This window comes from Rattus norvegicus, chromosome 13 (assembly GCF_036323735.1).
Source record: "Rattus norvegicus strain BN/NHsdMcwi chromosome 13, GRCr8, whole genome shotgun sequence".
NCBI lineage: Eukaryota > Metazoa > Chordata > Mammalia > Rodentia > Muridae > Rattus > Rattus norvegicus.
Window position 1 is genome coordinate 50,664,648 of NC_086031.1, and position 143,852 is coordinate 50,808,499.

A 143,852-nucleotide genomic window follows, 5' to 3' on the forward strand; every position below is an offset into this window, starting at 1 on the left:
AAGACAAGGATCAAAGCCAGGAAGGCAGCATGGGATGAGAGGGCCCTGGTCCCACCGACTCCCCCAACCTTTTACCATCGCTCCGTCCCTAGAATATGTCTGCAGTTGGTTCTGTCACTATGTGGGAGCAAACCAGCATTCTCTCGCTTTCATACTGTTTGAACGTCCTAACTGTCCTCATTTATATCTCACACTGCAATCCATTCCGCTCTGAATCCCTCGCAAACTGCAGCCAGCCCCGGCAGCTGCCACCCCCCCTGGGCGTAGCAGCCACCCTTCCTGTGAGGCCTGCACAGCCACTCCTAGATGGCCCCTCTCAGCCTCCATCCTACTCTTCCTATCCCCACAGGAAGGCAAGCCCAGGGACACCTGGGAACACCGCATCTGTTTGTCTTGTTCATGGCCATGCCAGTGGCATTTGCACAGTGGCACTGGCTCATGGGAGAAGGTACTCCACGTCTGTCAGTGTGGAGAACAGCCTCTTACTGGACAGTGAGGAGAGGAGCTTGAAGGAGTGCCAGCGGCCAGCTGTGGTTGTAGGAAGTGAGTACCAGAGCACACAGAGGAAGCATTAAATGGAAATGATTGTGGCTAGAAGTAGGGAAGCCCAGAGGGTCTGAGGTTTGTGGTAGAAGCTGGCTATTGAGCTGTAGCATTGCAGGTAGACTGAAAACAAAGAGCTGGAGTCGCGTTAAACAGGGCGCTGTCAGCACTCCCGGGAATCTGGGCATCTGCTCTAAGTCGGTTACTCTTTCTAGAAATACTTGGTTAGAGAACTTAGTATTTTCTTCTTTGCTTTTTGAAATAGCGTTATCATTTAGTTCAGGATGGCCTAGAATTTGCTATGAAGTCCATGCTGGCCTCAAACTTGTGATCCTCCTGCCTCTGTTTCCTAAATGCCTACATCTCAAGTCTGTACCACTAAGCCTGCTACTACATAGAGATTTAAGGTGAGTACTGGTGGTATAGTGGCAGGCATAGCTGCCTTCCAGAGGAAATGTGATTTCTAATTGTAGGAGGGAAAGAATAGTTTACTATTGATATCGTGGAATGCTTTTTCTGTGAGCTGCACAGTAAAGAAAGACACTTAAATCACCCAGAATGTACACCGTAAACTTACCAAGCTGTTACAGAAATGTTATGTCTGTTATTAACGTCTGATACAATTTATCCTATTTTAACTTTAGTATTGGCTAAAATTCACTAGAAAATAGCTTATAGCTTGAAATTCACAGTTGGAGGTGCTGAAGAGTCCAAACAAGAGAAGGGATGATACGATAAGGTCTTGACTTTGCCCTTTCAAGACCTGACGAGTGTACATGCGTGCATGCGTGCGCGAGTGTGTGTGTGTGTGTGTGTGTGTGTGTGCTGTGTGTGTGTGTGTGTGTGTGTGTGCTGGGATTGGAGCCCAGACCTTGTAGATACTTAGCAAGCTCTCTCTACTACTGGATTGTACTCCCAGCTCATTCTGTATTTTATTTTCAAACAAGGTTTCACCAAGTTACCCAGGCTGGCCTTGAATATGTAATTCTCCTGTAGTCCTGTAGTCTAATCCCTAGTAGCTGAGATGATAATCCCAACCCCCACCATCATCAACCTAATCCTTTCTAGAGAGAGGAAAACAAAATCAGACCTTTCATTTGGGACTCTAGTTTTTAACGTCAGTCCTTAGAACAAGGTCTTAATATTGTTTAATGAGGAAGCAAATAAATTCAGGTTCTGTCCCAATTCCTTTTCCTTCCTCTGTTTCCAAATGTCTGACAGTTACAAGGGGTGGTGAAAGGGAGTAAATGATGGACTCCTTATTGTCTGCCAGTGTTCTTCATTGTCTTTTTGTTTTTGTTGTCTCTGTGTAGCTCTCCTTGTCCTGGAACTCTCTCTATAGTCCAGGCTGGTCTTGAACTCAGAGATGTGCCTGTCGAAGAGTACAAGAACACATCAGCATGTGCCACCACCGCCTGGAATTTGTCTTGAGGGAGGTGTCTCTGTCATAGACAGGCCTTCAATCCAAAAGCTATTTTAATTATCCTTTTTCTCTGTTTGAGACATAGCCTAGTCTAGTGCTGCCTTCTAGCCAAGGATGACCTTGAGCTGTTTGTTTGTTTGTTTGTTTTATGCATATGAGTACACTATTGATATCTTCAGACACACCAGAAGAGGGCATTACCATGTGCTTTGCTGGGAATTGAACTCAGGACTTCTGAAAGAGCAGTCACTGCTCTTAACCACTGAGCCGTCTCTCCCATCCAACCCTGAACTTCTGATCCTCCTGCCTCTGCCTAAATACCATGGAGACTTCGATGCTGGGGCCCACACCCAGCAAATGCTCTATCAATCTTAGCTACCACCAAGGCTCTACCTCTTCTTTGAGAAGGGCATCTTTTTTTTTTTTTTAAGATTTATTCATTTATTACATATAAGTACACTGTAGCTGTCTTCAGATACACCAGAAGAGGGTATCGGATCTCTTTACAGATGGTTGTGAGCCACCATGTGGTTGCTGGGAATTGAACTCAGGACCTCGGGAAGAGCAGTCAGTGCTCTTAACCATTGAGCCATCTCTCCAGCCGAGAAGGGCATCTTTTAAGTATTTTCATAAAACTATGGGACAACATTTAGAATAAAGACATTTTAAATTCTAGTCCTTTTAATGCACAATTCCCACTAACAGTAAAAGTTAACATGCTAGAGACAAATGCCCAGAATTATTAGATTAGGATTTAGTGTCATTGTTATACGGAAAAACAAGACTCAATGGCTACAGACATGTTTCTGCTTCTGTTGTGTTTATTAAGGAATTGGAGCCTGACAAGGTAGCCCACACCCAGAATTCCAACTCTTGGGAGTCGAGGGCTACAAACATGAAGCCAGTGAACTACAGGCCAACCAGGGCTGCCTGGTGAGCCTACATCTTAAAAACAAACAGAAACAAAGCCTGGGGTGTGCTGTGCAGCGAGTCAGGCCCGGGAGTACTGCTCCCCGCCTATAATGCCAGTATTCAGAAGACAGGCAGGTAAACTGAGCCTCTGCTACATAAGAAGTCCAGCCTGGGCCAGGTAGCAAGACCTTGTCTCAAAAATAGACAAAAATCCTTTATTTGGAATGTGTATATGGAAGTACTCATCCTGCTTCTACCTCGTTAATAACTATGTCCTCCGTGTGTGTGGTGTGTTTGTGTTCACGTGGGGGCTTCGGGGGTTGTGCGTGTGTACTTTAGTGCATGTAGAAGCATGACGTTGACCTCAGGTGGATTTCTGGGTTATTCAACACCTTGTGTTTTGAGACTGGGTCTTTCATGGAGCCCAGAAAGCACTGATTTAGCTACCCTGACTGGCCAGTAAGCCCAGGAGATCGTCACCTCCCCAGTGCTGGAATCGCAGGCGCACGCCCACACCTGACTTTTCTTTGAGTGATGGGAATCAGAATTTATGCCCTCCACTGAGTGTTTACTCCCCCATCCGCTTTTTTCAGTTCTTTGAAACAGGGTCTCTCTATGTAGCCTGGCTGTCCTAGAACTCACTCTGTAGCCCAGGATTGCCTTAATCTCACAGAGATCCGCCTGCCTCTGCCTCCTGAGTGCTGGCGTTTTCTTATGTTTATAAGTGTTTTCCTTTTGTTAGTTGACTCTGATGTAAGAGGCTTTTTAAAATTAAATATATCACTGATGTAACACCCCTTAAAACATGCCCTGTATCCTGACATTTCGATGAGTCCTAATGGAAGAGGGTGAAGGGGGAGGGAGGACCACACTTAATCTCTGTGAGGTGGAGCCTAGAATGGTAGACATAGGGAGTTCCAAACCAGCCAAAGCTATCACGTATGACCCTGTCTCAAAAATCAACAACAAAGTCACCCAACTTTTCTGGAGGTCAGGTCTGAGATCATTATGAGTACTGTGTGACCAGCTGACTCAAGGACCTCTCCTGTCCCATTCAGAAGTGGGAGCTGCCCACATCCTTGTGACTTAGATAGTAAGAGTAGCCCACCAAACACACAGCCCCATGCTTGCGTGTTTTATTTGTCTGTGTTTGGTTTGACTCCTTTCTTCGAAGGGAGCAAGTTTGTTGAAACAGGGTCTCCTGAAATCCACAGTGAATCATTGTGTAATGATTCAATCTTCTGACCCTCCTCTCCCAAGTGCTAGGTTTACAAGCGTCAGCCATCTTGCCTTGCTTTAACACACACCCCCTTCTTCTTTCTCTTTTCTCGATTTCTCTCCCTCCCTCTCTCCTTCCTTCCTTCCTTCTTTCCTTCTTTTCTTTCTTCCTTCCTTCCTTTCCCCTTCCTTTCTTTGAAACTCACTATGTAATCCAGTCTGACCTCAGCATTTGTTGACTTTTAATACAGTGTATTTAACACTCATTCATTATTAAAAGCCCACACTTTAATATTAAATGCACAGAAAAGAATGTTTCTCAACTCAGCTAACCAAGAGGCTGCGGCAGGAGGATCAATATCTACCTGGGATTCAGAGTTAGTTCAAAGCTGGTCAGGGCAACTCAGGAGGTCTTATAACAAAATAAAAGAGGTGGGGAGACAGAGATCCCACACTCTAGAAATAAGTAAGAGAGAGCACTTCATGGGGCTGAGAAAAGAACAGCATTTGCTGAGGTCCTTGAGCATATTTCTAAGAACAATCAGAAAGAGCATTGTTTTCATAAAGATTCATGCAGTTAAACCCACAGCAACTGCAGGCCACTTGCAGGGAGAACCAGGCACTGTTTAGCAGTTGGCTAAAGCTTCTTTCTCCCCCTGCAGCCTCAGTTGCGTTTCCTTCTCCTCTGTCCCCTTTACTTCAGATCCACATTGGCCCTGGATCACCGTGGCACCAATAGTTGCAGTTGGCGCATGGATCCAGCGTGGTGGAGTTTGCCCTTCCTCAAGGACATTTGGTTTGGTGTGTCTATCCTCCTGGCTTCCTTGCGTAAGAGTTCCCTGTGGTTCCTGCCATGGTTTATTTCTTCCTAGGAAACGTATTTGCTATGCTTGGTGTAAATTTTGATTTTTTTTTTTTTAAGAAATAGAAAAATACAAAACATCAGCAAACAAGGTAGTTATGTATGAGGTGATTGTGCGTGTGTGTGTATGTGTGTGTGTTGGGGAGGGACACAGTTTTTTCAATGAGACAGGGTCTCTCTGTCTCTCTCTGTCTCTGTCTCTCTCTCTCTGTCTCTGTCTCTCTCTCTCTCTCTCTCTCTCTCCCCATAGCCCTAGCTGTCCTAAAACTCACTATGTAGACCATGCTGGTCTCACACTCTCAGAAGTCCATCTGCCCCTGCCTCCTCAGTTCTGGGATCGTGCACCACCATGCTGGGCCAGGAAGAGACTTTTTAAGTGTGGTAGAAATGGTGAGGCCTCAGAACAAGCACACTTTCCCTCAAATGCCAGGACTCAGTGCTCCTCAGTTCTCTCTGTCTGTGGACTGGATTCTGACCAAGAGATTTGTTAAATGCATGCACCCATAAATTGAGATTCCCTGAGTGGAAAGGAAGCAATTTTCCTCATGAGTCTGTTTATACAAACTTCTGTCTTCTTAGCACTCATTAAACAGATTCAACAAATGATATGCAGAGATGCAGAGGTGGACACAATCAGTTCTGCTTTGCTCCCAGAGCCTGTAGCAGGCATCTTGAAATCCGTGTTCTTAATACTGAAGGAGACTAAGATGTCTTAGACAGGATCTTGCTCTACCCTAGTCCTTAGAACTTACTGTATATTCAGTCTGGCCCTGAACTGGTAGCAGCCCTCTTGCCTTCCTGAGTGTTGGCATTTCATACCATCCCACCTGGCTATTCTTTCTTCATTGTTCTCGCCAGGTTTTGGGTTGCCATGAGACTGTATGGAATACCGGTATGTATACTGTGTCTGAGTAGAGTGTGACACACATTCTGTGACAAGAGACATGGGAGGTTCTTCTGGGTTGCTGTGGCCCCAAATTCAACAAATTACTATGATTAGCATTAACACATCTTTTTTTCCCCCTATGTCAAATTTTCTTCTTTGTTTACTTATTTACTTAATGGGTGAGGGAGAGAGGGAGAGAGAGGGAGAGGGAGAGGGAGAGGAATGCTGTGTCAGCACATGGTGCGTGTGTGGACATCAGATCAGAGGACAACTTGCAGGATTTGGTTCTCAGGACCATGAGTGTCCTGAGACTTGAACTCATGTCTTCGGGCTTGTCTGCAGACACCATTACTTGCTGAGCCATCTTACCAGCGCTGAACACCATCTTTCATCCATAAGGTCAAAGTAGATTTCGTTCTGCAGATGCAGCACACCTAAAGAACCTGGGTTACAAGGTCATGCAGTAACTGAGGGAGTGCAGAGCAATGGAATAGTTAAGCCAGACTGAACCGGTCACAGCAGGGAGGTCTAGCGGGAGCTCATTGCAGATGTTGTGCAATGACACTTAGGACCCCTACAGGACTCGGAGACCACAGAGCAGTGTGATTCTCTAATGGGGTTGGGGAGCCTGCTGTTTGCCCCATGATAATTTTTGTTGATGGTTTTCTTTGTTCTGGGTTGGGGTGGGAGTCTTGGCTTTCTGTTTTCCTTCTTTCCTTTTTCTTGTTTTAAGATGGAGCCTCACTCACGCTTGTAGCCCATCCAGGCCAGCCTGGGGTTTGCAGCAGTCCCCCTGCCTCAGTTTTTCAAGCACCGCCATAGGCATGCATGACTATTCCTGATGGAACACTCATCCGTGAATAATATGTCAATTACTTAGAAAGCCTTTCATCAAATCTTAATTATGGGGTTGGGGATTTAGCTCAGTGGTAGAGCGCTTGCTTAGGAAGCGCAAGGCCCTGGGTTCGGTCCCCAGCTCCAAAAAAAAGAACCAAAAAAAAAAAATCTTAATTTTAAAACCGAATTCTGAGGGGCTAGGCGTGGAGCTCAGTCAGAGGTACCACACTACCTCAAACAACAACAGCAAAGTAAGAACAAATAAAACCAAATCCAGAGCCAACTATGGTGGCTCACAGCTGGACTCTGCAACTGGACAGAATGAGGCAGGAGGATTGCTATGAATTTTATGTTTGCCTGGGCTGCATAGTTCCTGACTGGGCTGGATAAGTGAATGAAATCCAGACTGAAAAAGGCAAGGAGCCTTGAAGTGGTGGTGCAGGCCTTTAATCCCAGGACTCCAGAGGCAGAGGCAGGTAGATCTGTGAGTTCAAGGCCAGCCTGGTCTACAGAGTGAATTACAGGACAGCCAGGGCTACACAGAGAAACCCTGTCTTGAAAAACAAACAAAAAGGAAAGAAATCAACAACAACAAAGCAAGACCCCATCCCGTTTTGTGTGTAGCAACATGGAAGGTCTTTGCAGTACACTGTGAGCTCTGTCACTCAACCACTGTTGGCTTAAGCATTCATTCGTTCACTTTCAGAATCTGAATCTTCTAGGTAGCAGGTACCTTGTCCAGGGTTGGGGTCAGAGAAGAAACCGAGGCCGTCTAGGTTCTTGCCCTCCCGGAGAGCACATTCTGGTGAGAGAAATCAGGCAGACACAAGGCAAGCAAACCGACTGGATGGTGTAAACGCTACAAAGGAAGTTCAGGATGGACCAGAGAATGGAGGTCGGCTGCTCTTTGGGTTGCTGCTCTAGGAGTTAGGAGGCCACTCGGCCTGTGTCTCACTTCCTTCTCCCAGAGAAGCAACCTCAGCTGATGCACACAATTGGAACAGCAAACTGGGAGGTAGAGGAATGGTGCGTGCGTGCGTGCGTGCGTGCGTGCGTGCGTGCGTGCGTGCGTGCGTGTATTAATTTAAGGAAGAAACTTCCAAAACTCTAACATGATTGACTGACTCTTCAGAGATGAATTTTTCGGGTGATCCCAGAGGGCTATTTGCATATCTTAGCCATGTTCTAAATGTGGAGCCCATAGCTAAACTTTGACACCCAGTATCTAAATGCAATGTGTGGTGAACATAGCCACTTCTCTGATTTGAGCTAAGGTTGCATGGATCTTTAGTCTCACAGGAAAGCAATCATATTGGCGAATGCTCTTACCTTCTTTGTGCACTCATGCATTCAACCATTCATTCAACCATTCATTCATTCATTCATTCATTCATTCATTCATTCATTCATTCATTCATTCATTCAGAGAACCTTTCTCAGGCCTGAGAATGCTACAGTGAACACGATAACCAGCAGTCTCTGCTGAAGCCCAGAGCGCCCCTCCTCCTCTCCCCTCCCGACTCAGTACTAACACACAGTAATACCATTGCTGCCTGTCACCCATGGTAGGAAGACAATGTTTATGCGTTGGTCATAGATCTGCTTTATGTTCTGCTGCTCCTAATTTAAACGTTAGTGTTGTTGGTGTCGTTTCATTCTTGAGGATGTGGGTAATTTAACTCTTATTAAGGTAATTTTAGTATGTTAGGTCCTCAGCTCCTCTGGACACTTGACTGCTCCCCTTTGCTCAGGAGTGAGACTCCTGACTGATGTGCAGTTGTGACGGAGCAGGAGTGAAGATCCGACTTCGCCATCAGGAGATAAATCCTTTCCACATTCTTGCTTAAGTGGCCATTTTCGTGCAGAGCAGCACATTTTCTGCTGAAAGCCAACTGGGCTGTCTCCTTGACCCAAGGTCTCCACAGTTTTTAAGCAACGTGGGTGTGATGGATTGGATAGATAGATACATATTTTTATCTTGTAAAAGTAAGGTTTTTTTCTCCTCAAATAATCATTGACAAATATTCATTTGGAGAAGTGCAATTCATATAGATCAATAACGAAATTAATAGGGTCTGCTTTTCTTTCTTATTGTTTCCTAACGTGGGAGCAATCAGGAGTTGGGTAGGAACTCGCTCATCCATGGCTGTGCTGGCCTATGTACCCTAATTCTTTTTTTAGACTATTACTTATTATTGTTGCTTGTGTGTGAGAGCCTGTGCACATGCTATAGCATGCATGTGGAGGTTAGGAGACAATTGTGCGGGGTTCATTGTCTTTTCCTGAAATCAAACTCTGGGTGTGCACGCGTATGGCAAGAATGGCAGCCGCTGAGCCATCTCCTGGGCCCACCTCTCGGCCTCATCAACATTTTGGTCCCAGACAGTGAGGCAGATCTGTAGTGGAAGCTAATCTGTCCCTCTATTTATATTTATTTGACATAAACACACGAAGAACCAGTTTATGTGGAGCAGAACTGAAAGCTATGTTCAAGTCCACCAGTTTCCACTTCTTCATCTTCCCATGGAGAACGGAGCCCAGAGTCTGCAAGGTGGTGTGTGTGTGTATCTGTGTATGTATGATGTATGTATGTATGGTATGTATGTATGTATGCAAATCCTTTTTTTTTTTTGAGAAGCAAACATCAAAACAACGATCTCATGGTTGTGCTACCCTGTGTTTATTTAGTAGAGGGTCCAAAGTCCAGACTAGGAAACTTTGGTGTCATTCAGAGAAACAGGAGCTGGTGAAGGGAGTGCAGTGAGCCCTGTGCTTTCATGGTTTTGTTTCTGTTTCTGTTGGCTGTCAACAGATGGGCAAGGTCCAAACACCCATTACTTACTTGTTAAATACTTTAGAAAGAGGGATGTGAAGCACTTTTATATATAAACCTCTCTCTCTCTCTCTCCCTCTCCCTCTCTCTCTCTCTCTCTCTCTCTCTCTCTCTCTCTCTCTCTCTCTCTCTCTCTCTCTGGTTTGTTTTGAGATAAGGTCTTTGCATTTTGCATGCAGTCCAGACTTCTGAGCCTCCTACCACAAGTACTGGGATTACCGATTACCGTGGGCCAGCTTTTGGAATGACCACCATCCTAGCTCCTCCTCCTCCTAAAAATATTAAAACCATAGATTGACATTTTAAAAAGCGGTGGGAGAGCAGGAAGCTCTCATACTCTTGTTCTTCCACACTGATAAATTGTAATGGATTGGAATTCTAAAATGCACGTGACTATATAATTGGCATTCTGCGTCTCACGTTGTCCTTGGCAATTTTGCTATATAGTGACAGTTTCCTGATTAATTTGTAATGGCTGTATAATAGTTCATTAGCAAGATAGACAATAATTTCCACTTTCCCTATTACTGAGTGCTTAGATTGATTCAGATTTTATATCAAATATCGTCTCATTTGCATCCCGTTTAGGGTTTCAGTAAGACTACTGTGTGGAACGGAGCAGGCATCCCTAGGACCCCTGATACACATTAGAAATCGTCTTGCAAACCATTTGGCCCTATTTTCCTTTGTGGACCTTAAAGGTGAACCACCAGTTGTGATCCAATGCTAGCATCTTAGTTGTTGTTCCTAGATTAGGGAGAGAGCAGTTCTGCGCACGTCTGAACTTCCATTTGCTTTCATTCTATAGAGTCTGCCTGTTAAGAAAAGTGCCTGGCCCTGAGACACTGCAGACAACAAAGCCATCACTTCTGGAGAGTTTGGACCCATCCCAAGTTCTTTATCAGTTCCCAGAGTTGTTCATATTTCTTTTGGCAAAGATATCCATTACCAAGGTCAGATGCAGCTGTGTGGTTCGAGTCCCAGGGTGAACCGATCAAGGTGCCCATTTTAGCACTAGGCTGGCAGTCTGCGGCCAGGTGTCTGGGTATTTTGAGAGAAGTGATTTGCAATTCATAGATGAATGGTGTCATGAGAGATGTACGTAGGTCTTCTGTGAAGACTCATTCTGTTTCTGCCCCTGTCTCTCACACGCGCGCGCACACACACACACACACACACACACACACACACACACGTCCTATTGAAGGATCCTCACTGGGTTTGGATGAGGATGTGCTGACCTCAGGAGGCCTTGATCTTTGCCTCCTGTGTCACAGTGTCACAGTGTCTGTATTGTGCAGCAAATCGCTTTACCTGTCACCTGCAGTTGACGAGCAAGGGAGCAGGAGTCCTTACAGCCCTGCAATTCCCTTTCTGTCCGGTGACTTACAGTTGCACACTTATTTGTCTGTCTATTTTTGTAGCCAAAGACGTAATTTTTCTACTCGTTGGTTCTTCTTTGAGGTAACAGCAGAACCCAGCAGGATCTGAAAACCAACCAATGTATGTTTTGACATTTCCAACAGGAGTCTTCATGGTATACATAATCAGGGCTAATCACACAAGATACTTCACTCCCTGTTGCTTGAACTGGCTATTGCTCACCAACGTGTAAAATCGAGGGGGAGGGGGAAAGGTGCCTTTACTTTCCTTGGGCAGGTTAGGAGGAAGCTAATTCACTCTGTTGACCTGGCTCTGAGCTTACTGGCCAGTACTTTATTTGCTGACTGTAAAAACTCTGGAATAAACAATAGCCCTCTCAGAGGGATAGTTTCCAAACATCGGCCTGACAGTATTTAGCATGGCATTTTGAAAATCTAATGGCAACGTGTAAGAAGAGCTCGGGACACTTAGATGAGAAAGAAAAGATAAACGGCCAAGCTGTGTGGTCAATCAGTACCTCTGCAGCTGCCCTCGGAAACCTTTCCTATTGGCTGTGAGGACCAATGAGAAGCAGGCGAAGGTCACCCCAGTTGAGCCTGAGCAGTTGATCTCGGCTGTCTGTTTGCACTGGGGAGAAGAGCTGACTGGAGTAGGGCCGAGGTAGGGCTGCCCTAGTGTAAGTGAAGACACTGCATTTAAGGAATCCCCTCTCGACCTCTTCCCCAAGGAGCGACTGCAGAAACAAGCTCCCTCCCAGGCTCGAGTGGAGAGTGTGGGAAATCATTACACCATGAAGCCATCCTGCAGTCATTAATTTCAGCACCTTTACTGTTATTGAGTGCCTGTTCTGTGCTGGAGACTATTTGGGGGTTAGTATTTTGTGAACTCTACGCTTGCCAGGGAGAAAGCCGACTCCCAAAGATAAAATACATCAGAGGGAGCTAAGCTGGAAAGAATGGGGTGGGAGGCTGCTTTTTGACACATTTTAGTTGGGGTAGGCCTGGGTCAGCTTGGAGGAAGTGAGGAAGCGCTGATCAGACCTTATCAATATTGGGCAGGGAGTATTCAAAGGAGAAAGAACAGCGTGAGCATAAGCCCAAGGCAACAGCCCCAGTGATGTACTCCTCTAAGTAGGACAGTGTTGGGGCTAAAGGAGAGCGGACGTGGAAGACCAGACCGTGGGGTAGGGACTGACGTCAGGGATGGGTGGAGTCTCCGGGTCACCTAAAGCGTTGGAGAGAAAGATGAGAAATGTCTTTGCCTATCATTCATTTATTTATCCAGCACTGTTCGGGATGGATGTAGGGCCACATGGATGCTAGGCGCTCTACCACAGCCCCAGTCCTGATCTCTGAGAGGATGGAAGCTGTAGAGGAAATCATGGCAAAGCAGTGTAGGGTAGATGTGTGTAGATCACGTGGGCTGTGCTTTTTTTGTGTGGTAACCTGGAACCAGGTGGTTAAATGTCAGCCGATTGAAAAGCAAAGAATTAGGGCTGGGTATGCTGCTCAGTAGGTAGTGTACTTGTAGAGCATACCAAAGAGCAAAACCCTGGATTTGGTCCACATTGCATAAAACCGAGTGTGGTGGCACATGCCTGTTAAACTAGTACTGGGGACGATAAAAAGCTCAAGGTCACAGGGTCTGAGTCTGAGGCCAGTCAGAGATATGTAGTGAGACCTTGTTTCAAAAAAAATAAAGAACGAAAAGGAAGTCCAAGGTCATTTTTGTCTACATAACAGAATTTGAGGCTTTCCTGGGATTCATAAGACTGTCTAAACACAAAAGGGGAAAAAACGATTCCCTTCCTTGGTCACATCAGCACACTTCCAGTGCTCAGCTGCTGACCAGAAGAAAAACACGTTCTGTTTTCCACCCTGATGGAAAGTTCGTATCAGATAGCCTTGGTAGGACCCAGTGGACCTAGAGAGACTGGCTTTTCCTCTGAGTAAGTTAGGGTCTTGAACAGAGGAGAAGCCTGCTTTGATTTGATCCCAGAAGGTAGTGCGATCTAGCCAAGGAAGCCTGGAAGAAGCATTATTCAGTGCAGAGATCAAGGTCTGGAGGTGACCTCTCTTATGCTAAAGGGAAGTTGCTGGGCTTGGGGTATTTTTTTGAAGGCACTACCAGGAGCATTTCTCCTGGAATTGAGGTGCTGTGTGAGAGAGAGAAGCAATGTGTTGTGCGGATGATGTCAAGGACAGAAGGCAGAGCCCAGACAGGGTTGACCTCAGGGGAGAGGCGCTTGCCTTGAGCCAGGAGGGAAGAAGGCCGCTCTGGGCCATAGAGGAAGTCTAGAGCCCTAAACATCAGGAAAGACTGGTGTGTTAGACATTTGACAATGAGGGAGAAGCCTTGAAACAGCCACTGCAGAGAGTTAGAGAGAAACACTACCACACTGTTATTGGGGTCAAGGCCCACCAGAGTAGGTGACCATGATCTTTGTCACCATGTCCACCGGAGCCTGACTGATGGGGAGTGAGGAAGGGAAGAAGCGGTGGCTGGACTACTCCAGGGGTGGAGTTACTGTGTAGATGGAGTTGTAGAAAATACAAACTGGGGAGGTTGGGGGGCTTAAGGGACTGGCAGGGCTGTCACAGTAACAGAGCACCTTGGAGTCTAAACATAGCAAAGTGAGAGGAAGCAGGAATCCAACTGGGAAAAAAGCCATCTACAGACTGGTGGCTCCAACATGTCCAGAACCTTCCAAGTTGTCCATTGCACAGGTTGGAAGGAGAGACGCTTCAAGTGGATGCGTCGGGATGACCAAGGGAGCTCTTTGACTCTGAGTCCATCTTCACTATATGCTGACTTGCCAAGTGTGCCCACTAATTTTATGCCAACTTGACACAGGCTACAGCCATCGGAGAGGAGGGAACCCCGATAGAGAGAAGGCCTTCATAAGACTGGACCGTAGGCAAGCCTGTAGAGTATTTTCTTAAGTCGTGATTGATGTAGAGGGCCCAGACCATCGTGAGTTGTCCCACCCCTGGGTTGATGGTTCTTGGTTCTATTACAATGCAGTTTAGCAGCCATGAGAGGCAAGCCAGTAAGCAGCACCTCTCCGTGGCCTCTGTATCAGCTCCTGCCTTCATAGGACCCTGTCCTGTTTGACTTCCTGTCATCACTTCCTTCAGTGAAGGACTACAATATGGAAATTTAAACCAAATAAACCCTTCTCTCCCCAAATTTCTTTTGGTCATGGTGTTTTATCCCAGCAATAGAAACCCTAGCTAAGACACCAAGCCTCAGAACTCCCTGTGATATATTCTCACCACAGAGTCTGTTAGCAAGTCTGGTGACCAAGAACCCAAGAAGGCACGACTGGGAGTCCTGAGGGCTGCCTAGATTTCCAGACCTGCCACAGCACAAGTCTGTACCTGAGAAGTTGGTAAAACAAACCTAGCACTGGAACCTCTAGTCTATGTCTCTGTGGCCTCATCATCATGGAGAATTCACTCAAATGCTGACCTTCCGCACGAACCGGAGGATTTTTCTATGAAAAAAAAAAAAAAATGCAACCATGCAGACTTTCAACTGTGATGGCTTTTGGGATACCAGTGGCTTAGAAAACCACCCTCTGGGGCATGTCCTGAAAATCTGACAGCACAGTTGTCTGAATGAATGGGTGAGACCAGGACTTACACACCAGCACAGCTTTGGCCGGATGGTTGACCCTTACTCTACCCTTCCCTGGTCTCTCCACTCTGCCACACACTGGTCTCTTAGGTTAGAGCTTAGTCAGCAGAAATGATGGAGGTTGCCCCTCTCAAAAGCAGATGCTGTGGGACCTGTGAATTCCTCAGAGCATCTCAACACTCTAAGGATATCTATTTATCCAAGAGAGAATCCAGGAGTGAGACCTGCACCCATCCCCATCACTCTTCCCTCCTTGTAGCCCAGAGAGAGAGAGAGGAACACTCTAAAGTAAGTTTTTAGCAAGATGGTCTTGCTTCAGCTTGGTGCAGTTTGACAGATGAAGTGAGTGGTTGATTGTGCTTTACAGAAAATAGCCACACTGCTTGACCATTTCTTCCTAGACGATTCTAGGGTCGTTAGAGTGATCCAATTGCCCTACCTGATGTTTGAACTGGTTGAACCTCTTGAGGGGTGGAAAACAAAAGACTGGGGTTGAAATGCAAACAGAGAGCTCCGGGTTTCAGTCAGACAGGCTGCAAAATGAGGCTTCCACCATCCAGACTGGACTCTTCAGAAATCTCACCAGAGGTATTCCTTTGCATGGATTCCTGGCCTAAGGTAGGTAAGAAAAACAAAGGCGAAATAAAAACAAAGAAATCTCATCCTTGGAGCTTACCCAGTGCCAGCTGAATGGCGAATTGTTTCTTGTGTTCATCCCCTCCCCCATCTTTTTCTGCCTGAATAGATAATCCTTACAAAACGGCTATTCATTCTACTAGCGAAAATTTCCAAGAATTACGTGATACCGACCTTGGCACGAGTCACGGATGGGATGGAGATGGGCTTCTGTATGCTGTGGCTGTGTGTGTTGGAGCTCTGTCAATTTACGAATATCTCAGTAACATAGGAAAAGAAGATTTACAACGTTTTAATTAATGAGTACCTATAAATAAATGTATAAAATAAAATATTTTTATAACTTGCCTTTGGGCCAAACTCAATCTTCTTCTTGTTCTTCTTGTTCTTGTTCTTGTTCTTGTTCTTCTTGTTCTTGTTCTTGTTCTTCTTCTTCTTCTTCTTCTTCTTCTTCTTCTTCTTCTTCTTCCTCTTCCTCCTCCACCTCTTCCTCCTCTTCCTCTTCTTTCTTTTCCTCCTCCTCCTTCTCTTCCTCCTCTTCCTCCACCAGCACTACCTTCTTTCAAAAGCCCTTTAGGGGTGGTGGTGGTGGGGACAAACAAAAGGCCTTTAGGGGTGCTCAGTAGGGTGCTTGTTCAGTGAGCTTGAAGCCCTGGGGTTTGGTCCTTAGTCCCTCACATTCTGGGTATGATAGTACTTTGTATTCCCAGTCCTCAAAAGTAGAGGCAGGGGCATCCCAAGTTTGAGGTCATCCTTAGCGATATAAGGAGTTTGAGGCCAGTTTGTGACATATGAGATGCTCTCTAAATTAATGACAGATAAGAAAGTATCTGCAAGGACTAGGATGGAGCTGCGTTGGTAGATATGAAGTCCTAGGCTCGCCCCCAGGACTGCATATAACAGGCAGCCGGGATGCCGGGACGTGTGCCTGGAATCACAGTGTTCTGGAAATGGAGGCAGGATGAAAGATGGGAAGTTCCGGTCAGCCTTGGCTGCATAGTGGGCCAGAGCTATGCAGAAAGACTCAACAAAATTAATGACGGCTTTTTGTCATATTTCCATGGGACCACGTTAGTTGATGTGTAAATTATTTTTCCTTTTTTTCCCCTCCCAAGGAGGGAGGAGGAGGAGGGGGAGGAGGAGAAGGACAGGGTTTCTCTGTGTAGCCTGATGCCCTGGAACTTGATCTGTAGACTAGGCTGACCTCTAACTCACAGAGACCCACCTGTCTCTGCCTCCCTTGGAGGACATTGCCACCACACTGCTAAACTATTCTTTTTTTGTTCTTGTTTCGAGGTTAGGCCTAGATATGTAGCCCAGGTTAGCCTTATACTCTCAGTGATCCTCCAGCTTTAGCCTTTCTAGTGTATGTCACCATGGCTACCCAGCTAGCAACAAGTTTTGATTTTAGTTTTAAGTTGGAAAAGAAGGAGGAGAGGAGGGGGAAGGAGGAAGAGGGGAAGGAGGAGGAAGAGGAGGAGGAGAAGAAGAGGAAGAAGAGGAAGAAGAAGAGGAAGGAGGAGGAGGAGAAGGAGGAGGAGGAGGAGGAGGAGGAGGAGGAGGAGGAGGAGAAGAAGAAGAAGAAGAAGAAGAAGAAGAAGAAGAAGAAGAAGAAGAAGAAGAAGAAGAAGAAGAAGAAGAAGAAGAAGAAGAAGAAGAAATGTGGGATATGGAAAACAGTGAATGTGGGGTTTTGTTGTTGTTTGTTTGTTCTGTTGTTGTTGAAACAATGTCCCCGTATGTAACTCTGACTGTCGTGGAACTGTATGTAGACCAAGCTGACCTCGAATTCACAGAGATGCTCACCACATCTGGGCTGTAAGTGTGTTTTAAAGTCTGCATTAAAGACATGCTCAGAAACCACAGCGGGTTTTTAAACTGAAGTCACTCGATTCTATCAGGACCCCGATTGCTTTGGCCTACCTATTTGCTTTTTTGTAAGCCTCCATTTAATTTTAGGTGCTTATAAGCTCTTCAATTTGTTAATGGCGAGACATGCCATTCATGCCAGCATCTACACAGTAACTTTATTCTGGTAGAATAATCTCTTAAATCCTTATATACACAGTCCTAACTGTTGGCTCTCTGAGGTCAGTGCGGGCAGAGCAGCCTGCGGCTGTCAGGGGCTCAGGTGTCCAAGATAACATTAACTTGAACAAACACACAGAAAGCAAATGCTTTAAACTCTCCTCTTTGATTTGAGTGTCACAAGTCTGAACTGAGGGCCCTAAAAAAAAAAATCATTAACCAAGTTACATTAATTATAAAAACTGGTAGGTTGCACCAATACAATTCAGCTATGTTTTTGCAAAGGGGACAGCCGGAGAATGATACTTAAAAGTCAGATTTAACTTTCTCCTGCCAACTTGTAGGCTATTTATTTCTGACTGCTGTTGCAAAGGGAAAAGCTTTGCAAACTGACATGTGCTCCCACGGGGGCCTCCAAGAATCACAGCCCCTTAAAAGAGGGGGGCTGGTGGGATTAGTCAGAGGCAGAAGGCCTTAGGAGCTGGGCTCCCGGGGCCCAAGGTTCAGAGCTCCAATATTGACTCTGCCCGAGTCACCCTGACCCAGGCACCTGGGCTCTCATGTTTCTGTCTGGAGAAGCGCTGAGACTGTTGACTTTCCAGGGGTTGCAGAACACATTATAAAAGGATAGGAAAGTGCTGTGCAAACATGTAAATCCTGGGAACTATTAGAGAGGCGCATTGTACTACTAATAAACTACATTCTTTTGATAATGGGAAGTTGATCAGCCTCATGTAGGAATGAGAGCGTTGGTCTCAGAATAGAGGGAAGTTTACTTTGAACAGTATAAATTTGGGTCTGGGCTACTGGTTTGTGCTAGATGCTGAAAGCCTGAGAATAGTATTGTTTGATTATTTGATATCAGACCTCCAGGCACTCTGGAAATCTGTATTAAAGTCACACATGCAGTGACTGCCTGACATTTCAAGAGGGAGACTAATGTCTGCTGAACATCTACACTGGGCCTGGGCTTCTCTATATGTTGAAAACAAGCCCAAGAGACAAAGTGAATTCTCAAGGACTCTAAGGGATGGTGGTGTAACCCTAGGATTTGGGGGATCTTGAGAAGGAGACCAGTTTCAGTTCTGTGGTAAAATGGGGCTGGTGACGTGACGTAGCTCAGTGGTTGAGAGCACTGGCTGCTCTTCCAAAAGAACCTAGTTTAATTCCCAGCACCTACATGGTGACCCATAATCATATGTAACTCCAATTCCATGTGAACTAGCTGCCTTAGACACCGGGCATGTATGTAATGCATGGATACGCATGCAGGCAAAACACCCATATACATAAAAATGAAAAAATATAGGGGCTGGGGATTTAGCTCAGTGGTAGAGCGCTTACCTAGGAAGCGCAAGGCCCTGGGTTCGGTCCCCAGCTCCGAAAAAAAAAGAACCAAAAAAGAAAAAATACAAAAACAAATAGATACTTGAGTAAGATAGATGAGTAAGTCCAGTCTCTAAAGAAAGGTAGACATAGACTGATGGGGCTGGAGAGAAGGCTCAGCAGATAAGAGCACTGGCTGCTCTTCCAGAGGTCCTGAGTTCAAATCCCAGCAACCACATAGTGGCTCACAACTGTCTTTTAACTGCAAAGCCTTCTCGACCTCAGTCAGCCCTCAGATACATGTTACACATATGTACTTACAGGCAAAATACCTATACACATAAAATAAGAAAATCGATGGAGACAGACATAATGACATGTGCCCTTAGTCCCAGCGCTTGGGAGGAAGGTGGATCTCTGGGAGTGCAAGGCTAGCCTGGTCTACATAGTGAGTGCCAGGCTACATGGAGAGACCTTGTGCTGGATAGGTTTATGTCACCTTGGCACATACTGAAAATCATTTGAGAGGAGGGGGCCTCCGTTGAGAAAATGCGTCAATAAGAGCTGGCGCAGGCAAGCCTATAGGCCATTTTTTAAAATTAGCAATTGATGGGGGAGGGCCCAGCCCGTTGTGGGTGCTGCCATCCTGGGCTGGTGGTCCTGGGTTCTATAAGAGAGCAGACTGTGCAAGCCTTGAGAACAAGACAGTAGGCAGCCTCTGCATCAGCTCCTGCCACCAGGTTCCTGTCCTGCTTGAGTCCCTGCCCTCTCCGCTTTCGATGATTGACTGTTCTATGGAACTGAGAAATAAAGCTGGTCCTTCAGAGGTTGTTGGGTAATGGTGTGTCGTCACAGCAGTAGTGACCCTAACTAAAGTAGACCCAGTCAAAATGAGGAGGGAGGAAGGAAGGAAGGAAGGAGGGAGGGAGGGAAGGAAGGAAGGAAGGAAGGAAGGGAAATTGAGACAATTGATTTTCTCCCTCAGTTTCTTATTGTTTCAGTAATATCTTTAGGTTTTTCTTTACACTTCTCTCTCTCTCTCTCTCTCTCTCTCTCTCTCTCTCTCTCTCTCGTGTGTGTGTGTGTGTGTGTGTGTGTGTGTGTGCGCCTGTGTAACATGGGATGAAAATTGGCTCCCTCCTGCTATTATGTAGGTCCCAGGTTCATACTCAGGCCTTCAGGATTGGTAACAGAAGGCTCTGTCCGATGAGCTAGCCTCCCATGGTCTCCCACTTCATTTTATTTTTTTTTTTTTTTCCCACTTCATTTTAAATACTGATTTCTTGCTTTCTCGCTCACCAACACTTAGCTGTGTCATGAATACAGAGGACATTTCTAAAACAGAGCGCTGTTTTTACAGCTCTTAATGACGTGATCACCCCATGCCCACCCATAGGGTCTCTCTCTCCCCCACCCTCTCTCTAACCCCCTCCCTCCTTCCTTCTCTCTTTCCCTCCCCCTTCTAATCCCCTCCCTCTCCCTTCTTCCCTCTCTCCCTCCCTCTCTCTTTTTCTTTCCATTTGGTTTTTCTTTAAATTTATTTATTTTATGTATATAGGCACACTGTAGCTGTCCTCAGACACACCAGAAGAGGGCATCAGATCTCATTACAGATGGTTGTGAGCCACCATGTGGTTGCTGGGATTTGAACTCAGGACCTCTGGAAGAACAGTCAGCGCTCCCAACCGCTGAGCCATCTCTCCAGCCCTCCATTTGGTTTTTCAAGACAGGCTTTCTCTGTGTATCCCTGGCTGTCCTGGAACTCACTGTAGGTCAGGTTAGCCCACAACTCAGAGATCCGCCTGCCCCTGCCTCCCGTGTGATGGGGTTAAAGGCCTGTGCCACCAGCATGGCCTTAATAGGATCAGGTTTTCTTTCTTTTAATCAGATATACATACATGATTTTTAACTCATTGCTTCCTGGATCTTTTATACTGCTCACTTATCCAACCAGCCCTGAAATTTTTTTTTTCTTTTCTTTTTTTCGGAGCTGGGGACCGAACCCAGGGCCTTGTGCTTCCTAGGCAAGCGCTCTACCACTGAGCTAAATCCCCAACCCCCAGCCCTGAAATTTTGCTAATTTTTCTGTGAGTATTTAGCACCCCTCCCTTCCCACACTTCTCTCCCCACTCCACCTTTTCCTCTTTTTCTTCTTTGCCCACTTTTGCAGTGTTGGGGTGAAAGATGGAGCCCCGCTCCTGCTATGTAAAAGTTCTGCCGCTGAGCTACAAGCCCAGCCCAGCCCGCTTCAGTTCCCACTATTGTAATCCAGAATGAGTTACATTGTTTTTGTCATGGCTGCTTTAACAAAACAAAACACTGGAAACCTGGCAAACTGTCCCATGTCTATAATTCCAGAGGAAGCTGAGGCAGGAGGATTTAGAATTCAAAATCCTGGACTGTCCCAGAAAACAAAACAAATGAACAAATAAAACATCAGCAACATTCAAGCTCCTCGTGGATCCTAGACCTAGTTCCATTTTCTGCCGTCCCAACTTCTCAGAGCCCATGTGAAGTTTGACGTGTCCTTGTAAAGGTATTATAGTTACTTCTATTCGCTTGTAGCCAATTGCTAAATGGGTTTGAATGTATACAGAAATGATTTCATAAATACCTACTGCTCTGATTCTCTCTCTCTCTCTCTCTCTCTCTCTCTCTCTCTCTCTCTCTCTCTCTCTTCACTCCCTCCCCCCTCCCCCCTCTCTTCTCACCTCTCTCCTGAGACTGGGCTTTAAGTAGTCCAGCTAGCCTTGAACTTCTGAACGTCCTGCGTCTACTTCCCAAGGGCTGGGCTATGGGCATGCACTACCACCCCAGGCTCTCTCCTTTTAACATTGTTAAGATTTACCCTGGGTCTCTATGGGCATGTGCATGTGTGGTTCATAGTATGATATATGTTATTTATATAGTCCAGTCATCAGCAGGTATGTGATTACTTGCATTTCACTACTGTGAGCAATGCTTGTGTTAGTTTTGCATGTCGTGCATTTGCACAGTAATTCAAGTGACTTTTTAGGTGCAGAATCGATCATCCTGAATATGCATGATTTAACTTTAAGAGTTATGTTATTCACTCGTTGGTTTATCTGTCGTTGAGTATAGGTCTCTCTGTGTCCTGGAACTCACTGTGTAGACCGGGCTGGCCTCAGACGTCCTGAGGACCTGTGTCTGCCTCTGAGTGTTGGGAGTGAAGGTGAGCCCCTGTCATACCTGGCTGACATCCTTGGTTTCTAGTGTCTGAAACCAGTTCTCCAAATAGTACAGCACTTGGTAGATACCTTGGTTTTGCCAGTTCCCAAATAGCAAATGATTTCTCTCGGGCTTTTTTGCCTTGCTCCCTCTCATGCTGTTTGGTTACTGGGCCAATACCTTCTAGGCCCAGGCCTGCTCAGTGCTGTCCTGGCTACACAGCCAGGATGCCTCATTCTCTCCGATTCACACTGTGTCAGGCCCTTTCTTTGAAGCATGCAAGCATCCCCTTTTACCTCATCTCTCCATGCCCCGCCGGACCAGAATGAGTGACCCACTATTTTCTCAAACTCAGCTTTAACTTTTTGCCTCTGTAACTTGATCGTGTTCTTCTGCATCCCTTTATTGATTCAATAAATATTTATTGAGCCCTGAACTTCCGGCCAGGTGCCGGGAACGTAAGGGCAAACAGGAAAGACAATATCTTGGTGTTTACGAAGCTTACGGATTTTACCTGCAATCCTGCGGGTGGAGATGGGCAGGAAAGACACCTGTAAAAAAAAAATGAAAATTGAACAAGACAGCTTTGCATAGTTTTAAGCATTACAAAGTAACATGTCGTATCGATGCTGAGCTTGGCAGGTCGCGTTAGTGGCAGAGGACATGAGCAAGTCCAGGTGGGAACAGAAAAGGCCTGGGCTCAAGGAAGGCCTTAGAGGGATTCCATCTCTCCTGAGAGTAGCAGTGAGAAGCTCTTTCACACCAGAAGCGTCTCTGAGCCCGAGCAAGTGCAGATGCCTCCCTCGGAATGGCTTCAGTGTGCTAAAGAACAGAGCGGCCCTTGTGGCTGGGTGGTCAGCCCAGGGAGAGTTGCAGGCCCAGGGACCAGAGGCGAGCTCAGCTGCTCTGCTAGTCTTGCTGCTGTTCTCTGTGCAGCCTGGTGGCTCTCCTCAGAGCCTTGTGGGAGGGGGCCTGGGTAGCTCCGAAGCACTTAGCATAGCACTTAGGGATCTCGTCCTTTTCCTAGGAGCCGGCTTGCTTTCACCTTACTGTTCTGTTTGGGACTCACAAGGGACAGCACTGTGATTGTCTAGAAAGAGGAAGGTCAGGGACAAAAAAGTAAAACCCAGGAGCAGCCTGTCCCGTTCGCCCGGGCGGCTGTGGAACGATTGTCAGTGAGCAAAACTTGTCTGTGGAGCCCCTGAGCAAATTCTCACGGTGTCAGGCAAGACAAATTGACGTAGAGCTGTAAGACTGTGGAGGGCTTTTTCCCTCTCAAGAGTCCCAGTTTGTGGACTGTCACCTGACATGGCCCCATTGAATATTCAATGTTCTGCTCACCCTAAGCCTCCCTCATAGAAAGGAAGTACTCTACCACTGAGCTGTCCAGCCCTGAGCCTTACCGTTTATGAGGTAACGCCGTGTTATTGCCCAGCCCCTGAAGGTGTTGTTGCATGCTAGAGGCTGAGGCACGGTGAGGTGATTATCTTCTCCCCAGGCTAGTCTTTGAGTGGTGTATTTACAGATCAAAACAAATCAAAACCAAAAACTGTGTCATCTGTAACTTTCTTTGTCCCCGGTCACTGAACAAAGCTGGTATTTGTAACTCCATTTTGCTTAAGTCTGTATGAAGCGCCCACCCTGGAAGTAATAACACAGCATTGCTAATATGTCCAGATGATATTCCTGGACATATTCCTTTTCACAAACAAGACAGTCTGTGCTCTCAGGTTCTGTCTGCGTCTGGCCTGCCTGGGCCAGAGGATCTTTACCAACTGTTCATAAGTTGTGGTATTTCTAAGGTCAGGATAATGAGAATACCTGTCTCATTGGGTGGTGAGGATTAAATAGGGTACACACTTAAAAGGCTCACCTGAGCCTTGCACTTATGGAGCCCTGGGTTAAAGATCTCCTAATCTCAGCTGTCAGCTCAAATGTTGCCTGACCCTTAAGAGCTAGTGTGGGGTATGATCCCCCTGGGTATTGAGCATCTCTCCTTCTCTCATAGGTGTTTCCCAGCACTCTGTCTGTGGGACTTATTGGCTGGTTCTTCCCCATGACAATGTGAAATCTCTGTGGATGGCCTTTTTGTTCCAGTTTCCGGCCCCAAGGTCGCGCCTGGCACGCAATTTGTTTAATGGCTCTCCGCTCCTGGCAACCTTGAGCTAGAACTTTCATTCTGGTCCAAGCAATCACCCCTCCGCTTCCCCTGGATGTGCCCCATGGATTGTCGGTCCCTGTAATTCCATCTCCCGGGCTTCAGACTGGATTGTGATTAAGCCGTGGCTGTCACCTCTCTTCATCTGTGTTTCTGTCTTCAGTAGCCACCCTAAGTACAACTCTGGGGTGGCTCCTCCTCCTGGGTGAAGTGGGCCCTCATCCAGCCTTCACCTACCCACTTAGAAACCTGAGAGCTAGCCTTCGGTCTCTGCCTATCGCCATGTTGTCACACTGCCCCATCCAGCTCGAGAATCTTGTACACAGGAGCCTGGCCTCACCCTGTTTACACAGTGGCCGGGAGGGCAGATTCCTTCCATAGAAAATAAACAAGGTGAAGTTTTAAAGAAGTTAGGGACTGGCCCAATAGCCCGGCGACCCACCTGCCTCGGAAGCTCCGGGAAGCAGGCCTTGGTTCGGTGTTAGTCTCGGCTCTGTCCGCCCTCTGCCCTCATTTAGCGTTATCTTCCTAAATCCACATCCAGTCCTAAGGCCCTTCTGAAGGACTGCAAGACGGCCATGCTTGGCTCTCTCTTAAGCCCTGTGTAGTGTGCTATCTGCAGTTAGCTCTCCTCCTGGCCCCTACCTCCGTCCCCTGGTCCACATCCCCAACCGCACTGCTACCACGGACCCACAATGCCTTTCTCTCTGCTTAACGGAATCTTTGTGGTCCTTTCACGTTCTACTTTATGAGCCACATCCTCTGTGGCAGCCTTCAAAGAGTGCCCTAGACTGCCACTCTCACCTGGGTTCCTCTGAGCTGTAACTCAAGTCAACAGTTTCTGAATCTGAGGTGGAGATGCGAAGCTCTAGCCTAGAGAGCGCTCCGGGGGACGACGGGATACCTAATCAAGCAAATCCAAGAAAATGCCCCTTGCCCCTCCACTGCCCTGTGAAGCTCAGGGCAAAACTAAAGTCTGGAGCCATCTGCCTGCACCTGACAGGCTGTCCAGTGTGCCGAGTTATTTGTATGAAGACCGTGAAGGTTTTTCTGTTGTTGGTAAGGTTTTTTTTTTTTAATTGAATTTATTATTTGTTATTGAGACAAGGTCTTCTGTATCCCAGGTTGGCCTTGAACTGGCAATATGGCTGGGGATGACCTTGAATTCGTGACCCTTCTGTCTGCCTCCCAAGTGCTGGAACTCAGACATGTGCCACCATGCCTGGTTTATTTAGTGCCAAGGATCTAAGCCAGGGCCTCAGGGATGCTAGGTAAGTACTGCCTCCCCTGCCCCAAACGGCTTTTCCTAAAAGGCTGCCCAGAGTCAGCAGGTGAGCACCAGGCCTCCTCATTCTGTTTTCCCTCCTGGACACTTCTCTCAGCCTCTGGATCCTTATGTCTGACAGGGAGAATAGTAGCTTCTTGTAGGGGTTGGGCTTCTGAGAGGATCACAGGAGTGAACTGAATGAAGGAAGTTAGCAAACACAGGTCTGGCTAAGGCGTCTGTCACAGGCACAGAAATATGTGTGGCCCACAGCTAAAACAGGGAACTGGAAAGGCAAGGTCATATTCTACAATAACCTTAATGTTAGGATTTCATGGGGGATTTTTTGTTTTGTTTTATTAAATATTTTTTAAAATTACATGCATGTGTTTGTGTCTGTTTGTGTCTGTGAGTTTGTGCACATGATTGCAATGCCTCTGGAGGCTGAAATTATATTATATTATATTATATTATATTATATTAGCAGCCAGAAAAGGGTACTCACATCTCTCCAAGGGTCCCCAGTCTGTATTTTTTTTTTTTTTTGGTTCTTTTTTTCGGAGCTGGGGACCGAACCCAGGGCCTTGCGCTTCCTAGGTAAGCGCTCTACCACTGAGCTAAATCCCCAGCCCACTGAGCTAAATCCCCAGCCCTGTATTTTTTTTAATGTAGAGTCTCAGTTGTGTGCCCTGGTGGGCCTGAAATATGCTATGCTGTCCTGTAACTCAAATATCCGCTTTCCTCTGCTTCCGGAGTGCTGGGATTAAAGACCTAAGGCACTATGCCTGGCCTGCCCTTAAATATATATATATATATATATATATATATATATATATGAGAGAGAGAGAGAGAGAGAGAGAGAGAGCGCTAGGCATGTCGGTGTAAACCTTTAATCACAGCCTTTAGGGGACAGAGGCAAGTGGATTTTTACGAGTTAGACGCTAACCTTGGTGTGTTCCAGACAGCCAAAAGGCTACACAGTGAGACTATGTCTCAAAACCAAATATACAGACACAAAAAGACGGACAGACAGACACACACACACACACACACACACACACACACACCAAACAACAACAAGCAAACTCAAAGAGACAAAGCCAGGAGATCACGGTGCAGGCCTTTACTCCAGCACTCGGGAGGCAGAGGCAGGTGGAGCTGGGAGTTTAAGGCCAACCTGGTCTACAGAGTGAGTTCCAGGACAGCCGGGGACTCAGAGAAACCCTGTTTAAAAAAAAAATCAAGACAATTTTTTACGTTGTCTGTTTTGTAGGTGTGTCTGTGTATATATTGGGGGTGTGTGTGCATATATGAAGGTTAGAGGACAATCTATGGAGTTCGTCCTCTCCCCCCTCAGGGACTGAACTGCCTTTCTTCAGGCCTGGCAGCAAGCACCTGTACCCAGTGAGTTGTTCCATCAACCATCACTGGGGATCCTAAGAGTTAAGGCCGTGGAGAATATCGTTGATATTTGCTCTGGTTTGCAAGGCCTTGAAAAGGCTGGTTCCTAGCCAGTCAAATCCTACCCGACGTGTGCTGGAATCACCTGGTGAGTGTTTTAGACTGCAGGTCTCCACCTCAAAGCCCCTGAATCAGAACTAGGAATGATAAATGTGCCCTTCCAAAAGCTGCCCCCGTGGCTTTGATAGTCAGCAAGGATTGAGCACCGAGGGTCGGTCCACACTCCACTCAAAGGGCTGGCGCTCCACAAGGAGGCCTCCTCAGCATTTTTCGGGAGAAAGCATTCTCAGCAATTTCCCCGTGGTCTGCAGGTCTGCGGAGGGGGCGGGGGGGGGGATATACCGGTACCGCCCAAACAATAGGAGAGAAGAGGAGCGGACCACAGCGGCCTTCCCACCTGCTTTGCATCCTGGAGTATTTTCCCAGGTCCTACTGTGGCAATTTAAATGCTAATACGTAGTTAAGCACGGCCATCTTTTAGGCATCTGAAAGAATGGTGTTTATGAGAGCCCTAATTCTTACTAGCTTTCTCTATGGTTAGAGAGTCACGTGTTAGATTCTTTGACCTTTCAAACTTAGGGGGAAAAAATCCCTTTTTGTTATTTTCTCAGCAGATCTTGTAATAGGGGAGGAAGGCCTCCCCACCCCACCCCCCAGCTGAACCCGAGCTCGGCCATTTCAATGTGCTGAGTCACCTAGTCTTCTCAGGGTCAGACACTTTCACCCAGGAAAAGTCCTGCAGAGAACCACGGCGGGGAGCTTCGAGCTGGTATGTTGCTATTTGAATATGAACGGGGAGACCCGAGAAGAGGTCGTGCCTAGCTAAGCACTGGCTTATTGTGACTCTTAGCTAGTGTCTAAGAGGCTTCTGACAGCAGAAGCTGGCTCTCTGGTTGGTAGTTTTGTTGAACAGTGTTTCTTCCCAGGGCTGGAGATGACTCAGTAGTTAAGAAGTCAGCTGCTCTTCCGGAACCCCAAGGTTCACTTCCCAGCACACGCACGCCGGGGCTCACAACTGCAGCCCCAGTTCCAGAGGATCCGGCGTGAGGACTTCTGGCTTATGAGGCATGCATGTGCTGCACACACACATGTGCGTGAAACACCACATGCTGCTCCTGTAAAATGAACATGAAGGCAGAAGGGCTGTCTTAGAGTGTTTAGAGGGGAAGATAATCTCTGCTTTTTAAATCTCTGCTTTTTTTTAAATCACGTAAGATTCTCAAGTTAGTTAAAATAAAAAAAAACTAGAAAAAAAATACAAGAATAAACTAGAGCTTATACCAGCTCAACTTTTAGGAGGTCTGTTTTTGTATTTCGAACATGTCATTGAGTGTACCGGAAATATCACTGCTGTATTAGTGAGGAGAAGTGTTGGGTGAACAGCTGGGGAGCGGGGTACGGCAGGAAGCTTCAGTTCGGGATTGGGGGGGGTAGGGTGAATATAGAGAGCAGAAAGACACAAGATTGAGCAGTCTGGTCACGTGGGGTAGCACATGCCTTTAGGCTCAGCACTTGGATGCAGAGGCAGGGGGATCTCTTGATTTCCAGACATGGAGAACTACACAGAGAAACCCTGTCTCGAGAAGAAAAAAAAAAAAAAAAAAAAGGAAAAAAGACTGAACCATTTGTATTTAGAATGGCTCTACTGGTTTGTTTGTTTTTTTTTTTATAACAAATGTTTTTTTTTATCCCCCCTAAAATCATTTGGGGTCCTCCAACAGGAAGCTGCTTGGTCTTTTTCCACAAGGTGACTCTAGAAGGCCAGCGTTTCCTTCTGATGGCTTCGAGTAGGAATGGGAACAACGGGTCTCTCCAAGCACGGGCATACTGAGAACCGCAGTCCTGGGACCAACCAGCGCCTGCAAAGGACCAGAAGCAGCTACTGGCCAGCGGGTGCCTCCATCCCGCGTGCCGCACTGGCGATGGGTGCTTTGTGTTTCACTCCATCCTCTTGTGTCCCGTAAAGGAGGAATTGTTGTTTTTCAGCCTCCTGGAGCAGCCGCGCCTTCCCACAGCACTCAGAGTTGATAAAGAGTAAGAAATGGAGACCAGAGAGGGTGACCCGCACCCTGGTGACTAAGCCCTCTAGAGGCTGCCTCCACTCTTAGAAAAGTGACCAGTCACCAGCAAGTCATGTTAAGAACAGGAAGAATGTCGCCAGCTGAATGAAGTTCTTGCTTTCCCTGGTGAACAATGAAGGGGAAAGGGTGGAGTGGGGTGAAAGAGAGGGCAAAAGGGATGCCAGTGTCCTTTTTGTCCCTGGCGCGCCGCCACCCCTCAGCCCAGAAAGATTTCAAATACTTTCCTGGAAGTGGCAGCTAAGGATAAAACGAGATGACTTGGCTGCCTATCATGGTCTTTACCTAGTTATATCGATGGATATAAGATAATATGGCATTTAAAAAACAAAGACAGGGCCAGTAAGATGGCTCAGCGATTAAAGGTGCCCACTGCCAAGGTGAGTTTCTTCACCGGGACTTATGCAGTGAGAAGAATGGATTCCTGCATGCTGTGTGCTGATGTCCACATACACGTTAGGCCTCCTAATCTAACCTTTTCTATTCCTTACTCTGCCTGTGACTAGACCTGGAAGGGGCTAGAGAACAAGGATCTTCCTGAGACAAAGCAAGGACCCAGAACTACCCAGAATGCATCAGGGCGGTACAGCACCGCAGACCTATTACCTAACCTGCAAAGTGGGTTTTCTATTTCCACTGCCTGAGAGGGGTCAGGTAAGAATAGCTCAGAGACTGAGCACAGAGGGGGCACCTTGTACAGGACTGGAGGTTGCTCTGGGGTTTGGGGTCACAAGCTTGATAGAAACTGAGACTAGAGTGGAGATAAAATGTGGCTGAGTGAGGCAGCTGTGGGAATACTCTGGTAGAGACAAGGAAACGGTTAAAGACATTGCCTCTGGCAAAACTTAGGAAGATCCAGGAAGTCTTGTGGCTAAGCCCAGTGAGTGTGGCCCAAGAGGTGAAGGGTCAAGCTGGTTAGGATGGAGTTTCCTGCCAGAAGCCAGGGCTCACAGGTGCTGGGTGAAGGCCGTCCACTGTACTTTGCTTTCTAAAAAAAAATTAATAACATCTATTAGGAGCTGGAGAGACTGCTCAGTGGTTAAGAGCACTCGTTGCTCCTATAGGGTGCCTAGGTTCAGTTACTAGGACCCACATGGTGGCTCAGAGCCATCCATCCATAACTCCAGTTCCAGGCAATCCAGTGCCCTCTTTGGGTACCAGGCGTGCATTTGGGTACAAAGACATATGTGCAAGCCAACCAGCACTTACATACATAAAATAAATTAAAGAAAGAAAAGCATTTATTTGTGTGTAAGTGTGTGTGAGTGTGTGTATGTGAAAGAGTGTGTGTATGTGCATGCATGTGTGTGTATATGTGTGTGAGTGTGTGTATGTGAAAGTGTGTGTGTATGTGTGTGTGTATATGTGTGTAGCTTGTGTAGATCAGAGGACAACCTGCAGGAGTCCATTTTGTCTTTCCACCTTTAAATAGGGGAGGAAAGAGATGGACACAGCATGAGGAAAGTTCAAAAAAATTGCTCTGGGCATGGGCGAATGGCTTAGTAGTAGGTAAGTGTTTGTCTCATAAGCATGAGACCTGAGTTCAAATCCCTAGCACCCATGTAAAAAGCTGGGCATAGCTGTGTGTCGTGTAACTCCACTGTGTGGAGGTCGGGGGAGGGGAGGACAGCCATAAGCTGAGGACGGTGGTGGGTGGGCAGTTACTCACTGGCTTATCCAGCCTGCAAAATAGCAACCTTCAGGTTCAGGTGGAGCGGTGGTTCTCAACGTTCCCAATGCTGCAACAGCCCTTTAATGCAGTTCCCCATGTTGTGGTGACCCCCAGCCATAAGAAATATTTTTGTTGCTTCATAATTGTAATTTGCTACTGTTATGAATCATCATGTAAATATTTTTGGAGATAGAAGGGTTGCTAGAGGGGTCGCCATCCACAGGGTGAGAACCACAGAACTGGAGCCTCTGTCTGAGGAGAAGAAAGTATTGAGTGCAGGGCAGGAGACCTGACCCCCTCCTCTGTGCTCTGGAGGCACATGTGTGGGTACCCACACCCTACATCCATGCGTGTTTTCTCTGTCTCACTGCTCCGACTACTGTGAGAAGCTGGGCATAGTGGCCGATGCCTATTTTAATATCCAAACCCGAGAGGCAGGGGTGAGGTTGTAAATTCCAGGACAGCTCATATAGGCTACTGGGTGAAACCCTGCTTAATTTGTTTCCCTCACACAGGGTTTCTCTGTGTAGCCTTGGCTGCCCTGAAACTCACTCTGTAGACCAGGCTGGTCTCAAACTCAGAGAGCTGCCTGCCTCTCTGCCTCCCGAGTGCTGGGATCAAAGGCATGTGTCACCACTAACACCCAGTCTGTTTTAACTTTTAAAAGAGATTTATTGCTGTTTTATGCTTGTGGATAATTTTCCTGCATGGATGTCTGTGTATGCTTAGTTTTTATGGAGGCTAGAAGAGGGTGTCTGATCCCCTGGAATGAGAGTCACAGACAGTTGTACGGTTGTGAGCCACCATATGGGTGCTGGAACTCCAGGTCCTCTGGAGAAGCAGCCAGTATTCTTAACAGCAGAGCTGCCTCTCCACACCTGAGACCCTACTTAAAACATTTAAACTGAAGCCATTGTTCTCTCCTCACACAACCACCAAAAGCAACAAGAAAGTGAGACATCGGCAGAACCTTGAAAAAAGGGTGATGGCTTCGGCCAGGGCTCAGGACGATTAGGGCAGATTCTGGACCTGCACATAGAACCAACAGGTATTATGTCCTAGCGGGATGCAGAGTCGAGAGGAAAGAACAAGCCGAGAATCTCTCTAGTTCTGGCTAAGCATTTGGGTTGGCAGGAAAGGCACAAGTTGGTGCCTACCTGTATCCACTCAGTACCCATGGAGACCAGCACACGGGGAGGGGGAGGGGCTGATGTAATGACACATGGTAGAAACCACCAGCACATAACCACAGCGATCCTAAAGGGGGCACTTGCTGCTTGCTAAGAGCGGGGTCAAAGGGCAGAACTCTGAGGCACACCAGTGCTCAAAGCTCTAGAAGAGGTGTGATCAGCGGGTGGGTGCTCTTGAAGTAAGGCATCCAGTGGCCATTTTGGGGGCATTCACCAGGCTGTGGACCGGGAAAGAATTCTAGGTGAGGAAAGTAATGAGCTTAAGGATCCAGAGCTAGGAAAGCCTCGCTTGGGAGGAGAGAGGAGGTACCAGGAGGTACCGGAAGCTGAGGAGGGGAGAGGAGGAACGTGGTTGGAGATGAGGCTGAAAATGCGCTTCTGTGCCTGTCAACTGAAAACCGAGTTCATTTCCTGACGAAGGTAAGGATGATGCTGGCTACAGCTTACTGAAGACTTTGCTCTGACGCGTTCAAGCTAGCTCCTCTGTAACGCCTGTCGCATGTATACGTTGTTCAGTTAAGTATGTGCCGAGTGAAAAAAAGGCTTGTTGAGGTCTTCAGCCTCCCGCCTGGTAACATTACCGATGTTACCTCCCTCAGTCTTTACACATTAAGTTTTATTTTTTAAAGATTTATTTATTTTATTTATATGTGTACACTGTAGCTGTCTTCAGACACACCAGAAGAGGGCATCGGATCCCATCACAGATGGTTGTGAGCCACCATGTGGTTGCTGGGAATTGAACTCAGGACCTCTGGAAGAGCAGTCAGTGCTCTTAACCACTGAGCCATCTCTCCAGCCCACACATTATGTTTTTTTTTTTTTAAACTACAGTAGTATTGAGATGCCAAATCTTTTAAATTCAGACTCCATTCTAGAGAACCTGACCTACGTTTGAACTCAGGTAAACTAACAGGCTGGTACCTAACATTAGTTTCTAAGTTGCACCTCCCACCTCCCCGGGCTAATCCTCAGCAAGACAGAATTTCCAGGTTACACCCTCAACAAGACCAGCATCTTCAGGTTATTCCCCCAACAAAACCTGCACCCCCAGGTTACAAGCCCACCTCTTACCTAATAACCACCAATGCAGAGGAGAACAGAAGTTTAGTTTATGATATGACTCCCAGCACCAGCCAATTACGTTAAAGGCCACAGTAGCTCTCCAATTAGATGCTTGCACATGTACTCCCTGCTTGCTGCTTACTATAAAGCCTTGCCCCATAGACATTTGGGGCTTCCCCACCCCAAAACCGTCCTGCATGTTGGTGGTGCATGAAGGGGCACGGGCTAGACCAAATAGAATAAAGACTCTGCCATGAGTAGCATCAGATCGGCTCCTGTCTGTTTTCTTGGGGTTCACTAACATTTCTCTGGCACAATAGTATAGGAGAAACAGCAAAGAGAAGCAAAGAGACCTGGCTTCAAACAAGGGAGAAGGAGAAGGCTGATATCCAAGTTACCCTCACACACACACACACACACACACACACACACACACACACACTGTGGCATACATCTGTGGGAGCAGATGCTTACATCTCATACACATCATACACATACACAAACATATCATGTATACATAGGCACATAACACATCCACATGTAAATATATCATGTATTCTTCTACACAGACAAGGAGAGAGAAATGTAGCTATATTACCCTGGGTCAGAGGGTCAAGGATTTAACTAAAGATTACTTCGTGAGGTAGATCTCTGTGAGTTCGAGGCCAGCCTGGTCTACATAGTTCCAGGACAGCCAGGGCTTCATAGTATGACGCTGTCTTTAAAAAATAAAAAGTCTACCTTTAACACAGGTGGCTTCACTTTGGCATCTCTCATTTTAACTCCAAACTGTATTTTCTCTTGGAGGCTAGCACTTCTTCCCGGGACCCTGTGTGCTTTTCCTGGAAAGGCTCTGACTCTGTTCTTTCTCACTGGAGGGTTGGTCCCTACAGGGGTTAGGGCTGCTCTGTAACCTTAGCCAGGACACTGGCTTCCTGGATAGGCTTGGATATGGTGTTGATCTGGGAGCAGGCTAGTGAGTTGAGTTAACCTGAGACTTGCTGAAGGTCTTGTTGTGCCTTGGGCTATCTCAAGAAGCCCAAGTAATTAAATCAGCAGTTCTGGTGGAGGAAGCAATTTTCAGATCTCCAGTGTCCAGATAGATATCCCTTTTCTGAAATGAGACTTCATCGCCACACCCCAACCAGGAACAAATTCATACCCACTTGACAGGAAGCACATTCAGTACGTCCCTTTCCAAGTCAAGCATCCATCTGCTTCCAATCCACTGGAAGAGATGGCTTTGCAGTGCCATTTGAAAGTTGTGACTTGCGAAGGGGTTAAACAGTTCCTGTGACATTGCTCTATCCATGATGCTTCCATTCGTCCCCATATTTAAGAGAGAACGTCTCAAGGATGACATTTGTAAGTGAAATTTCTGACACAGTTATACTAAACGGTCCCTAATAATCTCTCCAGAGACCCAGGTACTCACCATAAGAACTGTGCTGAATCCAGTTTAGCCTGTTAAAGAATGCATTTCTCAGGCTAGAGAGATGGCTCTTGCTTTGCAAATCTGGTGATCTGAATTCAATCCCCAGAAACCATACAGAGAAGGATGAAGCAACTCCTGAGGTAATCTACCCTCTGACCTCCACATGCAAGCCATGTGGCATAAGCACCCCCCCCACATGCACACATATCATGCACAAACACACAATAAAACCTTAACAACAAAAAGAGCATTTCTCATGTGGGAGGCACAGGCAGGTGGTGTCTCTGTAAGTTCAAGGCCAGCCTGGTCTAGAGACCCTGTCTCAAACAAACAAATGAGTATTTCTCAATAAGCTGTCATACCCTTTTCTTTCTACACACACACAAACACACACACGCATGTATGTAGGTATTGTGTGTACTTTGATGCCAATGATGAAACCAGGACCTTGTTCATGCTGGGAAACTCGATAGCTCTGAGTCACGATCCCAGCAGTTATCAGACTTTGGTTTTGTTTTGTTTTTTTTTTTTTTTTGGTTTTTTTTTTTCGGAGCTGGGGACCGAACCCAGGGCCTTGCGCTTGGTAGGCAAGCGCTCTACCACTGAGCTAAATCCCCAACCCCGTTATCAGACTTTGTAATATGTCTTTGATTAGTTGTGTACTACTGATAGTGGGGGTTTACTATGAGCAGAACATTTTTTCGGTATATATGTGTGTGAATGCTTTGCCTGCATTTGCGTGTGTGCGCACCACATGTGTGTCTGTTGGATGCCTTAGACCTGGAGTTATGGGTGGTTGTGAGACACCATGTGGATGCTGGGGATTGAGTCTAGGCCCTCTGCAAGGGTAGCAAGTGTCCCTCTTTAACTGCTGAGCCACCTTTCCAGCTCCAAAGTCCTATCTTTGAACATTTACTTTTATTCTTTGATTTTATGCGTATAGGTGCAAGTCTATACCAAGTGCACACCTAGTTCCCTTGCAGGCCAGAAAGGGGGCGTCAGATCCCCAGGAACCATAGTTCCAGATGGCTGTGAGTTACTGTATAGATGCTGGGGAATCGAACCTAGGTCCTCTGGAACAGCTGCCAGTACTTTTAACTACTGAGCCATCTCCCAAGCCCCCTGTATTTTTGAAAAAGGTCTTACTCTGTAACTAAGGACAGCCAGGAACTCACTATGTAGCCCAGGGTGACCTGGAACCTCCAGAGTGCTTGGATTTTTGCTACAAGCTGTCACATCTGGATTTTAAAATTTTAGTCATGTTCGTAGTTGGTGGGTTTGATTTTGCTATAGTTTTGGTTTTGGTCTTAGAAACTTGCTGTGTACCTTGGGCTGATGGTTACGGAATTCTCTCTCCTGCTTTAGCACTTCCTCAGTGCTTCGATTGCACGCACTACTACACCGAACCACAGAAAGGATATGAAAGAAAATTACCCATTAAGTACCATTAAAAATTTAATTGATTATTAGTGTGAATGTGCAAAATATGGGGTGTTTGTGAGCATGAGCCTGCACATGTAACATTGTGTGTGTGGACGTCAGAGGACAGCCCTCCAGAGTTGGTTTTCTCTTCCCATCACATAGAGGTCAGGGTCACTTGTTTCCGTCGCGCTGCATGCTCCAGTCTCCCTGGACAATTTTGTCTCCGTCTGCCGTCTGACCCTAGGAGTGCTGTGATGGCAGGCCTGTGCTGTGGTATCTGGAATCGAATTCTGGCCCTTGGGTTTACACATAAGCACTTTTACTAGCTAAATCATCTGTCTGTCTGTCTGCCTGTCTGTCTTTTGAGACAAGTCTCATGTAGCCCAACCTGGCCTGGAATTCTCTATGTAACTGCAAGTGACCTTGACTTTCTGAGCCTTTCTCCGCCTTCATGTACTAGGATTACCGATGTGTGTACCGCCATAACTAGTTTATGAGGTAATGGGGATTAATCTCAGGGCTTGATATATGCTAGGTATCCACTATCTACTTATATATATATACTGTATATATACAGTAATATATTACTGTATATATATTAATACAGGCTTATGCTCACAAACACCACATATTTTGCACATGCACACTAATAATTAATATACACATATACATATATACATACATGTATATGTATGTATATGTGTATATATATATATAGTCTTAAGATAGAACAGAAAGACATCAAATATCCAAGAAAATAAAATTATAAAAAATAAGAAGGTAGAATAGAGAGATAAAAGACAGGTAGTGTGGTGGTAACTCCAGGAAGTGGTATAAAGGGCGCTGTCCCTATGCTGACCATGATGTGAACATGTTTACAGGTCAAAGGTGAAAAAGCCGGTGCGGAAGGGTGAAGGGCGGAGAACCAGCCCACTTCTGCAGCATGCGAAGTGTGCTGTCAGGCTCGGAATCCTTGCTTCAGAACTGTGGCCCCAGTGTCCCAGCAAGCTGGGAATTTTACTCAGTGTTTCTGCAGGAATTTTACAGGAATGTCTCATTCAGGCAATGAGCCACTATTTTCTGACACACAGTTTCCAAAACTGCTTATTTCTACATAGCTTTTTTTTTTTTTTTATGTTGCAGATGTTTAAACCTCAGACAGGATAGGGCTGGGGCTGGGGCTGGGCCAACAACTTGCTCAACATTCTTTTGAGTCTGACTGGCTGGTGGAGCGTGAGTGTGGCTCCCTAATTTCTTGGGTCAGGCTGAAGAAGCACTTTTAAGGTAAAATATTTTTCCTGGCATTCATTCTTGAGGATGATGCTGGCGGTTACTAACCGGTCCACCTCAAATCTGAAGAGGGGCAGACAGGGGAAGGGGGCGGAGTTGCCTCACGTCCAGCTGCTGCAGGATGGAGAAGGGCCTGGGTGTGTGCACAGCTGCGGGGCTCAGGTATAGGTGGTCCAGTGTGCCCTGGAAGGCCCTGAGGAATGTCCCAGTAAGCAAGGCCCATTCTCCACAGACTCTGTACTGTTACTTCAGTTTGCTCCAATTTTATTTCTTTATTTTTACGATCTTATGAAATGCTGTCGACCAGAACTGCAGCAATAAAAAGAGAAGAAAGGAAGTATTTGGAAATGTTAAGAGAGACCCGTGGTTGGGCTGAAACATCTTGCATTAGTCACTGCTGCCGTGGGAAGCCAAAGACTGTGAAATGTATCTTTTTGCATTTCTTTCATATTTAGAGACGCTGCCCTTTTCAAGATCCCATTGCGCATGGCAAGGGGGTTGTTAGGGAACTGGCTCTCTCCTCCAGATATGTGTGTGTGTGTATTTCTGGCTAAGCTTTTATGCTAATGCTTTGAGGAACGGACTAGGTTGTCCCGTAGCCAGGTAGGGATGTGGTTCCAGCTAGATGTGCCTGAAGATCCTCTGTCATCAGTGAGCCATTTTCCAAGATCTACTTTGGTGTGAGCCCTCCAAAGAAACAAAGGCTTTTACCTTTGAGTCTGTGCTCATATTTAATGTTGTTGTGGTGGGGTTTTCTTTTTTTTCTTTTTTTTCTTTTTTTTTTTTTTTTTTTGGTTCTTTTTTTTCCGGAGCTGGGGACCTAACCCAGGGCCTTGCGCTTCCTAGGCAAGCTCTCTACCACTGAGCTAAATCCCCAACCCCGTGGTGGGGTTTTCTTAACCTGTATGCTTCATACATACATTCAGCCCACGAGGCTTAAAAGTATCATGAGACTCACATAGTTAACATACGTGGATTTTCTTCCTATAGCTAGCTTCCTCTTGCCATTGCATGAGGTATTGTAAGTTAACTGGATGTGACAAAGTGTTGGTGGGTGCAAGTTCAGGTTAAACACCGTGTCGTTTTATCGGAGGGATTTGAGCTTCCGTTAATCTGACTTCCTTGGGAGTCCGGGAGCCAACGCCATACAGGCCAGACACCCAGAAACAGCTGCAATTTTATTCAGGTTTCCCTGTGGACACAAACATCCATGGCCTGTCCCTTTAAACAGCTGTCTGTCCCTTTCCGGGTTTCTGCGGGCTCTTGAATTTTTGAGACCCTGTGGGCTCAGGAGGGAAAAGGTCCCGTTTTCCCTGACCTCTAACTGCAGCGCGGTATAAACTTCATTCGTGACTGGCGACAAAGCTTCGGAATGTTAACTGGACCCACAACTGTCGCCGGGAAGAGTCACACATTTTCAGATTACACTACAGGTGCTTTATCTACTCTGTCCGGTTCCCCCCCCCCCCCAGCCTCCGCTTATTTGTTATAAATAACAAATTCATTCGTGATAATAAAAAAAAATCGTATGTTTTGAAAGGTGTTTGTAACACGAAACTCATAAAGGGGGCGCAGGTTGTAGGGAAGCATGGCTCAGCACGTGGCCGGAGTGCTTTCCAGCACAGCCCGCTCTTATCCTCAGGGCTAAATCTGAGCTCATTTGAGAATATTTTGGACCTGGAAGGAGGCGAAAATAACCACTGCAGCTTACCAAGCCTTTGAAAGCACAGGCTGGTGGGAAGGCTCTGCCTGGTCAAGTGTTCTGAAGGCACTCTTGTTTTCCCGTCATCTGTTTTCCCGACACCCTCCTCACTCGGTAGATAAGGGACAAACTTATTTCCCATGTTGCAAAAATAGGAAATGAGGTATAGGGAGTCTTGGGAGAATTATTACCCAAGATCGCAGTGAGTCAGAGGCTTTTTGAGTACCACAGAAGCCCTGGCTCCCTGATCATGACCCCTGATTTGCTCTGTGCAGGCCTTGCGGTTTTAGAGAAAAATGTAGTCATTTCACTTTCGCTTTTGTCCCAGTTTGGTTACAATACAATCCTCAGTTTAGACCAATATAGGAATTATTTTTTTTTAACTTTTTCCTTCCCTCCCCACCCCCCACCTCCCCAAACACAGACTATATAATCCTGGTTGGTTAGACTGGACTTGAACTCACAAAGATCTTCATGCCTCCTGAGTGCTGGGATTAGAGGCATGTGTCAACAAGCCATGTTTTTGTCCTTGTTTGCTTGTTTTTGAGACAGGCCTCCTGGAGGCAAAGCTGACTTCTAGCCAGCTGAGTGATCCGAGCTGATCCTCCTGTTTTTACCTCCTAAGGATATAATTACCGTAAGCCCGGTTCATGCATGCTGGGGACCGAACCCAGGGAACCCAGCGAACCCAGCCGGGCCAGCTCTTATGCACTCTCTCTCTCTCTCTCTCTCTCTCTCTCTCTCTCTCTCTCTCTCTCACAGGTGCCTGTGTGTGTAAGAACTAACTAAGCTACATGCAACCCCAAGTGCCAAGTGAAGCAGGTTTTTTTTTTTTCCCTTTCTTTCTTTTTAGGAATTTCTTCTTTGAGGGAAAAAAAATATGGTTGATATTTCAGTTGAATCTAATTAATCTAATTAATGCCCTTTGGGTGCCAGCCTCTTTTCTAGGCACAGAGGAGACAATGAGTCAATTAACCCCAAGGTTACTGTGGAGGAGGGGAACTAAAGGAGCAAACTAAACTTCAGTTTTCAAGGTCATGGGAGTTTGGAGGTCCTGGTAAGTTACTCAATTTCTGTCCAGGAGGAAAAAAAAAAAGTGCTTCTGTAAGGATACGTGGGCTTTTGCCAGGAGTTCAACCTGTTTAGGGCTCATCCCAGCCGAATTGCAGTATTGACTAAGGCAGGGTGTTTTTGGTGTGGAAGGAAAACAGTTATTCCTTGAAGGGAACCCAGAGCTGCTATGGCCACAGGGTAGGGAGAGAGAGATGGAGGTTAGATACAAGCAAGCCAGAGGATCTGGTGTCTGGCAGGTGGGCCAGTGTCCCTGTCCATAAGCTGGGGAGTCAGCTGAGTATTGATCTCTAGGTGGTGGTATTGTGGGCAGAGAGAAAAATCAGGCCAGGGCAGGGCAGGGCAGGGGGCAGGACAAATAGGAACAGGTCACTGCACCTGAGGCCCATTTCTCTGAACATGAGTTTAGGAAGAGGAATTATCAGAAACAACTCTTAACCCAGAGAGGGACAGGGTCTGGCGCTGGTGCTATTGAAATGAGTGAATAGTCTTCTAGAAAATTCTTCCAGGAAAATATTCCACATTTCCATGTATCAATTGGTTCCTTAGCTAGAAGAAACCTTCAGTTTGGCGCCATCCGAGGCTACGAAACCTTGTTTCTGAACAGCGCCTTTTACCTGTCTCCCAGCTCTGGCCCTCCAAACCCACTTTTAAATAAGTCACAAGGGCTTGTTAACTTCTCTTAGAACTCTTTAGAGGTTTGTTTCTGTGGCTGGAGAAATGGCTCAGTGGTTAGGAGGACATACTGCTCTTGTAGAGGACCTCAGTTCAAGTCCCAGAACCCCTGTCAAGTGACTCGGTTGATAGCAACTGCCTGTAACTTCTAACCCAAAACCCTCGGTGTCCATGAACCTGTACTTAGATCCATGCCCTCCCCCCACAGATATACATAGTTTAAAAGTTAAAATAAATATTAAATTTTCGCTTGTTTTAAGGTTCATTTTCTTTTTTTTTTTTTCTTTTTTTTTTTCGGAGCTGGGGACCGAACCCAGGGCCTTGCGCTCGCTAGGCAAGCGCTCTACCGCTGAGCTAAATCCCCAACCCCTAAGGTTCATTTTCTTAGGGTAGAGTCATATGCATATACATTTAGAAAGCAGAGTAGGTAGGCATCAGTAATTACTTGTGCCACTGAATTATTTGTGTATTGGATATTATTTTCCTGCCAATAAACTCTATGATTGTTGTTCTCTAAGCAACAGACGCCATGCAACGGATCTCACATGGGAGGTTTACTGGGGCTGGGGTCTATACAGAGGCTGCCCCTGGGTGAGGGTGAAGGGAAGAAGAGACAGGGAGAGGGGGATCTGGCTTTTCTTTTTTCTTTTTCTTTTTTTTCGGAGCTGGGGACCGAATCCAGGGGCTTGCATTTGCTAGGCAACCACTCTACCACTGAGCTAAATCCCCAACCCCAGGATCTGGCTTTTTATAAGGGGGTGTAGCACATGCGGAGGGAAGGATATGCGACTCTGTGACAGTGGGAATGTGTCACATCTTGGCAGCCAGTGATGACATCTGCTGTCACTAGGTCCCTGGGGGGAGGCAGTGGACATACCAGGTCACCAGCAGTGGTTGCGTATATAGACGCTCCCATAGTCAAAGCTTCCTTGGAGCCTTTCTTTCTTTCTTTCTTTCTTTCTTTCTTTCTTTCTTTCTTTCTTTCTTTCTTTTTTTTCTTTCTTTCTTTGCTCATTATTTTTATTTATGTACGTTGGTATTTTGCCAGCATCCATGTCTGTATAAGGGCGTCTGATACCAAGAGAGTGGTGAGTCCACCATGTGGTTGTTGGGAATTGAACCTGGATCCTCTTAACTGCTGAGCCGTCTCTTCAGCCCTTCGAGAGCTTTTTCTCAAAAGTAAAATAGCATGCACTTGGGAGGCTAACACAGGAGGTCAGGGCGAGATTGAACTATATAGCAAAACCTGCCTCAAGCCCTGCCTTTCACACAAGGTTCATGTGCCTGGTACTGGACTTCACATGATTAAATATAATCTTACGGCGTGGCCACAGCTTGTCACATAATGGCGAGCATCTTCATTTTACAGAGGTGGAAACTCAGAGAGGGTGCCACTGTTGGTGAGTGACTCTGTGCTTATAGGCCCAAACGTGTCTTTTCCCTCTATCACTCTGCTGAGCTCTAGAGTACAGGATCCATTACCCAGCATGCACTTCTGCTAGCTGTTGATTCTTTCCCAAGCCTGTTCCTCCGGGAACTCGCTTAGCTAGACAACCAGTTTTTCATTTACCTCCACATTTTCCTACTCAACTTTATTAAATTAAATTATTTATCTTTTGAGACAGAGTCTCACCTCATAGCCCTGAATGGTTTGGAACTTACTGTATAGACCAGGTTGGTTTTGAGCTCACAATTATCCATCTGCTTCCCAAATGCTAGGATTAAAAGTCTATGTCATACATACCTCGACTTCCTTCCTAGCTTTAAGAAGTGTCACTTGGGACTCAGTCAATCAAGACAGGGGTGTAAGTGGAGTTGGCCAATGGGGTGTTGGTTCAACACCCTGAGTCGAGCCCTCGAGTTTAAAAACGAATCTTAAAAAGGAGACATTTACTTCTGCTTTATAGAGCACTGTCATGACTCGGTTTGATGTTCTTGCACTCTTCTGCTCATCACTGCCAAGTGGAGCAAGCCAGGCCTCCCGAAACTTGGCATATTGCCTTCTAGCTGAAAGCTTTCCGTGGCTCCCCTTTCCCTCTATGTTTTAAATGTCAACTGATGGAACCTAGAATACAAAGAAGACAGTCCTAAGGGAAAGTGTCTCAGTGTCTCAGTCAGAAGAGCCTATGGGTGTGTCATGTATGTGTGTGTGTGTGTGCGTGCGTTTCTGTGTGTGCGTGCATATACACATATGTGTACATGTATGTATAGTATACAAATATGTATATATACACAATACATATGTACATAATATATACACACATGCATACCCACATATATATACATATATACATACATATATACACACATATATGTCTCATATATATGTACGTACACACACACACACACACACACACACACATATATATATATGACTTATTTTTTGCCTGTGAATGCTTTGCTTCCATGTGTACAATGCCCACAAAGGTCAGAAGAGGTCATAGGTTCCCCCGGAACTGGAACTACAGGTGGTTGTGAGCCTCTGTATGGGTGCTGAGGATGAAGCAATCCAGGTCCTCTGAGAGAGCTGTGAGGAATGCTACCTGCTGATGCTACCTGCTGGGCCATCTTTCTAGCCCTGATTGTCTTGATTGTTAATTGAGGAAGGAAGACCCACCCTAAGAGAGGACAGAGCCAGTCCTTAGGCTGGTCCCTGAACAGTATGTAAGTGAAAGAAGCCAGGTAAGCCCACACAAGCAAGACATTTTCTTCGGTCTTTATTTTGAACGTGATGTGGCTGGTTGCTTCAATTCCTGACTTGATTTCCTCAAAAGGACAGGCTGTAACCCAGAACGCTAAGTCACCTTTTTTCTTGACAGGGTATTTTATCACAGCAACAGAAATGAAACTAAAACAACTTCCACAATAAAATTCGAGTTTCTTGGGGCCAAGAACATGCCCAATAAGAGAGATGATACTGTGGCCAAACATGACCTTGTGAGTTTGGCCCTTGGGACTCAAATAGTGGTGAGAATGAATTCCTTCAGGTTGTCCTCTGACCTCCACATGTGTCCTGTAACATGGCTGTATGCATACACATGAACACACACATCCACACTATACACGTTAAATAAGTAAAATATAATAGTTTGTTTCTTGCTTCGTGTTTCTGTGTTCTCACTGCAGTCACTCTTCTGTTTGGCCCTGCCTCGGCTCCTGCACACTTCTCCCCCGAGGGCCGTCAACTGCTAGGCTGCGGCTCCATCCTTCCTTTGTCTTCTCCCCCTCCCACCTATTTCTCTCTTCTTTTTACTTGGGGCGGGGGGGGGGGTCTCATTGTGTGGTTCTGTCTGTCTAGCTTCGAATTCCATTTGTAGGCCAGACTGGTCTTGAACTCACAGACATCCCCCTCCCTTTGCCTCTTGAGTGTGGGATTAAATGAATGTCCTGCCTTTATCGGCCCACCGGCTTCTCTTGACCACCCATTATTGTCTTTCAGGGCTTAGCTAAGTGGCAGGAGCCAGGGGCGCCTCTCCTGTGCTCCTGCCCACCTCCAGCTTGCTCAGCTCAGTCTCAAGCGTTGTTATCAGAGACTATACCAGTCGGCTCATTACTCCTGTGCGTTTCCATTTCCCTGACTTCCGGAATTCTCAAGCCAGAGCGGAAATGACTTCATCAGCTCTGTAAGCCTGCTTATTAAAATGGCGCTGGGTTCACAGCACTCGCCCTGTCGGTTGCTGAATGAGCTGCTGTGTTTCTCCCAGGCCCGGGGCGCACAGATGCTGCCTTCTCTGTCACAGCTCGAATGAATCGAAGATTCTTGCAGACTAAATTACTAAGTATGTGTTATAGTCTTGATTCATGATTGTTTATGTTTTATTTAGTCAAATCTAACAGCTCATCTGTCTGGAAAACTTCATCTATAAAAGCTGATAGGAAGGATTTGTGGTTTAAATTTATTTATTTGTTTGTTTGTTTGAGATAGGGTTTCACTGGGCATACCCTTCCTTGGCTATGCTGGGATTATCTTTGTAGACCAGGCTAGCCTTGAATTCAGAGGTCCACCTGCCTCTGCAGACGGAGTGCTGGGATTAAAGACACGCACCACCAATGCCCAACTGTAGTTTAAATTTTCACTGTGCCACTGAGTCTGGCTTCAGATTCATGGGCGTCCTGCCTCAACCTCCCAGACACTGGGGTTCGAGGTGGGTCACTACACTTGGTTTAAGAACTCTAAACTAGGTTTGGTGGTTTGCCTCTGTCAATCCCTGCACTTGGGAAGCAGAGTCAGGAAGAGCTCTCTAAGTTCAAGGCCAGCCTGGTCTACAGAGTGAGTTCTGGGATAGCCAGGGCTATATAGTGAGATCTGTTTCAAATGGATGATTTCAAGTAATATTTGACCTGTCAAGGTAATACCCCATTTTAATCAGTTTTTGCTAGTAATGATCTTTCCTTCCATCCCCTAATAGTTAATATTTTGTTTATTGTTTACTTGAGACAGGGTCCCATGTATTCCAAACTGGCCTCAAATTGGTCGTATAATTGAGGAAAATCTTGAACTTAGATCTTCCTGCCTCTTCTTTCCCAGTGTTAGGATTCCATGTCTGCTTTATATTGTGCTGAGGACCAGTCAAGGCTCTGTCTGCTCGGTAAAAACTCTACCAATGAAACTATATCCAGGGCTCTGCCCCTGCCCTGAGGGTGTGTGTGCTCATGTATGGGTATACATATGTGTGTGTGCGTGTGTGCATATGAAGGCTAGTGGACCTTAGTGTCATTCCCTCACCTTTCTGCAAGCCACTAGCTGAAAGCTAGATGGGCTAGCCACTGAGCCCCAGAGGTCCACCCTTCCTGGCCTTGTATGCTGAGGTTATAACCACTCACTAAGCACCAGGCTGGAATGTTTGTTGTTTGTTTGTTTGCTTTAACATGGGTTCTAGGGATTGTGCCCAGCACCTCCTGCTTGCAAGGTAGCAATTTACCAACAGAGCCATTTCCCCAGTCCCTCCCCTTCTTTTCTCTCTAATTTCCTTGAGACAGAGTCTCACTGTGTAGCCCTGGCTAGCCTAAAATTTACTGTATAGACTAGGTTGCCCTTGAACTTGCAACATCCTCCTGCCTCATCTTCTAGACTGCTAGCAGTATAGTCATGAATGAGCTCCACCCCCAGCTCTAGGTACTTTTATATTTCTTCTCCTTGCTAGTTCTTCTCTGTACTACCCAGACTGTACAAGCCATCTGTTTCTCTGCTGGAACCTGGCTGGTAACCCTTTAGGTAAATAGAAAATCCTGACCTCGGGGAGATTTTCGTGGTGGTTTGAACTTACCTTTTGTTGGCACGTTAGGTTAACATATAGGTAGACACTCAGTCACCCTCCGGTGGAAACACTCCCACCTGCTATTAATATTTCATACTTCAGCCAGGCCATGGTGGTGCATACTCTTGATCCCAGCATTTGGGAAAGACTCCCAGAGAAGGGCCAATCTCTGTGAGTTCAAGGCCAGCCTGGTCTACAGAGCTAGTTCCAGAACAGCCATGACTACGTAAAGAAATGTGGTCTTGAAAATCAAAACAAAACAAAAACATCATATTTGTGTGTTTTTTTTAGAAGCTCCCTTCACATTGTTTGTCAAATGCATATGGTATCTCTAATCTAATAAACGTCTCTCTTGTTCTGTACATTCAAGTATATGTAAAGCATGGTCCTAATCATGTAGAACAGCATTCAGTTAAAAGTTTTCCTCAGACTCAGGGCAGGGGTATAAGTGGAAGAATGCTTGTCAGGCGTGCATGGGGTACTGCATTTGATCCCCATCACTAAAGACAAAACCCCATTTATATACATGTGATTTGCTTTTTCCCTTAGCGTTCTATATAGTTCATGTGATTGCTTTTGCTGTAATTCTGTGTTCTCTGCCAGTCTCTGGAACTCTTCCCTTTTTTGTTTTTTTGTTTTTTTTCCCTCTGTGTAACTAGGAACGTACAATTGTGATTAGTGACATACGATGGAATGCCAGCATTTGTTTGTTTGTTTGTTTGTTTGTAGGGTTGTGGGTAGAAGCCAGGACCTTGTACATACTAGGCAAATGCTCTACCGACTGAACTATATTTCCAACCCCTCGGTTCTGGCTTTTAAATTTTAAGCTAAGATCATTTGAATTATCTTCTTAAGAATCTATTTGTACTGTATATGTGCTGTGAGTGTGAATGTCTGATATATGCATTCAGTCAGAAGTGGGTATCCCTGGAGCTGGATTTGTAGGTGGTTGGAGCTGCCTGATGCGGGTGCTGGGATTTGAACTCAGGTCCTCTGCAAGAACAAACGCTCTTAACCATTGAGCCATCTCTCCAGCCACACCCACACTGTATCACATACTCGGCTATAATCAAGAATATAGTGGCGCTGGGATCTAAGATACTTTGTTCTGTTTCTCACTTTCAAATGTCAATCTTTTTTTTCCCCTAGAGATTTATTCTATTTATATGAACACACTGTCGCTGTCTTCAGACACACCAGAAGAGGGTATCAGATCCCATTACAGATGGTTGTGAGCCACCATGTGGTTGCTGGGAATTGAACTCAGGACCTCTGGAAGAACAGTCAGTGCTCCTAACTGCTGAGCCATCTCTCCAGCCCCTTAAATGACACTCTTAAGGCTAAGGATAAAGACAGAGCCATAGTTAGCATGGCGGTGCCCAATATTGGCTGCTTTGTTTGGGGTGTGGGTTGACGCAACATCAGAACCCCTTCCGTAGCCTCCACACTGTTTGCAAAGAGGAGGAGGAAGAGGAGAGGGAGGAAGAAGACCCTGGAATGCTGCCTTTCAATGGGAGGCAGAGGCAGGTGAATCTCTGCGAGTCGGAGGCCAGTCTGGTCTACAGAGTGTGTTCTAGGCCAGTCAGGGATACGCAGTGAGAACCTGCCTCAAAATAAAAAGAAAAAGAGGCAGAAGGAGAAGAGGAAGAAAAGGAAGAGGAAGACATCATCTTGCTGTCCATCAGACTGTGCCAGGCACTTGGGTGAGCGCCACGGCTCTTTTCTGACGTTCTCCTGATTGTCCTTGCCATCTTTGAAACCGAGGTTATGAGGAGTTGAGCACAGAAGGAAGATTCGGACCTGGGACTCCTGACTCTCACCAAGTCTCAGGCTTGGAGACAGACCCTAGGCTGTGCCCTGGCTTCCGCCGTTACCAGCTGTGAGTGGAGCTGGTACCCCACAGGGTGTCTAGTGGATTAGATCTGGTCTGTGGGCCTCTGACCTGGCCTCCCTGAGCTTGTAATTTGCCTGTTCCTTTTCTCTTCCCTCAGTGTTCCGCTATCTTGATTGTGATCGGTTCTCCTGTTTAGAACTCTAGCTTCCTAAGGGCAGGGACTGCAGGGTTTTCATCCTAGCTGTGGTGACCAGTAGTGCCTAGCAGTTCCCAGCACACAGCAGACACTCACTTGACGTTTCCTCATGGATGTATGTCCTGTCATTTCCTAAGTAGAATTGGGCTCAGGGGTCAAATCTGATTACCACCTATGCTTATAAAGGTTGTGAGTGGTTTTTACATTTTGTTTGTCTGAGACAGGGTCTCATATTACAGTTCAGGGTGATCTGGTATTTATAGCAGTCCTGCTCCAGCTCCAACGTCTTAGGTTCTAGTATTTTGTAATCTCCCAGGCCTAGCTTGCTTATTTATTTATTTATTTATTTATTTATTTTAAAGACATGGCTTCTGTGTAGCCCTGGCTGTCGTGGAACTTCCTCTGTAGACTAACCAGGCTGAACTCAGAAATCTGCCTTGTCTCTGTCTTCCAACTGCTGGGATTAAAGGCAGGGCCACCACTGCTTAAGTTTTTAGTGGTTGGAAAGACCTAAGTCATAACATAAAGATCATTCATACTTTGAATCTCTGTACGATTCTGCATGTATATCCACTTCTGCATATATAAAAACACATACGCACACATACACACATATATAAATATATAGACATATGCAATCTTACCGGCCATAGCCATTCATATTGTGTATGGCGGCTTTCATTCTACAGAGCTGTTTATCAGCAGCAGACAATACGTCCTGTACCATAAACCTACCCTTTCTCCCAGGGTGAGAAGAAATAGCTTAAATATGTAGTCCCCAATGCTTCTTTAATCTCAATTATTCATGGGCATTCTTAACTCTCCTTCATTCAGACCTTTATTTATTCGACAAATACTTGCTGAGCCCACACCTCTTAAAACAATGTTTAACTCCATTTGTCTTTGCAGTTAGGGAAGTGCATTTGGTGCGGGCCTCAGCTCTCACCCTTTGGTTGAGATGGCCTTCCATGGCCGTGTGGGGAGAAAGGGAAGAGGCCTTGGGTGCCTAATGCAGGGGCTTTGGAGGTGGGATGCACCTCTTACCCTGCACTCCGAAGCTCTGATCTTTGCATCCGAGTCTCTGACTTCACTTCATACTGTAAAACGCATCCGCAGGCGACTTCTTCCCCTTCCACCCAAGCTTTCTATCGCCCCTGTCTTCTGTCCCTGCTGTTAAAGCTATAGTAACTAAAGATGGGGCCAGGGGTGTGAGAAAAACAGCTCTTGACGCTCAGGGTGTGCCCTGGAGAGCATACCACAGGCGTTAGGGGGCCACTTAAGTCTGCTCTAGAAAAGCCTTTCCTTCAAAAGCAGGTGCCTCTTATTCCCTCGAAGCTCAGAGAGGTGAAACAATTTGCCCAAAGTCTGTTAAGCAGAGGAGACTGGACTCTGAATCCAGACTGCCACTCCTGAGCGTCAGCTCTTAGCCATGTTGGTCAGGTGCCAGGCCAAGGAGTTGGCATATCCTGTAATGCCAGGAAAAAGAGGTGGGTAGAAAGCAAGGCTTCCTCACCCCTCTCTCCCCTGGGAAACTGATAGTGACAGCCCAATGCTCTGTCCATCAGTGCTTATATCCCACCAAAGGGTAAAAATCCTACCAGATCAGAAGCTAGGTGAAGAACAAAACTGGGGCTGGGGTGTAGCTCAGTGGCAGGTGAAAGCTAAGCATGCCTGAGGCACAGTCCCCTCCATCAAAACCAATGGACATCCTGACTTCTGACTTCTCCTGATGTAATCAAAGGATAATTACCCACAATACCTGAGGCTGTGAATTCAGCAGAACTGACCAGACAGGCAAGACCTGAGGTACCTGTGCAGTGTTAATGAGGACACTAGGAAAAAGGAGTGGCGGGTAAATTTGGGGATTGCAGAGTGAGACACAGTGGATTCCTGAGGGGAGTACAGTGCTGTGCACAGCAGGGGGTGAGCCTCCACCCTGGTCAGCAAGCACCTCTGAGGAGGAATGTTCCAGGAACTCAGTTAGGGAATGTGGCTTCAGGCCTCGGGCTTCCTCTTTGTTCAGTTAGTAATTACCAAATTTTTGTGTGAGTGCGGAGATCGGTGACCTGGACTGCCTTGTGTCTCTGCCGTGCTCGTGCCGAAAAGAAAGGGGGTCAGCGTCACGTGTCCACAGACGGCAAGCTCTGTTAGGAAAAGACGTGAACATTAGTGAAACAGGATCATACCGGAGTTTTTACAGAGCCTGGTGACTCAGGGGTGATGTCTCAATAAAAATACACGTACACTGACGTCCGCATAAGGCCTCCTTGATGACTAAGGTTTCACGAATCTCAGTCTGTCAAATTCTTTGTTAAGTGGTTCAAAACATTGAGACATACCTTAGAGCCCTAACAGAAACTTTCTTCTCAGTGACACAGGGGGCCTCGGTTTCTGAGTCAGTGGCCCTGGGCTCCAGAGCAAACTAAGCATGGGAATGCATGGAATTTATTTGTAGTTTGCAGGAAATAAAGTGTTATTGTTAGGGTGGCTTCCTGTCATAAACACACACACACACACACACCCCCAACATTTTAATTTGGTTTTAGAAATAGTAACCTTAGATGTTGCTTTTGATCTAGGAATGTATGGGAAACCCAAAATTATATGTGCTTCTTTGCTCTTTTGAATTTGTGGTGTAAGAATTCTCCATATTTCTCACAGATAAGATGTTAGATGTTTCTAGTTTCTTGGTCCTGTGCATGTAAAGATGCATGGCTTCACGTGTGTGTGTGTGTGTGTGTGTGTGTGTGTGTGTGTGTGTGTGTGTATGTGGCTCTACAGTATAAATACGGAGATTCTAAAGAGTTCTATGATGTGTTAGACATGAAAAACTATCCTTCTGAGCTGGTGTGTAGGTCTGTGTACCAGTACAAAAAAAAAAAAAAAAAAAAAGGGAGGAAACAGCAACCAACACAAAAGGGCAGGATGTAAATACAGTATTTATGTATGAAATTCTCAAAAAAAAATTAAATGAAAAAAAAACAGAAAAGAAAAGCAAGGTGGAGGTAAGTCTGCTTGGGGTAGGGTGGGGGGAGCGGGGTGTGGGGTATGGGAGGGGGTTGGGGCTGGGAAGGAACAGTCCAGCCTCTCTTATGCTTCCCAAGGTTTTGGGAACTATCGTAGGGATTTCTCTTCCTGAGAGATCAACACACACAGACATTCAACAGTGAACATTGCCGGTCCGGACCTTCCTCGGGTACAGTTAAAGTGTGAAGGTCCCGGGCTAACGTTAAGGAGTCAGTGTTTTGGGAGGTATTAGGGTAGTGACCATTTGCCAGTTGATACATAAGGATTTTACTTTTATAATAATTTTAGATTATGTATGCGAGTGCTCTATCTGCATATATCTATGCACATTACATGTGCGTTCCTGATGCCCATGGAGGCGAAGGATCCAGGATCCCTGGAACTAGAGTTACAGACAGTTGTAAACTATGTACGTGCTGGGGATCAAGTCCGGGTCCACTGAGCCATCTCTCCAGCCCCGTGTTTTCAGTCTATCCTTTTGGTTTTCCTTTGAGACAGGGTCTTACTATGTGGCCCCAACCGCAATTTGCTGTGTAACCCAGGCTGACATTGAACTCACAGAGATGCCCTTGCCTCTTCTGGGTACCGAGGGCTGGGATTAAATGTGCTACTGGATTTCCCTTTCCTTTTCTAGACCGATTTTATTTTATTATTTTAGGTGTATGAATGTTTTTTTCTTGCAGGTATGTCTGGGTATCTTATGCACCTTGAAACTGGATTCAGGATGCTTGTGAACCCCCATGCAAGTGCTGGAAACCCAGACCCTCCATAAAACAGCAAATGCTCTTAACCACTGAGCCATCTCTCCAGCCCTGGGTTTCATTTTCTTAATTGTAGTTAGCTAATTTCTTGGAAACCAGGCTTTATTTAGTAAGTTCTGTCTTGCCTCAGCTTTCTTTGTGCTGGAGTTACTGGTGTCTCCTTCCTGTCTCCTTTGTCTACTTGTCTAAAGCTTTTTATTTTCAGTGTACACATATGCACGAGCCTTTGGAGGCCAGAAGAGAATGTCAGGTTCCCCAGGAGTTAAGGTGGTTATGAGCTCCTTGCGTGGAACAAAACTCAGGTGCTTTGGAAGAACAGGAAGTGCTTTGAACCCGTAAGCTGTCTCTCTCTCTCTTTTTTTTTTTTTTTTTTTTTTGGTTCTTTTTTTCGGAGCTGGGGACCGAACCCAGGGCCTTGCGCTTCCTAGGTAAGCACTCTACCACTGAGCTAAATCCCCAGCCCCAAGCTGTCTCTCTTTAGCCCCTCACCTGAGCGCTCAAGGCAGACTTCACTATGTAGCAGAGAATAATAGTGACTTCCTGATCCTCTGTCCCTACATCTGAGGACTGGGACTATGACTTTCTGCCCCTTGCCTTTGCCCCTCTGTTGTTCTGAGACAAGGACATATGGCTTAGTTCCCTCACTGTAGCCTATCCTGTCCTGCTTACTTCCCGTATGCTAATGCTGTACGTTTACACCTCTACCACACTCAGCTTTTGTCTTATTCTTCCAGGGTCTCATCCTCTGCTTTTAGAAGCTGTTGAGGAAGCATGACTTAGCCAAGAGGATAGCCCATCCCTTCCTTCCTTCCTTCCTCCCTCCCTCCCTCCCTTCCTTCCTTCTCTTCCTCCCCCCTCTTTCTTTCTTTCTTTCTTTCTTTCTTTCTTTCTTTCTTTCTTTCTTTCTTTCTTTCTTTTTCTTTCTTTCTTTCTGGGGGACTGAGTCTCAAGACAGGGTTTCTCTATATAGCTCAGGCTATCCTAACCTCACTCTGTAGAACAAGCTGGCCTCGAGCTCACAGAGATCTGACTGCCTTGTAGATTAAAGGCATGGGCCAGTACCACTTGGCATGGATAGCATTTCTCTAGTTTCTGGGAGAAGCTTGAGACAGATGGGCCATCAACTCTAGGGCTGCCCCAGCCATTTTTTCTAGTATTCAGAAAAGCCTGCTGGAGAAGTTCAGCAGGGAGGGCCAGACTTGTGCATGGAGATAGGGAAGTCAGGCATGCGCCCTGATAGGCATTCCTTAAGCCCTAGGGGCATACCCTTGTCGGCTGCAGGGAATATTTAAATTCCCTGGTTGTTCAATTGAAGTTCGTTTCCGTTGCTAGAGGAGGTGGCAATCTCTCCTGCCCCAGTCTCCGCTTTTTTGAAACGAGGTCTTGCTTCATAGACTCTGCTGACCTCAAAGTTGCCAAGATCCTCTTGCCTCAGCCTCTGGAATTCTGGGATTACAGGCACACACCACGCTGAGTTCACATTCCTTCTCCTGGCCGCTTCTTCTGGCTTTTGATTATTTATTTATAACAGATCGTGTGCTGTTGATTCTGCTGAGTGAGCGGTGAGGTGGTGAGCCTCAGTAGCACTTTTGCTGAGATGGGAGGGGAGAGAGGAGAAACTCTGGGAGGGAAGGGGCAGGTTGCCAAACTGGTTTAACTCTGCCCTGGAAGGCCAAGAAAAAACAAAAGTCCAGGCTTCACTCAAGAACGTTCAAGCTTATCAGCAAAGGGAATAGGGGAAGAGAAGGAGGAAGACAGAAAAGAGAGTGCCAAGGGTGGACTCCAGGCTCCTCTCAGCAGGACAGCTGTGAGGAATGCTCAAAGGCTGGGCTTGGGAAAGGTGACTGTTTATTCTGAGGTGTGAGACCCGGAAGGATCTGCCTTGATTTACAGCGATATTTAGCCTGGAGAAAGGAAGGAGAACTGTCTTCGAGAAGCAGCACTGTCAGTTTCCTGGAAATATTGCTTAAGCATCTGAGTAGGTGAAGGCCCCCCGCTGTGCCTGAGTTCAGTTCTCAGAACCCACGGAGTAGAAATGAAAGTTCCCCTCTGACCTTCGTATGTGTGCTCCCTGGCAAAGTAAATACGTGTAATAGGATGGTTTTTTTTTTTTTTTAAAGAAAACATGAGTTTTCTTAAAACCACTCTGCCCATCTAATGTCTGTGTTTCACCAATGCCTGGAAGGATCCCTGTCTCCCTCTCTCCCCAGCCATCTATCTATCTGCTTCCTGCCATGGTGCACATCTCATCTTGTCATCTCCTTTCTTATCTTGAGACTGCAAAAACATTCCAGAAAGTCTAAAGTCTAGGATGAAATTTCAGTAGCTAGAGTCATAGCGATGAGTGGGTGGATGGGCCCTGTCTTTCTGCCTGTACTATTTTAACAACTCCTCCTCCTCCTCTTCCTCCTCCTCCTCTTCCTCCTCCTCCTCTTCCTCCTCCTCTTCCTCCTCCTCTTTCTCCTCCTCCTCTTCCTCCTCCTCCTCCTCCTCTTCCTCCTCCTTCCTTCTCCTTCTCCTCCTCCTCCTCTTCCTCCTCCTTCCTTCTCCTTCTCCTCCTCCTCTTCCTCCTCCTCCTCTTCCTCCTCCTCTTCCTCCTCTTCCTCCTCCTCTTCCTCCTCCTCTTCCTCCTCCTCCTCTTCCTCCTCCTCTTCCTCCTCCTCCTCCTCTTTCTCCTTCTCCTTTTAAAAGCACATCTGCCCTCAGACCCTTTGTAGTCCCTAGTGGTTTTGCACTAACTATCCTCCTGTCTCAGCTCCCCAAATCCTAGGACTATGTCAGCCACCATACCCAGCTTATGTAGGCTTCATATCTTTTGAATGTTTGAATATTCCAGGGAGTAAACTTTTTTGAGTATAAGTTAGGATTTCTGAGCTTAGATCTTATTTCTAACTCCTTTCCCGCCCCCGTTTCTCTGTGTAGCTGTAGCTGTCCTGGAACTCACTCTGTAGAACTCACAGATATCCTCCTGCCTCTGCCTCCTGAGTGCTGGGATTGAAGGTGTTGACATTATTTCTTTTTAAGTGAAGATGTAAAGTGAACCTTTTTATAAGATATACTTGAAAATTGCTTCTAAAGGCATTTCCAGCTGAGCAAAGATACCTGGTTCTTTTCAGTTGAGCATGAAATGAAGAGGCTGCAGGGATGGGCTTGGGCTCTGGAGAGACTTCAAATACTAGATCCTCTCCACCCTTCCTCCTGCCTCCCTGTTTTGAGACTGGGTCTCAAGCACAGGAGAATGACCTCAAACTTCATGTGTATGGGGTCCAACCCAAGACTCCTGCAGGCTAAGCAAACACATTACCAACTGAACTATATTCCAACCCATGCCAGACTCTTTTTCTAATCATATCTCCGTTCTTGTCCTAGTTTGGCCCCTCCCTTGGTTTGGTCCTACCTCTGGTTTGGATTTCTGTACCTGAGCTAAGTTCCATGCCTAAGCTCCTTCCTAGGATACAAGAAGGGCAGAGCTATGGCTGGGAACACTGGCCTTCCGATCTATTCAGCCACATGGAAATGAGGGGTGTATGTGTTGTGTGTGTGTGTGTGCGTGTGCGTGTGCGTGTGCGTGTGTGTGTGTGTATGTGTTGTGTGTGTGCGTGTGCGTGTGTGTGTGTGCGTGTGTGTTGTTTTGAGGGACCTATCTTTGCTTAGGCACCCACACCCCACACCCCTCTATTTATTCTCCCAGTATACCTTATGACCTCCCCGTATGCTGCTTGCTTATGACAGTCTTCTCTGAAATTCTGAACAAATTAGATATCTCCACACTGGAGACCGTGGGTGAGCATTACACAAATGATGCTGAGTGACAGGAGGCAGACACACACGAGGTGCTTTGTGATACCTGAATGCAAATGAGGCCAATGGTCGGTCTGGACACTGACAGGGATGAGATGGGGGCTGGCAGGGAGTGGAGCAAGGGAGCTGAGGTGCTGCATGAGTGTTCTACATCTTAATCTGAGTGCTGGCTACAAGAGTATTTTATATATATATGTATATATATATATATTTATGTATGTAAATAAATTAGGGTGTTACTATGTACCCCTGCCTGGCTTTGAGTTCCTGGCAGTCCTGCCTCCAGATCCCAAGTGTCAGAATTACAAGCCTGTGACTTGATGCCCAACTATTTTTTACTTTTTTTTTTAAAGATTTTTATTTATTTATTATATATAAGTACACTGTAGCTGTCTTCAGGCACCAGAAGAGGGCATCAGATCTCATTACAGATGGTTGTGAGGCACTATGTGGTTGCTGGGATTTGAACTCAGGACCTCTGGAAGAGCAGTCGGTGCTCTTAACCGCTGAGCCACCTCTCCAGCCCTATTTTTTACTTTTAATGCCTGGGTTACACAGTGAGTTAGGGCCAGTCTTCCTCATACTACAGACCCTTGTCTCAAGAAAGTAATGAATTAATTAATTTACATGTAGTTACAGTTGGTGACTTTTTGTATGTAAAACTTAAAAGCATTGATTTTGTTTGTTTGTCTGTTTGTTTGAGACAGGGTTTCTATGTAGCCCTGGCTGTAGCCCTGGCTATCCTGGAACTTGCTCTGTAGACCAGGCTGGCCTCATAAAGATTCACTCCCTTCTGCCTCCCAAGTGCTGGGATTAAAGGTATGCACTACCACTGCCTGGTTTCATTCAGGTTTTTGGTTTTTGTTTTTTGTTTTTTTAAGATTTATTTATTTATTATATATAAGTACACTGTAGCTGTGTTCAGACACACCAGAAGAGGGCATCAGATCCCATTAAAGATGGTTGTGAGGCACTATGTGGTTGCTGGGATTTGAACTCAGGACCTCTGGAAAAGTGGTCAGTACTCTTAATCACTGAGCCATCTCTCCAGCCCCAGGTTTTTTGTTTTTTATTTTTTTTGTTTTTTGTTTTTTGTTTTTGTTTTTTTTGTCTTTTTTTTTTTTTTTTTTTTTTTTTTTTGGGAGCTGGGGACCGAATCCAGGGCCTTGCGGTTGCTAGGCAAGCGCTCTACCACTGAGCCAAATCCCTAACCCCTTGTTTTGTTTTTTTAAGATTTATTATTTATTTTTATTTGCATCAATGTTTTGCCTGCATGTATGTCTGTTTGAGAACGCTAGGCTCTCTCGAACTAGAGTTAAAGACAGTTGTGAGTTACCATGTGGTTGCTGGGAATTGAACCTGGGTCCTCCGGAAGAACAGCCAGTGCTCTTAACCACTGATCTATTTCTCTAGCTCCCTAGATTCATTTTTAAAATATCTACTTTCATTTATTTATTTAGAGTTATGGTCTTAGTTTGTAGCCCAGGTTAACCTTAAGCTCTTGTTCCTCCTGTCTCAGATTCCCCAGTACTGGAGTTTCAATTGTGTTTACTACATGTGACTACATATGACTACGTGTGACTAATATAAACTTTAAAAAAAGAAATAGGTTCTTACTATACAGCCTTGGCTGTCCTAGAATTGGCTCTGTAGACCAGACTGTCTTGATCTCAGAGAAATCCGATTGTCTCTGCTTCCAAAGTACTGGAATTAAAAAACCTATGCTCCACCACATCAGACCAGTAGAGACTATTTTAAAATGTTATAGTGCATTTAATTACTTTTGAATCCATCATGGCGATTTCTTTTTAAAATCCACTCCCTTGGACCATAAAATACTCCTTTAGTCAGTTTCTGGTTATTGAATGGTTACTGTAATTGGTATGGATGGGTCAAAATCAAAGGTTACATGTTTGACTTTACTTTTAAACCTATGGCTGTGTGCGTGTGTGTGTTGTGTGTGTGTGTGTGTGTGCGCGCGCGCGCGTGTGTGTGTGTGTGTGTGTGTGTGTGTGTGTGTGTGCGTGCCTGTGTGTGTGTTTAAGGGAACTTATTTTCCCAGAATCTATATGCATACAATTTGCTCTCGATGCCATTCAAAGAAACCTCAGGACAGAAGCTTGAGGCATATAATCCCCAGGTAGGGACAATGATGATGCTTGCTTTTGCCTTCCAACCTGGATTCTCCATTCTGTGACAACAGTGACCTGTCCTTTCCTTGGTGAGTACATTAGTTGCTGGCCTCTGGGTACAGTACAGTCTTGAGCATAGTGGTGCTAACCCCTCACGGTTTCTGAGGGCAGGCGTAGCTTGCTATGGCTTGTTGCCTGGGGAAATAACTGCTTCCAAACTAATAGGGTTATTGGCAGAAGTCAGTTCTTCTCAGGTTGCCTCTTCTTGGCTGTGATCTGATGGCCAGCCCCACTTCCTGGAGGCCACTCAATTCCTTGCTATAACATGGCTCCTTATTTTGTCAAGGCGGTAAGAACAGGATACCATTAGTGAGCGGGCTCTCAAGCCCTGTGACCTGTAACTGCATACCCGACCACTTTATTTACTAGTAAGGAGCCAGCCACAGGATGTGTACCTTCTCAGGGCAAGGGCTGCACAGAGGTACAGATCCTGGGAGGCACAGCTGTGGTAGCTGGCTTGCCTATCTGCCACTGACACAGCAGTTCAAGGAAGTAAACCCCTGTGACCTGAGGTAAGCCCTGACCACACACTCTTTCCTGTCCACAGAAGTTGGGTACAGGTGATGTAAGGCCTAAGTGACTTAAATGTTGGGCGAGTAGACTGAGTTTTTACATAGGACAGGGAGGAGAGTCCTGGGATGGAAAGCCAATCTGCGAAGGCTGGGGTAGAGCCCGCTGGGAGAAACACTGAAATTCTGCACTCATGGAGACAGATAGGGACGTTTGAAGAGTGTAGGCCAGGCTGGACCACATAGTAAGACGCTGTCTCAGAAACCAAAAGCAACAAAAGAAATCATAAAAGCAGCCATTGTTTATAATAATGGGTCTCATTATACTATTTTATATTCTTATTTATAGTATTTTATATTCTTATTTATAGTATTTTATATTTTTATTTATTTTTGACAGGTCTCTTTGTCATAGCTCAGGTTTGACTAGAACTTACCATCAGCCTCCTGAGGACTGGGACTATAGGCATAGGTCATTATGGTATGCCAGGTTAATATATATATATATATATATATATATATATCTTTGATCATATTTTTCTTACCATATTCTTTTTTGTTTTATAGATTCCACATATAAGAGAAACATAATAACAAAGCATACATACACAGTATATATGCATACACACACACACACACACACACACACACACACACACACACACACACTTGTTCATGTTTTTCAGGCCATCCTGTAAGTGCCATATAGCTGAAGACGACCTTGAGTTCCTAATCCTCCTGGCTCTCCTGCCCCCATTCCTGGGATTACAGGCTTGCACCACTACACCCCATCTGTGTGCTGGGATTCGAACCACTGCATTACATATACGACTTGGTAAACATCCTCCCAACTGAGTCCTGTCTCCCATTGTTCTTATATTTTGAGACAGGGTCTCAAGTAGCCTAGGCTGGTCTTAAATCGACTGATATGAGATGCTGATTCCTGATTCTCCCCTATCTCTGCTTCCTAAGGACTGGTATTCCAAGAGTAGGCCAGCATGCCCAACCATGAGCCTGGCTTGTTTCTCCTAATGTGGTTAGAGATTTCTAGTTGCTATCAGATGGTTGGTTGGTTGGTTTTAGACAGTCTTCTTTGTCTCTCAGACTGACCTTTCACCTGTACTTCTCTAGGTAGCCCAGGCTGGCCTTAAGTTCCCTCAGCCTAGTTTGTTAGCAATGTTTGTCTCTAGACTGACCCTTTTTTCTTTCTGAATTGTGAAAGCGATAAGACTGAGCATCGATTAAATAGCAGCACGAACTTCCTATTGGACAAGAGCAAGAGAAATGGGGACACATTTGCTAACCCACCTTAAACTTTTGGGTTTGGGAGGAAGGTTATAGATACAGTATCAAAAGTGAGGGCAAGAGAGTGCTGGAGGGATGGCTCAGCAGTTGAGGGCATTGGCTAGTCTTGCAGAGGACGTGGGTTCAAATCCCAGCACCCACAACAGCTCACGACTGTCTGTAACTCTAAGATCTGGCACTCTCACACGGCCATACATGCAGGCAAAACACCAATGCACATAAAATAACGGTAAATTTTAAAAAAAGATTCTAAAATGCAGTGAAGGATGCCTGACAAGGGCGATGGGTAGTAGAGAAAGTTATTCATCTTTTCTCTGGCAACTTTAAGGCAGCCTCTTTTTGTTCCTTTTATAGTTCCCTGCCACTGTTCCCATGGCAATTGTCAATGGTCACGGTGCTGGAGGGTGCCATTTAGCCGGCAGATAGATTACAGTGCAGTTACATGTTGTCTGCTTGTTGCTCTGGCGGCCATCTTAAGTGCAGACAATTTCTGCTCACACAGCTTCCTGAAGCCCTTCTGGCTCAGAATGCAACGAGATCAGAAACACAGCCAGGCGAGCCAGGCAGTGCTTGGGGTGACAAAATAGGAGTGGTTTTCCTGCCACAGGGCCATGTTGGGTGAAACCCACCTGCAGTGGGCCCTGCTCCATTTTGAAAGTCTCCAGAGCTGATCCAATACATGTGTTATTCTGACTAGACTCTTTTCTAAGCAATGCTCAGGATGGAAGCCAGCACCTCATCTGTTCCACAAATGCTCTCCCACACCATCTTGCCTCGAGTGTCTGAACCACACTCAGTTAAGAGGTAATGGCAAGCTGGTAAACGCATGATGAGATTTTTGTTTGTTTGTTTTTGGATTCTAACGAGCTAATTACTGGCTTTAGGATGGGGGCTGGGCACCTGGAAAGCGCAGGGCAGGGATAGAAGCTGCAAATTTGTTACCGTGGTCAACTCAGTCATGCCTACATAGTGAACATACAACAGAAGACCTGAGTTCAGAGAGCCATGAGACGGCTGGGTGTTCCAAGCACCTGGACACGGGCTCTTGTTCAGACCCCGGCCTTGACTTTGTACTGAGCCCCGTGCGCCCCTTCCTCTGTTACCTAGCTTTACAGTAAGTGACCAAGCCTGTTTCCTTACTTGCAACACCAGCAGACTAGCCAAGCACAAGGAGGGAGGCACTGTTGGTGTGGTAGTCTGAATGAAAATGGCCTCTGGAGGCTCATAGGGAGTGGCCCTATTAGGAGGTGTGGCCTTCTTGGAGTGGGTGTGGCCTTGTTGGAGGAAGTACATCTCTGGGGGTGGGGGGAAAGAGTTCTGAATTTCAGAAGCTCAAGATGGGTCTTGTAGGGTCTCTCTTCCTGCTGCCTGCCCATCTGGATGTAGAACTCTCAGCTACATCTTCTTCACCAGGTCTGTCTTCGTGAAGCCGTGCTTCCCACCATGACGATAATGAACTGAACCTCTGAATTGTAAGCCAGCCCCAATGAATGTTTTCCTTTATAAGAGTTGCTGTGGTCATGATGTCTCTTCACAGCAATAGAACACAGACTAAGACAACTGGGTTCCGTTTGGTTAGAAGCATAAACCAAGAATGGTCCATAATGAGGGTTGGGGATTTAGCTCAGCGGTAGAGCGCTTGCCTAGCGAGCACAAGGCCCTGGGTTCGGTCCCCAGCTCCGAAAAAAAGAAAAAAAGAAAAAAAAAAGAATGGTCCATAATGACTAGCATTGGATGTGGGAACCCTGGGACTGAACTCCTCACCCTGTGGGATCTGACACCATGACCGGTTGAATGGTGTCACATCCAAAGTGAGTTACAGGACTTTGAACTGGTGTCTGCTTCAGGGCCTCCTGATGGCCTGGGTGTATAGACCTCCTCACTCTCCCACACCACACACACCAGTTCACAAATGTTTCCTGTGACGACTGATGACCAGAAAGAGAAAATACTTTGATTGGTTTTCTCCTCTCAGATAACCTCTACACATGTCTCCTCTAGGGGGAAACAGTAGGGCCTTCAAAATGACTCAGCAGTTAAAAGTCCTTGCCACACAGGGCTAACAACCTGACTTAAAGCCCTGCATATAAATGTAGAAGGAAAAATCGTCACGAAGCTGACCTCTGACCTCTATATGTGTGCCGTGGCACATTTGCACACCTCTTCTTTTCATGACTTGAGGTCAGGTGTGGAGAAGAAGTGGGTGCTTTTGGCACCCCCCCCCCTTTCTCTGCTCACCCTGGAGACAGAGTCTCACTGTGCAGCCTAGGCTGGTTTTGATCCTCCTGCCTCAGCATCATGATCAAGGATTACAGCTGGTTCATCATGCCCAGCTTACCTCTCACTGTCTAAAGAAGCAGTTCTCAACCTGTGGTCGTATATCAGATGTCTTGCCTATCATATTCATTTACATCATGATTCATAACAGCAGCAAAATTACAGTCATAAAGTAGCAACGAAAATAATTTTATGGTTGGTGGTCACCACAATATGAAGTGTGTTAAAGGGGAGCAGCATCAGAAAGGTTGAGAGTCACCGATCCAAAGTGTTGGAGTTTGGACAGCAAATCATAGAGTGAGCCAAGGTTTAAGGTGGGCCGTTGGTGGTTGTTGTACTTGTCATTGTTTTGGCTGCTTGTTTTGTTTTAACGTGGGAAGCCGGAGGGAGGGCGGCCATTAGAGTCGACTGTCTTCCTCTAAAATGAAAGCTCAAAGTTAAAGCCCTCATGCTCACTGCCTGGGGAAAATGTGCACTGTGGATCTGTTGTCAAGCTCTGGTAGCAAAAGGCCTGACATCAAGCTGCTAGGGAACCCGAGGCAGAAGGACCCCCAGCTCAAGGCCTGCCTGGGCTACAGAGTGAGGAGTTCCAGGCCAGCCTAGGGAACTTAATGAGTCCCATCTCCAAACACAAACTGCAGAAGCTGCTGAGAACACTGCTCAGTGGTAGGGACTCGCTGAGGGGCACAGCAGGCCCCGGGTACAATCCTCAGTACCATGGCCTGGAGAGAAAGACCATGTACAGAACACGCAGGGATTTGGATTGAATATGTGTGTACCCAGATCAATAACCAAAACTCGTAGGCACTAATGTGCCATTGAGCTGTTCCTACTGTGCGCCCTATGCACACTCCAGAGCCACGGCAGGCACACCAGTGAACTTGCTGGGTCAGCCGGGCTCTCGGCCTCACTGAGAACTAGCTAGTTATGAGCTAATTGTGAAGCTGGGCACTGTAGCACACACAACTGTGATCTCAGCACTCAGGAGATAGAGCCAGGAGGATCCATGATCCTAGTCCAAGTGTGGGGTGGCGCTGCACACCTTTAATCCCAGCACTTGAGAGTCAGAGGCAGGTGGATCTCTGGAGTTTGAGGCCAGCCTGGTCTACAAAGCAAGTTCTAGGTCAGCCAGGGCTGTTACACAGAGAAACCCTGTCTCAAAAATAATAGACAAACAAATGAATAAAAAGAATTTGAGTCCCAGGGCTGGAAAGATGGCTCAGCCATGAAGAGCGCTTCTTATTCTTTCGTAGGATCCCAATTTGATCCCCAGCACCCATATGGTATCTTAGAACCACCCATAGCTCCAGTTCCAAGGGATCTAACAGGCATGCATATGTGTACATGCATGCAGGCAAAACGTTCGTGCACATAAAGTAATGAAATATAAACAAGCAGAAGAAATGAAAAACCAAACATCTCAGCTGGCGTGGTGGTACATGCCTTTAACTCCAGTTCTCCACTGGCCAGGGCAGGTAGATCTCCGTGAGTTCTAGGCCAGTCGGGTCTATCTAGGGGGTCCCTGTCTCCAACAAACACATAAACACCGTAGCCAGCTAGAATTATGGACTCTGCTAGGGAGAGATGCATATGTTCCCACTCTTCCTCTAGGACAGTGATTCTCAACCTTCCTAAAGCTACACCCCTTTAATATCCTCTAGAATCATGTGGCAGTGACCCCCCGCCACAAAAACTATTCCATCGGCTGCTTTGTAACTGTAATTTTGCTACCGCCATGAGTTATAATGTAAATATCTGTGTTTTCAGATGGTCCTAGATGACCCCTGCGAAAGGGTCATTCAGCCTTCAAAGGGGTCGAGACCCACAGGTTGAGGAACACTGCTGAGCGTTACTTTCAGAAAACAGGCATGGCCGGAAGCTGAGGCGATGTGAAGATGTGGGGGAGGGGAGAAAGGCGGTGTAGGTCACAGTTGACACGAGCTCAGGAGATGAACCAGGTGGGTTTGAGTGTAGGCTCCCTTCTCACTTGTACAACTGTGTCACGTTCATCTTCCACCCAGTGCTAGGCATGCTATGGACAGTGGGGGTCACATGGGATAGTAGTACATGGAGGTGACTGGCCCAGGCCTTGCACCATAGTAAAATGACAGGCAAGATCAGCTTTCCTGAATAAGACTCAATGGGCCGTTTTAATATTTTGTGTGCTGTAAACATACTGTTCACCAGAAGATCCCCTCACTCGTGCTTCAGGAAAGTGTGGCTTGGAGGTGGTGTTTGCTGGCAGTGGTGGTGGCCATCTCCTGCCTCCGACACTTCTCCACCACACTCTCCTGCCCATCTGCACTGATGCTAGGTCCCCAGAGCCCAAGATGCCACTGCTGAGGTTGAAGGACCCTAGTTCTCACTGAAGCATAAGAGCTATTAAGACGCTTGGCCTGATAGAAAGTAGGTGGGAGGGCTGGAAAGATGGCTCAGTGGTTAAGAGCACTGAGTGCTCTCCCATAGGTCCTGAGTTCAAATCCCAGCAACCACATGGTGGCTCACAACCATCTGTAATGAGATCCGATGCCCTCTTCTGGTGTGTCTGAAGACAGCTACAGTATATTCATATATAACAAATAAAGAAATCTTTAAAAAGAAAGAAAGTAGGTGGGTTATGGAGTTCCTGTGAGGACCCTAGGCGCTTTGGCCAGCCTTACACCCACCACCTCAGGTCAAGATTAGGCCAAGAACCAGCTTCCCACCTCGGGTCAAGGCTATGCCAAGTTCCATTCTCCACCCACAGTTCTTGGGAGGAGCAGAGACATTCTTGAAAAACCACAGAATGGGGGGCTGGGGATTTAGCTCAGTGGTAGAGCGCTTACCTAGGAAGCGCAAGGCCCTGGGTTCGGTCCCCAGCTCCGAAAAAAAGAACCAAAAAAAAAAAAAAAAAAAAAAAAAAAACCACAGAATGTACCGATAGTCACCTGACCCTCTGGTCCCAGATAGAGTTCGAGTGCATGTCTTATGCTTGCTAGCCAATAGATTCAAAGGTCAATATGCTTAGCCAATAAGTTTAAACTGTAACCTTGCTGGTGTAACCTGTATCCCTAAAAGGTATAAAAACTGCTTGTTAAAGCCATTCAGGGTCATCTTCTAGTCACTCGCCATGAGGGGCTGATTGAGGGTCGACCCCTATCGATGTGCCGGAAAAATAAATTTCATGCATTTGCATCGATCTTGGCTCTCGAGTTTCACTTGGGAGATCTCCTGGTAGTTAAGACTCACTTCGAGCCTTATGAGGTACCCACTGAATACATACAGGCCACCTGCAGGGGTGACTCCCATCTCTGCAGTGGCCGTTCTTTGTTGTCTGTTGGCCATTCGAGGATTCGGCTCCCGAGGCACTGCACTGCTCTGCTCGGCCCTGCCCTGCACTGCACTGCATTACCGTGCTGCCTCTTGGCGTGGAGGCTTTGTGTGTTGCCAGTCCCTGGCTAACAGAGTTTTCAGAAGATTAGCTTCGCCTTATGTTAACTCATGGCTCCACCAAACTAGAAAGTGCGACTGTTCCGAGTCTCTGAGGTTGAGGAATCTCGACTTTCAGATATTCCGCAAGGGCCCCCCTCCCGCCCCCGCTTCCTACGTCAGCGGTCAAATGCATGGCACGGTCTTTCTCAGGGTTGTGCTTCCAGAAGCGTCCTTGCCGCACTCTGCAGACTGTTGGACGCTGTGTTTGTTTGTGTTGATGCAGACTTTGTTTTAGGAGCTCTGGGGTCCCTGGGAGAACACTGAACTTAGAGCTTCAGTCAGTCACGCAGCTTCCGGGGGCCTGCTGCCTTACGTTAAAAGGACAGTCGCGCAGACCCAAAACTTGGTGAGGTAAATGGGATACCAGATCTGAAAGGCATTATGATTGTAGATTACTGTAAAAATAGAAAACATTTTAAATATGCGTTGCTGAAAAGATTGGAGAATCGAAGCTGAGTCTAGAAACTGAGTTTTTTTTAAATGTTGTTTTATTAATTAAAAGTACGTATATGAAAATTTTTATGTGAGTTTTGTTTACCGCTATGTTTACTAGTGCATGCAGTCCTCAGAGAGGCCAGAAGAGGGCATTGGACTCACTGTGAGCTGCCACATGGGTGCTGGGAACCAAGCTTGGGTCTTCTGAGACAGCAGCCAGTTCATTTAACTGCTGAGCCATCTCTCCAGTTTGTATTTAATTATTTCTGAACATTGGGGGATTGAACCCAGGGCTTCAAGCATGGTAGGCAAAGCTGTTAATTCATGCCTAGCCTGAGATACCCTTTTTTTTTTAAACCTTGAGATAGGATCTTACTACACAGCTCAGGCTGGCCTTGAACTCCTGAGTACTTGGATTACAGATGTGTGTAGCCTGCCAATTTTAATATGTAGGGTTTCAAAAGAATTTGTACAAGAAGGCCCTCTTTCTTACTGTTCTTTTTTTCTTTTTAGATTTATTATGTATACAGCGTTCTGCCTACATATGTACCTGTAGGCCAGAAGAGGGCACCAGATCTCATAGATGATTATAAGTCACCATGTGGTTGCTGGGAATTGAACTCAGGACCTCTGGAAGAACAGACAGTGCTCCTAACCACTGAGCCATCTCTCCAGCCCCAGAAGGCCCTATTTCTTTGGTTACCTCTAGATGATGAGGTTATGATTTGTAGTAGTTCCTCAGTCTTGCCTGTGTGCACTACTTAATAATTGGGAGGGAAGGCTTGATCATTAAAAAATAATTTGTGGGGGCTGGAGAGATCGCTCCTTAGTTCAGAGCACTGACTGCTCTTCCAGAGGTCCTGAGTTCAATTCCCAGCAACCACATGGTGCCTCACAACCATCTGTAATGGGATCTGATGCCCTCTTCTGGTGTGTCTGAAGACAGCAACGGTGCACTTATATACATAAAATAAATATTAAAAAAGTAGGTTGTGGGGCTGAGATAGAAGAGTTTCTTTGGGGCTGAAGAGATGGCTCAGTGGTTAAGAGCACTGACTGTTCTTCCAGAGGTCCTGAGTTCAAATCCCAGCAACCACATGGTGCCTCACAACCATCTGTAATGGGATCTGATGCCCTCTTCTGGTGTGTCTGAAGAGAGTAGTAGTGTATTCACATACATGAAATAAACAAACAAACAAACAAAAAAAAGAATTGCTTTGAGTTGGAGGACAGTCTAGGTTATGGAGTAGGACCCCACTCAAAAAGAAAAGGAAGATACGGCTGTAAAATTACTGAGGAGTGGGTTGGAAAGTCGTTCCATCAGTTGAGAGCACTGGCTGTTCCTCTAGAGGACCCAGATTTGAGTCCCAGAGCCTATGTGGTGACTTCACTACCACCAGTAACTCCAGTTCTAGGGGGGTTCCACCAACCTCTTCTGGCCTCCACAGACTCCAGGCACTCACAAGCTACAGAGACATACATGCAGGGAGACACCCATACCCAGAAAATAGCAGGAGAAAAATCCTCAAATTCCTGAGGAATGACACTGACTCCAGGTTATGCTTACGTTCTTTGCAAACCAGGCTCTGTAGCCCATGCTGTGCTTCTGAGCCTCTGGTTCTAAGCCGGCAGTTACTCCAGGTTGCTGTGTCCACGCCAGTGGTTCTGCAGCTTCCTTTCAATTTGGAACCTGAATCATTGGAGCAATGGAAATCAACCCTCAGTGGAGCTTCCTCTGAACACATCACCCGAATCACTGCTGTTCTCTTTCTGTGGCCTTGGGACCATTTTTGCCCGCATATACTTCCTCAAAAAAATTTTTTTTAATTAAAAAAACTAGACTTGATGGTATACACCTTTAATCTCAGCATTTGGAAGGCCGCAAGTTCGAGGCCAGTCTATCTACAAAGCAAGTTCCAGGACAGCCAGGGCTGTTACCCAGAGAACACGCCTGTCTCAAAACACCAAACAACAACAAGTATTATATGTCCACGTGTTTTGTCTGCATGTGTATCTGAGGACCAGAGAGTTGTGAGCCACCGCTCTGAAAAGCAGGCAAGGAATGCTCTTAACTTCTGAGTCATCTGTCTCTCCAGCCCCCATATACACTTCTTAAAATAATTTTCAAAATCTTTTCTTCAATCTTGGGCAGATGGCTCCTCAGGTAAAGGTCACGCAAAACCTGGCGCCTGAGTTCAACTCCTGGAACTAAAGATAGAACAGACACCACGAAGTCGTCCTCTGACAGGGCTGGAGAGATGCCTTGTGGGTTAAGAGAGCACTGGTGGTTCTTGCAGAGGATCTGAATTCAGTTCCCTGCACCTACATGGTAGCTCACAGCCATCTATCTGTACCTCCAGTTCCATGGAAATCTAACACTCTCCTCTGACTTCCATAGGCAAGGTGTGTAACATACATTTACATATGTGCATAGTTACATATGTGCAATTATATATATATACATATATATATCAGGCAAATCACTCATACAGATGAAATAAAAATCACGTAAATTTAAAAAAAACAATGTTCTCTTACATCCACACAAATGCCCTCCCCCATCCTGGGTGCACATGCAGTGATGATGCCATTTTAAGAAAATTACTTATGCTCTGTCCTGCATGGTTTTAATTGGAAGTTCAATGTGAATACATTTAATATCAAGGTTTGAAAACATAGTAAATCCATTACACTGCTTCTTTAAGTGCACTGACCCCCTCCTCACCCTGGGCCATGTGTTGAGATGTTTTGAAGAGGTCATGCAGTAGACATGCATGCATGTGTGAGTTTATGTGTTTACACATGGGCAGAGACCTAGGGCTGATGACACCCTATGTTTAGGCAGCAGACCACAGCCCTAACTCTCCACAGTTCTCCAGATGAGAACCCGGTTGGGATTTATGCAGAAGAATATGAGTTTCACGGGGACCTTGCACTCACCAGCATCCGTTTAAAAATACTCAAACTCTCCTGTGTTTTTCCCCTTTGAAATTGCATTTCCATTCTCTTTCCCCCATAGACACTTGTCCCGTGCTGGTGGCACTTATTCACTCTCTACCATACAGCTGTGCGTGTGAGTATCCTAAGGAGAGGTTCTGAAGGTCAGCAGCTGCCTTCCACATCGAGGTAGCACCAGAAACCGATTTGGTAGGGGAGTCTTAAACACAGAGGGCCTTTGATTGACACACATCTCTTCTGGGGATGGACGGGTAAGGAAATTGGGGGAGGTAAGGGCTCTCACCCTCCGGGTGGGATAAGAGTTGGGGTGTGTGCGTGGGCGTTTCTTTTGAAGTAGGTTGGGGAGCATCTGTTGTATTTGGGGTAGAGACTGGATTAGCGTATGTTCTCAGGGTGATTAATTTTAGGAAAGAAAACATATGGACACGGTATTTTGAAATTGATTTCCTTAAAAGTTCCGTGCCCACGTACCCTCTGGAAAGTCTTCGTGTTCCCAGAGAGGAATTCTTACATCCACTTGGTTTGACTCAACGTGCCTTCCCGTAACTAAGCAACACTTTCCTTTTAGTGATTGGGAAGGATCTTTGCACATAGCGTGCATGTTAAAGAGAGCAGAACCGCTGTATTTATACTGTGCGATACTTCATATGTCAAGCAAGAAAAGTCCTTGGGGGGCGGGCAGACGTGATGGAGACAGCATAGCATCATGGTTGACTTCTCCATTTGCACACAAAACTTGCTCCTGTCGAGGCGAGCCATTGTCTGCTCTGGTGCACAGCCTTACCACCTTTAAACTGAGACTAAAACAGATTCCTCCTTAGGATGCGAGTCTCAGCAAAGGCGTACATATACAGCCCTCCTTACAGCACACAGCATATACCCAATGTTGAATAAGTACCAATTGCTAGTTTAGGCATTGCTGTGTTAATGGTACGGGTAAGCCGAGATGGTGAGGGAATAACGATTTCAGTCCTGGTTCATCTCCCCTGGCTGTTCTCGCACAAGGTATTGTATCCTACTGCCCTGATGTCATGGCGAGCTTAGGTCTTGAGTAGTCCTTTGAGCCCCGCAAGCCCAAGGATCACACCATCTTGTGCTCGTCTCTTCAGTCTCACAAGGACAACGTGTAAACTGTAGAAGAATGCTTTTCGGGAAGGCCGAGGCTCTGAGTGTTATTTTTTTTTTTTAATATTTCAGAAATCTGGGTCATTACATAATGTAGACGAATGATGTTTGGCTTACTTGCACAAAACATATGTAAAGATACGACTTCCTGTAACAACCCCAGAGCACCTCAGTCCTTGTATGGGCAGCCGTCTTATTGGGTTACACAGTTTTAATCCCAGAGGAGTTGTCTCTTGACATTAAACTGTCCGAACAGTATTTATATCTGTGGCTGCCCTGCAAGATCACTTACCCTGCAGAGCCGTTTAAAAGTAGTTAATGACAGAAGCGACGTGACTCGGGCCTTATGAATGATCGCATAAGTTCGACCCGTGCTGTCATGGTTTATGGAGGAAGGCAGTTTGTCCATACCCAGCGTCCACCACAGCAGGTAATTTGAAATGAAACGAGACAGTTTCTACAAGCAGATTGATTTGGGAATCTTGCCTGTTCTTCCCTTTGACCCTTGACAAGTTGACACTACAAAGATTGTGACTTTAAAAAATGATCGGGTGCAAATACATTTAGGTAGATGATTTACCGCGCGCTGAAGCAAGGACAGTGGCCGAAGGGATGCTGCGAGGGAGGCGACCGTAAACTTTAACAACTCGGGTTTTATGTGTCTGTAGCTTATTAATTACCCCGCCAGGTAAATCCACTGATAACCCTACATCAAGTAGTTTATATTCTTGGCAAGAGACCAGGGACCTGACTTCCTGATGAGAGACTGGGCACCCAGTTTCAAGAATAAGAGATGTGGCATCCATACTAACCTTCACTGGTAGGGCAGGTGCTGGTCGCCATCTTCATAGGATCTCAGAGCATAAACGTGAAGATGAGACGGCTATTTAGTTTATGGATTCATTCTCTCTCCTCCCTTCCTTCCCCCTCCCCCTCCCTCTCCCTCTGTCTCTAGCATACAGAGGAGTAAATACTAAATACGATTAAAGTAATGAAAAGTTCAATTACACTCATACATACACAGACACGCACATGCACACACACACACACACACACACACACACACACAATTAAGGACTTACCAGGGATATCCAAATGAAAATTCTGCTCTGAATCAACACATTTTGGGGGCCAGAGATCTGGCTTTGTGGCTAAAAGCACTGCTGTCGGGGTCTGGAGAGATGGCTCAGCGGTTAAGAGCACCGACTGCCCTCCCAGAGGTCCTGAGTTCAATTCCCAGCAACCACATGGTGGCTCACAACCATCTGTAATGGGATCCGATGCTCTCTTCTGGTGTGTCTGAAGACAGTGCTAGTGTACTCATATATATGAAATAAATAAATAAATCTTAAAAAGAAAAAGAAAGAGCACTGCTGTCCTCTGGGCAGCCTGAAGCTTGGTTTCCAGCACCCAGGTTCAAATGACTCACAACTCTCGTTAACTTCAGCTCCAGGAGATCACATGCCTCCTCTGGGACTTGCACTCCTGTGTGTTCATATCCACATGCATACACACACACACACACCTACATATAATTAAAAATAATAAGAACAAATCTTAAACATGGATTAATACACTCTTTTAGCACCCTTTGTAATTGCATTGAGATTTGATTGTCCTCTGTGGCGGTGTGCATGGAACCCAGAGCCTTGGGAATTCTGGACAAGCACCCTATGTCTGACCCACATCCCCAACTCCACATCTAGGTTCTTATACCCAATCTATTCAATAAGTGAACATATGTTAGAGAGAGAGAGAGAGAGAGAGAGAGAGAGAGAGAGAGAGAGAGAATATCTCTTTGTAGTCCTGTTGTCCTAGAACTTGATATGTAGGCCAGGCTAGCCTTGAGATCCTCCTGTTTTCGCCTCCCAAATGCTGGGCTATGATCTATCAATATGATTTAAAAATGAAGTTACTCTCCAAAGCAGATGCCAGGAAGAGCCTTTGAAAAACATCATTTCCAGGTGTGGAAGTGCATATCTGTAAATCTTGCAGAGGCAGGGAAGATCTGTGAGTTCAAGTCCAGCCGCCTACATGGATAGGACTACACAGTGAGACCCCCCCCTGACAGTTATCTCATCCACAATCATAAAGTGCTTATGGCTACATATCTATTATATGTACGCTGGCATTTTGCTGCATGTATATCTGTGTGAGAGTGTCAGGTCTCCTGGAGCTGGAGCCACAGATGCTTGTGAGCTCTCATGTGGGTGCTGGGAATTGAACTCAAGTCCTCTGGAGACCTGGTTCCAGTCAGTGCTTTTAACCACTGAGCCATCCCTCCACCTCGCCATTATTTACTCTTTAGAGATAGGGTATGGTGTCATTCAGTCTGGCCTTGAGCTGTGGCTCCTTAGCGCTGGGGTCCTGGGCTGTCCTACCATGTCTCCTGGCTGAACCATTTTAAATGAACTCTGTAGCAGAGAAGTGTTGACAAGTTGGTGTTTAGCTCAGAGCCGGGGGCACTACAGGCCTTCGCGCTTGCTAGAGAAATATCCGGCTTGCCGGGATGCTAAACCCTGGGCTGTTCTCTGTAGCTTTTGTTTCTTTCTGCCTTTCTATTTACCCGCTGTGTTTGAAATATAAATTGAAGATGCTGTTAAAAAAAAAAATGGAACAATTTCCCCATTGGTCTCTGTTTAAATTATTTACTGCCCTTTCGAGCCGTATCTTCATTGAACTATGTTAAAAGTATTTCGCTGAAATGTTTCTTTATGTTGTCCATCGGGTTTAATAGACGTCCCATTTAATAAGCTCTCTACTTGTAAGGATAGACTATTTGACCTCTATGCCCTGCTACCGCTAGACATAGTATAAGATTGCTTTGTGAAATAAAGCTGTCGGTAGCATCAACAAAATAAAAAACGATCGTATTCCAATACTCTCCGCTGAGTACTATGACAGCGCTGAAATATGGAATAAAATTGAAAGAAGATTAGTTTTGGGTCCTAAGTCATGTTTTGACAAGAAATAAGAGAGGGGAACATATCTTTGAACTTTTAGTTTTAAAGTTTTTAATGAAAATATTTATCATTGTGTAAGCTCCCTTCTTTCTTTATCGCATCTAGGCTGTATGATCTTAAAACAATCCATCCTCTGATTGTGAGGGACATAAATACCGCTCTGTCTTTATACTAAATATCATAAAGGAGACACGCACAGGGCACGACGGCCTGACACTTGTAAGTTAAGAAGTGTCATGCTAATAAAAAGCTTATTGCCGAGGCTGGGAAATCGGTCATTAATAAGCTACATATTTCAGCGTATGTAAAGCATGCAGATGCTGCGGGCAAGCAGGCTGCTTCTGCTGTATTTCTGAACTCAGCTCCTGGAATGGCTTGAATCTGAAGAGGGAGAATAAATATGTCACGGGGGAGAAGGCCTTGCTTGGCGATTGCTTCCGGCCTGGAGGAATGTCAGAATTGCCAGACATGCAGATTGGGAAATGCCTTTCACTTCTTTGGTTACATATTAATCAGATGAGCTCACGAGGGGGAGTGGCGTGGATGGTTGGCAGAGTGCTGGCGGAGCGGAGCGGGTAACACTGCCCTGCCCCCTACCCCCGGGCAGCTGCAAACTGGGCCACCAGATTCGGGGCTGTGGCTTTCTTGAAGGTACAGAGCCTCACTCTTCTTCTTCCTTTCCTACACGGAGGGTTCACAGAGTGCTGGCTCAGTAGCTTTGCACCTCACTGGGTCCATCTGTACTCGCATGCTCTCCCACAGATGGTGGGGTAGCCTCTCCCTACCTTCCTCATTGTGTCCATTTGAGGCAAAGCTCGGCAGGAGAGCCTTCAGCTCCAGCTTCTCAGATGGACTTCTCTACTGATGTCCCCCTCCTAAGCCCTCCTAAGTGCAGATCCCATGCTAGCACATAACTAAGACAAGCTAGAGCCCTTGAGAGACTCTCTCTGTTTTTAGTCATGAAAAGGGAAATTCTGTATGTTCATATTTTTATTCCTTTTTTTATGATTGAGTCTAGATCATGGATGTGCTCCCCCTCTCTCTCTGAGCTACATTTCTTCCTTCCTTATTTTAAGATTGGTTTTCTCATGTTTATTCTCATGTCTGTGTGCATGTGAGTGTAGATGCCCTCAGAGGTCAAAAGCAGGCTTTGGGTCCTGGGATACTTGGGTGACAGGGGGTTGTGGGCTGCACAACAAGAGTGCTGGGAACTGAACTCAGGTCCTCTGCAAGAGCAGCAAGCGTCCTTCCTTCCTTCCTTCCTTCCTTCCTTCCTTCCTTCCTTCCTTCCTTCCTTTCTTTCTTTCTTTCTTTCTTTTTTTTTTTCTTTTCGGAGCTGGGGACCAAACCCAGGGCCTTGCGCTTGCTAGGCACACGCTCTACCACTGACCTAAATCCCCAAGCCCAGCAGCAAGCGCGTTCTTAACTGCTCGTTTATCTCTCTAGCTCCTTTGTTTAATTTATTTCACCATAGCCCAGTCTGGCTTTGTAGGTGTGAGTGGCGTTGAACTCCTGATGTCCCTACCTCTACCTTCTGGGTGCACAGAGAGGAGTTCTGCACCTCGGTGCCTGGCCTTAGTTTAAGTGTTTATAAAGTCTCAAACAATCTCTCCTTAGATGTTGTACGGCTGTTCTCCAGAAGAGAATCTTTTAAAAATGTACGTGGACACACAGGATAGCTATTTCCTAGTAGTGGAAGTCTGTGCTAAAGTCTGTGCGGAGTCCAGGAGCAGAGCCCCTTCCTTTGTTCCATTACGTGGTTTTAACCTTGACTTTGCTAAATAGTGTCTTTAAACGGGACAGTGAATTACTGTGGTCATTAGGTCGGTGTCATTTGTCACCCTTGATGGCGGCCTGGCTTCTGAATATAGAAGGCTGTCAGGTCACTATATAGTTGTCAGTGATCCAGACCAAATATAAATATACGTGCATGCTTTAGTCAAATGTCGGACTCCAGAAAGGTCCGGAGCATACGAAGTGGGAGGTTCAGAGTGGGACAGCATGCCCGATGAATGCGTCCTTGGCCCAAAGATAAACTAGGAACTGAGGTAGCTGTGGAAGAGCTAGAGAAGGCAGCAAAACAGAGAAGGGAGATACATTCTATCATTCTAGAAGATAGCGGGGGAAGAGAAATATTGGTGGAAAAATAAAAAGGGTTCTAACGAGGACAGAGATTTGGGAAACAGTCCTCTGTGAGGAGCTGTGTAATACAGCAGAGAGGGATAGACACGGCCCTCATCTCCATGTGAGGAGGCTCCGGCGTCCGGTGTGCTGGTAATCTGTAATCTGTAATCTGTAAAATGGGATGACTTTGAGGCCGCACCTGTTCAAGCAGACAAACGGAGGGGCTCAACCGGGCGGCAAGCAGATAACTGCAGGGGCTCAATGGGGCAGCAAGCAGATAACTGCAGGGGCTCAATGGGGCAGCAAGCAGATAACTGCAGGGGCTCGACGGGATGGCTGTGGCACTGCAGCTGCCCACAGGACTTGCTTGCCTCCTCTTCGATCCTCTCCATTCAGAAACAAGGAGGTCGACTTCCCTTTCAGATCTGAGCAATCTGATGAGGTCCATCCCATCGTGAATGGAATTTCTAGAAGTTTCGTATTGTCAGTACCCAAAACTTCTTATTCTCATTTTAGTTGCTTTTGGCATACGTTTGAAGAACCCTGAACTAGAACTTCATGTCAATTTACTTGATTTATTTATTATTTATTAGGGATCAAACCCAGGGCCTCATCATACTTGGCACTTAAGAGAACGTTCAGCTTGCTCTTGCAAAAGACCTGAGGTCCCTTCCTAGCCTCTGTGGTGGGCGGGTTACCATCAGGTGAAACTGCAGCTCCGGGGGATCGGACGCTCTGGCCTCTAGGGGGACTTGCACTCACATGCACACACAAAGGGGCACACGCATACACATAATTAAAAAAAAAGAACATGATTTTTAAATATCTTTTAGTAGCACCTCATGGTTTGCTCTGCAAAAACAAGTGTCTGTACAAAAGGCATTGGTGGGTAATAAGAAAAGCAATACTGTTCTTATGAAATGTGTCTGTGGTCTTTCAACGCCGTTAGTTAGCGTGGATCTCGGGGACTTTGAGGTCAGCTTGGTCTATAGAGTAAGTTTCAGGCAGCGGGAGCCTTTGTTCTCATTACCCCACCAGATAAACAAACAAACACCAAACAAATAAACAAACGAACAAAACCCCCAATCCAGGAAGACTGGTGTTAGTCATGATTCTTTTGGCTGTTGTTGGTTCAAGACAAGGTTTCTCTGTAGCCCTGGCTGTCCTGGAACTTGATCTATAGACCTCAGACTCAGGAGATTTACCTGCCTCTGTATCTGGAGTGCTTCTTTTTCAAAATTAATTATATATATAATTATATATAATTAATTTTTACTTATTCACTTTATATCTCACTCACTGCCCCTGTTCCAGTCACCTCCTCTCACAAACCTTCTCCCATCCCTCCTCCCCTTCTTCTCTGAGCCGGTGGGAGCCTCCCACCCTGGCACTCTTGTCTCTGCAAGGCTAAGGCCCTTCCTCTCCTCAGAGGCCAGACAAGACAGCCCACCTAGAAGACCATATCCCACAGACAGGCAACAGCTTTTGGGACAGCCCCACTTCAGTTGTTCAGGACCCATAAAGGCCAAGCTGCACATCTACTAGATATGTGTAAGGAGGCCTAGGTCTAGCCTGTTCTTTGATAGTGATTCAGTCTTTGAGAACTCCCAGGGGTCCATGTTATGTTGACTCTGATGGGAGCCCCAAGGGTCCAGGCTAGTTGACTCTGTTGATCTTCCTGTGGAGTTCCTAGCCCCTTTGGGGCCTGCAATCCTTCCTCCTATTCTTCCATAAGAGTTTCCACGCTCCGTTCACTGTTTGGCGGTGGGTGTCAGCATCTGTCTGAGTCAGCTGCTGGGTGGAGCCTCTCAGAGGACAGCCATACTAGACTCCTGTCTGTATGGTTCAGGATCTGAAGGTTTGATGAAGCTGGGAGGAGAGGTGGTGGGTCCCCGCTGGGACAGCAGGCTACTCAGGGCAACCAACCAACTAAGCAGACAACTAGCAAACCAACTAACCAACAACTCACCTATCCACCCACCCACCCACCCACCCACCCAACCACCCAACCAACCAACCAACCAACCAACCATGTATTTACTTGGTCTCTACTGGCAAGACGGGAACTAGGGCTTAGAAAGAGATGGTACCTTCATGCAATTTACAGATCACTGAGGGAAGTAGGCATTCATTTTAGTGAGATATTAACATAGGTCATCATAACATTGCACTGTAAGACAAAGGTGGCGGGTGCTGGAAGGAATTTGACCTTGCAAGACCCTTGAGGAAAGTGTTGAGTTGGATCTGAAAGTTGAAGTTCAAATGGGAGCTGAGCCAGTTCTTCCAAGTTCCTGGGATAGGAACTCAGTGCCCGCGGAGATCATGGAGGTCAGAGGCAGCCCAGCGCTGGAGGAGGCCAGGCCACATGGGCTGTGGAAGGGAGTTCAAGGTTCATCTCCAGACCAGAAGTGTTTGCAGCAGGGAGAGGAGCTATCATTTGTTTCCTTGTCTCTCCCTTTGCTACAGTGAAGAGGATGGATTTGAGATGGGCCTGAGGTGGGTGTGAGGAGTGGGGCTTGGGGCCACTGCAGGGGTCAGGTACCATATATGGAAAAGCTCCAGCCAGAGTATGGCAGCGGACAGGGTGGTGGTGGTGGGGTGGAAAGATTCAAGAGTTTATTGGGAGGCAAAATTGTCAAAAAGCATGGGTAAATTAAAGAGAGGGAAGTTGTTCCATAACCCCCGAGCTTTTGCTTTTGAAACTTAAGGAAGGTGCTTATTGATGGGGACCCTGGATAAGACCAGGGTGGGTTTGCCCTGGGCTAGCTGAATTTGGAGTTGACGTTGCAGGTTGAATGTTGCAAAAAATAAAGTAAAAAAAAACAACAACAACAACAAAAAAAAAACAACTAAATCCCTTGAGCTGGACTTTTATAAGAATTGAATTTAAGAAGAGTTAGGAGTGGGCATGCTCAGTACCTACTGCTCTCTCGTGAAACCGGGTTTTATAGGCATGGGTTCATTTATTCCTCGTCCCCCATCATTTTACATTTAAGAGCAAATGCACTTAAAACCATTGTTTGGAACGCCGCCTTCACTAAAGAGGGGACCACTCTACCATCAGTGTAATTGCTCCGACGGTGCCGTCTTCATGTAGACCGACGTGTGTCAGCCATCATTAATCCTTTGTATAATTAATGCGTAAAACGCAGAGTTTCTACTAATGGAAAAGCAAACTCAAGCATCACGCCGGTAATACCGATAACACGCATTTGTAATTACATACTGCAGATAACTTCGAAAGCTACAGTTTATGACATTAATAAACTTGTAAAGCCTCCTGAAGCTACCCAGAGGCAGACAGCAGTGATGCTGTTAGAGGCCGCTGCTTTGTCAGGAGTCTGCAGGGTGCTGTCAGCAGGTAGGGACACACACAGTACACAAGGGGATGATGTTTATGTTTCTATTCTCAAAAATAGGATAAATTTACCGTACAAATTAATGAGCTGGATTGTGGCATTTTCATATGTGTATCATGATCTTTGATTATATTCCAATCCACTGCCATTTTTTTTCCAAGATGGAGTCTCTCTGTGGCCCTGGCTGTCCTGGAACTCATGCTGTAGACCAGCATGGTCTTGAACTCACACAGATCTACCTACCTCAGCCTCCTGAGTGCTGGCATTATGGACATGCACCTCCTGGCTTTCTCTTCCTTCTTTAAGGAATGCCCATACTGTTTCCAGAGTGTGTATGCCACGTTGCACGGGCCATGAGTGTATGTGTCTCTCCTTTCTGGCTAGTATCTGTTATGGTCTGCTCTCTGGGTGATAGCCATTCTTCATGGCCTGAGGTAGAGTCACGTCTCCACCCCCTTTTTTAGACACGGTCTTGCTCTGTATTCCTGGCTGGTTGGCATCAGTTCTATAGCCTAGATAGACTTGGCCACGAAGTCATTCTGCCTCGGTCTGCTGAGTAGTTGCTTCTGCACCTGCGCCATGAGCTTGACATAATTTGCCCTCCTACTGACTGAACATTTTCATGTGTTTCTTCTTCTTTACAGATTCTGGATGTCAACCCCTTGCTCAAGGGAAGAAAGCGCTCTATTTGTATTCATAGATTACATGAATGAGTACCATTTGGAAGCTCGTGTCCTCACTCTGGTAACGCTTTCCATCGCTATGCACCAACATTTTAAGTTCAAGCGTATCGTGTTCGGGATGGGACGAATGTGCCGGGTGCCCTGGACCAGTTGCTGCTCCTTATGGAGTCTGTCACTCACACCATAAAGGAGGAAGCCAGGAGAGCCATTCTGGGGAGTTCTAAGATGCTCAGAGGACTGAGTAGGCCTCTCTTCCCAGACATGGGGGAAAATAACTTCATTTTGGGATGTAGGAGAGAAAGTCTCCAAGTTTGGAGATCACTGGAGAACAATCAAAACATCTTAGCAGCTGGGGTACAACGCTTGCTTGGCACTTAAGGAAGACCTTAAGCGCTAGAGAAGACACTGCCAGAGGCAGACGATGGCTCTGTGTAGCCTTCACTGTGTAGAGCTCACCTGTTTCTGATGGGGACACAACCCAGAATCCCTAGGAGCCCTTCCCATTCAATTACCCCAGAAATGCAACTCGATGGGACAAGGTTAAAGAGTTTTATTTTTCTTCTTTTCTTTCAGTAGTTGACCACCAGATTTGAACCAAAAAAAAAAAAATCATTTAGTGTGAAAGAATAAAAGAAAAAAAAATTCCAAGAATAATCTTGCATTTAAATTATTGTTCCAGAATGTATGATTTATTTGTACTGATTTTTTTCACCCACAGCACAAAATAATGAGGTTTCTTTGCTTGGGTATACCGATGGACTTTGGGCTATCCGTATTTGTCCACAAAAATCTATTGTGGGAGTTGGAGAGACGGCTCAGTGGTTAAGAGAACTTGTTCTTGCAGAAGTTCCAGTACCGGCAACCAAATAGCACCTGACAACTGGCCATAACTCCAGGTCTAAGGAATCCAATACCCGCTTATGACCTCCAAGCACACCAGGCATGCGTGTGGTGCACAGGCATATACGCGAGGAAAACACTCATAGACATAAACTAAATAAATCTTTTAAAAAGGGCTTTATTAAACATATATATTGTGGGTGATTTTTATTTGTTTCTCTGGAGACAGGTCCAGGCCTTTGCAATATCCTCTAAATGGTCTGTGAGCTCCCTTCCCCAGCATCTAAGAAGCATTTATGGACCAGAATATAAATAGTCTATGAATACAAATAGAGTGCTTTCTTCCCTTGCTGTGTAGTTCCCCCAATGGCCAACAGGTGGCAGCATAAACATCAACCTTCAAGCACGCCCCGCCTCCCCCCCAGCCCCCGCCCATCCTGACCTCAAATAAATTTGAGGAGTAAAATGAAACGCTCAGATCCCATTAGGAACCTAGCTTTGGCCTGTGCAGATTGTGGACAAAGTGTCTCATCAAACTGCCCCCCAAAATCTCTGTGGAAGAGCAAAGTGAGATTAAATAGTAGTCCCAAACATGGAGAGACAGTATTTGATACGCTTTTGTCAGTAAGAGAAAAAAACATTCAGCTGCTTGAATCAAAGGTCCGCACTGAAATCTAACGGAAGCTCCAGGGTTGTGGTTAGTGCTTTCCTACCGAGCATCGCAGTTTCAAACAGTATCCGAAACGAATGGTTTTTAAGTACTTTTTCATTCACAACAGCAAAACCATTTCTTGGAACCAACAGCTGAAAGACCTCGGCTTTCACTTCTTCGGCTCCCCTGAAGGCTGCGTGGAGCAGAAAAAGAGGAAGCTGTCCTGCACTTGTGCCTCTGAGGATTTTTAATTTCGACAATTAAGTGTCACTTCCTGTATTACTTTCTATTTCTGTGAATGCATGAGAAACCCGGAGGTGGATGTCTCTTATGAATTCTTTCATTTTTATCTCACGTGCGCTAGTGTTTTGTCTTCGTGTATGTCTATGTGAGGGTGTCAGATCTTAGAGTTAGAGATAGCCGCGAGCTGCCATGTGGGTGCTGGAAACTGAACCCCGGCCTTTAGACGCCTAACCACGGAGCCATCTCTCCAGCCCCTATGAATTCTTTTTTTTTTTTTAAAGATCTATTTATTTATTTTATGTATATAAGTACACTGTAGCTGTCTTCAGACACACCACAAGAGGGCACTGGATCCCATTACAGATGGTTGTGAGCCACCATGTGGATGCTGGGAATTGAACTCAGGACCTCTGGAAGAACAGTCAGTGCTCTTAACCGCTGAGCCATGAGTTACAAATAATGTGTACATTAGCATTTCTTTTTTCTCTTTAAGTACAACTAGCTAGTTTAATTGTAAATATTTTAGGCAGAAGGTCCCCCCCCCCCCAAACATTCCCCTCTCCAGGGTTTCTTCGTATAGCTCTGGCTCTTCTGGAACTTGCTCTGTAGACCAGACTGGTCTCTCAAACCTCTGCCTGCCTCTGCCTCCCAGAGTGCTGGGACTAAAGGCATGCGCCCCTCCTGCTGAGCATTTCTGGGTCTTAATGGGGCTGAGGACAACGCTGTTGCTTGGGGTTAACTTAATTGTTGACTGGTACATGCCATGCACTTCCTGCGATTCTTAGTAATGGAGTTAAGCTTTCGTTTAAGTCCTAAATGAGTCCAAGGTCAAGCCTCACCAGGACAGGGGGTGGGTGGGCTTGGGCGAGACACATTTATGCTTGTTGCTTCCTTTCCTTTGAAAAGTTGCTATGAAATTCTGCTATTAGGGAACAGGGACAAAACAGATGGACCTTCAGTGTCACAGGCTGTCCTGTAGGGAGTTGATAGATAGAGAGGGCCTGGTGACAGGTGACAAATATCAACAGAAGAAATGCAAATGTCTCCGGGAGAATAGGATTTGGAAACTGTTTGCCGGGCGGCTTGGGTTCATTTTTCACAGTCCAGTTCAAACTGTGAGGCTCCCTTGAAATGTAAAAGAGCCTCCGGGTAACACCCCCCTCTCCCAGCCAGGAATTTGCATCTGAGTTCAGCTTCTTTCAGATAATAATTATTGTTAGAAGGACCTCAGTGGGTCAATCCGCCACCAATCAATTAGTATTTATGGAAATGTGATTTCTGTCTAGTCTTCCATTAAATGTTTCGAGCCACAGGACACAAGCTGAACCCTAATCCCCTGGCTGTGTTCCTATTGTGCCGCTGTGTGGGGCCAGGGAGAGAGTGAGCCACAGGGAGCCGTGCGCAGGCAGAGTCAAAGGCAATTGTTTGATGGTTATTTATTTATAGCAGTGCTAGGATTTGAACCTAGGGCCTCAGACATACTAGGTAAGTAAGTGCTCTACCACTGAACTATATTTCCCACAGCTCTTTTTTTTTTTTTCCTTTTATAAAATTTGAGACTTCACTAAATCCCCCAGGTTAGCCTTGAACTTAGCAGTCCTCCTGCCTCAGCTTCTACCAGGCTTCCCTGGTTAGAAGGTGTTTCAATGTGAGCCTTTGTGACTCAGGTACAAGCCCTCCCTCTCAGTCACCCCCCCCCCATTAGTCCCTGTGCCTGACACACCTGGAGTTCCCATTTATAAAGTGTTTTTATTGGATAACAGCTAGACCAGAAGAGTTTCAGTTTGAAAGCCCCCTAGGCTGCTCTTTTGTTCTCAAGGCTGAGGTAGGTGTGTGAGTGTGTGTGTGTGTGTGTGTGTGTGTGTGTGTGTGAGAGAGAGAGAGAGAGAGAGAGAGAGAGAGAGAGAGAGAGAATGTATGTGTGTGCTCATGCACGTGTGTTTGCATTTTCCTGTTAGCTGTGACCCAAAAGGCTGTTGGGTCTGGATCAGGGTGGGTGGCCTTTTCTCCTGACCACTTCATAGGTCCACACCTCAGGGACTATTTTAAAAGCTCCAGGTGTGGGGGGAAAGGAGCCATTGGCTCAACCAAAGAAGAGCGCAGCACGCTTTGGTCTAATTTCTCCATAAAGGAAAAGGGTTCTTTTTGGAACTTTTTCTATTCAGGATTCTGACATGTTGGTCCCATGTATGGTCCCTTAGGGCAAAGAGGTAAAATGAAACAAAAGCCACCCAACCCCAACTCAGCCACCCACTCACGGGATTTATAAAATGCACAAATAGCACTTCAGCTTAGTGTCTTGTCAGGTGTGGCATCGGCCTGTAATCCTAGTTCTGAGAAGGCTGAGGCAGGTGGATTGTCCGAGGTCAGTCTGGGCCTCACAGTCAAGTCTAGGATAGCCTTGTTCATCAAACTCTTTAAACTCAGCTGAAGATGACCTTGAACTTCTGAACTTCTGGTCTTTCCATCTTCATCTCCCACACGCAGGGATGACAGACTCGAACCATTGCTCTAGGCTTACGCAGAGCCTGGGATTCCCCATCCCACCCCTGGCCTCGGGGCCAAGCAGACATTCTACCAACTGAGCCTCAGCCCATCCCTCAGAAGGCTTCTTGACAGGAAGCCTATGGCGTTTGAAGCCCAGAAGGAGAAAGGGCATGGTCTCCCAAAGAGATACTTAGGACACGAATATGAATTCATTTATGCTTAAAATGACCACCACGAAGGAAGACAAACAAAACAAGAAACTGTAAAAGGGCTTGAAAGTGAGCTACTGCATAGTAGGATGTATCATTTTGGAACTTAAAAACGTATCCCTTTATTTATATTTCTTTTGCTATAAGATCTCACTTAAGGGAGGCTGGCCTTGAACCTTGATCTTCCTGCCACTGCCTCCCAAGAAGATGAGTGCCATCACACTTGATTCCTTTATTTATTATTTTTTTAAATGTGTCTTACACAATGATTTAGTTATTGAGAAAAAAAAGAACGTGTGTGTACATATTCATGTGTATACACACAGACACACACAGACACACACACATATACACACGCACACGCATGCACACACATACATACATATACACACGAATACACACATACATACACACACGCACACATAGACAGACACACACACCACACACACACATATATATACACACGCACACACACACAGGCACATGAACCACAGGGCCAGTGTTGGCTCCTTGGAAATGAAAGATGACCGAGCTTGGCAGAAAGGGCCCTTAGTGACTGCACCGTTTCTCCATCCCACATTTTATTATTATTATTTTTTTTTATGTTACCCACAAGTGATCTAAGACCGGAAAAGGCAGCAGGCAGGTCTAAGGAGGTGAATGAACACATTGTAGGAGACGGGTTTTAACAGAATTTTTAACAGTATGCGCAGGACAGCAGGTGTGAAATTATACAGGAGCGTCTCTGAGAATACATATTTCGGGGCACAGCTTGAAAAATGCGTCTCATTAAGATTCACTTAGGGCAACGTCTAAAACGGGCTGGGCACAGCTCGGGCCCTTTATGTATAATTTAAGAATGGAAACCCTAACAACAGTATGCGGGTAGGACGAACTTATTTTCTGAATGGGCGAATCAGGTCATGGCCAGGCAGTTTTATCTGATGGGAATCCCTCTCTGTAGGTCCTCAGGCAGCGAGCTAGGACGCTGGCTGCCTTGGCAGAGCGAATGGAGATGCTCAGCAGGATCGCCCCGGAAGGATGCGGTGAAACTGGGGAGCATTCTTTTTAGCGGTGTGGCTGTGTGTACCATTCCTTCCAGTGACTGCAAGACTGGCTGCCGCTGGCCACAGCCGGCAGCAGCTTCCTTAGCTGGCTCCCGCTGTGGCTCCAGCTGTGGGAATGGGAAGCTAATAAGCTTCCCTAAGAGTAACAACGAAACCCAGGAGCCTTGATTCTCAATGACGAGGGTAATTGCATCAAGGAGACACGGTGTTATTTTTGCCTTTCCGGGCTCGGGGAGTGAGGTCTGATAGTTCCCTAGGGCATCAGGCTAGACCGTAGGTGTTGGGAATGACCATGGCTCCTCTCTGCAAGGCCACCTGAAACAGGGAGGGTTCCCTTGATGGGTTTCCAGACGACAGGGGACCAGACTTAGAGTCTCTTTAGAGACAGGGAGTCTGAGGAGCATGCTGGGTTACCAGGACTGCTCTTTGAATTAGGCAAAATAAAAGCCACCCAGCAGCGGGCAAATAGGTTTGCAGACGAGATTCTTTAATGCAGGAGCAGGGTTCACTGAGATTGGTTAACTGGGGCTGCCCCGCAGGTGGAGACCACTGAGTCCAACAGTCTCAGCCTTGCGTGGCAGCCCCGGATCCCTCCCACATCTCCGACATGGTGGCCATGTTCCTTTGAACACTGGGGCTCCGACCTCCGGTGCTTAGTCCTAAAGTTTAGGCATAAACCCCATTGAGGCCTCCTTGGATCCCGCTCACCCCGGAACGACGTTCTGGATTTTGATAAAACAATCCAAGATGTTAACTAGCTGCTAGACCACGGGAACTGGAGCCTGGAGTAAAGTCCGGAAGGCTAGGGCTTCGTCATTTGTTTAGTATGCCTTTTGCTTAAAAAGCAGTCATGTCCCTTTTGAGTATAAAAGAATTTCTTTAAAAAGCTGGAGAGAGAGCCAGGTATGGTGGTGCACCCCTTTAATCCCTTTAATGCTTGTACAGGGGAGGCAGAGGCAGCCGGATCTCTGAGTTCAAGGCTAGCTTGGTCAACAGAGTGAATTCCAGGACAGCCAGGTAGGGCTGCACAGAGGAGCCCTGTCTCTGAAAAACCAGAAGTGGAGAAAGAATGACCAAGAGGAGAAAGGAGTCCCTCTCCCCCCAATTTATTTCTAATTTTTCTTTTGTTGAAGTTTTTTTTCCTTTTCTTTTTAAATATTTATTATTTTTATGTATATGAGTCCACTGTAGCTGTCTTCAGACACACCAGAAGAGGGTATCGGATCCCATTACAGATGGTTGTGTGCCACTGTGTGATTGCTGGGAATTGGACTCAGGGTCTCTGGAAGAGCAATCAGTGAGCCATCTCTCCAACCCTCCTCCCCTCCCCCTCCCCCTCCCCTCCCCCTCCCCCTCCCCCTCCCCCTCCCCCAGGCTGGCCTTGAACTCCAATAAGGCCATACCTCCTAATAGTGCCACTCCCCATGGACCAAACATTCAAACACGTGGATCTACAGGGGCCATACTTATTCAAACCACCACACAGTGGGATACAGTAAATTGGGGGAGAAATCTCTGTCACAGGTTTCAGATGCTATCTGATGCTATATTCTTAACTTCTGAGTTGGTGGACGTTAGCCTCTGGTCTGTTAATACATCCCAAAATGTTTCACAAGTTAGGTATAAGGATGTAAGACAGACACACAGATGGGCGATAAATGCCTATTAGAGAGTTTAAAGATAGCTCAGGGTCATTTGGCCCCGGAATCTGCAACATTCCAATTCTCCGCAGGCACACATGGTTCTATTCAGCCAATCAGTGTTGTCGAATCTTTAATACAAGTGTGACATTTTTCTGGCAACACGAGTTCACAACTTTGAGGTTGAAATGCGGTGCAGCTAGGAAGCACTGTCTGTGGACATGTTCTTGGTGCAGAGACATTGTTGTCCAGTGTGGGGTGTGGCAGCATTCCCGTAGTCTCCCCACACAGGAGGCTGAGGAAGGGGCCCCTGGAGAGATGTCGGTGGGACAGAACCCTCCTTTCTTTGATTGTCTCACTACACACCCCAGGCTTCCTCTGACTCATGTTGTTTCTGGTAGTGCTGAGGACCTGTGGGAGGACGTGGTCCCAAGGGACTAATGTGGGTGAGGGGCTTCTGATGGGGTTGCTGGGAAAGTGTAACAAGCAGAAACTTGAGACTGGCTGTTGGGGTTGGAGGTGGAGGATGCACTCTGACCCGGAAGGAAGGAGGAGCATTCTTTCCTAATGCTGGCTGGGCACTGAGGTGGTGTGAAGGGATAGGGAGGGGAATGGGTGGACTTTCCTTTGCTCTTTTTGCCCTGGGGCCCAAGTAGAAAGTGTGACTAGGTTGTAATGTGGACTCACAACGTCTTTTTTTTTTTAATTTTTTTTTTTATTATTATTAACTTGAGTATTTCTTATTACATTTCGAGTGTTATTCCCTTTCCCGGTTTCCGGGCAAACATCCCCCTCCCCACTCCCCTTCCTTATGGTTGTTCCCCTCCCCATCCTCCCCCCCCTTGCCGCCCTCCCCCCAACAATCTAGTTCACTGGAGGTTCAGTCTTAGCAGGACCCAGGGCTTCCCCTTCCATTGGTGATCTTACTAGGATATTCATTGCTACCTACGAGGTCAGAGTCCAGGGTCAGTCCATGTATAGTCTTTAGGTAGTGGCTTAGTCCCTGGAAGCTCTGGTTGGTTGGCATTGTTGTACATATGGGGTCTCGAGCCCCTTCAAGCTCTTCCAGTTCTTTCTCTGATTCCTTCAACAGGGGTCCTATTCTCAGTTCAGTGGTTTGCTGCTGGCATTCGCCTCTGTATTTGCTGTATTCTGGCTGTGTCTCTCAGGAGCGATCTACATCCGGCTCCTGTCGGCCTGCACTTCTTTGCTTCATCCATCTTGTCTAATTGGATGGCTGTATATGTATGGGCCACATGTAGGGCAGGCTCTGAATGGGTGTTCCTTCTGTGTCTGTTTTAATCTTTGCCTCTCTCTTCCCTGCCAAGGGTATTCTTGTTCCCCTTTTAAAGAAGGAGTGAAGCATTCACATTTTGATCATCCGTCTTGAGTTTCATTTGTTCTAGGCATCTAGGGTAATTCAAGCATTTGGGCTAATAGCCACTTATCAATGAGTGCATACCATGTGTGTTTTTCTGTGATTGGGTTACCTCATTCAGGATGATATTTTCCAGTCCCGACTATTTGCCTACGAATTTCATAAAGTCATTGTTTTTGATAGCCGAGTAATATTCCATTGTGATATACCACATTTTCTGTATCCATTCCTCTGTTGAAGGGCATCTGGGTTCTTTCCAGCTTCTGGCTATTATAAATAAGGCTGCAATGAACATAGTGGAGCACGTGTCTTTTTTATATGTTGGGGCATCTTTTGGGTATATGCCCAAGAGAGGTATAGCTGGATCCTCAGGCAGTTCAATGTCCAATTTTCTGAGGAACCTCCAGACTGATTTCCAGAATGGTTGTACCAGTCTGCAATCCCACCAACAATGGAGGAATGTTCCTCTTTCTCCGAATCCTTGCCAGCATCTGCTGTCACCTGAGTTTTTGATCTTAGCCATTCTCACTGGTGTGAGGTGAAATCTCAGGGTTGTTTTGATTTGCATTTCCCTTATGACTAAAGATGTTGAACATTTCTTTAGGTGTTTCTCTGCCATTCGGCATTCCTCAGCTGTGAATTCTTTGTTTAGCTCTGAGCCCCATTTTTAAATAGGGTTATTTGTCTCCCTGCGGTCTAACTTCTTGAGTTCTTTGTATATTTTGGATATAAGGCCTCTATCTGTTGTAGGATTGGTAAAGATCTTTTCCCAATCTGTTGGTTGCCGTTTTGTCCTAACCACAGTGTCCTTTGCCTTACAGAAGCTTTGCAGTTTTATGAGATCCCATTTGTCAATTCTTGATCTTAGAGCATAAGCCATTGGTGTTTTGTTCAGGACATTTTTTCCAGTGCCCATGTGTTCCAGATGCTTCCCTAGTTTTTCTTCTATTAGTTTGAGTGTATCTGGTTTGATGTGGAGGTCCTTGATACACTTGGACCTAAGCTTTGTACAGGGTGATAAGCATGGATCGATTTGCAGTCTTCTACATGTTGACCTCCAGTTGAATCAGCACCATTTGCTGAAAATGCTGTCTTTTTTCCATTGGATGGTTTTGGCTCCTTTGTCAAAAATCAAGTGCCCATAGGTGTGTGGGTTCATTTCTGGGTCTTCAATTCTATTCCATTGGTCTATCTGTCTGTCTCTGTACCAATACCATGCAGTTTTTATCACTATTGCTCTGTAATACTGCTTGATTTCAGGGATAGTGATTCCCCCTGAAGTCCTTTTATTGTTGAGGATAGTTTTAGCTATCCTGGGTTTTTTGTTATTCCAGATGAATTTGCAAATTGTTCTGTCTAGCTCTTTGAAGAATTGGATTGGTATTTTGATGGGGATTGCATTGAATCTGTAGATCGCTTTTGGTAAAATGGCCATTTTTACTATATTAATCCTGCCAATCCATGAGCATGGGAGATCTTTCCATCTTCTGAGGTCTTCTTCAATTTCTTTCTTCAGAGTCTTGAAGTTCTTATTGTACAGATCTTTTACTTGCTTGGTTAAAGTCACACTGAGGTACTTTATATTATTTGGGTCTATTATGAAGGGTGTCATTTCCCTAATTTCTTTCTCGGCTTGTTTCTCTTTTGTGTAGAGGAAGGCTACTGATTTATTTGAGTTAATTTTATACCCAGCCACTTTGCTGAAGTTGTCTATCAGCTTTAGTAGTTCTCTGGTGGAACTTTTGGGATCACTTAAATATACTATCATATCATCTGCAAATAGTGATATTTTGACTTCTTCTTTTCCGATCTGTATCCCCTTGACCTCCTTTTGTTGTCTGATTGCTCTGGCTAGAACTTCAAGAACTATATTGAATAAGTAGGGAGAGAGTGGGCAGCCTTGTCTAGTCCCTGATTTTAGTGGGATTGCTTCAAGTTTCTCTCCATTTAGTTTAATGTTAGCAACTGGTTTGCTGTATATGGCTTTTACTATGTTCAGGTATGGACCTTGAATTCCTATTCTTTCCAGAACTTTTATCATGAAGGGGTGTTGAATTTTGTCAAATGCTTTCTCAGCATCTAATGAAATGATCATGTGGTTTTGTTCTTTCAGTTTGTTTATATAATGGATCACATTGATGGTTTTCCGTATATTAAACCATCCCTGCATGCCTGGGATGAAGCCTACTTGATCATGGTGGATGATTGTTTTGATGTGCTCTTGGATTCAGTTTGCCAGAATTTTATTGAGTATTTTTGTGTCGATATTCATAAGGGAAATTGGTCTGAAGTTTTCTTTCTTTGTTGGGTCTTTGTGTGGTTTAGGTATAAGAGTAATTGTGGCTTCATAGAAGGTATTCGGTAGTGATCCGTCTGTTTCAATTTTGTGGAATAGTTTCGATAGTATTGGTATGAGGTCTTCTATGAAGGTCTGATAGAATTCTGCACTAAACCCGTCTGGACCTCTTTTGGTTGGGAGACCTTTAATGACTGCTTCTATTTTCTTAGGAGTTACGGGTTTGTTTAACTGGTTTATCTGTTCCTGATTTAACTTCGGTACCTGGTATCTGTCTAGGAAATTGTCCATTTCCTGCAGATTTTCAAGTTTTGTTGAATATAGGCTTTTATAGTAAGATCTGATGATTTTTTGAATTTCCTCTGAATCTGTAGTTATGTCTCCCTTTTCATTTCTGATTTTGTTAATTTGGACACACTCTCTGTGTCCTCTCGTTAGTCTGGCTAAGGGTTTATCTATCTTGTTGATTTTCTCAAAGAACCAACTTTTGGTTCTGTTGATTCTTTCTATGGTCCTTTTTGTTTCTACTTGGTTGATTTCAGCTCTGAGTTTGATTATTTCCTGCCTTCTACTCCTCCTGGGTGTATTTGCTTCTTTTTGTTCTAGAGCTTTTAGGTATGCTGTCAGGCTGCTGACATATGCTCTTTCCTGTTTCTTTCTGCAGGCACTCAGCGCTATGAGTTTTCCTCTTAGCACAGCTTTCTTTGTGTCCCATATGTTTGGGTATTTTGTACCTTCATTTTCATTAAATTCTAAAAAGTCTTTAATTTCTTTCTTTATTTCTTCCTTGACCATGTTATCATTGAGTAGAGCATTGTTCAATTTCCACGTATATGTGGGCATTCTTCCCTTATTATTATTGAAGACCAGTTTTAGGCCGTGGTGGTCTGATAGCACGCATGGGATTATTTCTATCTTTCTGTACCTGTTGAGGCCCATTTTTTGACCAATTATATGGTCAATTTTGGAGAAAGTACCATGAGGAGCTGAGAAGAAGGTATATCCTTTTGCTTTAGGATAGAATGTTCTATAAATATCTGTTAAGTCCATTTGGCTCATGACTTCTCTTAGTCTGTCTACGTCTTTGTTTAATTTCTGTTTCCATGATCTGTCCATTGATGAGAGTGGGGTGTTGAAATCTCCTACTATTATTGTGTGAGGTGCAATATGTGTTTTGAGCTTTAGTAAGGTTTCTTTTACGTATGTAGGTGCCCTTGTATTTGGGGCATAGATATTTAGGATTGAGAGTTCATCTTGGTGGATTTTTCCTTTGATGAATATGAAGTGTCCTTCCTTATCTTTTTTGATGAATTTTAGTTGAAAATTGATTTTATTTGATATTAGAATGGCTACTCCAGCTTGCTTCTTCCGACCATTTGCTTGGAAAGTTGTTTTCCAGCCTTTCACTCTGCGGTAGTGTCTGTCTTTGTCTCTAGGTGTGTTTCCTGTAGGCAGCAGAATGTAGGGTCCTCGTTGCGTATCCAGTTTGTTAATCTATGTCTTTTTATTGGGGAGTTGAGGCCATTGATGTTGAGAGATATTAAGGAATAGTCATTATTGCTTCCTGTTATATTCATATTTGGATATGAGGTTATGTTTGTGTGCTTTTCTTCTCTTTGTTTTGTTCCCAAGATGATTAGTTTCTTGCTTCTTCTAGGGTATAGCTTGCCTCCTTATGTTGGGCTTTACCATTTATTATCCTTTGTAGTGCTGGATTTGTAGAAAGATATTGTGTAAATTTGGTTTTGTCATGGAATATCTTGGTTTCTCCATCTATGTTAATTGAGAGTTTTGCAGGATACAGTAACCTGGGCTGGCATTTGTGTTCTCTTAGGGTCTGTATGACATCTGTCCAGGATCTTCTTTCTTTCATAGTTTCTGGTGAAAAGTCTAGTGTGATTCTGATAGGTCTACCTTTATATGTTACTTGACCTTTTTCCCTTACTGCTTTTAATATTCTTTCTTTATTTTGTGCATTTGGTGTTTTGACTATTATGTGACGGGAGGTGTTTCTTTTCTGGTCCAATCTATTTGGAGTTCTGTAGGCTTCTTGTATGCCTATGGGTATCTCTTTTTTTAGGTAAGGGAAGTTTTCTTCTATGATTTTGTTGAAGATATTTACTGGTCCTTTGAGCTGGGAGTCTTCACTCTCTTCTATACCTATTATCCTTAGGTTTGATCTTCTCATTGAGTCCTGGATTTCCTGTATGTTTTGAACCAGTAGCTTTTTCTGCTTTACATTATCTTTGCCAGTTGAGTCAATGATTTCTATGGAATCTTCTGCTCCTGAGATTTCTCTTCCATCTCTTGTATTCTGTTGGTGAAGCTCATATCTACAGCTCCTTGTCTCTTCTTTTGGTTTTCTATATCCAGGGTTGTTTCCATGTGTTCTTTCTTGATTGCTTCTATTTCCATTTTTAATTTCTTCAACTGTTTGATTGTGTTTTCCTGTTATTCTTTCAGGGATTTTTGTGACTCCTCTCTGTAGGCTTCTACTTGTTCTCTAAGGGAGTTCTTCACGTCTTTCTTGAAGTCCTCCAGCGTCATGATCAAATATGATTTTGAAACTAGGTCTTGCTTTTCTGGTGTGTTTGGATATTCCGTGTTTGCTTTGGTGGGAGAATTGGGCTCCGATGATGCCATGTAGTCTTTGTTTCTGTTGCTTGGGTTCCTGCAGTTGCCTCTCGCCATCAGATTATCTCTAGTGTTACTTTGTTCTGCTATTTCTGGCAGTGGCTAGACTTTCCTATAAGCCTGTGTGTCAGGAGTGCTGTAGACCTGTTTTCCTGTTTTCTTTCAGCCAGTTATGGGGACAGAGTGTTCTGCTTTCGGGTGTGTAGTTTTTCCTATCTACAGGTCTTCAGCTGTTCCTGTGGGCCTGTGTCTTGAGTTCACCAGGCAGGTCACTTGCAGCAGAAAAGTTGGTCTTACCTGTGGTCCCGAGGCTCAGGTTTGCTCGTGGGGTGCTGCCTACGAGCTCTCCGCGGCGGCAGCAACCAGGAAGATCTCACAACGTCTTTTTAATCCAGCAAGCATATCCTTGTATGAAAAGTCCGTTAATCTGCAGGGTATCCCAGAATGCCATGGGCGATTAGCATGAACTGCCGACACTGTCTTAGTGACTTACATAGCCGTGGAAAAATTCACTGTATGTTCCCGATGGTTACCAAGGAGAAATCTTGTCTCAATAAAATAAAATAAAATAAAACAAAATAAAAAACAAAACCCAAAGACATTGGGGAATTGGTGCTTCATGCCTTTAATCCCAGCATTCAGGAGGCAGAGGCAGGAGGATCTCTGAGTCCCAGGCCAGCCTGCTTTACAGAGAGAGTTCCAAGACAGCCATGTCTACAGAGAAACTCTGCCTTGAAAATAAAAAGAAATATTTGTTCTCACATAATATATTCCGATTGTGGTTCCCCTCCCTTCTATTCCTCCCAAGTCCTCCCCCCTCCTCTCCATCTGGCTCCGCCCCCTTTCGGTCTCATTAGAAAACGAACAGGCTTCTAGGGGATAATAAAAATAAATAAAAAATATAGTGAGATAAACAAAGACTAACACATTGGAACTGGGACCAAACAGACAAACAAACAAACAGAAGGAAAGGAGTCCAAGAGAAGGTACAAGAAACAGAGCCGCTGGCCCACACTCAGGAGTCCCAAACAATACCAAGCGGTAACACACAGGCAAGGGACACACACACCCTCCTGCCTCCTCTCCTCTGGAGTTCCCTGAACCCTGGGGGAAGGAATTTGGTGGAGACATCAATCTCGGAGAATCTCTGATCTCTGGCTTCTGTCTCTGTTTCTGTCCCCAACTGCTGCAGACATTCTTGCTAAACAGTCCAGATAGGGATCTTCCTGAAGGCAGGGCAGGGTGATCTGATATCAAAGGTGGAGGGGGTTAGCCGGGAGGAAAACAGAACAAAAGGATGAGGCCTGGTGGAGCAGAGGATCTCAGGAGTCTATTTTATTTTGTGTGTGTGTGTGTGTGTGTGTGTGTGTGTGTGTGTGTGTGTGTTTCTTTTCTTTTTCTTTCTTTCTTTTTTTTTTTTGAGATGGGTTTTCTCTGTGTAGCCTTGGCTATCCTGGACTCGCTGTGTAGACCAGCTGGCCTGGAACTCACAGAGATCCTCCTGCCTCCCGAGTACTGGGTTTGAAGACCTGCAGCACCACTGCCTGACTTAGGAGCCTTTCTAAAGTTTGAAAGATGAGAGAGTCTTTGCCTTTTACATAGCTTTGACATTTGTTTTCTTTTTCCTTAAACAACAACAACAACAACAACTTATTATTCATGTGTTTATGTGCGTGGGTGTGGATCATACGTGCTACAGAAGGCATGTGGAGGCGAGGGGACAACTTTCTTTTTTCCCTTCCAGTTATGATTCCTTTGCACACACATGTGCAGGCCCGTGTGTGCCACAGAATGAGTGTGGAGGTCAGAGGACAACCTTTTCTGCATGGTTACGGTGAGGTGACTGAACTCGAGCTATCGGTATTGAGCAGCACTTTTGAGCTGAGCTATCATCCCATTGGCCCTCGTGTTGGCTGTTTTTTTTGTTTTTTTGTTTTTAAAGACAAGGTTCCTCTGTGTAGCCCTGGCTGTCCTGGAATTTGCACTGTAGACCAGGCTGACCTCAAACTCCTGAACGATGGGATTCAAGGCGTGTGCTACCACTGCCTGGCCTTTTTGGTTTTGATACTAGTTATTTTTAATTTTTATTTTTTGGTTGGGGAAAGACGAGGTGTCTCATGTAGCCCGGGCTGGCTTTGAACTCCTGATCCTCCAGCCTCCACCTTCCGAGGACTGCAGGTGTATGCTACCGTGATGCACCCAAATAGCTCTTACTATATGCAGCGATTGGTATAGCTTCTCACTTTCTACCACATATCCCCACACTGTATGAAAGAGTGGAACGCTACTCACCTCAGAAAATTAGGCTCGCTTGAAACCAGCACTTTCTTTCTTCTCCTTCTTAGTGTTTTGTTTGTTTGAGACAGAGAATCTGGGTAGCCTTGGCTGGTCAAGAACTCACTCTGAAGACTAGACTGGCCTTGAACTCAGAGATCCGCCTGCCTCTGCCTCCAGAGTGCTGGGATCAGAGGTGTGCGCTGTTTCCATTTATCGGTCTTTTTTTTTTTTTTTTTTTTTTTCTTTTTTTGGAGCTGAGGACTGAACCCAGGGCCTTGCGCTTGCTAGGCAAGCGCTCTACCACTGAGCTAAGTCCCCAACCCCTTATCGGTCGTTTTTATGTCACCTTGACACATGCCAGAGTTATTTTGGAAGAGAGAACCTTAACCGAGAGAACGCCCCCACCAGATGGCACTGGGAGCAAACCTGTGGTGCATTTTCTTGACTGAGGAGTGATACGGAAGGCCCACCTCATTGCAGGCTGTGCCGCCCCATCACTGTAAGAGAGCAGGCTGGACAAACCATGGAAGCAATCCAGTAAGCAGCACTCCTTCATGGCCTCTGCATCTGCGCCTGCCTCCAGCTTCCTGCCCTGTTTCAGTTCCTGTCCTGACTTCTCTGAGAGCTGTAAGCTGAAATAATCCCTTTCCTCCTCAGTTGCTTATGGTCATGGCGTTTATCTCAGCAATAGAAACCGTAACTAAGTCCTCTTCCCTCTTGTCCCCCAACACACCTGCACACGCACAAGCACACGCACGCATGCACACACTTTTCCCCTCAGGACCTCCTGCATGCTAGGAGAGTGCTCTGTCACTATCTCAGTCCTGGGTTTTTATTCTTCCATCACCGTGACCATCATAATCAGCAGCAGTGTCATGCCTGGCATGTGGCACCTGGCATGTGACACCTGACCTGTCACAGTCACACCTGGCATGTGACACCTGGTGCTCATTAGGTATTTCCTCTGTGTTCTGTACTTTGCTAGGGCTTGCCCTCCACTCAGGAGGCTGGAGAAATGGCGCATCAGTTAAGAACTACTCTTGGAAAGGAAAGGGTCTAAGCTTAGTTCCTGGGCTCCCGTGGGAGCTCATAACTGCCCGACTCCAGATCCCCAGACTCTGATGCCCTCTTCTGACCTCCTTGGGCACAGCACCCATGTACATAAAGAACTGCACACACTTCAAAAAAAAGAATTATCTATTTATTTTATGTATATAAATATACTTCAGACACACCAGAAGAGGCCATTGGATCCCATTATAGATGGTTGTGAGCCACCATGTGTTTGCTGGGATTTGAAACTCAGGTCCTCTGGAAGAACGGTCAGTGCTCTTAACCACTGAGCCATCTCTCCAGCCCAACTTGCACACACTTAATCAAAACAAATCTTTAGTTTTTACTCAAATCCTGAGGAAGGTATCCAATGTGTGTGCGCTCTCTCTCTCTCTCTCTCTCTCTCTCTCTCTCCCCTCCCTCCTCCCTGCCCCCACAATGCTGGGGCTTGAATGCAAGGCCTTACACACATTAGGCAAGTACTGTATCACTGAGGAGTACTTCATTCTGTCTTGATTTTGTACTTGAACACAAAGGGATTAGAAACAAATGATTTTCTCAAAGTCACACTATACAAACTATATTCTGTCTGTAAAATATTTGGCAATTTAGCTAATTTTATTCTAGAAAAGTAATCCCTTGCATTTGTGATTTGTATGTGTGAGAGAGAGATGTATGGGTGGGTGTGCAAACTCTGTGTACTCTGTGGAGGTCGGGGGCCAGCTTTGTTAGTCGGTTCTCTCCTTCCACGGATACATGGCTCTGTGGTTGACCTCAGCCCCCCAGCCTTGCACATCAAATGCCCCTGGCTGGCCCTATCCTTACTTTTAGAAAGAACTTATTTGGTTTTAAGAAATGTGTCCTTGGGGCTGGGGATTTAGCTCAGTGGTAGAGCGCTACCTAGGAAGCGCAAGGCCCTGGGTTCGGTCCCCAGCTCCGAAAAAAAGAACCAAAAAAAAAAAAAAAAGAAAAAGAAAAAAAAGAAAAAAAAAGAAATGTGTCCTTGAGTTTCAAAATCAAAATGAAAAACATTAAAGAAATTTACCCTGGGGGGCTGGGGATTTAGCTCAGTGGTAGAGCGCTTACCTAGGAAGCACGAGGCCCTGGGTTCGGTCCCCAGCTCCGGAAAAAAAAGAACCAAAAAAAAAAAAAAAAAAAAAAAAAAGAAAAGAAAAGAAATTTACCCTGGAAGTTACTGCCTTGCGGCCGAGGCGTTCACGGGGAACACAGTAATAATCTCCCAGTCGTTGTGTGCGTGTAAATACACACATATAGACCCAGATTTTCTCTCTAAAAAAAAAAAAAGGTAGCACACCACGAGTTTTTATTGATAGTAGTCAGTCCTCTGCTTAGTGTCTAGGCTTGTCGCTGTAATTGATGGCTCTCTAATCTAAGTGTGTGGAGGTGCCTCAAATGCTGCCCCCCTCCCAGTGCCCTCCTCACAGAGTCCCTCCCCTCCCCTTCTCCTCTAGGCATCTGCCCTGCCCCTCGGATCCCCACATCCTGCCTGATCCAGTCTCTGCAGGGTTAGGCTCTTCCCCGGCCACTGAGGCCAGACAAAGCAGGTCTGCCGGGGAGCAGATTCCACAGTCAGGCAGCAGCAGGGTCAGGCCGCCTCCCCTCCAGTTGTTGGGGGACCGACATGGAGATTGAACTGCATATCTGCTATATATGTGTGCGTGTTGTGTGTGTAGGGAGGGCGGCTAGGTCCAGCCCCTGTATGTTCTTTGGTGGCTCAGTCTCTGAGAACTCCCAGGAGTCCAGGTCAGTTGACTCCGTTGGTCTTCCTGTGGGGTTGCCCTCCCCTTCAGGGCTTTCAGTTCTTCACCTACTTCTTCCATGGGAGTCCCCGACCTCCTTCCAGTGGATGTCTGCAGGGTACAGCTTCTCAGAGGACAGTTATGCTAGGCTCCTGTCTGCAAGCATAACAGAGCATATATTTTTATATTGCGTTTATTCCATTCTTGAGAACTTTATATATTATATATACATATATAATATATTGTATGTAATATATTTCTTATATATATGTTTTAATCATACTCGCCCTCTTCTTGCTTCTTACTCCTCCTGGATTCCCTCACTCACATCCCCACCCCACCCCAACTCTTCATGTCTGTTTTTCTTCCACATCCCACTCTGCACACCACCCCCTACCAAGTCCAGTCAGTGCAGTCCCTGAGTCCTTTGTCACACACTTTTGCTGTGCTTGTGTAGATTAAGAACATCCTTCATTTTTTAGTGCAAACGAGTTGTCTTGCTCCAAAAATGTGTAAAAAAAAAATCTAAATGAAGTTCTGTCTGAATATGTATTTGTGATCTAAAATCAGCACTGGCTCTTCTTCCTGAGGACCCTGATTAATTCCAACCCCCACACAGCGACTCAAACCTCAGTAACTGCACTTCCAGGGGAGCTGGTGCCCTCTTCTGGCCTCCACAGACACTGCGTGCAGACGGCACACACATACAGGCAGGTAAAACATTTTTACACAGTCCTAACTGTCCTGGAACTCACTCTGTAGACCAGGCTTGCCTCAAACTCACAGAGATCTGCCTGCTTCTGCTTCCTGAGTGCTGGGATTGAAGGCAAGCACCATCCTTCCTGGCTCACAAAATACATCTTTTTAAAAATGCAGGGAGTGTCTGAAGAGGTGGCTCAGTGATTGAAAGTTCTGGCTGCTTCCAAGTTCAATTCCAGAACTGACATAACAACCCTTTGACCCACTGCCCTCTTCTGGCCTCTACAGCCACAACACACATGTGGTACACAGACATACATGCAGGCAAAACACCCATACACATAAAAATAAAAAACTTAAAAAAAAAGGAAAAAAAAATTCAAAGGATGTGTAGCGATACTGTGAAGTCACATGACCTGCCAGTCATCTATTCTAGAAGGATACCATCTTCATATTATAAGATAGGGTTGTCTCTGGTGGGCTACACCTATAACTTATTTCTACATAAGTATTTAGAGGCGTTTGATTTGTTCAGCGCCTTCTCATGCACCTGCTGTTCATATACCAAGTTCTCTCTGGGGAACCCAGGCAGCCTCTCCCACTTGTGACTCAGGATTCACCTGAATCTGATGCCAGTCCTGCCGAAACGGGTGGTCCTTGGCTGGATCAGTCAGCATGGTGTGCTCCTGAGACCATGTCATAAGAACCACTTGCCTTAAAACCCCCACTGTCTCTTTTCAGCAGGAAGGAGTTTCTGCAGAAGCACTCTGGGACGATTGCATTGGCTGTCACATGGGCTACTTTGTGCAGGCGACAAATACAGAGCACCCTTCGTGTCCCCGTGCTGTGCTGGACAGCAGAGTTAGCTCTGGTAACAATCACTCCTGTCATAGGACAGCAAACACGCCAGGCTTTCTGGAGAGCTCTGCGGGGGAAATGCAGAAGGGCATGCTGTTCTTAGGGGACCGTCCCTTCTCTGAGGGAGTATCATTTAAGCTAGCTTTTAGAGACAAGGAGAAAAGGAGGGTCAGCAGAAGTCAGCCTGGGGTAGGGGAGGCGAAGGGGAGACAGGATCCCAGGAAGGAGGGGAGTTAAAACTTGATGTGTAGAGAATAGAGAGGCCAGGTCTGGTTGGAGGTTAGAAGTAGGCGGGGAACTGAGGCTGGGGAGTCAGGATGTTGAACCCCAGGATCCACTAAGCATCCTTGAATTCTTAATCTTTCTGCCAGGGGAACTAGGGGGCCATTAAAGACTTTGAAACCAAGAACACGCAGACTTGGAAATAATTAGATATGTGTGTGTGTGTGTGTGTGTGTGTGTGAGAGAGAGAGAGAGTGTGTGTGAGTGTGTGTGTCTGTGTGTGTGAGGAAGTGTGTGTGTTTGTATGTGTGTGTGTGTGTCTGTGTGTGTGTGAGTGTGTGTGTGAGAGAGAGTGTGAGTGTGTGTGTCTGTGTGTGTGTGAGTGTGTTTGAGAGTGTCTGTGTGTGTGTCTGTGTGTGTGAGTGTGTCTGTGTGTGTGAGTGTGTTTGTGTGAGTGTGTGTGTCTGTGTGTGTGTCTGTAAGTGTGTCTGTGTGTCTGTGTGTAAGTGTATGCGTGAGGGTATATGTGAGTGTGAGTGTGTGAGTGTGAGTGTGTGAGAGTATGAGTGTGTGTGAGTGTGTGTGTCTGTGTGTAAGTGTGTGAGAGAGTGTGTGTGAGTGTGAGTGTGTGAGTATGTGTGTGTATGTATGAGTGTGAGTGTGTGTGAGAATGAGTGTGTGAGTGCGTGTGTTTGTGTGAGTGTGTGTGTCTGTGTGTAAGTGTATGTGTGACAGTATATGTGAGTGTGAGTATGTGTGTGTGAGTATGTATGAGTGTGAGTGTGTGTGAGAGTGAGTGTGTGAGTGTGTGTGTTTGTGTGAGTGTGTGTCTGTGTGTAAGTGTATGTGTGAGAGTATATGTGAGTGAGTGTGTGAGTGCATGTGTGAGAGTATGAGTGTGTGTGTGAGTGAGTGTGAGTGTGTGTGTCTGTGTGTAAGTGTGTGTCTGTGTGTAAGTGTGTGTGTCTGTGTGTGTGTGAGAGTGTGTGTGAAGGGATTGGGGATTTAGCTCAGTGGTAGAGCGCTTAAGGCCCTGGGTTCGGTCCCCAGCTCCAAAAAAAAAAAAAAAAAAGAAAAGAAAAGAAAAGAAAAAAAAAAGAAAAGAGAGTGTGTGTGAGTGTGTGAGTATGTGTGTGTGTATGTGTGAGTGTGAGTGTGTGTGAGTTTGAGTGTGTGTGTGTGAAAGCTGCACCCGTGGAGTAGAGAGTGGACTCTAGAGGTCAAGAGTAAAAAAGAGTAGGAACTGGGAGGCAGCTCTGAGGGTAAAATACAGGCACCAAGCCTGGTGACCCGAGTCCGATACCCAGAACCCAGGTTGAGAAAGCTGTATGCAACGGTACAGGTCTGTAATCCCAGCACTCCTCCAAAGAAAAAGGAGGCAGAGACAGGATAGTTGCCCAGAAGCTCATAGGCCAGCTAACGGAGAGTATACGGCATGGCAGAAGGTAGATGGTGATAACCTGCTCCTAACAATTCTCTGATCCTCAAACGCAGTCTTTGGTACACGTGGATTTGCACACACACAAGTAGACACAAGGTTATAAGAAAGAGTATAAAGGAGATTGGACAGTAGTGCTGAGCTTAGGTGACATGGGAAGAGGGCGGGGACAGTGGTATGGAAGGCTCTTAGAGCCTAGACATACTGTGTTTCATATGTTTCATTGATTTTGAAATATAGACATGGTTAATGTTTCCGTCTGATGATGCTTTTCATTTTTGGAGACAAATACGTTGCCGGCCTGTAGCCTCCTTGTCAGCTGACATGTTGTGGAGGAGATAAAAGCTGTTGAACTTAGTGCCATGTAGTTCACGGGACTGGGCGAGAAGCTCCTGAGCAGTACTGTGGGTTGCAGCAGAGAGGAGGCCCTGCAGGGACAGGTCTGTTCTGGTGTTCTCTGTTTCCTGTGGTAAAGTCCAAATGGGAACACGTCCTAGGTAATGTGTGCCGGGAGCTGAGCTGTCCATTTTAAAGATGTCTGAGTGGGGCACCTAGTGTTTGCTGTTCAGGGTTTTATATTTATGATTTAATTTTTATGTGTATCCGTCCATGTTTTGCCTGCATGTGTGTCCTTGTGGGGGTGTTGGAACCCTGGAGCTGGGGTTACAGACAGTTGTGTGCTGCCTGCCATGTGGGTGCTGGGAATTGGACCTGGGTCATCTTGAAGAACAGCCAATGCTCTTAACCACGGAGCCATCTTTTTAGTCTCCTGTTTGTTTCCTGACAGTATCTTCTATGTAGCACTGGCTGGTCTGGTATTTGCTGTGTACACTGGCTGGTGGTAAGTTCACAAAGGTCTCCTTTTTTTTTTTTGGTTCTTTTTTTCGGAGCTGGGGACCGAACCCAGGGCCTTGCGCTTGCTAGGCAAGCACTCTACCACTGAGCTAAATCCCCAACCCCCTCCTTTTTTTTTTTTGAGGCAGAGTCTATATAATCTTGGCCCAGACTGGCCTTGAATTCAAAAAGATCTTCCTTCCCCTGCCTGATGAGTGCTGGGATTAAAGACCTACATTCTGTTGACTGGCTGGGGAAAGTTTTTAAGTCAAGAGTGACTGTCCTATGGGTAATAGGAAATTTGGACATCCGAAAGGCCCCTTCCTAGACTTGCTATGGCAAAATGTACTTCTCGGCTGCTCCCTGAGGGTTGAATGTTTCTGTTCCCATAGTTTACCTGCAGAAAGCTCTAATCTTCACTGTGAATGGGATGACATTCTGGTCCTCGGGTGGCACGACAGTGGAGGTTTCGTGGATAAGAGGTAACTCATGGATAAGATGACCATTCTCTCTGCTCTGTGGGAATACACAAGACATGGACATCTGCAGGAAGGAAGAGGGACCTCCCCATGAACCCCACTGCATAGGCACCTGCTCTCAGACATCAAAGGTCTTTGTAGCTTAAGCCACAGTCTATGATGTAGAAGATGAGACACAAATTTCCAAAAAAAAAAAAAAAAAAAGCCTGACAGTTTTTAGATTCATATTATACTTCTAACCCAATAATGGATTGAATTTAGGTTAAGCATCTAATGCCATCTGTCTTAGTCAGGGTTTCTGTTCCTGCACGAACATCATGACCAAGAAGCAAGTTGGGGAGGAGAGGGTTTATTCAGCTTACACCTCCACATTGCTGTTCATCACCAAAGGAAGTCAGGACTGGACCTCAAGCAGGTCAGGAGGCAGGAGCTGATGCAGAGGCCATGGAGGGATGTTACTTACTGGCTTGCTTCCTCTGGCTTGCTCAGCTTGCTTTCTTATAGAACCCAAGACCGCCAGCCCAGGGACCGCACTACCCTCAGTGGGCTGGTTCCTCCCCCCTTGACCACTCGTTGAGAAAAATGCCTTACAGCTGGGTCTCATGGAGGCATTTCCTCAAATGAGGCTCCTTTCTCTGTGATAACTTCAGGGTGTGAAGTTGACACACAAAACCAGCCGGTGCAACTATTTTTTTTTTTTTTGAGACAAGGTTTCTCTTTGTAGCCCTGGCTGTTCTGGAACTTGCTCTGTAGACCAGGCTGGCCTCAAACTCAAGAGAAATGCTTGCTTCTGCCTTTCCAGTGCTGAGATTAAAGATATGTGCCACTATCATTGACTTTTTTTTTTTTTTTAGATTTACTCATTTATTATATATAAGTACACTGCAGCTGTCTTCAGATACATCAGAAGAGGGCATCAGATCTCTTTACAGATGGTTGTGAGCCACCATGTGGTTGTTGGGAATTGAACTCAGGACCTCTGGAAGAGCAGTCAGTGCTCTTAACTGAGCACTGTCTTATGACCTGTGACCTCTCATTTTGGAGGCTTCCCAGAGGATCTTTGGTACCATTTTTTCCCTCTCCAGAGCTGGCAGATTGGTGGTGCTGTGGCATGTCTCCCCTTCTTGTCCTCCGTAGAGCGAGCTTAACGGCAGACCAGAGGGGACCGTGGTGGAAACGGTCCACTGGGAATGCTGGGCCATTTTATCATTGGCTGAAGATGCCATGAGTAGCATATGCTTTAGCAAACCCAGGTATGGAGGAAGCTGTCTTGGGAGCAGGGAGACCAGAAGTGTCAAAGCAATCATGGTAAAAAGGGGCTTCCTCTTATGGGTTCTTGCCCACAGCAATCAGTAGTGATGGCACAAATCCTGTGTTTGCTGATGATGTCATACTGAATTTATCCCAAATGTAAAAAGTCACCCATGAGGCAGAGCGAAGGCCGGTCAGCTCCTGGATGCGTTGCTTGTACTATGCCGTGCCTACCAAGTGCTGGCAAGTGTTACGTAATCTTTTTTTACCCAAGTTTTAACATAGGATTGTAGCGTACAGGCAGTGTCCTAGGCTGCGGTAGGAGAGTGCAGAGGAAGGTGTCTTCCTATGGGTGTGGCTCTGCCATTTGTGATCAGGACTTGGAAGCATGAGCACCATTGGCCTCTGGTGCACTACCAAGCTCTCTGACGGGAACATTAATCACAATAAGCATCTTATTGTTTAGCGGCTCACTAAAAAGGAGTAGTTCTTCTTCCTCTTCCTCTTTTTCTTCTTCTTTTCTTGAGACAGGGTTTCTCTGTGTAGCCTTGGCTGTCCTGAAACTCACTCTGTAGACCAGGCTGGCCTTGAACTCAGCCATCCTCCTGCACCTGCCTCTGGAGTGCTGGGATTAAAGGTGTGTGTCCCTGCTGCCAAGGAATATTTCTTTTTTTAAATTTTTTTAACATATATTTATTATGTATACATCATACAGCTTTCTGCCTGCATGTATGCCTGCAGGCCAGAAGAGGGCACCAGACCTGATTATAGATGGTTGTGAGCCACCATGTGGTTGCTGGGAATTGAACTCAGGACCTCTGGAAGAGCAGACAGTGCTCTCAACCTCTGAGCCATCCCTCTACCCTCCCCCCCCCCCCGCAAAGGAATATTTCTTAAACTGAATCTTTGTCTTGTCTGTTTCTTGAAAATACGTATTTATGGTGATTTTTATTGTTTTATTAAGTTTTGTTATTAAGGAAACAAAAGCGTTTTTTTTTTTTTTTTTTTTTTTTTTTGGTTCTTTTTTTCGGAGCTGGGGACCGAACCCAGGGCCTTACGCTTCCTAGGTAAGCGCTCTACCACTGAGCTAAATCCCCAGCCCAGCGTTTTGTAATAGTGAATGCATTATTTTAATTATATAAAAGGTGGTGATGTTTTAGGTATGTAAAGATTAATGCCGGGCTGGAGAGATGGCTCAGCAGTTGAGAGCACTGATTTTTCTTCCAGATGTCCTGAGTTCAATACCCAGCAACCACATGATGGCTCACAACCATCTTGATGGCATCCAATGTGTCTGGTGTGTCTGAAGTCAGCTACAGTGTATTCACATACATAAATAAATCTGGGCTGGAGAGATGGCTCAGGGGTTAAGATCACTGTCTGCTCTTCCAGAGGTCCTGAGTTCAGTTCCCAGCAACCACATGGTGGCTCACAACCATCTGTAATAGGATCCGATGCACAGTGTATTCACATACATAAAATAAATAAATCTTAAAAACATGGGGCTTTTTCTTAAAAAAAAAATCTTTAAAAAAATGATTAATGTCTTGATGTCCTGGTAAAGGGAAAATAGTCACCGGGGCAGAGATGCTAGGGATGCTCTTTTATTTCTATTGGAAGACTCTTGGTACCTCTGTCAGAATGATCCTGCCATTAACAGTGGCCTCCCTTCTGGCCCCCTCCTTCGGAACACGGTGCTGAATACCTTCAGTGAGTGAATAAGGGCTCTGCTAGTGTGCAGCTGTGGCTATGAGAAACATAGAAGCTGGACTGGAAAGGGATCGCTAGGCCTCTCCACCAAACATGGAGCCTTCCAGTGATGGAGAAACCACCACCCCCTCTGGGTACACAGCTTCTCAGGCCCAGGGGAACTGGATGCTGGACGTTGTTATGCTGATGAGGAACACAGTCCCCTCGGGCCAGCGCTCTTGTGCATTTCAGTACCACTGTCTTCTGCTCAACTGTACTTCGCAGCCTTCCGGCTTCCGGTATACTGGCTTCCGGCTGACCTCTTTCACGATGTATCGATGTATCGGTACTCACGGTGAATTAGTTGGGTAGTAAGTAGGGCACAGGGTGGGTGTGCAAGCCTGACGTTTCTTCCTGTCACACGCACCGTGAGGCATGCCCGTGGCAGCTGTGGTAGAATTTAGCAAAGGAAAATGAGAAGTCTCTAATTGAAGTGCTTCTCTGAACAGCCAGGCAAATTTCCAAACTGCTACGCGGTGCTTGAAATCGCAGGACAAGCATTAGTAGCATCTAATGTTGTTCTAAAGCAGAGGGCAAGGTTTAATGTGTGTGCTTTATGTCTTAATTATGCCCAAAGTGCTAGCCGACATTTGATTTCCTTTTACATTGGTTTCTTCGACGGTTGTTCCGTAACTCCGCAAATGTACAACTTATGCTTCCTTAAAACCTCACTTACTGTCCACTGTCTCCCCACCCGGACTGTTCCATTCTCCGTACACAGCATGTAACTTCCTTTACAGAATCCTATTGCTTCTACCCCGTGAGCTCTCTTCCTGTATTCTGACAGCGTCTGGCTCTATTTCTTAAGGCGTGTGTGTCTTATAGTTATGATCTGTAGTGATGGGGTCTTGCTATGTAGCTGTGGCAGGTCTAGAACTTGCAGACTAGACTGGCTTAGAACCTTCAGCGGTGTCTCCCCCCCTCCCCACCACGAGCTGGCATTACAGGCTTGATCCATACGGTCCTGCTTTTCTTTTTTCCAGACTGAGGGAGGACACCAATTGCTTTGAATTTGGTCCTCTATTGTCTACAGTGCTACAGTGCTGGATTTTTAAATACAGTCCATTAGAATGAATGACTCCATTGGGTTTACTTAGGGATTAAATGAAGTGATATACTTTCTTTTTCTGTTGGAGAAGTAGTGTGTTTTTAGTGTCCATTATCACATTAGAAGTGGTATTTTCAATATATGTGATATAAAAATCATGTGTTCACATAAAATAAAGGCTTAAGAGGTAAAGTGCATAAAGAAAACGGAGTGACCACTCTCTGCCCTAATTATCTGTGCTATAAAATGAAGCATTTGAAACAATGTAGGATCAGTGTCCTCTGGACCAGAGATTTGCTACTGAACTGCTTTTTCAGTGTTGGGACCAAACTCAGGATCTTGGATATGCTAAGTTAAGTGCTCCTCGGTTTTTATAATGTTTGACTATATTCTTTTTTAAAAAAAATACTATTTATATTATGTATATGAGAACAATGGCACCAGAAGAGGGCATCAGATCCCGTTACAGATGGTTGTGAGCCACCATGTGGTTGCTGGGAATTGAACTCAGGACCTCCAGAAGAGCAGCCAGTGCTCTTAACTGACAAGCCATCTCCACAGCCCTGTCTGACTAGTTTTAATTGTAGAAGTAATCTGCCTCTCTTCTCCGTGTATTTTCAGAATAAGTGATTATGTGTTCATAACTCTAGTGTGGGCTATAAGCAGATCTCTCTCTTTCTCTCTCTCTTCCTCCTCCTCCCCCTCCTGTTCTTCCTCCTCCTCCTTCTCTCTTCCTCTCTCTCTCTCTCTCTCTCTCTCTCTCTCTCTCTTTCTCTCTCTCTTTCTCTCTCTCTCTCAATGGGGATGGAACCCAGGATCTAGAGCACACTGCCCAAGTGTGGAGCTGCAGCCCCAGTCTTGGAATTTATTCACTTATAATTTATTTTGAGATGAGGTCTTGCAAGGTTGATCTTATGGGGCTGGAGAGATGGCTCAGTGGTTATGAACACTGGCTGCTCTTCCAGAGGTCCTGAGTTCAATTCCCAGTAACCTCGTGGTGGCTCACAACCATCTGTAATGGGATCAGATGCCCTCTTCTGATATATATCTGAAGACAGCGACAGTGTACTCATGTAAAATAAATAAATAAATAAAATAAATCTAAACAAACAACAACCCCCCCCCCCAACCAAACTATCTTGTGATTGTCAGTAATTAGGGTTATCATTGCTGTGATGAAATACTATGACCAAAGTAACTTGGGTATGATGGGGTTTATTTTGTTTACACTTCCACAGGGTAGTCCATCACTGAAGGAAGTCAGGACAGGAACTCAAACAGGGCAGGAACCTGAAGGCAGGAGCTGATGCAGAGGCCATGGAGGAGTGCTGCTTACTGGCTTTCTCCTCCTGGCTTGCTCAGCCTGTTTTTTTATAGAACCCGGGAGGACCATCGCAGGGATGGCCCCATCCACAATGGACTGCACCCTCCCTCATCAATCATTAATTAAGAAAATGCATTACAGGCTTGCCTGCAGCCCAATCTTATAGGGGCATTTTCTCAATTGAGATTCCCTTCTCTCTGATGACTGTAATGTGTCAAGTCGACATGAAAATAGCCAGCACAATAATCTTCTTCCTTTTTAAAATGTGTATGAGTGTTTTGTCTGCATATATATGTAAGTGTACTGTGTGCATTTCTAGAGGCCTGAAGGCGTGACAGAACCCCTGAAACTGGAGATATGGGACATCTGTCAGAGTATTAAGTGTTCTTTATTTTTCTTTTCTTTCTTTTTTTTTTTTTTTTGGTTCTTTTTTTCGGAGCTGGGGACCGAACCCAGGGCCTTGCGCTTCCTAGGTAAGCGCTCTACCACTGAGCTAAATCCCCAGCCCCTATTTTTCTTTTTTAAAAGATTTATTGACTTATATTATCTATATGAGTACACTGTCACTGTCTTCAGACACACCAGAAGAGGGCATCAGATCTCATTACAAATGGCTGTAAGCCACCATTGGTTGCTGGGAATTGAACTCAGGACCTCAAGAAGAGCTGTCAGTGCTCTTAACCACTAAGCCATCTCTCCAGACCGTATTAAGTGTTCTTAATCCCTGAGCTATCTCTCCAGCCCCCGATCTCAAACTTGTAATTCTTCTATCTCTGTCTCTCAAATGCTGCCGCCATATCTGGCTTCAGAAATCTTTTTGGTTTTTGTTTTATTTAACACAAAATTTCTCTGTGTAGTTCTGGCTGCCCTGAAACTCACTCCGTAGAATAGGTTGTCCTCAGACTTGTGGAGATCCTCCTGCCTCTGCCTCCGGAATGCTGGGATTAAAAACATGCACCACTCTGCTCAGCCACTTCAGAAGCATTAAAACAATCTTCTTTGTTGTGTGTTTGTGTGTGCATGAACGTGTCATGACACTGTTATGGGTCAGAGGACAGCTCTCCATAACCTCCCATGATTTGTGTTTCAGGGACTAAACTCAGGTCCTCAGGTTTTGTGGCAAATACCTTTATCATTGCGGCATCTGACTGACTGCAGAAACGTTAAAAAAAAAAAAAAAGATTCAATGTACATCGGTGGGTGAAGGGAGAGACAATGGATTTTTATTTAGCCATAAGAAGGAATGCAAGGTGGATATATGTTATGGGAACCTTGAAAACACACATAAAAGAAGCTAGACACAAATTAGCCAGACTCTGGATGATTCTGTTATGAACCATCCAGACCACACAAGAAATGTAGTGGCACGGGGTGGAGAGACATGAAAGGGCCACTTAATGAACATGGGATCTTCTTTCTGAGTGATGGAAATGCCTCGTAACTACACAGAGGTGGCAGCTGTGTAACATTGTGTATGTGCTGAACACGCGGCATTGTTTGCTTTGAGCAATTCATTTGTTATTTGCATCTTACTGTAATTGAAACCAATAAAACCCAACTATATGGTGGCTCTTAGAGAAGGTCACACTTCTGAGCATCCCATTCTCTTCGAATCTGGCTCCCAGCCCTTTGCGGGTTCCCTGGGCTCTGCTCTCTCCACAGGATCTCTTCTCCTTCTCCCTTCTATCGCCCCCTAGTGGCTTTGAGGCAAGTCCCAGTTCTTTGTACCGCTAAGGCTAAATAAAACCTCCCTTTGGTTTTGGGTGGGAACCATCAAAGGATGCTCAACGCAGAGAACTAAGGGAAACCTGGAAGTTTTGGAGTGAAAAAACGAACTGGATTCAGTTCCCTGTTGTTCTACTTAGCTGTTTGATGTACATCAAGTTAAGTGCGCCATAGCCCCGTCTCCTGATGAAGCTGTGACCGCCACATGGGCAGGAAGCCCAGAGCCGCGAAGATGGTACACATTCTCACAATGCTCTGCAACGGTACTCAGCACAAAGTAACTCCAGGAAACATTGGCTCTCAGACATCTCTGGTTTCCGGCTTTCCCTTAAGGCCCCAGTCAGATGCTGTCTAGAATCAAGTTCCATTGGCTCAATCCTTCTGGGGATGAACCCAGGGCCTTGTGTACAGTAGGCAAGGGCTTTGCCACTGAACCCTGCCTCTCATTCATTTTTATGTTGTGTGGTTTCTTGGTGACTAAGACCTCTTTACAGTGCGGGTTCTCTGCCATCTGTGAAATGACCTAACTCTTGGCATGCCTACCTCTGTAGGACTCTGTCCTGTCTTCTCTAGGTTGACCTTCACAGAGTTCTGTAGCTGATGTGCTTGTCCCACGGTGGTGGGAAAGGGTCCTGTCGGTTCAGGGTGGCAGTTAGTGTTGTTTACTGTGGCTTTAGCATGTGTCACAGGAGACGGCACAGCCACTTAAGTAGGCACGCGCATTCAGGGTCACTTCACTGAGTTTAAAATTAATACGTGTGATCAGTCCTCTGTTTAGACTTTGATCCTGGATTGAAAATGATGCCAATAGTTGATGGTCCTTGTCCCCTTTGTGCAGTCTCATGGCCCGGCACCCAGGCCTAATTACCAATAACTGAGTCATGATGGTTTCTGGAGTCTTCCTTTATAGCTCTGAGGTCACTGTGTGTGTGCTGTGATGTGTGTATGTGGGTTTGTATGTGTTAGCCTGGGTTACGTTTACAGAAACTGTGGGAAGGGCTCTGCTGACTAGAGTCCTGGGCTCTGCAAACAGGAAACCCTGGTACATGGTCTGTTGTGTATGGTATACGTGTGTGGTGTGTATGTATGTGTCTGTGCTGTGTATGTATGTATGTATGTATGTATGTATGTATGTATGTATGCTGTGTATGTGTATGTATGTGTAGTATGTGTGTATGTGGTGTGTATGTATGTATGTGTATGTGGTGTGTATGTATGTATGCTGTGTATGTGTATGTATGTGTAGTATGTGTGTGTATGTATGCATGTGTATGTGGTATGTATGTATGTATGTGTGGTGTGTATGTGTATGTATATATGCTATGTATGTGTATGTGGTATATGTACAGTATGTGTGGTGTACATGTGTGTGAATGTGTGAATGTGTGTGTGTAGGGTATGTGTGGTATGTAGTATGTATGCTGTGTACGTATATATGGTATGTATGTAGTATGTGTGATGTGCATGTGTGGCGTGTAGTATATGTATGTCCTGTGTGTGTCACACTGGACCATATTTTTTTTTAAAGATTTATTTGTTTATTATATTTAAGCATACTGTAGCTGTCCTCAGACACACCAGAAGAGGGCATCCGATGGTTGTGCGCCACCATGTCATTGCTGGGGATTGAACTCAGGACCTCTGGAAGAGCAGTCAGTGCTCCTAACCACTGAGCCATCTTTCCAGCCCCCTGAACCATATTTTCAGCCACTTTTTTTTTCTTCAAATTTTTCTTTTTGAGATGAAAGTCTCACCGAGCTGCACAGGTTGGCCTTGAACTTATGATCCACTTCACTCAGCTTCTTGAGTACACGAGTTTACAGTTCTATACTCTTCAGTCTGGCTCATGGGTTTGTGAAGAGAAAGTTCAGTGGCAGGGAAGGATCCTTGGCAGAAGTCTGCTCATGTTCTGGAACATTCGGCCACAGCCTCGTGTCCGGACTGTCACTGATGACTGCATCAGATGATAACAGCGTCATGTTTGACATACCTCCCCGATGCCTTCCTGCTTTCCTCCCTGAGCCAAGACTCACCCAGAATTCAACCCTGAGTCATCCTGTTGCTGGAACTGCCACCATCTTCCACAAAAGCTCTATAAATTTGTTAGACGTTTAGGGCTTCTTGGAACACTGATTTAAGACTATTTTTGTTAGGTAGCATATCAGTGTTCAGTGCTCAGAATCCTTTGATGAAACTGTAGATTGAAAGTCCTTGGATACTTTTGTGAGTTTCCTCACTGCCTTGAAAGCTGTGTGGGAAGTGTGTCTTCAGCTTAGCCTGGGTTAAGTTTACAGAAACTGGGAAGGGCCCTGCAGTCAAATAGCCCTGGTTTTAAATGCAGGAGCTACAGTGAGTGCAGGACTGAGTAAGACCTCTGTGCCGTTGTTTCTGGCCATGGAGGGATGTTTCTTCCTGGCTTGCTTCCCCTGGCCTGCTCAGCACCTTCCAGGTTCTCCTTCCTTAGTGACAGGGATGGAACCGATGCCTGCAAATGGTAGGTGAGGGATCTGTCACTGTGTCCCATCTCAGCCCTCTGCTTTTGTACAATTCTTGACATTAAGTACAAGATCTCGCTCTTCGGGCTTGGGCTTGGGGTTCCAGCGACAGGGCTAAATGTATCAAGAAGGTTGGGATTGTGGGGAAATACAGGACCCACTTTGGTGCCCCCCTCTGGAAAATGGTGAGGAAAATTGAAATCAGCCAGCACACCAAGTACACTTGCTCCTTTTGTGGCAAGACCAAGATGAAGAGACGAGCCATTGGCATCAGGCACTGTGGTTCCCGCATGAAAACAGTGGCTGGTGGGACCTGGACCTACGATACTACTTCTGCAGTCACAGTGAAGTCTGCCATCAGAAGATTGAAGCCCTACCAGTCTGAGACTTGCTTGGCCTGCAATAAATGGGCTAATTTCAGAAGAAAAAAAAAGTACAAGATTTCCTCAACCCTAGGATCACCCTGTCTTAGTCAGGGTTTCTATTCCTGCACAAACATCATGACCAAGAAGCAAGGTGGGGAGGAAAGGGTTTATTCAGCTTACACTGCCACATTGCTGTTTATCACCAAAGGAAGTCAGGACTGGAACTCAAGCAGGGCAGGAAGCAGGAGCTGATGCAGAGGCCATGGAGGGATGTTACTTACTGGCTGGCTTCCCCTGGCTTGCTCAGCTTGCTCTCTTATAGAACCTAAGACCACCAGCCCAGGGACGGCACCACCCACAATGGGCTGGGTCTCCCCCACTTGATCACTATAGTTGAGAAAATGCCTTACAGCTGGGTCTCATGAAGGCATTTCCTCAGGGGGGGCTCCTTTCTCTGTGATAACTCCAGCTTGTGTCAAGTTGACACACAAAACTAACCAGTACAACCCCTTTCCTTACTATCTTCTCAAGTATTCAAAAAAGCTAGACTTATTTATTTTCTTTTTTAAGGGTGATTTGTTACTGTTTTCCCATTATTATTATTATTACTATTATTACTACTATTATTATTAATTGTTAGTGTATTTTGAGATAGTCTTCCTATGCCCTGACTGCCCTGGCTAGTCTGAGACTCACTATGTAGACCAAGTAGTGCTGGCACTAAATGCTCGTGTGGCTGTGCAGCTGTTTCTTATTTTGTTTCTTCATATGTAGATCAGGCCACCTCCAAACTTCAGATCCTTCTGCCTCAGCCCCCCAAATGCTGGGATTATATGTGTGCTCTCATGTCTGGCTTGCTATTTTATTTCGTGTGTGTGTGTGTGTGTGTGTGTGTGTGTGTGTTTTCCCTGCACATATATATGTATATATATGTGTTTTCTGGGGATTGAACCCTAGTCCTCTGTGAGAGCAGCCAGTCCTGAGTTATGTCCCCAGGTCCTGGAGTTTTATTTTTAAGTGTGTTAACTTTTCGGTCTGATTTGAAAAAGTACCTGGCCGGTGTGCTAGTGACAAAGTCATCTGGGGCACAGTGATATGGTCTGGGGGCTCACTGCAGTGATGTGCGACTGACTAAACCCACAGAGTAGGTCTGCAGAACAACTCTGCTGGAAGTGTAATAGGACATCAAGGGGAAATGAAGAAAGAAGAAAAGTCGTAATCCAACATTGTTTATACAGCAGAAACACACAAACATGCCCAGAATCCTATCTGATACAAGGTAACGCTCCTCAGGAGTTCAAGTTCATTGTCTCTACTACAACGTTGTTTGAAGTGGTTAAGCAGAGCACAATGTGAACGCTTGTCAGCGCCCATGCTTAACTATTAAAAAGGGTTAGGCCTAGACCTTCTGCTTAGAAAGAGGACCTCACCTGCTTTTTGTTCCTAGAGAGAGTCTCAGGGAAATTCACCGTGCGGCTTTGAATTCTTGATCCCCCTGCTTACACCTCTGGAGCGCTATGCTAATGTACTATGGGGTATTGGGGATGGACCCCAGGGCTTCATGCTTACAAGACAAGCATTCTACCAGCTGAGACACATCCTCTGGTTTTTAAAAAGTAATCTCCCTTGCTCCCTTTCTTTTTCTTTCTTTTCTTCTTCTTTTTTTAAAATTTCCTTTTCTTTTCCTGTGCTAGGGAATCTAACCTAGGGCCTTGTGCATGGTGGGCAAGCACTCTGTCAGTGGGCTACATTCTCAGCCTCATGACATTCTCGTAAATGAGCAAAGCCAAGCCCATAGATGTGGACTGCGAGTCTGGTTTCATTAAGCCTGGTCTCTCACCCGTAGATGTGTTTGTGTGCGTTTATTTAATGGATTCAGTAACCCTGGAGAGCTGTGTAGAGACGTAGATAACCTATGCTGTTAGCCTCAGACACTTGCTTGGGGGTGCAGAGAGAGAAGAAAACAGAAACAGACCCCAACGACAAATAAAGCAGACAGGAAAACTTAAAAACCAAACCAAAATCACGAGGAAAAGTGTTCAGTATAAAATCAGAACATAGTGATTCTAGCACACGTGCATGTAAGTAAACAGGCTGGATTGTAACGTGGAAAATGGAAAATACATTACAAAATTAGCGATACTCGCAAAATAAAGACTAACCCCAGGAGAGCAACCTATGGATGGGAAGAGAAGAAATGGCAAGGGAGGTTGGTTTGAACATGCTTGGTCCACCGGAAATGGCACTATTAGGAGGCGTGGCCTTGTTGGAATAGCTGTAACCTTATTGGAGTAAGTAACGGTGTAGGCGGGCTTTGAGGTCTCCTAGTGCTCAAGCTCCGCCCAGTGCGGAAAAAGCCTCCCTCTAGCTGTCTTCAGATCAAGATGTAGAACTCTCAACTCCTCCAGCCCCATGACTGCCTGCCTGCTGCGGTGTCCAGTGCCATGATGATAATGGACAGAACCTCTATGACTGTAAGCCAGCCCCAATTGTTTGCCTTTTAAAAAGTTGCCTTGGTCATAGTGTCTCTTCACGGTGAAATGCAAACTAAGATAGAGATTAAAGATTCATTTTAAAAATCGGCCTACAGAGTAACGGGCTTCTCACACATTGCCTTAGGCTGAGTCTCCTCCCATCTCTCCTCCCCCGTCCTCCACCATCTTTCTTCTCTCCGTTCTTGCCTAAACCCTTTCATCTCCAGAAATCCCTGTTCCACCTCCAAGTCACATATGTTCTGTGGCCATCTTCTCTCCTTTCTCCACTCTCATGTCCCTTTCTAGCCTCCTGCCCTCTGTAAGTACTCACCGGCATATGGATGACCATATGTAAAAATTAGAAGGTACATGAGGCCCGCTCTTAAAGCACAACAGCTAGGACGGCTTATGAAGGACACATTAGCATCTACCTATGGTGAGATATCTCTCTCTGGCCTTGGCTGTCACTTCTCCATAGATCCTTGGGCAGCCATTCTCTACCTGTGGGTCTCTCCGGCAAACCTCTCTCTCCAAAAAATATTTACATTGTGATTCACAACAGTAACAACATTACAGTTATGAAGTAGCAGCAAAATAATTTTAAGGTTGGGGGTCACCACAACATGAGGGACTGTACCAGAGGGTCGCAGCATTAGGAAGGCTGCGAAGCACTGGCTAAGGGGTGGGTTAGTGTGGTGAGTGAGTCCTCAGGGATTCAGTAGCGAGGCTACCTGATGCTTGGCGAGCATTGAACATTGTTGTTATTCTGGGTCTTGGACTTCACAGATCTGTCTCATGTAACACCAGCTATGATGGCTAAAAGGAGCCAGTAACCCTTGGGTACCTCTGCTCTTACAAACCTGGGAGATTACTTTAGAGGGAGTACTAGCAACGAATTAGTTCCTGTAAGTAGTGGCTTTGAACTTTTGGAATAAAAATTAACTGATGGTCTCAAAGAATGCCGTGTAGGTTTTATGGCCTGGAGAACTTCCCCCTTGGGGTTCATCGAATGTTCTTTGCCCTTATTTTCCCAGGCTTACATCTTTTTAGCAGCTGTGGGCACTTATTTTTAGAGCTTTGAACTTTGCCTCAGTGGATAACCAATTCCACTGAGGTAAACAATTTCCAGAAAAAAACAAAAAACAAAAAAACCAAAACAAACAAACTGAACACAGCTCACTCGTGATGACAGGGTCTGCCTTGCAGTGCGAGGTCTGATGCTGATGCCGGGCTGACACCAGTACCTCACTTCCTTTCTTTGTCTGTAGTGGTCCCATAGATGTGCTGTTACCCTCTCAGGGTACAAACCAGGTCCCGTAAACACAGAGGGTTTGGGAGCACAGCGGGAGTCACACACAACCCTGGAGTGGTTGGTCTTGATGCCAGCCCCTTGCTGTCTGGTGTTGTCCATCCTTTTCAGGAGCCCTTCGGGGTTGTGACAGGATGCTTTCAGGCCATTGCTCTCCCTCTGCTGGAAGACGGTCGTCATTATAGTTAATGAGCTGTTAGCTTTTCCATTACGAGATTCTTAAAGGGTTGATAACATGGTAATAACAATAATTTGCTTCAGATGGCAAACTCAGTAACAGGTATAGATAGTCAGCCATCGCCTTTGTCCTCCTTAATAAGTGGGGGAGTGCTGGTACCGCCCCGTGTTTATCAAATACAAAGGAAAACACAATGGGGAGCTAGAGGTAATTCTATTTTCCTCTTATAAACCCTATCGGTAATCACTTTGCTGGCTATAAAGGGTCCTCAGAGAAGGCAGGCTTAAGACAGGGAGGTGAAAAAGAGTTTCTTAAAGATTTTGTGTGTGTGTGTGTGTGTGTGTATGTGTGTGTGTGTACGTGCGCATCTGTCTGTATATATAAATATGCACACATGGGTGCAGTTGCCTGTGTGGGTCAGAAGAGGGTATCGGGTCTGCTGGAGCGGAAGTTACAGGGGGTTGGAAGCTGTCCGTCATGGGTGCTGGGAACTGAATCCTGGCCCTCATCCTGCACAAGTGTAGGAGGAGCTCTTAACCGCTGAGCAGCTCTCCCACCCCAGGGTGATGAGAATTCTGAATGGGCTCAGGAGTGATAGCCTGCGCGGCCTTGGGACGGGAGGGAAGCCTGCAGAAACTAACTCTATGACCCTCTGGTGGAAACATACGGTGTCCCTGCCTGCCCTCCACCCCCTGACCCCCACCCTGGTCATCCAGGGATGGGAAGGGCTGAAAGCTGAGTTGCTCACCAATGTCTGGCGATGTAGTCAATCATGTCCACCCAACAATGTCTCCATTGAACCCCAAGAGGACAGGATTTGAGAAGCTTCTGGGATGTTGACCAGCAGATGGAGATTCTGGATCTGGCGCTTGCCGGTAGAGCATGGGAGTGCGTGCATCCTTCTCGGGTACCCGTCCTGACGCACTGCCTCATCTGCCTGTTCTCTGTGTACCCTTCCACACATCTACTGTAGGAACCGGGTAAATGAAACCAAAGTGTTCCGAGTTCTGCTGTCTTGGTAAATTAAACCAATCTAATGAAATGGTCGTGAGGACCCTCTGTGTACAGCTGCTGGTCCGAAGTGTCGGTGACAGCATGCTGGCTGTGACTGATGTGTGTGTTAGCTTCTTATCACAATGTCTAAATACCTGAGGTGACTCGTGAGGGAGAAAGATTAACTTTGGCTCCTGGTTTCAGCCCATGGTGCTTTGGCTGACTGCTTTGAACCTGTGGCCAGACTGGATACCATGGTATCCAGCAAAGCTGCTCACACTGCTCACGCTGTCGGTAAATAAAAGAGAGGGGGAGGGATCCTCATATCCGTCTTCAGGAGCACTTGCTCTGTGATCTCATTTTCTTCCACTGGCTCCTACCTCCTGAGGGCTCCATTACCTCCCAACAGCGCCGTTGGCTGGCAGCCAGGTGTCAACACATGGTCTTAAGGGGTAGTTAAGAGCCATGTCATACCAGCATCTGAAGTGGGGACAACCCTGACTAAGCCCTTGTCAGATGAGCGCTGCCGGATTATTGTGTTAGGGAGTGGTGACCGAGTATATGCCTACCAACCATCTTTGTTTCGTATTTACTACAGTCTTTTTAAAATTTCCTTCATCCTTTTTTTTTTTAACCTTCTTTTGGGTAAATGTTCTTTTTGTTTTTGTTATTTAAAAACATTTTTTAAAGATTTGTTTATTTTATATTTGATTACACTGTCAGTGTCTTCAGACACACCAGAAAGGGGCATGAGATCTCATTACAGATGGTTGTGAGCCACCATGTGGTTGCTGGGATTTGAACTCAGGACCTCTGGAAGAACAGCCAGTGCTCTTAACCGCTGAGCCACCTCTCCAGCCCTACACTATGCATCTTTAACTTATCACAGACTACCCATAACTCCTACTGCAGTGCCTGCCTATCCACATCAGGTAGTCCGATTTTCAGATTTGCATGAGGGAAAAATCAATGCTATGCGTGTGCAAGTTAGCTGTGTCCAGATTTGTATGTTGAGATCATTGTAGGGTACAGCCCTCCTCTGCCCAACCACAGAATTAATTGTTGGTGTGGCTGTTGGCTGTGACTTCATGTTTCATTTCTCCAGATGAAAATTACAGGTGAGAAAGCGAAAGAAAAGTTAGGATCTTTCTTTAAGGAGAAGTAGAGCAGGGGCTGGTAAAAAAGACAAGCCAAGGGGTTGGGGATTTAGCTCAGTGGTAGAGTGCTTGCCTAGCAAGCACAAGGCCCTGGGTTCGGTCCCCAGCTCTGAAAAAAAGAAAAAAAGAAAAAAAAAAAAAAGACAAGCCAAGATAAAGTGACGTCTTCCTTACTTAAATTTTTTTTTCCCATACAGGTACATCAAGATGGGCCCCAAACTAGCAACTCTTCTATCTCAGCTTCCCAGAGCTGGGATTACAGGAGTGGGTCACTAAGCCTGTTAATTGACTGAACTACTGTCTATGGTTTCTATTGTTGGGAATTGGCTCTCTTGACTACCAAATGAGAGAGGAGAGGAGGAAGAAGAGGAGGAGAAGGAGGAGGAGGAAGAGGAGAAAGGGAGGAGGAGAAGGGGGGAAGAGGAGGAAGAGGAGGAGGAGGGAGAAGAGGAGGAGGGGAGGAAGAGGGGGAGGAAGAGGAGGAAGAGGAGAAAGGGAGGAGGAGAAGGGGGAAGAGGAGGAAGAAGAGGAGGAGGGAGAAGAGGAGGAAGAGGAAGAGGAGGGAGAAGAGGAGGAGGAGGGGAGGAAGAGGAGGAAGGGGAGGAGGGGGAGGGAAAGGAGGAGGGAGAGAAGGAAGAGGAAGGGAGGAGGAGGAGGGGGAGGAGCAGCAGAGCAGCAGCAGCAGCAGCAGCAGCAGCAACAGACAAGTGAACCAGTAAGGACCCGTACACATAGCAGGGTGAAATACTACTCTTGCTCATAAGTATTTGGTGTGACCCTCAAGTGTCAAATCCCATTTGATGTTGTTTGCAACCCACAAGAGCCCGTGCTATGTATGCGTTTTGTTTCCAAAGCTTCCTTTCAGTGGCACGCCTATCTTACAGCAAGTTATGAATGAACAGGTTACCAAAATTAGAGGGAGAAAATGGTGATTGGGGTAAGATGGAAGGGTGAGTCTTGTTAGTCTTGCAGGCTCGTCAAGCCTCTTTGACTGTTTAACACATGCACACACACATCCCTTCCAGCCTCTTATCAGGGAGACACAATGCTATGCTCCCTGCCATTAATACCTTACGAGGCTTGCAGAGGAAGTGATATTTATGGAGAATCGCCTGAGATAGTTGTTGTCCATCCATTTTTTAGATAAGTCATCACTATCTAAATCCAATCTGTTGTCTCACAGACCCCTCAAGAGAACATGGAGTTATGGCAAGGGTCCACACACCCCCTGTTGAAGGTGTTATTTCTGTCATAGTTATCTGTAAGGACACAGCAGCGACATTGCCTGGCTTAAAAGGAACACATCAGTTTACATCCAGGGCTTTACTTAAAGGAAGAAAATCATTTGATAAATGTAATCAGTGTTGGGAGATGGAACTGGAGTCTTCAGGCTTTGAACTTATGTTTTCAACTCCTCTTTAGCACCATGGGGTCATGGACGCTTGGTGTTGGAGAGGCCTTGTGGACTCTCATATGTCATGTCACTTGTGATTCATCAGCGCCGTGGGCATGGTGCAGTGGGTGCTCAGTGCATTGAGTACTGTATAGTGTGTGCACTGCACAATGCTAGTGTGCTGTACTGTGTATACTGCACCGTGTGAGCCTGGTACACTGTGAGTACTGCATGCTGTGAACATGGTACACTGTGGGTACTGCATGCTCTGAGCACAGCACACTGTAACGTAGTGTACTGTGAGCACTGCATGCTGTGAGCAGTGCACACTGTCTGCATGGTTCACTGTGAGCACTGCATGCTGTGAGCAGTGCACACTGTCCGCATGGTTCACTATGAGCACTATACACTGTACACCATGAGCAGTGCACACTGTTTGCATGGTTCACTGTGAGCACTATACACTGTACACCGTGAGCAGTGCACACTGTCTGCATGGTTCACTGTGAGCACTATACACTGTACACCGTGAGCAGTGCACACTGTCTGCATGGTTCACTGTGAGCACTATACACTGTACACCGTGAGCAGTGTACACTGTCTGCATGGTTTACTATGAGCACTGTACACTGTACACTGTGAGCAGTGCACACTGCATGGTTCACTGTGAGCACTGTACACTGTGAGCAGTGCACACTGCATGGTTCACTGTGAGCACTGTACACTGTGAGCAGTGCACACTGTCCACATGGTTCACTGTGAGCACTGCATGCTGTGAGCAGTGCACACTGTCCACATGGTTCACTGTGTACATTGTACACTGTACACCGTGAGCAGTATACACTGTCCACATGGTTCACTGTGTACATTGTACACTGTACACCACGAGCAGTGCACACTGTCTGCATGGTTCACTGTGAGCACTGTACACTGTGAGCAGTGCACACTGTCTGCCTGGTTCACTGTGAGCACTATACACTGTATACTGTGAGCAGTGTACACTGTCTGCCTGGTTCATTGTGAGCACTATACACTGTACACTGTGAGCAGTGTACACTGTCTGCATGGTTCATTGTGAGCACTATACACTGTAAACTGTGAGCAGTGTACACTGTCTGCATGGTTCATTGTGAGCACTATACACTGTACACTGTGAGCAGTGCACACTGCATGGTTCACTGTGAGCCCTATACACTGTGAGCAGTGTACACTGTCTGCATGGTTCACTGTGAGCACTATACACTGTACACTGTGAGCAGTGTACACTGTCTGCATGGTTTACTATGAGCACTGTACATGGTGAGCAGTGCACACTGTCTGCCTGGTTCACTGTGAGCACTGCATGCTGTGAGCAGTGCACACTGTCTGCATGGTTCACTGTGAACACTGTACATGGTGAGCAGTGCACACTGTCCACATGGTTCACTCTGAGCACTGTACACTGTGAGCAGTGCAGCTGACCTTGGGAGAACCTGGCATTCTTCACTCAGATTTTTCTGATGGTCAAGTTTCTTTTTTGATTTAGAACATTCAAGTACCAAAACACATCTGCTGTGTTTATTATTTATTGCAACATATGTGTGTGTGTGTGTGTGTGTGTGTGTGTGTGTGTGTGTGTGTGTGTACAGTTCAGGACCACCTGTATAAGTAGATCCCTTCCTTCTATCACCTGAGTCCCGGGTTTGAACTCAGGTTGTCCGGCTTTACAGCAAGTACCTTTGCTGACCCGTCTTGCTGGCCTCACGGGCTTTAGGTATCTATTTTGACAATGCTAACGGTAAAAGTATTTTATAAAAATTTCCTTCTTTGAAACAGAGAGCAGCAGCTTCTGAGGGTTTGCTCAGCTCAGTGATTGAGTGATCAGCAGAGCCCGTTAGTGACTCTGACCTCAGAACTGGAGTGCACAGGGGTGCATGTGGCCACATGCTGCCCAGTTTGTGTCCCTGATGGACGGAAGCTGAAGGGCCACTCTTTGAAAAGGGGGCATAGAAAGAACAGTGCTCATGCATCCACCTCCAGATGCTCCTTGTCGAGCCCGAGAGCATCTGACCTGAATTCTGATGGCCACAGTGAGATGCCTCCACTTTCACCAAAGCCAGTGGTCAAAGGGGAAAGAGAGTGATGATCACACCCAATTTACCTCCGCGTTTGCAGAGAATTAGAGCTATCCACATGGGCAATGTGGAAGTGCTTGCGAGTCTAACGTGAAATCATTATTTAAAACCTTGCCACTCAGGGCCAGCGGGATAGCTCAGTGGGTCAAGGCACTGCTACTGAGCCTGACTGTCCGGGCACTTCCTTCCATCTGACCTCATCAAGTAGTAGCTGTGTGAGCTTAAGCATTTTGCTTAATCTTTCTGTGCCTCACTTTCCCGATGAACAAAACAAGGATGCCAATGGTGATTGTTATAGAGGAGGTTGAACGTGTGCACTGTACCTGCAACATGAGCTATTGTTATGCTTACCTTTAAAATCTCACTACTTTAAATGCCTGTGAGTGTGTATGTGGCATTTGTGGCACCTTGTCCTGCAGAGGGGGACATGGGTATGCCAGTCCTTGTATTGATTGGAGTGTTGGCATAAACAGGACTCTAAAGGACTGTGTTACTTGCTACTTATAGCTAGTCCCCCAGAGCTCTGTGTTCCATAAGGGTTTGCTTGTAAAACTATGATTAGTGGCACTAGGAAAGTGTGTGTGGCCATCAGTGTGAGCGGTGACCAGTGTGAGCGGTGACCAGTGTGAATGGTCAGTGACCAGTGTGAGCGGAAGAGGGCTTCTTGGCTGTGGAAGTGCTGATGGATTTTAGAGGCCTTCCTGGAAGTCCTGACGGCAACGCTGGAATTTGAACGATGAGAAAGTCAGAAGTAAGAGTGTCTGTTACTGGTGCCTGAGACATGCTACATTTCACTTCTTTCAGACCGAGGCTGACTATTTTTTTTTTTTTTTTTTTTTTTAGGGACAATTTTTTTTTTTTTTTTAGAGTTAGCAGCCTCTGAGAAATATAAGGGCAGAAGATTTGGGCAAAAATGGCAGAAACTGTCTTCTAAAAATGTTCTGATTTTAAAATTGATATATTGAAAACGAGTCTGTGTCTTATTTGTACAGTGAGCGGAAAGAAGTTATCCTGAATTAATTGGAACTTTTAGATGCCTTTCAACCTTGAATTTCATTCAGTAAATACTTTGGAGTCCCTCCTATGTGCCAGGGGACTGAGGACATAATGGTGTCCTAGACTTCATATATGAGTGGGAATACGAGGAGGACTCCAGACAATGAAGGTTGGTCTCCGAGGAGGAGCATCTCCAAGGGGATGAGGTGTCAGCAGTGAAAAACAGACAACGGAGGGAGGCATTTCTAGGGTGGGATAGGGGCAAGTGTCAAAGCCTAGAGGAGACCAGGAGGTTAAGTTAAACACTGCCATCTAGAAACAGTAGAGCCCAGGAAATGTGAAGGGAAGTGGCTGGAGGAAGAGGGCTGATGGGACAGGCTGAGAAAGTTCTAGAGAACCACTGAAGGGAAGGTTTCTACTCAGAGCATCAGGAAACCTTGGAAGAATTTCCCCTAGGACCTGACATGGTAAGATTTACATTTGTAGTGGTCAGTGAGGTGGTAAGTAGGGAAAGTGATTGGATATTTATTGTGGAGTCCTTTGAAAACTTTGAAATAATCTTTTCTATTTGAACTGAACTGTGAAAAAAAACAACAACAACAACAAAAAAACATGACAAGAAAAAGTCCAAACCACATTGCTAAGAATCGGCCCTTAACTCCCTTGCCTCAGGTGCGCTCACGGCTCCCTTCTCTGTCGCGTTTCGGCTCCCCTCTCCACCCTGTCACTGCCTGCTTGCTTCTGCACCGTTTGCAGCCATGCTAGGAGGCCTCTTTCACATGCATTTGCACAGGAAATAAATCCCAGCTGCTCCTCACCCCTGCACATGCTGCAGAGTTGCTGGAGTGAGAAGCATCTCAATTATAAATCAGTCTCAGTGGTGCCCCTTATTTGTGACGTTGAATTCCGGGCTTACATTGAATACCGTTGTTTGTTTTCTCTATTCACAGTGACTTCATAATTGTAGCGCGTCTCCCGAGGGTGGCGGTGGGCGCTGGCTTCTCATTTACCGTTGATGCAGTTGCTCTGGGGCGTGACTGGCTGTGATAGTGGAGATTAGTCTTCAGCAAACATTCACTCCTTGCCCTTCCCGTAGGCCTGGAACCCCAGCTTTGTTTTCCTTTTCTGTCTTCCTTTCTGATTTCATTGCTTGCCTTCTTTCCTCCCCACCCCCCCCCCCTTCGACTTTTTAAGACAGGGTTTCTCTGTGTACCTGGCTGTCCTGGAACTCTGTAGACCAGGCTGCCCTCAATCCAATCTCAGAGATCTGCTTGCTTTTGTTTCCCAAAAGCTGAGATTAAGGGCGAATGCTGGGATTGAGGGCGTGCATGCACTACAACCGTCTGATGGCTGTTGCTTCCTCCTCTTCCTCATTTTCCTCCTCCTCCTCTCTTCCCTCCTCCTCTCCTCCCTCTTCCTCTCCTCCTCTTCCTCCTCTCCTTTCTCCTCTTCTTCCTCCTCTTCTTCCTCTTCCTCCACTTCTTCCTCTTTTTCTTCCTCCTTTTCCTGTTCTTCTCTTCCTCCCTCCCTCCCTCCCTCCCTTCCTCTCCTCCATCTTTCTTCTTTTATTGAGCCAGGTTCTCACTATGTAGTCCAGGCTAGACTACATATGGGTGGGACTAAAGGCATGTATCACCATACCTTACTGAACCTCCAGTTTCTTAAACGGCGTCACAACCCCAGAGGAATCTTTTATTTGATTGTGGAGTTGTGAAAAACTTGGCAAGAATGAAAGGTTTCTTAATGATCAATACCCAAAAATAAATCCACGATGCTCTGAGGGTACTTGCTTGTGTCACGTCATGGGACTCCACTGTAGCCTTGAGGCTCAACACAGGGCGTGCTCACTTTGTACTGTGCGTGTCATGATGTCAACCAACACTACCGGAGCATCCTGACAGTTCTGAGACTATCATCTGTTACAAAATTTAGTGTTTTTACCTTACACAGGGTTTTCTGCTGTTATAGGAGAATGAGGTTTTGTTAGGAAAACAAAGACCTAATTTTTTTTTTAACCATTATTCCTCAGCATGCATAAACACTTTGGACTTGTGTTAAAATGTTGAATTTTTTTATAAAATACGATTTTATTTCATTTTATAGGTCTGTGCGTAAGATGCATGTGTATATGATGTGTACACACACATTTGTGAGTGTGAGTGCGTGTTCACAGATGCCACAGTGCTCATGTGAGGGTGAGAGGACACGTGCTTCCGGGGAGCCCCACAGACTACACGTTACTGCACCCAGCTTTCATGGTCTCTCTATGTATCCTTCACTGTTTTTGTCACTCACTAGACCAGGCTAGCCTCAAATTCAAGACATCTTCCTGCCTCCACCTACTGATTTTTTTCAAAAGAAAAAATTAGAATTATTAATTTTATGTGTGTGAGTGTTTTTCATACATATATGCCTGTGTATCACACATATACCGGGGGCCCTCAGAGGTCTGAAGAGAGCAAGAACCATGAGATTCCTAACCCAGGAAACCATCCTTCTAGTTGCTATTCTAGTTTATTTCTGTGTATATGTCTGTGTGAGCGGTGTATGCCGAGTGCATGTGGGTGCTTTCAGCTGGCATTGCAGGAAGTTGTGGCCCACCTGGTGTGGAGGATGAGAACCTATTCTGCTCTTTGAAGAGCAGCAATCTCTCCAGCCCCTCATGTGAGTTCTAAGGGATAGAACTCAGGTCGGGACACTTGCGTGCCAAGTGCTTTACCCACTGACCCATCTCCCCAACCCTAGGATGTTGGGTTCTAAAAGTTGCTGGAGACATAAGTCAGTGGTTAACAACACCGGCTGCTCTCAGTATCCACAGGGAGGCTCACAACTGTCCGTAACTTCAGGTCCAAGAGATGTAATGCCATTGCCTGGTCTCCTAAGACACCAGGGGTACAGGTTTGCACAGACATATGTTTAGGCATAGCACCCATGCAAAACTAAACAAAGCTATAAAGATTTGTAGTTTATGATGCCTACTTAAGCAGGGTATGGAAATGTACACTTTTAATCCTGGTGTTTGGGGAGGCAGAGGCAAGCAGATCTCTGTAAGTTTGAGGCATACATAGTGAGTTCTAGGCCATCTAGGGCTGTACAATAAGATCCCGGCTCAAAAAACAAAACAAAACAAAAACAAAAACAAAACAATGACCAAATCCCCAGAAAGATGTTCACTTGACTTTTCTAAAAAAAAGTATTAAACTTATTTTGGCTTGTGTTTAAGACAAAAATGCCCAACAGTTTTTGAAATGACCCTAAACGTAACTTTATTTAGATATATTTTCATGAAGCATTTCTCAGCACTCATGATCATAAGATAAAAATACCAACCTAATCTTCAAAGTGTTGAAGATGCCTCTTATCCCATAGTAGCAAGCATTCAGCCAACACTTAATTTTTAATGCAAAATTAGACAAGCACATTATTTTATTGTTTTCATCTTTAAATGATATGTATGTATGTGTGTGTGTCTGTGTATGTTAGAGAACTAAAAATATTTTTATCATTATTGTTAACATTTGATTTATATTCCTATTTTATATGCCTTTATACCTGGGTCACATAGAAATGTCCAGGGCAAACAGGTTAAGAGTAGAAAAGCCTGAGATACACTGTCCCAGACTTTGGGAGTGTTCATGTGACTTATTTTGACCAAATGCTTGGTGGGAGATGTACCCATGAGTTGGGGATTGCTGTATACAAGAAGGGGTCTTTGGCTCTAGAGACCTACGCTGAGCTGTGAGTGTCCCAGGTAGCCAGAGGCATGTGGCATAGGCGTCTCCCCAGTCCATACCCCGATCTGTTCATGTGCACTTGCAATACAGCAGCACAGAGTGTCTTGCCATGGAATACTGTGTTGGCAGTTTGTTGTGTTGTTTGTTTGATGTGCTAAAGCTGACTTAATCTGCTGTTGCTCCTGGGATCTTCTACCTGAACTTTAGATATGGCATAAAAATACATAGAAACAAAAAAATACATAGAAACATTACATATTAAACTAGCCTAGCCATTTTATAAACTGTTGTCACATTACCATTTATAAAGGTACAAGAATGATGAATGTCAGCCCCGATCTTGTGGCCAACAAGAGACACAAATGTGTGCTTAAAAACTGAGGTAAAATCCCTTGCATGGAGTCCCATGAGTGCTGAACTAGACTGAGGAGTCTAAAGATTTGCTATGGAAATGTAGAGGTCTGGGTTCAGTACTCAAACGTGTGAATGAGTGATGTCAACACAAATGCCAATCATGAATGTTTTCATTTAATTCTATATGATGCTGCTTGAGGACTTTAAAAATACTGACTTGGAAACTAGGTGTTGAGGCATGTGCTTGTAATCTCAGCACTTGAGAGGCAGAGGCAGGAGGATCGAGAATTCAGGGATAGCCTGGCAGGGGATAGTAGTGACATGAATAGATGTGTATAGTAGTGACCTCTATCGTGAGACTCTAGGGGTGGGGGAGGAGAGAGGGAGAATGAGAGGGGGAAAGAGAAGAAATGAGATAGACGACCACCTGGGAATGGCATGGGCTTTTGAAGCTGCAAAGCCCAGTGACACACCTCTTTCAACAAGGCCACACCTCCTGATCCTTCCCAAACCGTTCTACCAACTGGGGGCCAGGCATTCAAATATATGAGCCCATGGCGGCCATTCTCATTGAAGCCACCACAGGTACTTTGCAGCATGTATGTCTGCACACCACATGCATGTAATGGAAGCCACAGGAGGGAATTAGATGACCTGGGACTGGATTTACAGACAGTCGTGAGCTTCCATGTCAGTGCAGAGAATCAAACCAGGGTCCTCTGCAAGAACAGCAAGTGTTCTTAATGGCTGAGTCCCTCACCTGCACTGAGGGACAGGCAGGTGAGCTTTAGGCACTGTCCTAGTTCTGGAGATTCAGCAGTGAACAAGGTGAGGTCACTGCCCTCCTGGCTCTTGTATCCTTTTGAAGAAAGGGGACACAAATAACTAGATAGGCAACAATGGAGCATATGACGTCATCTTATGGCTAGAGCAGCAGAGGGAATGGAGTGGTCTACTAGTAGCTAGTGCCTATGGGTGGGCCTCAGAGGCTTCCTTGTAAGCAACATAGTTTCCTTAGTATTGGAAGGAGCCAGGATGCTGCTATGGGGAGTGTATCAGTGTACTGATCTGTCTTCTGTTACTGTAGAGAGCTAACTCCAGTTTAAGGGAGTCTGATGCTTTCTTTTAGGCCACTGCATACTCTTGGTGCACGTACATACACTTAGGAATACACCTACACATAAACAAACTATCCTTTTAAACAAGAACTGATAACAAGTATATTATTATAATGCTTTAAAGTCTGTGAATTTACATTTTCAACTTTATATGATATGCATTCTTTACCTCATTGACTTGTTTTCCTTTCCTTTTCTTTCTTTTCTTTTCTTTTAATTTGATACAGTGTCTTATTCCCTAGTCTAGCTTCAAACTGTTGATCTTCCTACTTCTTGCTTTAGTCCTAAATCCTGGGGTTGTAGGGGGGTACTGCCACAATTAACTACTTTTTTAAAAAAAATATACTCATTCAGTGTATATGAGGATACTGTCACTACCTTCAGACCCACCAGAAGAGGACATCGGATCCCATTACAGATGGTTGTGAGCCACCATGTGGTTGCTGGGAATTGAATTCAGGACCTCTGGAAGGGCAGCCAGTGCTCTTAACTGCTGAGCCATCTCTCCAGTCCTCACAACTACTTCTAATGGAAATTACAGTTCAAACTGAGATGGGAAATAAATCGAGAGTGTAAAATAAATGCTGCATTTAAAGTGTAAATTATATCTGATAATTTTACATATACACACTTTTTTTTAGATTTATTTATTTATTATCTGTGAGTATACTGTCTCTGTCTTCAGACACACCAGAAGAGGGCATCGGATCTCATTACAGATGGTTGTGAGCCACCATGTGGTTGCTGGGATTTGAGCTCAGAACCTCTGGAAGAGCAGTTGGTGCTCTTAAACACTGAGCCATCTCTCCAGCCCCCATATTTTTAATCGAAATAGAATTATTTCAGTTCCCTCTCACTTTCCTCTTTCCAGCCTCTTTCAGTTTTCTTTCCTCAAATCCCTCCCATGGTCCTCACCTTCAAGTTGATGGCTTCCTTTTCTTTGATTATATTTGTTATGCACACACACACACACACACACACACACACACACACACACGCATATACAATTTATATATATTGTATATATATACATATGCATATATATGAATACATACACAGAAACAGCTACATATGTTTTTATTTCTCTGTATATGGTTTCAAAGTTGGCTACCCTGCAGTAGACAGCCAATAAGGGGGTTCATCCTTGGGAGAGGCTAATTCTTCCAGCAGTCAATAGTTGCTTCACACATATTTTTTATATAATAAAACGTAGCAAATCTTCACTCATGGAAAACTTGAGAAAATTTGAATTACAATTGTGGTTGGCATTACTGAGTGCCACTGATATTCAGTGGAGGAGGAGAGGGCTTGTTTCTGGGTCTTTCTGACTCACGTCTTAGAAATGAGGCTGTAATGAACCTGACACTTCTGAAGATTCTGAAACTGCTGGCCTTACAGGGGGGTGGGACTCGAGTGGTAGGGATAAGGAATGAAAGGGATGGGGACAGTCTCTGCATGAGACACTCCAGTGCGATCATTGGTTGTAAGCGCTTGGGTAGTCTAACCCTCCAAGGGCTCTCCTCATAAAAGGAAAAAGAGTGAGAGGGATTGGACATCAGGGTGGAGATAGAACCTCTTTACAATGACTATTCCGGTGTTGAAAATGTTTCCCCTACAATTTAAAACTTATTTCAGAGAGCATTTCAAGCAAAAACCAACCCTCTTGTCAGCAGCAAAAGGCCGTTCCTTTCTTCTCTGGTATCTTGGGATAGATAGCAGGGCACTCAGGAAGTGGAACTGTGAATTACACTGAGACGCAATCATCAGCATGCTATGGCCACGCCCATCCTGCGGAAGTGACGTCAGTGCCAACCCGAGGCTCCCACAAGCGGTTCAGGGAGCTGCAGGGATGGCTCAGCAGTTAAGTGCTCTGACTACTCCTCCAGAGGACCCAGGCTCAATTTCCAGAACCCACAAGGCAGCTCACAACTATCTATAACTCCAGTTCCAGGAGAGTCTGGCATCCTCACACATAGTGCAGGCGAAACTTCAGTGCGCTTAAAAATAAATCTTTAAAAATAATTTTTAAAAAAGGAGAAGAATTATAGGCAGGCAGGATATATGCCTCCCTATTCGTTAATAAACCATGTGACTGCAAAATTCTTTCCCTACGTCACCCCGCCCCCCATGGCTGGCTGCCCTTTGTAGCTTTGTTCTAGACCAGCTATTAGTAGTCTCCAGAATCAAGTATGTGCACCACAATGGGAGTACAAAAGGAATGTGCTAGAACTCTGTCATTTTGCTCCCATTCCTTTCTTCTATTTTTAATGCATGTTCTAGGGTCTTCCAGTATCAGACAGAACTCACAGTTAGCCATAATTCTGGAGTTTACAGAGCCCAGAGAGCCAGTTGTTTAGTAATTCATTTGATCACCCAGCCTGAAACTACCTGTGTGGCTCTTAACAGCCTTTTCTTACGCCAACGTGTGCGAAGAAATGGAGTAATTATCGGCGTCTCTAGATACCATAAGGAGTCTCACTGTGTGCTGCTAGTTTAGTTCTTCCAGGATGTGAGTACTGGAGACATTGGGCTCTGAACATCGGATGAGTGTTTGAGATATGCACCTACAGATAACTTACACAGAAATAAAATTGTCCAAGGTGCAGGCCCACAAGTGTGCGGTTGCTGTTGTTGTCTTTTCCACTGATAGAGTCATGTGATGAGACTCTCCACTCACTGACTACTTGTGGTAAGCAGCGCCCACCTCAGCAGGGCCTGAAGTTTCTCTTAATGAGTCATGCCCGGGTACCATGTGCAGTGACCTCTTGATGCCCATTGGTTACCCGCCTTGGGTGAAGGGGGAGGAGACAGATGTGAGGTGCAGGCCACAAGCAGAAGGAATGAAGAGCTTGCTGTCTTTTACCCTGAAAAAGCCCCAATAGAGCTTGACCAGATGTCTCTTAGGATGGGAACTCACCACTTCTTCCTAGACTCTGACATTTCCTGGCTAGGGAAAACATTGTGACTGTTTTGGCAACTAGCTGAAATACTTATTCAAATCTTGGATGAGACAGAGCGTAAACACGCACCTGCTAATTAAGATCTAGGTAGAAGTTTCCATGTTTCTAGTCATGATGCAATGGTGAACCATAGCAAGAGGGATCAAAGGATACAGAGTTATGAGAGCAGACAGTTGGGCATCTCCCAGTGCTGGCAGCCCATCTTCAACTATCTTCAGTTAGTTTTTTCAGGTTTCCCCTCATCCCAATATTTACCTTCAAAGGCCTTCTGAAGGGGTTTGCTCTAGCATGTCCTCTTGCTTTTATGCCTAGGATGTTAAGGCTCAGGGGCCCAAGAGTCCCCTCTGCTATGGTACTTGGACAGCGTTGTGACATTTTCCCCACAGTGTCAGAATGCCCTTGTGCAGCATTGACTCTAGGTTTTCCTGTCGACTCTGGGGACAAGGAGTGTCACTGTGACTCCAGTAAGTAATACCGGTGGCACAGGTAGACGGATCTGACAAGCCGGAGGACTAACCGAACTGCGTCCGCCTTTCCCCAATGAAGGCTATCCATCAGCGCCCGGAGTCTGCTGGAGCCGATGAGGGTGACAAGGGAATAACATCCCTTTCTCTTCCATCGACAGGGGTAATAACTCCTCACTCCCAGGGGACAGATTGTAAAAGCCAATAGCCAGGAGCCGTGAAGCAGGGAGGCAGAGGGATTGAAAATTAAAGAGGGAGTGGAAATTTTGCAGAAGGCGACAGTAGGGACAGAATAAACCGTCAAACGCCAGCCTTTTAATTGCCTTGTAGTTGATGCAGGGGTTCAAAAACATTTGTCCTGGCTGCTTAATTACTTCAAGTTGATGGTTCAAATCAGGTGCATTAGATAAATGTGGGCTCATGCTTCTTTCTTTTTGTTCTTTCTGTGGACCCCAAAATACGCTGATAGTTTCTGTTTGGACTTATTTCAAGTCCTTGCTGAAAAGTGCTTTTAACAACATATTCTGAACTAGCAGCCTGCAGGAAGATACACCACAGGTGTTAGCCGGCTTACCTTGTTTAATCTGACGTCTTCATTGTGTCTTGCATGCTTTTGTATTTCTGTGGCCGAACATGGAGGAATTCAGCCGGTAACCTATCAGGGACAATCTTTTTCAATGGTTAGTTGGAATTTCTATTTTCAAGTAACCTTCAAAATGACTTAAGCACCCCATCTTCTTCAGGTCTCTAATAGCCACCAGTAATAAACACGTAGCTTTCCAAGTCTGCGGTATTAATGAGCGCTTCACCGTCTTCATGGCACTGCATCAATAAGCGAGTTTTGGGGCCTCGGTGTTGCTCTGAATTAAATGTGGCACAAAAGATTTAACTTTGCAGACAGTCGCGCCGCTTGGAAACAGATGCCTCTGGAACGCCACCCGCTTTATGGGGAACATACTTAGGAGGTTTTTAAATTGGAACTGTTGTTTAGTTAAATCTCTGGACTCAGCTCACTGAAGGTGACAGAAGTCCTCACTCCAGCTCCATGAGAAGTAGAGGCGACAGTAAATTTTTCACGCCTGAGACAGGAGCTCTTGTTATAGGAGTCAGAACGGGGGTCAGGGCAGAGCCTGTTGATGACTGAGGAAAAGAGAAGTAAATTCATTCTGCCGCAGGCTCTTTGTCAAGTGCCGGTAGCTTACCATTGAGAACTAGTCACCCGTTCTAGTCTTACGGCCCTAGAGGTCACTCGTTTGAAATAAATCATAGCACCACGGAGACGCCGCAACCTATTGCTGCTCGGGATGAAATAGAGAGCGATGCGGCTTGCAGAATGGAAATGACTGCGAAGATCCCACCACATGTTGCTGTTTAATGCAATATGCGGTTAGATATTGATCTCCCGAATCAAGTCATTAAAATGTGCAGTTTTTGTTTATTGGAATGAAGCAATTAAATGGCTCAGTTATGCTAGCCTTTACCTTTTCTGATGAAAACTATTGATTTCTTGCCACAGCTTTATAAGCGACAATGTTTTTGATTACTCTTGACAAACCTCCTTGGAGTGTTAATTAAAATTGTACCAGATGAGCAGGTGTGGGAGATCATTAGATGGCCCGGATCTCACATCCACACTTCATATTCTGCAGCCTTGCATAATGAACAGGGCACAAGAGGGGGAAGACAATATCTTCATCAGCAGAATTAGCATCTACACTTTTTTTAAAAAAAACTAGGTGACATTCCGTGTTAGGGTTCAGGCGGACTGAATCATTGGCTTCCTCCCTCGACTACATCTGACAAAAGTTTCCTCTTTATGGCTTGTTTCAATTTTTTGAGAGTCTAGTGGGCCGATGTTTTTGCTTTCAAAATAGCAAATATTTAAATACATATTTACACAGGAAATCGAGGAGTCAAATAAAGAATTTCCCAGTGTTATGCAGATGGGGTCATGAATATTAATATGATTCCATTTAACACTTAAAACAAATCCTCCTTAGTAGGATTAAAAAAAAATCCCTCTTAGTGATATATCTTCAATGTGATTAAGAAATGTTTTTACCAGTTATTTTTGGAACCCACATAAAATATGATTATTTAGTAATATGCTCTCTTGGAGACTGAGTTCTCTTGATTTATAATTGCATTTTTTTTTCCTTGGGACTCTTCGAAGATGCCTGCATTTGAAAAATTAGAAATACTCAGTAGTAATTTGTAAACCCAGAGGCAAATAACATTCAAGCGATCGTGAAAGTAGTAATCTTTACACTGATAGTATTATGAAATATTATTGAATTAGTAGTTCATTAACACAGGCATCAAAGCAGGCCTTTTCATTTTTGTATCAAGCATGGAATTTAAATAAGTGAAATTAGCTGTTTGAGTCCTCTGTGATCTGGCATCTATGGGTAGCCGGGCAGCTTGTCTTCTGCAGATTCGCAGGCCCTGAAAGGACTAGAAGAGGTCATCTAATCCAGTCCCCTGCTGCCAAAGTAGCTGTTTAAACATGCGCTATTTTTCATTAGTCTGGAATTTTAAAAAGGATTAATGAATTTATAAATGTATTATTTACAATGTTCTGAGCATGTCTCTAACCGAAGCTAACTGCTAGACTTTGAAATGGTAAGTTTGCGTGTGTGCATCAGGATCTGAACTTCTCTGAAGGGTGATTGATGGTTTACAAATGTCTTTCCGTTTGTATTCTTTCATCTGATCAATAACTGAGTTTTAGGCCCCAGGAACGATGTCTTATCGTTTTGGTTTTTTTTTTTTCAGCTGATATCATTGTATTAATAGGCCTAATGATTTGAAGCCATGTTGTCATTTCATAGGGACCTATATATTATATTTAGATTTTAGAAGGCATAGGAAGAGGAAATTGTTCTTTGCATTTTATAGATAAGACAGAGCATTCGCCACATTGTTTTAGTTTTGAAATTACAGATAGCTTTAAGTCCTCTAAGTAGTGATCATGCTTACCAACCACTTAGGCAAAGCATTCCGCATTTATTAGCATGCACATTCCTTTGAAGGGTACTGAAACAATCCTAGAAACCATTCTGCTCTCTATTCTACAAAACTATGGTCCTTAAGAAGGATGGCTGGTGGGTGATTCTGTCATTGGTTTGTGCTCATCCCTGTCCCGTGTGGCATCGCTTGGAGCAGAGGATGAAGCCTGGAGAACCTGGGTTCAGCTCCACGATGCTCTGATGGCTGGTACCATCATGAGGCATTGGAGCTATGGGGCATGGGCTGGCCGTGGCCACGGGCAGTGCGGGTTACTCCAGGCTGATGGCTGGGCTCTAACAGGGAATGCTCTGCACGAGTAAGCAGAAGTACGACAGGGACAGTTCCATCCTTGGAAGGCACATTGACACTGCACAGTTGGCTAAAGCAGGGTTAAGGAAGGATCTTAGGTTCAAGGGAATGAGCCGTACACTCAGTCATCCAAATGGAGGAGCACTGAGCTTGAGGAATGGAAGACGCTTCGGCTGCCTTTGCGCACAACGTTCAACACGCATGGTTTGCTCGAACCCATCGTATGGCATATGTTACTTTGAATACAGTGTTGTTTGGTAGAAGTAAACATGAATGGAAAAGTCCAATTCTAAGAACCCACTATAGTTATTTCTTAGGACAATATGCTTTAAACCGTGTCTTAGTTCTCAACAGGGGAGAAAGGTAGGCTATTTTCAATAGAATGATGAATAATATAGAAGCACACATACCATCATCCATCATAGAAGATATAATGAGAACTAAAGATGATGGATTAAGCAGTAGAAGCCAGTTGCCAAGGAGCCAGCTCCCTGGGTAAAGGTGACAGTGCCAAGCATGATGAACTGAGTTCAATCCCCGGGACCCACAAGGTGGAAGGACAGAACTGACTCCCGAGAGTTATCTTTGGACATCTGCGGGGGGGTACAAAGGGGCATGTGCATGCCCCATTCTCCACAAGTAAATAAATGTTAAAAGGCTTTAAACATCAATGACAATTTAATCCAGTTTTCTGCACCGTCCTTTGAAATCTGTTAAGTTCTGATGAAAAGGAGCCACATTTAAAAACAAAAACAGAAATGTAACTGTCTGTTGTCTCTTTGGTAAGAGACCTACAGTGTAATTTCTGGGACAATTGTATTTGATGTTTGCCAAAAGTCAGAATTACTCTTGTGCAGTTCTCTGAGATTCTTTAAGAGGTCTTCTGTTCACTCAGTGAACATTTATTCTGTCTGTAAAGTGCCAGCTGCTGTTCTGGGCACTTTCATGATTATCTTGATAATAGTTCCTTCAGTTACACAATGATACTCATGCCGACTTTATTCGCTGGGTATAATAAAGAATACATTTCTAATGACTTTCTCTGTGTCATCTTTTGAACTATTGTATAGGGTTTCTTTGTTTAATTCTGCAATAAAAGTGACGTGATTAAAGCACACATTAGAAGCTTTTATGTTGACTAAGCCATACATTGTACTGTAATTTGTTCAATAGAGCATACAGATTTCTCCTTCAGAGAAAATTATTAATCTATTAAATAACATTATTTTTACAGTGGTAGGAATTGAATCCAGGACTTCAATTTACTCCCAGCCCCATTATTATATTTTAAAAAATACCATTGTAAATTTTCCTCTCTCTCTCTCTCTCTCTCTCTCTCTCTCTCTCTCTCTCTCTCTCTCTCTCGACAGGTGTTCTCTGTATAGCTCTGGCTGTCCTGGAATTCTCCCTGTAGAATAGTCTGGCCTCAGACTTATTGTAAGTTTTATTTGCTGGTCTAACAGCCTTACACGGTCAGACCTCCAGTTAGGGCTCTGAGACAGCATGTGCCGAGCTGTGGCTCTATTGGACTATTTATTCTGTATGCATATCGATTCCTCAGAAGAAATCCAAGACGTTTGTAGCTCCACCTCCTAGCTCAGCGTTTCTCACCCCTCACCCAGCCTCTCCTGTAGGCTCTTCTTTACCTGTTTAATGTGCCCAAGACAAGGATAGTGAGGGAACAGTGGAGGTGCTGGCGTCCAGGGTCACAGAGATTTCACTTACAGCATTTCTGCTGTCTGTCGAGATTTGGCAGGACTCCAGCTTTCCAAGGCTTGGATTGCCTCTGCTCAGGGCACCAATCTGAGATCAAGTTGTTTCACATTCACTGTCCAGTTTCTACATCTTCTACAGCAAAGTGAAATTCTGTCTATTCAACCATTTTTTTTTTTTTTTATTTAAACGACGTAACAAAACACCAGCGATGCGTTTTCATCTCCAGCACTCCGTGCTCCCTCCCTGGCTGCCTTCCAGAGGGAAGATTCACCCAGAGTCACCCAGGCAGCAGTGACACTTGTGGGCGGGAAGAGTCTAGAAGCACACTATTAAGCGGGCCACAGATGTTCCAGAACCAGCTGCTGAGAGAGCCCGGGCAGATTTCTAAGCCCTTTCATTCAGTTCAGGGTACCAACTCTGCTTGGGTAATCTTTGTACGCAGTGCCATTCATCTAGTTGGCACTCCTTTTGTAGTGGCGTTTCTCACTTGAGTAAGTCTGAGGCACGCCGCCACATCAGGATGAGCAGCGAGGCTGCTTTGCATGAGAAAGCAAACGCGCATGTGCACAGCGCCTGGAGCCTCGTGCAGGGGCTGTGCAGGTGAGGACACGCACTCCGGAATAATCTTTCCTTTTCTGAGAGCCCAGCTGCCTATGCTTATGGTGAGGCTTTCTGTGGTGGAGTTTTAATGGCTTGTTTGTCAGTCATTCTGCATGTTAAACAAGCAAAGCCTGGAATCTCCCAGGATCCCAAGAGTTCTTTATTCATTCTTCGGTGTTGGCTCCTGTCAGCCAAAGCTCTCCAGGCCGCCTGGAAGAACTTTGGCATAGTTTTCCTAACCTTTCAAACAGTCAAAGCAGAACTCTCCTTTGATAATATTAATAATAATAATAATAAAGGCCAGAGGACTTTGGCACTCAGCCATTAAGGATGCAGGCAACTCGGCGATCTGACAGAATATTCCACAAAACACTGAAAAGTTCCCTTTAAGGTCCCCAGAGTGGGCCGGGGCACATTGCTTGTACTTAACATATATCAACTGTCACCCGGCGGCGGCACTGAGTGTTGACCGAACACAATGGGACATCCAGATGGTCTAAACAAAGGGGGCAAATGTTCGCTGCTATTAAAAGCTGTTTACACCAACTTCCAGGATTTCATGTAGTGAAGTTTATATTGTGTCACAGCTGAGGTGCTCGGCTCTCTCCCCAGCCAAGACCAACCCTTTATAAACTCCTGTTGCACTGGGCTCAGGCACTCAGTGCTAGGGGAAAACGAAGGCGCATAATAATTTTCAAAGCGAAGGATGGCGACTTGCCCCCGTTCTGCTCTGCTTCACGCCCAGTAATAAACAGAAAGGGGACCCTCTCCTCTGATGGGGGCGTGTCAGGGATGGATGGCTGGATGGCTGGCTGGATGGATAGGGCTGCTATCTTCTCCTGCAGACAGAGCCTCTGAGTCTCGTTGGCTCCTCGCTGGGGATGTTTGCGTGGTAATGGGTTTGTTTCCTTCCTCCGAGGTACCGTGATATCAGGTCCTGTCTATTGAGGATTAATATGCATAAGTGAGCCCCACGCTTCGCTGTCTTCTTCCTTTGACCTCAGCGTGGCCCATCCTCATTCATTCCAGAGGCACAGACCCTATTGTTAAAGGGTTGTTTTTAGCCACGGATACCAAGACTAATATGAAGGGTCTCCACATTACTGATAACTGAAGAAGAATCTAGAAAACTATCCCTGTGTTCACTAGACTTTCTCCTATGATAGTACACTTGAGCAAATAAGATACAAATAGCATACTACTTATTTGTCCTAAAATTTAAGGTCTAGTAAAAACAGAAATAAAACCTCTTAGCAATGTAAGCTTAATAATTATTTTCTATGAAAGCGGATTTATTGAGACATCATTTTTTGTTACCTCTGGCTTAATTTTTATGCATTTAAAAGTAATTTTTTTTTTTTGGCCAGGGGGTGGTGGTGGCACACCCCTTCCTTTAATCCCAGAACTTGAGAGGCAGAGGCAGGTGGATCTGTGAGTTCGAGGTCAGCCTGGTCTACAGGACAAGTTACGGGACAGCCAGGGCTACACAGAGAAACTATCTTGGGGGAAAAAAATTAAGACAAGACCAAAACAAAAAAATTCATCATTTGTTGTGTCATTTAAATTACCATAAATGAAGACTTAAAAAAAAAAGGAGTGACTATGCACGGAGTAAATCCAAACATTTAAGGAAACTGTTCTATTGACCTCGTTTTCTGCAGAAGGAGCCTTTGTTTTGAGGTAAGATCCTGATGGTACTGAGCAATGTCACGGGGCAGGATGCAAGGCTGAATGTCACTGATATGTAGCGGGCTTAGCTTGGTTGCTTTGTGAGCACCGTCAAACTGGACTGCCCTCTACTGCATTGGGCCATTTTTGTTGCACGGCTGTGATAAACGGGGCCATTCTGATAAACTTGCTAAGAGCGGGTTCCGACCTCCTATCTTTTGCCAGGATGTTGATCTTCCTTGTGTTAGCATCTGAGCCAAAGTTTTGGCTCTTAAGTTTAAGTTTAAAGAAGAATAAATGCATCGTCCTGGAAAGGTGTGTGGACTTCCTGTGTACAGAGATGCTCATGTCATATACAAGGCCTGTGACAGCCTTCTATGGGACAAATACCCTTGTTGCAGTTCGAAACTCTGCCCCGGGAGTGGGGAGTGGGGGGTGGGGGGGCAACGGTAATATCTCTCAGATCTCTGTTATTCCCACTATGAAGTTAACTTCGTGGTTGTTTTTTTGTCTGGCACTTTTCACAGATGTCTCGGGGGCTTTGGATTTTGAGGACAGGGATGGCACAGATGTGAAAATAAACAAACACGGGCACTTCTGCCTTTGCCAAGGGTCAAACACTGTGCCCGCTTCAGAGAAGCCGTTCCAAGCCCGTCTGTCAGTCCCAGGGCAAGCTGCTGGATTTCCTGTTTATGCCTGCGCAGAGCTCCACATCCTGCGAGCTTGCCTTCAGCGGCAGGTTTTTCCGCACACCCTGAGAGCTCTTCCTTAAACTGGCTCACTATTTATCATCTTAGTAAGCCATTGGAATTTTGTTAATTCCTGTTTTACTTAGCGCATGCAGAATGCTTATCGTTATCTGAGGGAGCATAATGGTAGCTTATATATGCCGCTCAGAGCGTAATTAAACAGCCTTTGTAAAACAAACCTGGTCAACCAGGCGGGTGGATGACAGCTTCATTGCCATCCAGGGTTCAGGGTATATCAGCTCATATTAACACCATTTCTAACCTGGCTACGCATTTGCCGGCGTTTTAGATTTATCTTTCCTAAATTGTTCAGAATTTAGGAATTTCCTTCGTTTTAGCCAAGTACGGAGTTAGTGGCGGTTGCTTGGCAGCCCCCCCCCCCGTCGTTTTATATCGTGATACCTTGTAGTCACGTGGGGGCTTTTCATTATTCCTTTGCCCCTTATACCACTTTAAGTAAGATAAACTTGTTCATCATTGAATGTAAACAGCACATTGCTACGTCGTCGCTCTTTCTAAGGGCTGTTTGTAAACTAAGGTAACAGCCAGGCTAAGAAAATAAGGTCCTGAAGCTGGAAGTTTTGCTTTAAGTTTCTGGGAACCTATGTAATGATCTCAGTGATAAAGAGGGTTCCTCGAAGCTGCATCTGAGTCGCCTTGTCCCTGCCATCATTGGTTGATGCGGTTGCCTTTATCGAAACATCAAATGTAGATGGTCTGGTTAGACTCTGTAGTGAGAATCTGTGTCTATTTTGTCTCAACCGAAGGATGTCTCTTTTCCCCTTCTTCTGATTATGCGCCCGCAGACCCAATTAATCCTTTTAATTTGAATTATGTGAGATCCTTTTATCTAGGTCCTGCGTTTCTTTTAGGTTCTATGGATGTTTTCAAGAGCACTTCTTAATGAAAAGAATATGGGTGCACCATCCCAGTTTCTCACTTCCTCTCTCCTGTGACGAGCCATGGGTGTCCTGGGCACCAGGTGTCACTCAGATATTTGGATCACAAAAGCACAGATTATGTAAAAAAAAAAAAATTCCTACAGGTTAATTTGAAAAACAGAAGTGGCTAGCCTAATTGAGAATGATTGTGTCTACGGGGGTTGGGGATTTAGCTCAGTGGTAGAGTGCTTGCCTAGCAAGCGCAAGGCCCTGGGTTCGATCCCCAGCTCCGAAAAAAAAAAAAGAAAAAAAAAAAAAGAGAATGATTGTGTCTAAATAATTTTGATTCTATATTTTTGATTTTGTAATTCCAAATGTTTATTTGTAGCTTGTGTTGTAATTATCACACTAAGGGAAATATTTCCACTTCATAGTAAGGGATAGAGACTCAGTACATTGCATTCTGATTTATAAAAGAGCCCAAGATTAAAGTTGGGAAGATTGTATTAATCTGACACTAGGTCTCCCTGTAACGTACTTGATATATGGTGTGATTGCAGTAAACATGTAATAAAAAGTCAAGGGGTTATAGTGCATCCAGTATAAATGGGGGAAAACAAACAAGACAAAACTCGAAGACTTAGAGGCTGGGACTGTGCAGTGTAACGCCTGTCCTCTTGATTAGTATGGAGGCACCTTTGTTAATTAGAGCCCCATCTCTCTTTGCTTCCCGGGAAGAAATGTAATTGGTAACCAAACTCTTATGATCCGTAAGGCGTGTTTTGGTCCTCTCACTGTATCCCAGGCTGTTTCCTCCTCAGCCATGCACTTACGCAGTCAGTGCACCTCACAGAGCTTTCAGACAGTCCTCACTATGGCAAGGCTTCCCCACTATCAGCAGATTGGAGCTATTAGCATTCAGAATACTAGAGACCGTCACTCTCTCTGTGTCTTTTTCCTTAGCGGGCGTCTTTATGAACTGTGGTGATTCTGTTATATGACCCACTGATTATAAGGCAGAGGAGACTCGGTATCTGGGGAAATCCTCCACAATCAGCCGTATTTATAAACATAGCTTCATCAGAAAGGGGATGAGTCTGTGCTGGCCATAGAACGACTAAACACTTAAACCCTCGGAGGACCGCGCTTACTCTGTGTGACGCATCAGCACACATGTTTTATCTATCATCGGGGGAAAAAAAGAGGCACCCCATTTAAGGCCGTTCCCCATGGTAATCAAGGTCAAAGGCAGAGAAAAATTGTATTCCCTTCAGGGGGCACATCAAGATAAGCTGAGTCGTTTGAGAAGACTGGCCTACTGGGCCAGTTCCCGTCTACGATAATTCTGCTGTAACTAAATTTGACTTTCCCAACTCACTGCCAAGACGTTTGTTGACTCTTTCTTGAGAAAACCTTGACTCCTAGTACCTTTTCCATAGGAGCATGGGCTTGCTCTCTTTTCTCAGTATACTTTATCGTTCCCTCAACTGCTTCTCTTAAACATTTATGGTTTGGATTTATCTGGTTTGGTGATCGCAGGCTCAGGAGCCTTTTTCAAAATTCTATCTATCTATCTGTCTGTCTGTCTGTCTGTCTGTCTGTCTGCCTGCCTGCCTGCCTGCCTATCTGTTTTAACAATTTTAAAATAATTTTAGTTGCTTTTTAAGTGTTGGAAACTGTAAATAACTTCTAATGTTCCCAGGTCAATCCTTAGGCAAAGTCAATTCTCTTAAGATTTTTATTAGATTTATTATATTTTATTAGTATGAGTGCTTTGAATTCATATATGTGCTTGGTGCACAGGCGGTCAGAGAGGCATGTAAAGCCTGGCTGGTTTGTTTTGTTTGATATAGGGTCTCATTGTGTATCCTTGGCTGGCCTAGAACTCACTACGCAGACCAGACTGGCCTTGAACTCACAGAGATCCACTCTCCTCTGCTTCCAGAATGCCCAGCCAAGACTATTAGCTTTTAATGCCTGAAAAGATCTAGGTAGGAAGCATATCTTGCCTGGGTCTTAGAGCACAAACAGGACCAGACACACAAATGTACAAACTGCAGGATAAAAGCTATGGATGGAGGGCAGAGTTTCTGTGGGAAGGTGTGAGGGATAAGGGGCCATTACATGCAGAGGGAGGAATTGGGGAACCAACAAGCAAGGCGTGGCTTGTGAATCTCTGTAGGCAAATGAGGGAGCCTTTGGAGACTTTAAAAGATGAAGGATTTATATGATCTGAAGAGAAACCAGAGACAGGAAGATGTTAAGTAATTAGAACGGCAGTCAGATAGTTGAGAACGGTGTCATGTGGGTTCAAATCCTATTTCTACCTCTTTCCCAAATGCCTCCATTTTCCTGTTTCCATATTCAGAAAACCCCAACTCCAAGAGTTGCCCTGGGGATTGGATGAGTTAATGCCTGGAAAGTGCTTTAGTGGTACCCAGCACAGACGCTTAACAAGTGCTTCATGCGTATCACTGTGGGACTCTGGGCCAGAGAGTGAGGACGCATGGCAGGGAAAGGGACTATCGCCCTTCTGAATGCAAGAGAGAATGGTGAAGGTGTAGGCCAGGGAGCGGAGATGGCTGCGCTGAACGTGATGGGGATGAGGAAGGATGGTAATAGGGTTTGGTGACCCACTGGACATGGGCAGAGCAGGAAGAAGAGCTGCTGGAGGGACGTGTAAAGGACGAGTGAGTCCCAGGGACACCGAGGTAAGCCGTGGTATCATTAACGAGCTGAGATAGATGATGTTGGATGGGCAGCAGGTTTTTCTGGGAAGATAATGAGTTCAACTGAACTCTGCCGTGGAGATCAGTTGGGATCAGATGGATGAGTCCAGAACAGGGAAGATGCATGAGTTCAGAGAAATGAAAAGACCTAGAGGTTAGGATATTGATCAGGCTTTCATCTGTGGTTCCAGCCTTCCTGCTGCAACGTGGCCTGGGCATAGCCAATGTCTGTGGTGCTTCCTCCACTGGCTGGTGGCCAACAGCACCATATATATGTATATATATTATATATGTTACATATAAGTATATTATATATTAAAAATATATTTAATGCATATTATATAATTATATATCTATACATAATTGGGAATTGAACTCAAGACCTTTGGAAGAGCAGTCAGAGTGCTCTTAACTGCTGAACTATCCCTCCTGCCCCATCTCTTCTAGCGCCCCACCCCACCCCCCACCTGAGGACCAAACCCAGGGCCTTGTGCTTGCTAGGCAAGTGCTTTACCACTGAGCTAAATCCAAAATCCCCTCTCCTAGTTCTTAAGTTGGCTTGGAATGGTCCTATAAAAGCTTGGGAGGCATCACTTAAATATACTATCATATCATCTGCAAATAGTGATATTTTGACTTCTTCTTTTCCGATCTGTATCCCCTTGACCTCCTTTTGTTGTCTGATTGCTCTGGCTAGAACTTCAAGAACTATATTGAATAAGTAGGGAGAGAGTGGGCAGCCTTGTCTAGTCCCTGATTTTAGTGGGATTGCTTCAAGTTTCTCTCCATTTAGTTTAATGTTAGCAACTGGTTTGCTGTATATGGCTTTTACTATGTTTAGGTATGGGCCTTGAATTCCTATTCTTTCCAGGACTTTTATCATGAAGGGGTGTTGAATTTTGTCAAATGCTTTCTCAGCATCTAATGAAATGAACATGTGGTTTTGTTCTTTCAGTTTGTTTATATAATGGATCACGTTGATGGTTTTCCGCATATTAAACCATCCCTGCATGCCTGGGATGAAGCCTACTTGGTCATGGTGGATGATTGTTTTGATGTGCTCTTGGATTCGGTTTGCCAGAATTTTATTGAGTATTTTTGCGTTGATATTCATAAGGGAAATTGGTCTGAAGTTCTCTTTCTTTGTTGGGTCTTTGTGTGGTTTAGGTATAAGAGTAATTGTGGCTTCATAGAAGGAATTCGGTAGGGCTCCATCTGTTTCAATTTTATGGAATAGTTTGGATAATATTGGTATGAGGTCTTCTATGAAGGTCTGATAGAATTCTGCACTAAACCCGTCTGGACCTCTTTTGGTTGGGAGACCTTTAATGACTGCTTCTATTTTTTTTTTTTTTTTTTTTTTTATTAACTTGAGTATTTCTTATATACATTTCGAGTGTTATTCCCTTTCCCGGTTTCCGGGCAAACATTCCCCTCCCCCCTCCCCT

At 45.5% G+C, this 143,852-nt stretch overlaps 1 protein-coding gene and 3 long non-coding RNA genes across 11 annotated transcripts; 2 read left to right on the forward strand and 2 right to left on the reverse strand.

The window, feature by feature from the left end:
• Window positions 1-9,339: 9,339 nt before the first annotated feature.
• Window positions 9,340-24,692, reverse strand: LOC102547588 (uncharacterized). Of its 8 annotated transcripts, XR_005492468.2 has the most exons (7): window positions 24,316-24,452; window positions 23,119-23,356; window positions 22,230-22,266; window positions 15,347-15,430; window positions 14,976-15,149; window positions 14,300-14,393; window positions 9,340-11,001 (listed from the first exon to the last, which is right to left on the reverse strand). It is a non-coding gene; the product is annotated as an uncharacterized LOC102547588 (long non-coding RNA). The 8 variants fall into 8 exon arrangements; XR_005492470.2 differs by lacking the exons at window positions 23,119-23,356; window positions 24,316-24,452 and adding an exon at window positions 24,678-24,692; XR_005492467.2 differs by lacking the exon at window positions 23,119-23,356 and having other exon boundaries at window positions 24,316-24,451.
• On the forward strand, window positions 24,628-79,506 carry LOC120096258 (uncharacterized). The gene is made up of 6 exons (XR_010057220.1): window positions 24,628-24,932; window positions 26,495-26,686; window positions 27,210-27,367; window positions 28,320-39,509; window positions 43,638-43,977; window positions 78,438-79,506. It is a non-coding gene; the product is annotated as an uncharacterized LOC120096258 (long non-coding RNA).
• On the reverse strand, window positions 42,084-43,791 carry LOC134481566 (uncharacterized). Its single transcript, XR_010057221.1, has 2 exons — window positions 43,690-43,791; window positions 42,084-42,263 (listed from the first exon to the last, which is right to left on the reverse strand). It is a non-coding gene; the product is annotated as an uncharacterized LOC134481566 (long non-coding RNA).
• A 25,090-nt stretch (window positions 79,507-104,596) lies between the features above and the next one.
• LOC134481618 (uncharacterized) lies at window positions 104,597-111,856 on the forward strand. The gene is made up of 2 exons (XM_063272778.1): window positions 104,597-104,828; window positions 111,201-111,856. Exons 1-2 carry the CDS (start codon window positions 104,597-104,599, stop codon window positions 111,749-111,751), a joined length of 783 nt encoding a protein of 260 aa, XP_063128848.1. The 3' UTR covers window positions 111,752-111,856.
• Window positions 111,857-143,852: the final 31,996 nt, after the last annotated feature.

Coding starts and splice junctions, on each gene's coding strand:
- LOC134481618 (XM_063272778.1), top strand. CDS start 104,597: ATGGAGCCTTCCAGTGATGGAGAAACCACCACCCCCTCTGGGTACACA. Junction 104,829..111,200: donor CACGATGTATCGATGTATCG/GTACTCACGGTG, acceptor CTTGACATTAAG/TACAAGATCTCGCTCTTCGG.